The sequence below is a fragment of the Myotis nattereri genome (genome assembly GCF_964212035.1).
Source record: "Myotis nattereri genome assembly, chromosome: 7".
NCBI lineage: Eukaryota > Metazoa > Chordata > Mammalia > Chiroptera > Vespertilionidae > Myotis > Myotis nattereri.
Genome location: NC_138082.1, coordinates 31,236,593 through 31,358,488, shown reverse-complemented (window position 1 = coordinate 31,358,488; position 121,896 = coordinate 31,236,593). Strand labels below are relative to the sequence as shown.

Here is a 121,896-nt window from a genome sequence, read left to right as displayed (position 1 = left end):
CTTTGGACATAATGTTATATGGGCACATGGACCAGCTTAAAGGGGAAACGAGAGTAACTGTTAACATCTGATCAGCAGCAGGCAGTTGCTGGACATGTTGGAAAAGGAGATATGGATTTTCTCCATGTACTGACCCAGCAGGACATTTCCATGAAGCACCCTGCTCCCAGCTCCTCCAGATGTACCAGCTATGCAACTCTGCACACCAGTCACACAGTAACTACACTTTATTTTTTGTTCTAAAATGTGTTTTTCCCCTCCGTGAACTTTTAATATTAGTCCAGACCTCCACTTCCCGTTACACACACACACACACACACACACACACACACACACACACGCCACCCTCCAAGCAAATGAAAAATCCCCGGCGATCTGTAACAAATATTGACACGAGGGGGGAAAAAGGCATGTTGAAATGTATTAGAATCAGAACCTGTACAAAAAAAAAAATTAAAATATAACCTGAAACTGTTCAAGTTCAGAAAGGCTAGTCAAGTCCTTTTCTCTTGCCAGGAGAATGCCATCATCAGAGGGCTCTGGGTCATCAGCCAAGGAGGGGTGGAAAGAAACAGACAGAAGCAGCAACAGGTCCTTCCCCAGCAGGCTGGGTCTCAGCACCACTGTCCCCACCACAGATGCAGCCAGGAGTAATTAAAGATCTGGGGAGAGCAAGTGTTGGCAGACAGTCCCAGTGGGCAGCTGGGCCTCCACACCGAAAACCAGTCTGAGTAGTCAGGCAGCAGAGAACACCAAGCTGGAAGAAACTTCTGCCACCGAGCAGACCCAGAGCACCCTCCACTGGTGCTCGGATACCAGACATCAGTTAACTCAGTGCTCCCAACTAATGAGAGATTAGAGCTGGGCTTAAGAGGCTGAGTAAACATAGCCCAGCATCACATCCCTCCATGGCCGGATTGGAGCTGTCAACGAGGGACAAGGCAGGGGAGGGAAAACAAAGCATTTTGATACCTGGCTAGAGTGCCTGCACCATTGTGGGTACTGTGGTACATGGGGCTGGAGGAGTGCCCCCTCCTCACTCAGAGGAGCCTCCTTTGCAGTCATCCCTGTGGGCCGGTTAAAGCTGCCTCTGGCTATGACCAGCCTGACCAAATGACATGGAGCAAAAGAAAAACTGGGAGAGACAAGCCCTTAAACAGAGACAAGAACCTCCTGGAGGGAAGCTGGGCAGTGTTGACCCTGTTGGGATGGCATCAGTGGAGCCCCTGAGTCTGAAGGGAACAACTGGGGAAGGAGGGTGTGGGCGGGGGAAAGGAGTTAACGGTTCTTCTGGAACAGTACCAACAGGATGGGGAGGCGCTGGTGAGGGGACGGGCAGGTCTGGAACTCACTGAAGGTAGAGAGAGGAGGAAATAGGCCCTAGGTGTCCCCTCCCCACTTGCCCAGGCCTGGTGAGTGCCAGCTGCCCCAGCCGGCCCTAGTGGCGGCTGGAAACCAGACCTTTCACTTTGGACATCTTCTTGGTGGGCTGCCTCTGCTCGGCGTGAGGGGGACATTCCCGTTCGGCCAGTTGTTGCTCCATCTCCTGAGCCGAGGAAGATGCTGTGGCCTTGAGGGTCTTCTTGATGTTGGTAACCTGGAGGGAGACACAAAATTTGTGTGCGCCTTCTGTAAGCACCTGAAACTCATTCTCATTATAATAGGGGCCACCTAAGGAAGCAGCCAGAATCCTCTGCAAGAAAATCTGAAATTACCTTCAGAAACCCAGATGAGGAGAAACAAGCTGGGGCTACTCATGGGAGATATGTGGAAATGAGTCAAGCAAAAAAGTGGAACTAATGCCTGCTTCGTTGAAAAGAGGGGGAAAGCCATGTGGAAGTGGACCATTTGGCAAAGAAGTGAAAGAAAGCAGTGGTTAAAATGGCCTTCGAAAAAGAAAGAGTGACAAAGAATTTGATTGCTACTGTTCATGAAACCAAATATTCCCACAAGAACTCTGGGGATTCTGCTCCCTGAGCGCTTCCTGAATAAACAACTAGAGGTTGAACTTCAGCCACCTAACTGATAAATGGCGAAAATGTAGTAAAAAACTAGCAAAATGCTATCACCCTACTGTTTTCAGGATACCTTTCTTCACTTAACGAAGGAGGGGCTCAAATCTATTTAAGCAACTCCTGAACACTTTCCCATGTCAGAATACACACTCTCTGTACCATCCGTGTACTATTCTGCTATGAATGTTCTATCATCAAATTAGCTCCCAGTTTGTTATTCACCAAGTACAGAGCTCCTACAACAGCCTTCTGTTTCCCTTTGCACACTTTTGTGAATATCTGTGGAGGACAGTCTTAGAAATGAGCTTTCAGTTCCTAACCTGCCTGCACAACCAGCAGACTTGGCTCTATAGCACATGCACCCCACTCACCAAGACAGCTCTCCCATCAGCCTCTCAACAGACCCCCAGTTCAACTGACTAAAACACTTTGCTGTTTGCCTCTTTTGCTGTATATATTTTTTTCCCAAAAAAAAGTTCAGCACTCTCAGTTTCACATCCTTTAACGTAATCTGATGTCACAGGCTCTCACCCGCTCCATTCACAGAGGGCCCATTTGTGTTCTCTTCCCATCCCTACCACCACTCCCCACCAGAGTAATGCACCCGCTCCATTCACAGAGGGCCCATTTGTGTTCTCTTCCCATCCCTACCACCACTCCCCACCAGAGTAATGCAGACTCCCCATCTCTTGGTAACTCAATTCCATGTAAAAGTCTTTGATTCAGGATCCTGTCAAAAGCTTTTCACCAAATAAACAGACAAAAGCACAACCTCCCCCCCCCCCCCCCAGCCCTCCTCATCCTGTCTCCTTTTCATTCAAATGCCTCCTCAAGTACTGCCCTCCCAATAAGCCCTTATTTTGGGTGCTCAGTGACCTTGGTCACATGCAAGGAAAAGAAATGAGACGTATCCCCAAGAGAAAGCTTGGTTCTCTCTCCATATCTGAAACACCACTCATGATCCTGTACCTTCCTTCCCCCAACACACATTCTTCACTCAAGCCATGCCAGTCCACTGTGTCTCGGCCGGAGCAGTCATTCATCTCGCCTTTGAAGCACCTTGTTATTCTATCCTGGGCAAGCTTTCTCCTTAGCTAGACATCTGACCCTCCCTGTAGTCAAGCACCTTTCCCACAAACCTGCCCTGACCACTCTAGCCCACACAGACCTGCCTCCCATCTATACTTGCCTAGCAGTACCTCTTCCTCTTACATGGTAAAAGAAGAGAGAAGAGCTTCCTGGGTAGAAAAACGTCACTCAGTTGTGAGGCAAAGCAAAGGCAGATAACAGGAAGCAGAGTCCACAGTGGGAAAGAGCTGGGAGATGGAGAGAACACTCTCCAGGAGGAACCAGGAGGCACCCTTTGGTGAGCTCTAGCAGCCAACAAGCCTCAAGACTGTCACTAAACTAACCCTGGGGGATTTTCTGCGTCATGGAAAACTGGGCTTACTTTGTCCAATTACAATTTATTACCTACGTGACTCAAACAAACTAATTTATAAATGTAATGTTATATATATTAACATTCCACACAACACCAGACATATGCACATACAAATATGAAGAAAAACATGCTCCAAAGTCAAATACAAATAAGGAGATGCTCTGATGCTTTAGAGACCATGAAACAGATCACAATGTTATTACTTTATCTTCCCCTGCTTTGCTAGAATTGTAACTTATTAATATGTGTTATTTCTGTGAAAGGAAGAGAATATTCTTAGGCAATAAGTGATAGAGCTGACTGCACTAAGAGGGAACATTTTTGAAGCTACAACTCACCAAAGGGAAGCTGCTGTTATAAGAATTTGAGGGGGAAACATCAAGTTTTCCCTCTTAGAAAAAGCAATCTAACTTAAGGATAAATAAGGAAAGATCACCAACTCAGCTGATAGAATGGCTAAAAAAATAGGTCAAGTGTAACAGAAGCATAAATACCAACAGAATATAACAAGAATTATACTTTTGTTCTTTGTAGATTTATTTTCTTTTCTAGTCAACAAATATTTAGTGAACCTTTGCTGGGGAACAATCAACAACCTACACTAAGTACTCCGATCATCATTTACTGAATGAAAAAACGTGCCCTGGCCGGTGTGGCTCAGTTGTTTGAGCATCGTCCTGTGTACCAAAAGGCTGCCAGTTTGAAAAATTGCCAGTTCAATCCCCAGTCAGGGCACAAGCCCAGGTCAGGCTGTAGGCTCAATCTCCAGTTGGGGATATGCAGAAAGAAGGTAGCCTATCAACATTCTGCTCTTACATCCATGTTTCTCTCTCTCTCCCCTCCCTTCCTCTCTCTCTAAAAATCGACTTTTAGAAAAACTGGCAAGGCTCTAGGCTTTGATCATGCTCCCTTTCCTCTCACAGTGGTCTGTTCCAGATTTCCTAGAAGTTGATTACTAGTAAATCAGTAGATTGGTATTAAGGGATCTTTAGCCTTTTCTGCAAATTACTTTCTCTTGGACTTCATCTAATTCCTACTGCCACCTGGTGGCAGCATCAGGTTCTGTCAGCAGGGGTCTCCGTAGCCATGTTTTGCATCAGGGGGCCATTGATTACAAACCCATGTGTCCTGGCTCTTTTAAAAATAATAATAATAATACTAACTTAAGTAGTCACACTCACCTTTACCCCAGCACCCAGCCAGTGCCTGTTTGTTGATGACTGATTATTTCATCTACAACAAGACTCACAAGATAAAGGAACAAACAGGGATCCCCTGGAGCAGGGGAACAAAATTCTCGTCCTTACCTCTGCCTCTACCTGCTGCTGAGTTCGGCTGTGGTTCTCCTTGTACTGGTTGGCTCTCAGAACTTGCTGCTCAATGCCTAGCAGAACTGCTTCACAGCCGTCACACCTGCAAAGGAGATAGCCAATCCTGAGTCACATAAAGGTCTGGGAGCTCTCCTGCAGACTCCAAAATCTCCCTCCCAACTCCTTACGAGGGCTTTCTGTAACACCTCCTCTGCCAGGGTTCTTACCTCCATACTCCTTCCAAAAGACAAGCATTTCTAAACAGGGCATATAACATAGGGCACAAAGAGACAAATATGGAGGAGGATGTGGGGTAGTTTCTTAGAATACAGCCTTAATCTCCAAGTTCTGTATCCCATGGGAAAATTTTACACATCATAAGATAAAAGGAATTAGGAGAGAGTTTACACATGTCTTGAGAGAAAAAATTATTTTCTAAAACCTTGTATTTTGAAGACTTTAAAACTCAGCTAAATCCTCATCTCCAACTAAGCCCATCGGGCTTTATAAGCCCCAAATCATTTATATGACTTCATAACAAACCCTTGTAGAACCTGAAATAGTTCTTGCACACATCAAATTCTATTAAAATAGAGTACGTGCAAATATCCCACTTCTTTTTATATACCAGACTATAGTCACATTAATATAGTGTGAATCTGTGTTCCAACTTAGAATAACCCATTCCTTGTCTTCACTACCTCTCACAATGTTTTTATAAACACTAGCCCAATGTTACTGATACTGAACATGGTTTCTCTTACCCAAAGAATCTTACCAACACTAACTTCCTGAGTTTGCAAAGCACAGGGTCCGTGTCACATAGCTAGGCTTCAGAGGCTCCACCTGCCAACCCTGGGCATTTTACAGCCCACCATTAAATAGTCCCCAGCTCAACTAGGACAAGAACTATTTTACAACCAAGGCACTAGGAGGCCTGAAATGATTCCTGTTGCCACACAGCTATAGTCACAAATGTAGCCCCTAATTCTCTGCCTTACTATCCTAAGACCCCAGCTCCCAGGGAGCTCCAGCTAATACCTGGAGACCATATTTCCCCAAGCAGAGGCTAGCTATCCCCCTCCCTAAAGAGAGGTGACCCCTCCATCTTTCAGCCTCACCACTCATGCAAGGTCTTGACAATATTATTGATGTCCTTCTTTCGGATGTCACGGCCAATGCAGAAGTCCACTTCCAGAAGCTGGTTTCGCTGGTCCAGCTTGCCCTGGATGATGTCAGTGTAGACAGCCTCGATGATGAGGTCTTCCAGTTCCCGGAGATTCCGCATCTCCAGGTCCTTCAGCAGCACGGAGTAGGGGATACACTGCAGATAAGGCCATGTGATATTTACAAAAACCACTGGCAAACATTAAAGAAATGCAAGTATTACCGACACAGCCAACAGCTGCCTCTGGGCTTTGGGAAATGCAGTGTAATGATAATTATTAACATCTATGGCACAAGAGATGGATAAATGAGCTATAAGACCAATGGGATCCAAACAAATCCCATAGCCCATCTAGAAATGCATTCTCCAAGATTCTCTGCCTCCTGGACTTTGCCCCACCTTCAGCTTTCATGCTCTGAAGCAAACTCTTTGGGATCCTAAAGACTTTCCAGAAGAGAAAGGGAAATACTTGGTATATACTTGGTATATGCCACTCTGCCACCTTCTGAAAGCTTGCAGACTTTGCATAAAATGCCAGCTCATCACAAAACTCCAAACAATCTCAGATGCTGGCGAGGAGAACTGAGGGCACAAGCAAAAACACATGCAGGCTAACACATCCACTACAGGTGGCCAGCGGTACAGCCAGCTCAGTCATCCTCAAGTTTACAGTTGTTTTCTCAGACTCTTGTAACCAGTGTCAATTCCCAACAACAGTCCTTTATTCAGCTGTACCAACATTCTGCATGACTCGAAGACAACTGGATATCTAAACATCCAGTTTTCTGCAAATCCTGACACATTACGTCTGGAAATTAACATAGTGATCAAATCTGCAGAAACTGACAGGAGGAAATGGATACAGAGAAGAGAGCACACCTACCTAGAGGGGTTTTTTATGACTAAAGGTCTGAAATCCAGGGGCGATAGGTGAACTTACAATGACAGGTTGCAAAAATAAAGGAAAAAAGTTACTACTACTCTTTGGTACACTTAAGAAGTCCATGATCAGGACAAAAATATAAATAACAGTCAGGTCATCATTTCCTAACAAAATAGGCCTCCCCTCTGAAATGTCAGGCTAAGAATCAGAAGTTTGTGATTAGATAAGGTAAAGTGATTTCAGCAACTGAAATGGCAATACAAGAACAAACATATACCTCTCAAGCTCCATCACAGAGGGGAAATCCAAAATCAACTTCTTCAAAGCATAGCCCCACAAAAATTTACTCAGGCTGGGATTTGGCAGAGAGCCAAATCAACTATCAGCTAACCTAATCTGGATCTTCTTTGTTAATGACTATGAGCAGCTGGTTGCAAGGCTGCTGCTAAAGTGAGTGGGGGTAAACTCAGATATAATGGAGTGACATCTTACAGAAGGTTTGAGTCTAAAGCTAGCATGTAAGGCAAAAACTCCAATTAGTATAATTAATCTTGAAAATCCCCAAAGGGCCCTGGCCGGTTTAGCTCAGCAGATAAAGTGTTGGCCCACAGACTGAAGGGTCCCCGGGTTTGATTCTGATCAAGGGCACATACCTTGGTTACAGCTCGACTCCTAGCCCCAATGTGGGAGGCAACCATTTGTTGTGTTTCTCTCACTCTGTCTTTCCCCTTTCCTTCCACTCTATAAAAATCAATGGAAAAATATCCTCAGGTGAGGATTAACAAAAATAAATAAGAAAATCCCTAGAGGAAGGCAGCATATTAAAAATTACTTCTCAGTAAGTCCAACATAGCAAGTTTGTCCTCCAGCATTAGTACAGTTCACTGTACACTGAGCAACAAATGAAGTGGTTCACTTGCACTGAGAAGCCCTGCTGTTTGAAAAATACCTATCTTTAGACAGCAGTCTCCCTTTAGGAATGGCAAATATTCACACCACATGAGGCACCACAGCATGCCAGAACTGAGATCTGCTGATTCACTATCACTCCTGGGCATATTTTTCCTAAATGGGAGGGTGAGTAATTGTCAACACTATTTTAATTATCTTTTGTCCTTTGCCGAGCAAATCCTATGACTCTACTGTATGTAGCTGGGAATTCCCACATTTATGCCAATTACAGACCTGCCTTGAGGGGAGGAGACAGGAAAGGGTTCAGAACTGTACCTTCATTCTCGATGCCAAGCTCACGATGGTAAGGTGCTTCAGCTTGTTCTGCTGAGCTGTGCTCAGTTCTGGCAGGCTCTCCTTGTTGGCTGCTCAGTCCCACCCACCACAAAAATCAAGACACAAAATAAAATTAGGATTTCTCTATGGAATAAACACACCATTTCCTCACACCAAATCTACTAAGTCACTCAGGACTCTGCACTTATTCATTAGGCAAATGTTCCATGAGCACCTCCTGTCTTCTCTGGAAGACCATGTGCTTCCAAAGAAGACAAGACTCACTCTCTACACACAAGGAGCTCAAACTCCTGAAAATCCAGGCATGAATGCACAAAATGACGACAAATTATCCTAATGGAATAGTACTATTTGTACCCTTTGTGACATTCAATCAAGTTCAACACATCTTCACTGAACATCTGTTATGTGCAAGGCACAATCTTAAATGATTCAGGGGCACAGAGGATAAATAAGATGGGCCTTGTCAGGACTGCTGCACTACACATCTCCAGGGGCACCAACCACCTGGAACTATGCAACTCAGTGGCCCTGGACTTACCCTCAGTGTTACAAGCACATGTTTCAACAGCTACAAATGCAAGGCAGAACTAACAGAAGGTCCAAACTACCACAAGAGAGCAAAAGGGTGAGGAAGAGAGGGGGAAGGGATGTGGGCGAAAGAGAGAGGCAAAGCTAGGAAAGGGGGATAAGAGGTAGGAGAAAGAGCAAGTGAGTCCAATCACATTAGGAGATACAGGAGAGGGGGGGAAAAAGAAACAGAGTTTGAGATGAGCCTTGAAGGATGGGCAAAATTTCAGTAATAGCAATGACACTAACAATAGCCATGGCGGCAGCCACAGGTAACATACAGGACAAGCTTAACTTAGTGTAGATGCACACACAGATCCAGAGGCACATACACACATCCAGTCCTCACAACAACCTCATGAGATAGATTCTAAATGCTCTCAATTCCTTATCCATAATACTGGACTCCAAAAGGGTGAATCCAAACTGATTTTTTTTCCCCTTGAGCATGGTACTAAAATTGATCTGTTAGCAATTCCTGACCTGAATTAAGGTGGGCTTTTTATCCCACTTGTTGTGAACATTCACTTATTTTGCTACAAACTATGATGGCAGCCCTAGCGGGTGGCTCAGTTGCCTACAATGTGGTTCCATACACCAAAAGGTTGCGATTCCATTACTGCTCAGGGAACCTACCTAGCTTGCAGGTGCACTCCCCGGTCAGAGCACATAGGGGAGATAACTGATGATGTTTCTCTCTTACATCGATGTCTGTCTGTCTATTTGTTTCTCTCTCAATTCCTTCCTCTCTCTCTCTAAAAAAAATCAATAGAAAACATATTCTTGGGTGAGGATTAAACAAATTATGATTGTGTTTGACTACAGGTGCTGCCCACACCCCTCAAGGGTGTTACATAAAAATGCATATGCATCATATTACCTTTTTTAATTCCCACAAATTCTAAATTCTGAAACATCTCGCCCAAGGAGTACAGGTAGAGGACATGGATTATTACAGAGAAGGAAACTGAGGCAGAGAAGATTATTTAATTTTCCAATGACATGACCAGTGGAAATGGAGCTAGAATATGCAGGCAGTCTGGTTCCAGAGTCTGTGCAATTCTGCCTCTACAGTGAGGGCAGAAACAGAGGACACACTCATTGGAACAAAGTGAAGGTCAGGGAAAACTGGCAAGTGGGAAACTATACAGTCTGACAGCAGCAAAGAGTAAGCAGAAGTAAGAAGCAAAAAAGAGAGTAAGAAAGAGGGTAAGTCAGGGATATAGTAGGGAATGTTCTGAGTCACACCACTAAAATAAACTGCCAGGCCTTTGTCATGCCGCTAAAATAAGCCAGGGAAGCCAGACAAAAATGGCTTGGGTGGGAGGTAAGTTAGCATTTGGACATGCATGCACCTCATTCCTAATATTTATGATTCTAATTTTAAATGACTCAAATTACCTACAGAAGAGAATGGACTAAGTCAATTATGGAGTAGGAGATTGTGAAATACTAAAAATGACTTCACAGACTTAAAACATGAATGCCTATGAAACAAGTGGGGGGGAAAAGCAAGATATAAAATTGTGTACATAATCTAATCACACGTACATAATAGAAAACCCAAGCAGAGGGGGAAAACCGAGCACCATAACACTAACAGCAGTTTAACACTGGTACAACTATGAGTGACTTTTGCCCTCTATTTTCCAAATTTTCTTCAATATAGTTTAGCAATATTATTTTTATAATATTTAAAATATTTAAATACTTTACAAGTGGGTATTCTGACATTTCACAACACTCCAAGTGTTCTACAAACACCAGTCATCAAGAATCTCATCTGGAAAATAAACAAGGGCTATATTTATGGACAAGCATAAACATAGTCCCCATTTTACCCATTAAGAAATAAAAGGTGAGAAGGAAGAGTCCTCATATAAGATCACCGACAGAGCACAGTAAAATGGGCAACAGCCAGGTCAGGAAGTTCCCACCCCATCCTTTACATCCCAAACCTCGGTGATCCTCTGGGAGGCAACACATCTAAACAGAGGGATAGAATTAAGAACAGTCTTTGGAGGATCTTAACCAACTCACCTATGTAATCTGGGTATGTCCCATAGGCAAACAGGTTCAGCAACTGCAAATACGCAGCATTAGCTCCTTCTGCAAGCTGAGTAGGGAAAGAAACAGTTCAGAGACCAAGCTGTCTATCAATCACTGCAGTGTTCAAGCAGAAGGCGGGTGACATGTGCCACAGTTCTGTATTCTATTAGCTGGTCCCTTTCAACTCTTTCTTTGGGAAAAAAGTATTAAGATTAGTAAAGCCCCCAATTTAACTTTTCTCTCTCAGGAATTCCTTTCTTTACACTTCACATAGCATGCCCAAGGAACTGCTTTTGCTTCAACAGATACACAAAGCAGTAAGTATTAGAAGCAGTTCAAGTTTTCTCAAGATTCCCTTGCCATTAAAATGAACACTGGAGCAACCTTGTCCACATACCATCTTGGCAGGTACAGCATGAGCCACTATCAATCCAAATTAAACAAAATGTAGGGTTGGTTCCAAGTTTCAGGACTCTATGTGGACTGTGACGCTGGGAGAGATGAGCACAGCATAAGGTGCGACAGAAGAGCCAGGTTGGGACAAGAAACCAGGATATCAGGCAACCCTAAGTAAAACTTTTCATTAAAATTACTTATTCCTCACTAATGTTGGTGTCAAAGAGCTTTCTTTAGAAGAAGAACAAAAGAGAATGTATTCTTCCTGAAATGCTCTGCTGTCAATTACCTTAACTGGGTGTTTCTTTTACTCACAAATATGGACCTGTTACTCTTCCAATTTACCAAACTCAGTGAAGTTTAAACAGGAAAACCCAAGTTATTCTATGGACACCAATGAAATACTAATCAATTTTAACCACCTTTTAAAAAAGGGTTCCAGCCGAAACCGGTTTGGCTCAGTGGATAGAGCGTCGGCCTGCGGACTGAAGGGTCCCAGGTTCGATTCCGGTCAAGGGCATGTACCTGGGTTGCGGGCACTTCCTCAGTGGGGGATGTGCAGGAGGCAGCTGATCGATGTTTCTCTCTCATCGATGTTTCTAACTCTCTCTCTCCCTTCTCTCTGTAAAAAATCAATAAAATATATTTTTAAAAAAAAAAAAAAAAAAAAGGGTTCCAAGCCTGGCCAGTGTTGCTCAGTTGTTGAGCATCAACCCATGAACTAGGAGGTCATAGTTCGATTCCCAGTCCAGGCACATGCCCGGGATTGCACGCTCCATCCCCAGTAGGGGGTGTGCAGGAGGCAGCCGATCAATGATTCTCTCATCATTGATGTTTCTATCCCTCTTCCCTCCTCTCTCTGAAATCAATAAAAGCATTTTATTAAGTTTATTAAAGGTTTCCAAGAAACTACATTTGTAATTTCAAACCACTGTAAGTCAACTAGCTTATTCCAGGCTTACATATGGAAAAAACAAATCAAACTACAGGGAGGTAAAGGGGATTTGTTAAACACCCCAAATTAGAGCAAGCATCCTAATATCCCAGTCTACCTTTTCAGGTCTGTTAACAACCTCCTGAGGTCCTGAATCAGAGGTGGAAGAGACCATCTAATCCAATCTCCACTTTTCAAACAGATGATTACAAAACTAGCTGTAACAGACTATTTCCTCTAGAGCAGATGCTCCAAAACTTCTCCCACTGGCCCAAATCAATAAGGTCTTTCCAGTTTTAATTTTCATCCATCTCCTCTTAGCCAATCTTTCACAATTACAAAACAACTAGTCAGCATATTCTTTCAGGCTTTTTATGAACCTGAAGGAACAGATTATCCCTTAGTCATCTCTTCTATTTAAATGATTAGCTATCAAGCCATGAAAAGACACAGAGGAAATTTAAATGCATATTACTAAGTGAAAGAAGCCTATTTGAAAAAGCTACATTTTATATGATTCCCTCTATAGCAGCGGTTGCCAACTGGTGGTCCGAGGACCACTGGTGGTTCGTGAGGTCCAAAAGTTTGGCAACCACTGGTTTAAGGAAACCTTTGGAGCAACCGTCGCCAACTGGTGGTCCGTGAAGTCTGAAAGGTTGGCGACCACTGCTCTATAGCGTAATAGAAAAGTCAAAATTACAACAACAGTACATAGGTCAGTCAGTGGTTGCCAGGGGTTAGAGGGAAGGGAGTGATGAACAGGTAGAATACAGAGGAGTTCTAGGGCAGTGAAACTACTCTGTATGATACTGTAATAGCGGATACATGGCATTATGCATTTGTTCAAACCCATAGAATGTACAGCACCAATAATGAACCCAATGTAAATTATGGACTTTGGGTGATAATGATGTGTTAATGCAGGCTCCACACTGGTGAGGGATATTGGTAACGGGGGAGGCTATTCATGTGTGAGGGCAGGGGATATATGGTAAATCTCTACCTTTCTTTCAATTTTGCTGTGAATCTAAAACTGCTCTAGCCTGGCCAGCATGGCTCAGTGGTTGAGCATTGACCTATGAATCAGGAGATAACAGTTCAATTCCCAGTCAGGGCACATGCCCGGGTTGTGGGCTCGACCCCCAGTGTGGGATGTGCAGGAGGCAGCCAATCAGTGATTCTCTCTCATTATTGATGTTTCTCTCTCTCTCTTCCTCTACCTTCCTCTCTAAAATCAATAAAAATATTTTTTTTAAAACTGCTCTAAAATATAAAGTCTATTTTTTTAAAAAGAACCCAGTTCTCCTCCATTTTTCTCATAGCATTCCTTTTCCTTCTCTGATATATTAAATTTGTATTGAAAGCCCAGTGTGTCCGTCTACATATTAAGCTGTAAGGAAACAAGGGTGAGCACAACGGAGCATAGTCTCAACAACACTGATATTAAAAAAACTCACAATTAAAAAAATAAAAGCAGCTCTTTTGGTCTCCAGCTGTTGCAGGGAGAAGAAATGACGCTATGTCCACGTGCCTACAATGGATGGTCATAGGGAGCTGCTCCAGTATCATTAAGAGGAAAAAGCAGATGTACAGCAGCAAGTCCAGTCATCTGAAGGCCTGCAACTCCCACTACAACGGGCTGATTCACCACAAAGCTGTAGGTGTGGAGCCAGCAGCCAACAGCAGAAGTGTCCTAGTGGTCGTGACGTGAAGAACCAGCCAACAAAAGACAACGGCCTCCGCCCTGGCTGGTGGGCCCAGAGGTAAGCGAGTTAGCCCGCATACCCAGGGGTCACAGATTTGGTTCTGGTCAACATTTCTGGGCTGCAAATTCCCTGGCCCCAATCGGGGCTCCTGCGGGGAGTAACAAATTGATGTGTTTCTCATATTAATGTTTTTTTTCTCTCTCTCCCCGCCTCCACCCCTTCCTCCCTTCCACTCCCTCTAAAAACCAACAGAAAAAAAATATCTTCAAGTGAGGATTAAAAAAAAAAAAAAAGACAATCACCTCCTATGTGTGGACCACCAAAAAGAAGAATACCAGGCCACCCTCAGCCTCATCATGCCACAATCCACAAGAACAAGTACTGCCCAGATTTGTGGATGGAAGCCAGCTGCAGAACCAGCACCATCCTGGCAGCCAGAAAGAAGCTGTGATGGAGAAAAGGAAGCCAACCCACCCCACCAAGAGTGCCTGAACACAACACCCAAAGTAATAACGATGCCACCAGACTGCTATCTATCTCAATCAATAAGTATAAAAATATCAATGAATAAATAAATACAGTAATTCTCCATATCCAGAGGTTTCACACTGGCGATTCAACCAACCACAAACCAAAAATATTTCGGGGGGAAAGTCCCAGAAAGTTCCAATAAGCAAGCCTTGAATTTAGCCACACACCAAGCACTATGCTGAATCACTGTGAATGAAGTGATGTGATAGCATACCCTGCTATATATGCAAACACTGTGTATTTTATACAAGGGACTTGAGCATCAGAGGGGGGTCCTGGAACCAATCCCCCAAGGATACCGAGGGACAACCGTATAAAAGTATCCAAAGTGGGAAGTAAAGTTGAAAAGTAGAGGTTGCTTTACATCCCTTTATTCCACCTGGTCATTCTTCACTGGATCATCTCATTTTTAAGGCACAACAACCAAAACGGGATACCCAAGGTTTTAATAACTACAATCAAACAAAGAAGCAAACAAGCAAAAAGGACTTCACAGCTTGCCAGTCATATCCTTTTTATACATCTACTTTACACAGCTACACAACACTGCCCTTTTCCACAGGAAAAATACATTCCTTATTCATGCCTATCTCAGGTTCAACAGCAAACATTTTCTGCTATTATACACCTGACCAGTCTTCCTTGTCTATATTTGCACTGGAGGTTTTATCCTTAAGAATGCCTGAAATTACCCATTAAACATCAGTCTATGATTGCACTCTATGTTTGTAACTTACGAGGTTTAATTGGATCTTTTCCCTATCTTACAAAATTAGATTAGCAACCCAATCTAATTTTACCTCAAGTTCAGATGAAAATGTTGACTAGAAGGAATCCAAGACATTATCCTTGCTCTCTTCCCCTGTCCCACCAATTCCCATCTCTCCCTCAACAGGGTTCCTCACAGGTGCACAATGCTTTGGCATTGAAATTCCTTGGAAACCTGGAGACTCAAATGAAGGCTTAGAATAAAGAAGATAGAGAAATTGTTCTTACCTCCTGCACATTGGCCAGCTCCAGCAGTTCTCCAAAGACATAGACTCCAGGAGCCTCCAAGACTTGGTTTATGAGAGCAGTGAGGGCTGAGCCACTAGTACCTTTGGCTAGTAAAATAAACTGTTCCAGGAGGTTACTTGAGGGTTTCTGTTCACCTGCCATTCTCTGGTCTTAAGATCTGTCCAAAAGAAAGGTGTTTCCATCATTTTTCCTTCTCCTTTGCTAAGTCTATGCTTATTTAATGCTGGATCAGATATCTGAATAATTTTATAGCATTAAAAAAAAACACAACAGTTATAGAGTCCATATGCTATGACCACTTAGTGAGATGGGTAGGATTCAACCTGGAGTTAAAGGGATTTTGTCCTTATGCTGAGGTTTGAAACATATTTAGTAAAAGCCACTTTATCCCCATTTGACCCTCTCCCAAAGGCAGCATGTTCTAAACCAGCCATGGGCAAACTACGGCCTGCGGGCCAGATCCGGCCCGTTTGAAATGAATAAAACTAAAAAAAAAAAAGACCGTACCCTTTTATGTAATTATGTTTACTTTGAATTTATATTAGTTCGCACAAACACTCCATCCATGCTTTTGTTCCAGCCCTCCAGTCCAGTTTAAGAACCCATTGTGGCCCTCAAGTCAAAAAGTTTGCCCACCCCTGTTCTAAACCCTTAAACCTAACCAGGACTTAAAGAAACACACAGGAGGGAAAAACCAAGATGGCGGCATAGGTAAACACCGGAGATTGCTGCCTCACACAACCACTTCAAAAATACAACTAAAAGACGGAACGGACATCATCCAGAACCACAGGAAGGCTGGCTGAGTGGAAATTCTACAACTAGAACGAAAGAGAACAGCATACCAAGACTCAGAGGAGGTGCGGTGTGGAAGTAAAATACAGAGGTACAGGGGCGAACACGGAGCGGGCTGGCGGCTGAGGGCACAGTTGTCTTTTTCAATCGGGAGGGAGTCTCAAGCTCTGAGCTCCAGTTCTGGGCAAGTCTCTGGGGACCCAGACTCATACGGGAGAAACTGGACTGTCTGGAATCGGTCAGAACTCCAGGGCAGCTTTCTCTCGGAGGTGCTTGCAGCAATTGCCGAGACACTGAGAAGCAGGCCCTCTGAGGGCAGGACTGAGAGTAGCCATAACTGCTCGCTCCGCGCTGTTGATCCCCTGGGACCCCGCCCTGCCCAAGCTGTGCATGTAGTCTTTTGCATATGAAAGGCCTGGCCCTTTGCAATCTGATAATTACCTAACAAACTGCAGCTGGCCCAAGGCGCCAGGGCAATTTGCATTGCGTCACAGCTGGCTCCTGCTGGGTAGCCACAGGCAAAGGCTAGATTAGCAACTCCTTAGAGATCCAGGAGCCAGTGTGCCCAGTGGTCAGAGTGGGACCATCCAGATTGCAGCTCCTCGGACCCATAAAGGACACACTCAGGGGGCAGACTCAGTGAGCAGACTCAAAGCCCCATTGAAGCAAGTCTTGCCCCGGAGGGGTGTCTCCAGCACAGAACTTCTCTCACCATAGACACAGCTGATTCTCACAGCCAATTGGCCTGGAGGTCAATCCCTCCCAGTGTTACCTACAACAATCAAGGCTTAACTACAACAAGACTGTGCACACAGCCCACAAGGGGGTGCACCAAGAGTGTCTACCTCAGCTAATTGGGGAGGCTGAGCCACTGGGCCCTATAGGACACCTAGCACATAAAGCCACTCTATCGACACAGCAAAGCATAAAAAAATGCGGAGACAAAGAAACAGGACACAAATGACAGAAATGGAGGAAAGCAAACTACTGGATATAGAGTTCAAAACCACACTTTTAAGGTTTTTCAAGAATTTTCTAGAAACCGCCGATAAACTTAATGAGACCCTCAAGAAATCTAATGAGACCCTCGAGGTTGTGATAAAGGACCAACTAGAAATTAAGCATACACTGACTAAAATAAAGAATATTATACAGACTCCCAACAGCAGACTAGAGGATCGCAAGAATCAAGTCAAAGATTTGAAATATGAAGAAGCAAAAACACCCAACCGGAAAAGCAAAATGAAAAAAGAATCCAAAAATACGAAGATAGTGTAAGGAGCCTCTGGGACAGCTTCAAGTGTACCAACATCCAAATTATAGGGGTGCCAGAAGAAGAGAGAGAGCAAGATATTGAAAACCTATTTGAAGAAATAATGACAGAAAACTTCCCCTACCTGGTGAAAGAAATAGACTTACAAGTCCAGGAAGCGCAGAGAACCCCAAACAAAAGGAATCCAAAGAGGACCACACTAAGACACATCATAATTAAAATGCCGAGGGCAAAAGACAAAGAGAGAATCTTAAAAGCAGCAAGAGAAAGACAGTTACCTACAAGGGAGTACCCATATGACTGTCAGCTGATTTCTCAACAGAAACTTTGCAGGCGAGAAGGGAGTGGCAAGAAATATTCAAAGTGATGAATGCCAAGAACCTACAACCAAGATTACTTTATCCAGCAAAGCTATCATTCAGAATTGAAGGTCAGATAAAGAGCTTCACAGATAAGGAAAAGCTAAAGGAGTTCATCACCACTAAACCAGTATTATATGAAATGCTGAAAGGTATCCTTTAAGAAGAGGAAGAAGAAGAAAAAGGTAAAGATACAAACTATGAACAACAAATACGCATCTATCAACAAGTAAATCTAAAACCAAGTGAATAAATATCTGATGAACAGAATAAACTGGTGATTATAATAGAATCAGGGGCATAGAAAGGGAGTGGACTGACTATTCTTGGGGGGGGGAAGGTGTGTGGGGGATGCGGGAAGAGACTGAACAAAAATCGTGCACCTATGGATGAGGGCGGGGGGGGGGTGAGGGCGGAGGGCGGGGGGGAAACGGGTAGAGGGGAGCTATGGGGGGAAAAGAGGAACAACTGTAATAATCTGAACAATAAAGATTTAATTTTAAAAAAAGAAAGAAAGAAAGAAACACACAGGAGCCCTAGCCGGTTTGGCTCACTGGATGGAGTGTCAGCCTGAGGACTGAAGGGTTCCAGGTTGGATTCCCATCAATGGCATGTACCTTGGTTGCAGGCACGTCCCTGGTGCCGGGTGTGCAGGAGGCAGCTGATTGATGTTTCTCTCTCATCGATGTTTCTCTCTATCCCTCTCCCTTCCTCTCTGTGGAAAATCAATAAAATATACATTAAAAAAAAAAAGAAACACACGGGAGTTCTCCAGTACCTGTTTTATATTCACCTTATTAATAGACTCGTTAAGAAAAAGAAAATCCTGCCCATACACAGAGGTGGCAGATGTAAGCAAAAGCAATCAGTTACAGCTTCCAGTGTGTCATTCGACTCCCACCGACAGCCAGGTACAGATAAGGAAAAGACCCAAAAACAGACCAAGAAAGATGTCTCATTTAATCAGAAAAGTTACTTAAGCATAGAAAAACGGGGGAAGTCATCTTGAAAGATAAGCAGCAACATATTCAAACTAAGAAAATACATGGTGTGTAAGTCCAGGAAAAAAAAAAAATCCCTCAATTTGGCCTTCACATATCCAACTTGATATGTGACATTTTACTAAACCTGACTTCAGAATGTGTATGAAACACCCAGAAAACAATGAAGATATTATATTGCCGTCCTGAAGACATTAGGGGCAGGAGAGCCCCTCAACTGCATAGTCTAACCACGTGCTGAGTGTATGTGGGCGCACACACTGCACAGGAATCCTGCGTAAGAAAAGATTACTCCTCCAAGAACGGTACGTATTGGGCCGGATGACAAAATGAAGGAGAAGAATTATAGTAAGCTGAAGCAGAGAACAGTTCAAAGAACGATAATTTGGTGCAAGAGAAACTAAGTTTTCCTGGGGAAGCAGGCACACAGGGCAGCAGCAGTCCCTTTACAGTATTAGAGAAACAAGTCTGTCGCCTCACTTAAGGTCACTAAGGTCTTGTCGGAAACAAACAAACAAAAAAAGTGAAGTGCCAGGGAATAAAGGTTGCTGAGAAGGCAAGTGGGCAGAGGCGAGAAGGAGAGAAGGTGGGAGGAAGAAGAGGGGGAGGTGATGGCTAGGAAAGGATGAACGAAAACCTTTCCAAGTGGAACACGTGTGAAGCGATTGAATGGAAGGGACTGGGGTGGAAACGGATTCGACAAATGGGCAGAAATTTCGGTTCTTCAAAAAAATATATATATATCGGCCTGAAAAGCAAAGCCCGTAGGGGCAAAGAGGTAAGGAGGCGGCGCTGGTAATCGCTTTCTTCTGAGTGGGCGGGCCCGAGGAGGAGGCTAGAGACGCAGGGACGGTGAACTCCGTCGTGGGGGGCACTATTTTGATGGGTAGCAGAGCGCAAAGTGGCAGCCTTTGGGAATGGGGAAGCGAGAGGAGCCGCGGGGCGGTCTCAGGCGGGGAAGGACTTCAGGGAGGGCGGACCGGCGGCGGCGTGCTCCGGACAGAGCGGCGAGTGAGGAGCCGCGGGGCGCGCTCTCCGGGGCGGGGGCGGGGCAGAGCGGCCGCGGGCTTTCCCGGCAGCGGGCGTGAAGCCCAACAACCCCGACTAACCCCGACTAACCTGCCTGCTGGGTCCCGCCTTCTCGCTGGCCCCGACCTGTCTTCGCGGTCTCTCCGTCCTCTAGGTCGCTGTCTCGGCCTCCCGGCGCCTGCCCGCTGGTTGTCAAGCGTCCATGATCGACCCGGCGTCCGACGCTTTTCTACCTCCGCCGACCCGTCGCCCTTACCGCTCCCCCGGAAGCCTCCCGCTGCTGCACTCGAGTTCCGCCCACACTAGGTTCTCCTCGCTGGAGAAGGGGTCCTTGTGGGTCTGTAGCCCAGGAATCGGGTGGGCGGTCGCCAACGGGGGGTCCGCGAGGTCCGAACGGTTGGCGACCGCTCAGGCGGTCCTGGGGCCCAAACTATCACCATCACCATTTCCTGGGTCTGAAACCCACCCCTTTGGTGGAGCTTTACCCCCAGGAGCTCCCTATGGCGACTGCGGCTCCCCTGGCATATGGAGACATATTAACCCTAATAACTGTCTATTAGTCGTTTTTCCATGTGCTAAGTGCTGTACATTGTCTTGTTGAATTTTCATAACTTTATGGCCTACAATAGTATCCCCATTTTTCAGGTGAATTAACTAAGTCTAAAAATCCAAAAGCCAGTAAGTAGCAAAGTCTGCTTTGGCACCTAGGCTATCTGAAGCCAAAGACCATGTTCTTCACATCTATTCAGAAAAATGTTTTAAATAAGCAAGAGCTGGACTGAGTCAACAATGCCTCTGTGACCAAAATGACATTCATGGCTGCATTTGGGACTTACCAACTCCACTGGAAGATGGCTAAGGAAGATGGCTACATAACTGAATACTTAGGCTGATTCCTTTAAAGTACAGTATACACCACAGGCTTTCAGGTTTGTTTTGTTTTGTTTTTGAGAATATGTTTATTAAAGCTGGGAACAGTGAAACAAGGAAGGGCCTACGATAAAAGAAACAACAGGAGAGAGCCTACGTGGGCCTGCTCTGGCTCTCTAGAAATGTTATGGGAAAGAGGTGAACCAAGCCGGGGCTGCTGTCAGCTCACTGAAAAGTCAGAAAAACATGGGGCCTTGGAGACAGCAATGCTACTGCCCATTGCTCCACTGGTTGCAAATCTTGTGGGGAGCCTTAGAGCTTAGGAGAAAGAAAATTCATTCGAAAAGGAGATTCAAGTAGTGTACCCCAAAGAGGACTCTCCAACTTTCAGGTCTTGAAGATGAAGAAAAGACCTCTATTTGCCCTTTGTGCTTTACAGAGTGCAGAAATCAGGACAGATGTGAAGGAGCCTAACACCAACCCATTCATGTATTCAAAAAATGTCTTTAGCACCTATTATTTTCTAGAATGTTACATGAAGAAAAAACAAGGTTCTTGCCCTCAAAAGCTTCAATGTGTTAAGTGCTATGAGAGACAACACTTTGTAAGCACAGGAGAGTATGTTGAGGAGGAAGAAAAAAAAAACAGGCATCTTCAAGGCAAAAATGGGAAGAAAAGGGGGCAGTGATCACAGTTACAGGCTTGCACTGTGCAACATATATTGATGCAGAAAAGAAATCCATAATAGCTGGAACCAAGGTTTCAGAAATTAGGAAAACAGAGCTGGAATCAGGTCATCCAGGGTCTTGGAAACCACAGGCCTGGCACCATACCCAGTAAATACCTAAATACAGCAAAGTATCTACCTATGAGAGTTTACTGTCCCCTGGAAGAGACAGGCCTATCTGACTATGATAGATGGTTGCCACAGGCACCTAGGAATACAGGCAAGGCTCTCCTTGGGGAGAAGAGATCTAAGGCACACTTTTGGGGAAGATGAGGCTTGAGTTGAGCCTGGAAGAAAAAGCAAGCAAATCACAAAGGGTGAAAACCATATTAAAGAGGTTTTATTTGCTCTTAAGGGCACTTGGAGGGCTAGCTTAGGGTTTTAAGCTGTGGAGAGCTATGAATAATTGCCATTTTAGAATGATCACACCAGCTGCTCTAGGAATGGATTGGATGTGGAGAGAACTGGAGCAGGGAAACCCTTGAGTGACTTGATGTATTCCAGATAAGAGACTGTGAGATCTTGAAGAAAGGTAGTGGCAGTTGGGCATGTAAAAGAAGGGATGTTGTTAGAGACATTTAGACCATATGCGCTACCATCAATATTCCAGCAGTGCCTCCACTTCCTCCAGAACAATGTGCAGACTCCAAGACTGCAGCTAAAGCCTTTTGCACTATGCCTCCTGCCTACCCTCCCATCTTTGTCGTGCCTCACCCTCTTTACAGCCCAAACTCCAGGCCTTGCCTTGCCCACCACAAACTACACCCTCACTCACAGCAGGGCCTCGAGCTAGCTCTATCTTCTTTGCAAATCTCTCCCCTCATAATTCCCTGCTAAAATCCCACCAACAATACCCTGAACTCCAAGATGACGTCACTAGTACCACTGAAGGAGGAGAAACTCATGGATGTCAAAATGGGAGCTGCCAAGCTGAATACTGATGCGGGATTTCACCCCTAAAGGCACTGCTGAAGCATTTCAAAGAGGTTTCTACTGGTATTACAACAAGTATACCAATGTCAAGAAAGGGAGCATCGATGGGGTTTCTATGGTGCTGGCAGCTTCTGTGTGTTTTAACTACTGCCATTCGTATAAGGAACTCAAACATGAGCTTGACTGAAGAGCACCACTGAAGAGGGCCCAATGTGGACTCCACATTCCTGACCATGATCTTTGTCCAGCACCTGTGAATCCTTTCATATTGTACTTAATAAAAGAAATCCTGGTTAAAATAAAAGTTTTTAAAATAAAATCCTACCAACCCTGTACACAAAGATTTCTTAAACTTTATGTAAAAAGCATTAATTGTAAAAGAAAACACAACTATTGCACTAGAATTAAGAATTTCTGTGTATCAAAATACACTAGTAAGGAGAGTGAAAGGACACGCTACAAACTTGGAAAAGATATTTGCAAGCATATATAATTCCATATCCAGGCTATAAAAAGAACTATAAATCAATAAGAAGACAAACAATAAAAAAAAAGAAGACAAACAGCCCAGTAAAAATAAATAAATAAATAAATAAAAATAAAAATATAAAAATAAAAATAAAAAAAATAAAATAAAATAAATAAATAAATAAATAAAAAGATTTGAACAAGTATTTCACAAAAGACATCCAATTAGCCAATAAGCACATGGAAAGGCCCTCAACACCAGAGACATTGTAAGTAAGAACTATGTTATGAGATGCCACATTTAACCAAAATGGCTAAAAATAAAAGACTGGCAGCACCCAGTATTGACAAGGTTAAAAGTGAACTAGAACTCTTACATTGCCGGTGAAGGTGAAAACTGCTACAAACACTTGCATAACTGGCAATATCTACTGCTGCTGACCAACATAGCCAGCAACTCCTCTCCTATAAATGAATACACGAGTCCACAAAAAGAAACATAAGAATGCTCATTGCAACTCCTGCCCCAGTAGCTCAGTTGGTTAGAGCGTTGACCCGATAAGCCAAGGTTTTGGGTTCGATCCCCAGTCAGGGCATATACAAGAATCAACCAATGAATTTGTGAATGGTGGAACAACAAATTAATATTTCTCTCTCTCCCTTCCTCTCTCTCTAAAAATCAATTTTTTAATTGATTTCAGAAAAGAAGAGAGAGATAGAAACATCAATGATGAGAGAGAATCATTGATCAGCTGCCTCCTGCACATTCCCTACTGGGGATCGAGCCTGCAACTTGAGCATGTGCCCTTGACTGGAATTGAACCCGGGACCCTTCAGTCCATAGGCCGATGCTCTATCCACTGAGCCAAACCAGCTAGGGCTAAAATCAATTTTTTTAAAAAAGAATCAACCAATGATTGCATAAATAAGTGGAAGAACAAATCAATGGATCTTTCTCTCTTGCTCTTTCTAAAAAATTCAATCAATTAAAAAATTATAATAAAGATTGCTCATTTCAGCTTTGTTAATAAAAGCCAAAAGTTGATAACTAATAACCTAAATGTCCATCAACAGTGCTATATGCATACAATGAAATACTATTCAGCAATTTTTTTTAAAAAAGCTACTGCTACATACAGATGAATGTCACAAAAATATTGATGAATGGAAGAAGACATTCATATTGTACATACTATATGATTACATTTAAATGAAACTCAAGAACAGATAAAACTGATCTATGGTAATAGAAGTCAGAAGAGTGGTTATTGGGATGGGAAGATGCACTACTGACTATAAAGGGGCACAGCGGGTCCTGGAATAATTCTATACCTTGATTTGGGGGGTGGTGACACAGGTGTACACATATGCAAAAACTGTGCCCTTACTGAATGTTAAAAATCTAAAGAAAATTTTTTAACCAAGGAAAAAGAGTCTACTTATCCTTCACATTCAAATGTCACCTCCTCTATCAAGTTTTGCCAGCTAGAATACATCTCTTCATGACAGCCTCTGTAGCATTCTGATGTCCTTTCTCTTATGCCATTTATCATGCTCCATCTCAAATCTCAGTGGAGTCTCCTCATTTCCCTAACTAGGTTATTATCTTCCTGTGGCAGTAACCATGTCTTTCACCTTTTACTGACAGAGGGCCTGGCAAATAAGGAAAGCTGAGAAAACTGTTTGTTGAATTACATGGAAGGAAAAATTGGGTGGGTGCCCACATGGGTCAAAGGGGAACAAAAAGAGGAAGGCCTAGAAAAAGAATAAATCTCCAAGGAAACCTTCACTTACACTACAACTATTCCTGAAATCTCATTAAATGTCACCTTGAGCAACAAAGAATGAATCAAAACACCAAGTCCTACCTAGAGTGAAGATGAACAAACATCACACTTACAGGAAATCCACCAAATAAATGCTTACCTAACCTCTGGGTGGTTTCAACCTGTATGAGGAAATTTCACCAAGGAGAATAACAATCACATAGCCATGCTGCTAAAAATATCGCCAGCCTGGTGTGCAAAAAGCTCAGACAGGGGGTCAGGAGACTTAGGGCCTAATTCTAACTCTACCTCAACTTGCTGTGACCGGTGGACAATCTCTTCGCTTCGGTGGGCCTCGGTTTCCTCATTTGTAAAACAACAGGGGTCGGATTAGCAAATTCTCTAAAGTCCTTTCCTGTATTTATATTCTGGGTATACAATCACTCTCTCCCAGTCCAAGGCAGGAACACAATAGAAACCCCCGCAAAACACGTAAAAGGCGCTCCAGACCATAAAACCAACATGATTTTAAGGAGTTATTTTGTTACGTTATCTTCCACGGTTTAATCAGTGTTTTTGTTTGTTTGCAGCCTTACCATGATTTGCAGGAGATTTCTGAGTTCCATGTAAACAGAAGTTACCTCTCTGTGGGCTGTCATCTTCTTTTAGAGTGAAGAGGGTCTTCCCGCCTGGTCCCAACTCTCCAGATTCAAAAACCACCAAACCTGAGAGAGGGTTTATGAATTTGCGCACACTGCGCGGCACACTGAAGTCTAAGTTACAGGGGAATAGAGTTTATGGAATGCTGGGATTTGTAGTCCCTGGGCCTCTTTGCGCGCCGGGACCTATGGTTCCCCTGTGCGCCTCTGGAATGCTGGGAAATGTAGTCTTTGGCTCATCACACAGTGCAGCCTGCCGTCATCTCAGCACCCAGAGGCGGGAGCGAGCCCTTCGAGCCTCTGCAGATCTGAAGCCAAACCTCCGGGGAGAAAACTCTAGGCAACAAGAACGAATGAAAAATTTGTCCTACGGGACTTCCCGGGGAGGGCCCTTCCTATCGACGCTCTTCAACCCCCGCGAAGCCGCTACGTGATTCTATTGGATGAGCATGATGCCAATCTCCAAGTCGGGCTTTCTATTGGCTCTTGGGCGGGCACTCCAAGGCTAGGGGGAAGGAGAAGGGATCAGGAGCGGGAGCTGAGGGGAGGGAGAGGCCGGTCCAGGTCTGGCAGCCGCCTCTGCTCGCCGGAGGTCTCCAGGCGGGGCTGCGGCTCAGTCCTCGGCTCCGGGGCACCGTCTGCGAGGCTCCGCCGGGCCAGCGTGGGAGAGCCGCGGGCGGCAACTGCCGCATCATGTCAGCCAAGGACGAGCGTGCCCGGGAGATCCTGAGGGGCTTCAAACTGTATCCGCCCGGGAGCGGGGCGGGGTCGGGAGGACTTGGGAGGCGGCCGCTCGCTGAGGAGACGGGCCAGGGAAGGGGGCCGCGCCAGGTGGGCACCACGAGAGTGGAGGCGGGGGAGAGGAAAGGAAAGGCTTCCCGCGCCCCCGACGGACCGGGCGCTGGAGGTGGGGAAAGGGGCGTCCTGAGAGAGGACAGGGACGTTGACTGGAGCCCCGCCGGGCTGGAGGCGAAGGCGCCCTGGAATTGGGCTGGGAAAGGCGCCGGACGCCGGGAACGGGTGTCGGGGAGGCCGGCTTGGGTCCGAGCTCCAGCCCGCGCCCAGAGGCCGCGAAGGGGCTGCGGCTCCCGGGAAGGGCCCAGCGGGCGCGGTGGGTTGGCCTGGAAGCCCAGGAGTAGCCTCTTTGGCGGGAAGCCCCTCGGGGGAGCAGGGGAAAGTGACTTGGAGCGACGGTCCTTGTGTGGGACAAATGCAAACGCTTGTGTTAAACTCTCCTGGGTTCCCCCCTCCCACACCACCCCCGTCTTGTTTCCACAACTTCTCTTCCTCACTTGTGGCTCCGCGGGGCTGGAGCAGAGGAAGGGGGGAAGAGAGGTCCCGCATCACCCTCATCTTAACTCTGTCTTGGCCTTTGAGGCGTTGGACTCTGCTGCTTCTCCCTCAGCTCCTCAGCTTTCTTTCCATCAAAATGAGAGCCATGGGCTTGTGCGTGAGATGCCTTGAAGTGTTTTGGTTTTGCACTGGGACTCCTGGCGAAGGTGTCTTCGCTCGGGTAGACAAGGTGGAGCTGTCCAGCAATTACTTGATTACGCTGGGCACACAGTAGGATATACCGTAGTCGGGTATGGAAATCATTGCCTCGGGCCTGTTGCGGCACCGCTTGTGCAGCCTCTCCTAATGCAGGGAGAAAGCTTTGTGTTTTAATGGAGTGTTAAGTCTGTAACCATGTAATACAGGTGAAAAATATGCAGTCTTGTACAGTCCAATTTTATATTTTCCTGCTGACTTTAATCTCTTCTTACCACGTATGCATACAATATGGAACATTCTTAAATTCCTCTCTCAGTGAAAACGTGGTCACCACTTTAGGGCTCCTCCCCTGAGGTTTAGGAAGCCACTGTTTTCTGAGCCATGTGTTTTCACAATGCCCATTTCAACCCTGCAAATTTTAATGGCTTTATCACAATCAGAAACCAAGTTGTTAGTAAATTTTAGCACACAAGTGCAAAAAAGTTACCAGACATTTTGAATGTACAAATGAAATTTTCCGAATGGAAAGCGAATCTGCTGTGCTTGCTTAAAACACACACACACACACACACACACACACACACACACAAATGGAAGTCGTCACCTTTGCATACTGCCATTTCAGTAGTTTTATATAGCTCCGTGTACTTACCATGTTTCTCTTCATAAAGTAGAATAGGATGGCTGAAGTGTTAGAAAAGCTATGACATGGATTTTGTTTTTCCCTTAAGTAATTTTATTGTTACTTAACTTGTATACTGTAGACAGTAAGCCAGACACTATGGAGAATTGTGATATTTCAGAAGCAATATTTTGTCAGCTTGGAATTAACGTATTGCTGAAAACAAGGAGGGGTCTTGTTAATAGCTTTTGAACAGAGCAGAAAGGGAAAGTTTGAGCTTTTCACCTTCAGTCTTGGTTCTTGGACCTGTTGAGACAGAAGCTAAGGGACAAATATGGAAAACAGCAGAAAGCAGAACCTCTGTCAGCCCAATAGAAGGGAAGGTGAATTAACCAAGTCAGTAATGACATTAGTGGGTCAAGAAACACATCTTCAAGGCATTTGATATAGGTTGATTAAATTATAAGGGGAGCAGCCACACTAAAAAAAGTTAGCATGGGAGCAATGGAATGCTCATCCTCTGGTAGCTTTTCTTGGCATCGGAGAATTAAGAGAGAAAAGGAGCCCTGGTCGGTGTTGTTCAGTGGTTGGAGCATTGGCCCCCCCTCACACTGAGGGCTCTCCGGTTTGATTCCCAGTCAAGGGTGTGTACCTGAGTTGCCATCTGGTCCCCCACCCTGGTCAGGGCAAGTTCAGGAGACAACCAATTGGTGTGAGAAAGAAAGACACATCACATTGATGTGTGTGTGCCTCTCTCTCTCCTCCTCCCTCACTTCGCTCTTCTAAAAAATCAGTAGAAAAAGTATATCCTCTGGTGAGGATTAACAAAAGGAGAGAGAGAGAGAGAGAGAAGGAAAGGAGTTCTAGGATATGATACTACCTTCAGGGAAAATAAATTTTTTTTTATTAAGAAACTACCTGACTGTTGTCAACCTTTTTTGAGTAAATTTTTTCTGAACTTTCTTTTAGCGTGTCTATTTCTGTAAAAAGTTTTTTTTTAATTGTCATTATATTCTCCTACCACATTGACTATGTTGGTTTTTAAAATTTTGGGGCCAGTTTGGACAACAAATTATGTCCTCTTTTAGTTTATATTTCCCTCAATCACTAGATCCCTAGAGAGGTGATACTGGACTGTGGAGCTATGCTGCCTGCATTGGAATCCCAGCCCTGCATTCCTGGTTTTGTGTCCTTGAGCAACTTCTTTAACTGCTGCCTCAATTTCCTCATCTGTAAGTGGGGATAAAAATAGTACCTATCTCATAGGGTTGTTGTAACCCTAGACCTGTGGTTGGCAAACTGCGGCTCGTGAGCCACATGCGGCTCTTTGGCCCCTTGAGTGTGGCTCTTCCTAAGCCTTAGGAGTACCCTAATTAAGTTAATAACAATGTACCTACCTATATAGTTTAAGTTTAAAAAATGTGGCTCTCAAAAGAAATTTCAATTGTTGTACTGTTGATATTTGGCTCTGTTGACTAATGAATTTGCTGATCACTGCCCTAAACAGAGCACCCAAACTATGAAACTCACTATGCATAGCATTTCCTCTGAGAGTTGTTATGAGAATTAAATGAGACTGCATATAAAATGCTTAGTACAGTGCCTGGCACATATTAAGTAATAAATGTTAAGTGCTGTTATTATTTGTTTTATTAATTATTATTAATAATAACAGTAAAGATAATGTTGCTATAAAGCCATTTATTTTTCTGAGATATAACCAATGTCTTCATGCTGTTATTCTCTTTTCTTACTGAGAAAAATATAATATTTTTAATTTGCCTCTTAGAAAAAATGATTTAATTAATAAGTATTTATGTATACCTAGTGCTTATCTTGTTTTCTAGGAATTAATTACATTCCAATTTATGGCCAAAAGAGAACTACTTTATTTTTTAATATGTTTTTATTGATAATCAGAGAAAGGAAGGGAGAGGAAGAGAGAGATAGAAACATCAGTGATGAGAGGGAATCATTGATCAGCTGCCTCTACACACCCCCTACTTGGGATCAAGCCTGCAACTCTGGCATGTGTCCTCACTGGGAATCGAACCATGACCTCCTGGCTCATGGGTCAATACTCAACCACTGAGCCAACCTGCCAGGCCAAAAGAGAACTAGTTTGCCTCAGAAGGTTTCTAAAAACACCTTTCACTTGTATTCTTGCATTTCCTCTCTATATCCTCTTTGTTGTAGCACCTTGATCTTTGATTTTACTTCCAGTCAAAAATAGTTTGCTTTACATCTTCTATTCACTTAGTTTTCCTTACTAAGAATAGTCAAACTTTTTTTTAATGTCAGTATTGCCTAATAGATGCCTTGGCTAAGTGTTAAAAATGAGTTTGAGATTTATGCTTTCCTAAAATATAGTTTGTGACTATCAACCCCAGTTCTGGTAAAGCAACCAAAGCACCACTCATACATCCAATGAACACTGTTGATCACAGATTGTCCAGTCATGGACTTGATGTAGATTGTGATTGGTAGTGTGTTTTCCAAGACACTCATGCATGGACTCTGAGAGGTTGTTACTATTATCCTGAATGGATTAAGAAGTGAATATAATGTCCTGTTGATTATGTTATTTTGCATTATTTGGGAGGAATTTAGAGTATAATTAGATACTTACAGTCTTCTTCAAACCTAAATTTTTTCCCAGGATTGCGAATATGGTTTATAGTGAAACATTTTAGTGACTTCTGGAGAAATGGACTAGAACATGGTAAGACTCTCATGGAAAATTCTGGTTATTACTATATTTGATAAAGGGCTAGCAATGGTGCTGAGGTGTGGCAGCTCTAGGTTCTTATTAAGCTTAACCTCACTTTTGCCTCACAAGCCTCCTTTACCAGCACCCTGCATCCACAAATCCCCATGACAGAGAAGGACTTGACTTCGGAATGTATAGATCTGTCCTTAATCCTGAGCTTTAGCATCTTTGGGATGTATTTCAACAGCCATCTTATCTAGTATCTGACTGTTTCAACCATTGCTTGAATGCTTAAAACTCAAATTTTAAGAGCAGCATTCTTTTTTATCTTTTGACCTGCTGGTAATTTGAAGCTGAGAAGGGAAGCATATATATTTTTTCTACAGTCCAGTATCCATAAAGATCTCAGCAGACTGGACTAAAGAAGCACACTATTTATGGCAAAGAAGGTGATAGTCCCACTCTAAGAACACACATAGGGAATTTGTTTAGGTACAATGAAGGGGGCGTGCACAGTTAAGTGTACCTGCTCTAGAGGAGAGAGACTTGAAATGTGCCATTTGTTCAATAAATGGAAACTGAAGTTTTAACCTGAAGCTGAAGAGTTGGGCAAGAAACATGAGTATTCTCTTCTAAAGTTTAAAAAAACTAGCCCTGACCAGTGTAACTCAGTTGGTTGGAGCTTCCTCCCCTAAACCAAAAGGTCAGAGGATCAATTCCTGATCAGAGCACGTAACCAGGTTGCAGATTTGGGGCGCGTGCAGGAGGTAAATGATCAACGTTTCTCATATTGATATTTCTCTCCCTCCCTCCCTGCCTCTAAAATCAATTTTTAAAAATCCTTTAAAGTTTAAAAAACTATTATGAAGAAGAAGAATTAAATGTGTTTCATGTGGCTCTAAGAGAAATACAAGACTCAAGAGTGGCAGTTATAGGGGACAGAGTTTAACCCAATTTCTAACAATTAAAGTTACCTGCAAAAAAACTACATTTTCCAGAAAGTATTTTAAATAGCAGATTGATGCCTGTCCATCAAGAGTAATGCAGAGGGAAATTATGTATGCATCAGATGAGGTATTAGAGTGGATGGTCTTCAGAGGACTCAACTCAGATCCTTTTCCAACACTACAATTCTTTGATTTTGTGACAATCTTTCTTGGTTAACAAGAATGCTTTTCAGCGAGTATTTCCATTGAGATATGCACTACACCTAAAATAGGCAAAACATTTTTTTGTGATTTGATGTAATTAAATCAAGCTATTTCCTTTTTGTTTTTCAGACCACTGTTAGATACCATTGAAGTATGTTTAGTGCATTGTGGATCCACTGATTTAGAGTCACAGAGAGCAGTTATTGCCTCTGAATTTAGATAAAGTATACAGAACTAAACATAAATTGCTCTAATATAAATAATACTATAAATATAGCCACAAGAAGAAAGAGGATGCCTAACAATATCTTGCATTTCTATAGTCTTTTTCGGCTTTTCAAAGCACTTTGATACATTATCACAACAACTCTATACAGTATTATCCTTATTTCATAGATAGAAAATTAAGGATTGGAGAGGCTATCACTCAGATGAAGGCAGAACCTTAATTTAAACCTTAACTGCTATTTTCTACAATGTACCATAATGCCTCTCGGGGGAATTAATTTTTTTACTGTATCATTGATTTTGAGTTTAAAGTTTTTTCTCATGTTTAAGTCACAGGTTTATTTTTCACTTGAAAATTATTCTCTTCCATTGTGGTCATATCCCCTATTTTCTTTGATTTCCCTCAACTCTCAGATACAAAAGGCAAGATTTAGCCTAGGATAAGAAAGAATTTTCTAACAATTAGAGTTGCCAGGAAAAAAAAGACATTTTCCAGAAAGTATGTAAACAGCTAGAGCTGCTAAGACAAAATACCATACATTGTGTGGCTTAAACAACAGATATTATTTCTCAACAGTACTGGAAGCTGGAAGGTCCAAGAACAAGGTGCTAGCTGACTTGGTTTCTGGTAGGGGCTCAGTTCCTGGCTTGCAGATGGCCACCTTCTCCGTGTCCTCACATAGTGGAGAAAAAAAATGGATGGGCAGCCCAGCTGGCATGGTTCAGTGAATGAGCGTCAACCTATGAACCAGGAGATCACAGTTTGATTCCCAGTCAGGACATATGTCCAGGTTGCGGGCTTGATCCCCAGTGTGGGGGGTGTGCAGGAGGCAGCCGATCAATGATGCTCTATCATTACTGATGTTTCTGTCTCTCCCTCTCCCTTCCTCTCTGAAATTAATTTTTTTAAATATATATATTTTTTAAGTGGATGGGCAAATCACAGGAGAGTCATAACTATACCATGTGTGGCACCACTGTCTGGGTGACAGTTCTATTTTGAAATGATGGTTCCTGGACAGGTCGCTGCTAAATGAAAGCTTTTTTAAAAGGGCCTAAATCTGAGACTCTAGCCTGATAACTTTCATGGAATAAGAGGTGAGAAATTTAACAGTAAGCCTTTGTTTCTGAGCCATCTTCTGAGCAAAGAGCAAAGGCAAAGACCTCTGTCCATAGTGCTGCCACTTACTGGCGGTTCATTCACATGTTTGTTAGCAGGGTCTGTAAGTGCCAGGTAATTTGCTGAACACGAGATACAAAATGATAAGCTAGTTTTCACATTTAAAGAACTTGTATAAGGGAGAGAAAAAGAAATTAACGATCAGAATATGATGTGATAAGTGCCTAGTAGTATAAAATACTATGGAAACTCAGAGAAAGAATGACTACTGTCAGAGGTGTTGAGAAGACTTCAGAATTGTCATTTGAATAGAATTTTGAAAGATGAGTAGGTGTTGAGCAGTTTAATTTTTCAGATACTGGAGAGTAACAGGAAGGAAAGTGAAGGCATAAAATATGAGGAATGAGTGTTTCAGGAGAGAGTTGGGATCAATAATGAGGATCAAAAACAAGTCCTTAGAATTGCTGGAAATTTCATTCAAAGAATCCTTGAGGTTCTACCTAGAGTCCCCTGATACTGTATAGGTCATTGGTGATCTTTTTGAGAATGGCAGATACTTGAGGAAACAAACTATAATCTGCCAAGATTCGAAAATGGATAATAGGTGAGGAAATAAAGTCACCAAGAGTACAGTAGATTCCTTTTTCAAGAAATCTGGTGATTTAGGAAAGCAGAGATTAAGGGAGTAGCTTGAGTAGATGGAGAGATTTTATTAAAGAATTGAAATTACTTACTTAAGCTATCCAATTTTGTGCAAGTTGCTTAACATCTATTAAAGAAGGATAATGCTTGCTCCATATGCCTTATAGAGATGTTATGAAATAAGTGAAATAATATATGCCAACTCACTTTTTTTTTCAATTTTATTTATTTATTTATTTTTAGGATGCTCTTTTTTTATTGTCTAAACTTTTACATATGTCTCCTTTTTCCCCGCTTGACCCGCTGCCCCCCCCACCAGCCATTCCCACCGCCCTAGTGTCTGTGTCCATTGGTTATGCTAATATGCATGCATACAAGTCCTTTGGTTGCTCTCTAACCGCCCCCCCCCCTCCCCTGCCATTTGTCTCTGGATCTATTCTTGTTCATCAAATGATGTTGATCATTATATCCCACATATGAGTGAGATCATGTGATATTTATCTTTCTCCAACTGGCTTATTTCGCTTAGCATAATGCTCTCCAGTTTCATCCATGCTGTTGCAAATGGTAAAAGTTCCTTCTTTTTTATAGCAGCATAGTATTCCATTGTGTAGATGTACCACAGGTTTTTAATCCACTCATCTGCTGATGGGCACTCAGGTTGTTTCCAAATCTTAGATATCGTAAATTGTGCTGCTATGAACATATGCCAACTCACTTTAAAAATCATAGCTCTACAATGCATTCTGCTTACTATTACATTGTTAACATTTATTTATCTTTGCTTTGAAGTTGCTTTCTATTTTTCAAATTTGTAGGTGTCATGTTTCAGGATGTTGATAAAGCCAGAGTCTTAGTGATTGTTTAAAATATGTCTATTGAGCCGAAACCGGTTTGGCTCAGTGGATGGAGCGTCGGCCTGCGGACTGAAAGGTCCCAGGTTCGATTCCGGTCAAGGGCATGTACCTGGGTTGCAGGCATATCCCCAGTGGGAGATGTGCAGGAGGCAGCTGATCGATGTTTCTCTCTCATCAATGTTTCTAACTCTCTATCTCTCTCCCTTCCTCTCTGTACAAAATCAATAAAATATATTAAAAAAAATATGTCTATTGATTTTTAGAGAGACAGGAAGGGAGAGAGAGAGAGAGAAACATTGATGAGAGAGAAACATCGATAGGCTGCCTCCTGCACGCCTCCACTGGGATGGAGCCTGCAACCCAAGGATGTACCCTGACCAGGAATCAAATCAGCGACCTCTTGGTGCATGGGATGACACTCAACTAACTGAGCCACACCAGCCAGGGCTTAGTGATTGTTTTTTTATTCCAGGCTAAACATCTGAAGCCTTTTTTCACCATCCTGGGAAGTAACTGTGGCTCTTGGACTGATAGCAAAGGAACCCCCCTGAGTGACACATATGTCCCATTTGAAAGCCAAAATCATCTTTGTCTATGCTTTTATTAAGAGTGTTACAACTTGAGGAAGTTGATTTCCCTCTCAATACTGCAGCATTTTTAAAAATCTAGGTAAATTTTTGCCCAGCCAGAGTGGCTCATTTGGTTGAGCGTCGTCCTGTGCACCAAAGTGTTGCCAATTCAAATCCTTGTCAGAACACATACCTTTGTGGTTTGATCCCTGGTTGGGGCATACATAAGGCAACTGATGTTTCTCTCTCTGACTCCCCTCTCTCTAAGCATGTCCTTGGATAAGGATTTTTTAAATAATAATAATTACTAAAACTAAGTAAAATTCAGGGACCTTTCACTGGATTTTGATAGAATTCAAAGAAATGTCCCCATGCCTCCAAAAAACATAAAAAACTGGCTGATCCTTTTGGGAACGTGCCATTGGGAAAAAGGCCTTGTATTATCTCTTCTTCAATCAGGAAATTCTGGGAAGCAAATAAAAATGCAAAGGGAGTCTCTAAGAATATCTTTGGATATGTCTATTGTAGCTTGTTTCTGACCAGTTTCAGGTACATATAGGCACATATCAGTAGAATAATAAACCTACTAGAGAAAGAAAGTGTTTGTTTTTTTTTGTTTGTTTGTTTTTTTGTTTTGAGAAAGAAAGTTTTGTTTCATTGTTTGACTTTGCTAGTGAGAAGGCTGTGTAATGTTTCAAATAGTGATCTTTTTCTCATTACTAAATTACTTACCTCCTCTGTTTCCCAGGCCAGCTTAAATTTTGATTGTATCCTTTCCAAGCATAGTACCTTTGCCAGGGCCAGAGTATTATTTAACAGGGATCTCACCACTGATTACAGTGCTGCATATTATGTTTCAAGGATACTGAAACCTGGTTTCTCAGGGAACCCATTTCTATTTTCTTGTCCACCATAAATAAAAACACCACAAGAAAAATCACTGGGAAATTTTTGGTAGAGACAGATGTTTAAATGTCCACGAATTAAATTGGTGCTTAAGAATGTACTAAAAGACAGGATGCTCTGTATAACCAATGCTTGTGCATAAGAAGCCTAGAAGAAGGGCTTTGACAGAAATGATATTTAAAAATTCATGAAGGTAAAAGAGTAAGAAGAGGAAATGAGTTCCAAAAGTGAGCAAGGAGGAGAGAGTTTGAGAGGGGAGAGATCATAAAGGCAGAGAGTTAAAAGAGAACAAGAAAAAAACACAACAAAAAAAAACCCAGGAAAGCAGAGAAAGGCATTCCTATGATGAAAATGCTCAGGATACCTCTAAATAGAAATTCCCTTTTTTTACTGCTAGTTATAGCTGCTTCACCCCCAGAGGAACGAGAAAGGAGAGGTTTTTCTTTACACCTGTGATCTTGGATTGAAGCTTTACCTTATATTGCTCTGGTCTGCTGTGGTAGACATTAGCATACAGCATTATGTGCTTAGTCAGCCACTTTGCCTGAAAATTCTACTTACCTTGAAGATCCTCAGACAGGTAATGAACCACATGCCCATATATAAGTTACAGGTACTCTGCCAAGTCATGAATTCAACTTAATGCAGAAGGAGCTTTTAAATTCTAATATGTCTTTACCTGCAATTCGGCTGACTGACTTAGCAGTTCTCCTTAGGGAGAATTGGGGGCGGGGGGAGGGGGCGGGGGTTGGTTGATTAGTTTGCTTTTTGTGTTTTGCTGAGCTCCAGCTCTAAGTTTGCCTTTCCACAGCCTGCTGAACCCAGAATAAGGAGTTCTCCTGGTTTGGATTCTAGACACTCTTTAGTGAGCCTTGCTTTCAGATTGCTCAGCTCAAAAGAGAATTCTAATCAACCCCTCTGACTTGCCCTTTGATTCTCAGTGTGGTCCAACACATATTTGAGTGCCAATCATGTGCTGAGTACTGAGAAGAAAGGATAAATAATATAGTGCCAATGGAATTTGACTTGCAAACTTATATGTGTAGTACATTCTGATAAGTACTGCGATGCAGGTGTAAACAAGTGTGCGGGTGCACTGAGAAAGGATCAGATAGCTTTGCCTCGAATTATATCAGGGATTATAATCAGAGAGGAGGTTGACATAGCACTGGGTCATTGAGGAGCATACTGGAGGGTAGGATGCTTGTTCTAAGTCGAGTGGAGCAGTGTATGCTAAAGCACTGAAGCACAAGAACATAATGTCTTTAGGAGTGGTTGGGGGATAGGGTGCATCTGGAGGCTAGGGTAAGAGGTGACTCTGAAGAATGGACTGAATAGCAGAGGCTAGACTGATTATCTTCCTCCCTCCAATAAATCTTTATTTACTCTCTTCCTTTTTTTTTTGTTCTGCTTGTTTATTTTGGTTTTTAGATTCAATTATTGATATTGATTAATTCCTCTAGCTTTTTCTTGCTGGGAAGCTATATCTGTCCTTTGATTCTAAATGATAACTTTGCTGAATAGAGAAATCTTGGTTGTAGGTCCTTGCTTTTCATCACTTTGAATATTTCTTGCCACTGCCTTCTGGCCTACAAAGTTTCTGTTGAGAATCAGTTGACAGTCTTATGGGAGGATTCCCTTGTAGGTAACTGTTTTTCTCTTGCTTTTAAGATTCTCTCTTTGTCTTTAACCTTTTGCATTTTAATTATGGTTTGTCTTGGCGTAGGCCTCTCTCTCTTGACTTCTTTACCAAGGCTTATAGTAATTTATTATACTTACTGCCCTCCCGGTTGCCTATTGATTTTCTATTCTGCATAAAATTGTCCTTTCTACTTGACACTATCTTCCTATCTCAGCCTTCTCTATTAACTTATACCCCTTATTTTTAAAAAAAATCAACATTCCACAAACCTATTTACAAAGCCTAAACTTTATATATTCCTCAGAAATGTGTATGTCTGAGGATAAAAGGACTTTTATTGTACACTCACACAGGTTAAACTGAGACCCTGTCAGAGCAGAGGTCTTTCTATCCTAGACAGTGCTTCTTATATTATCAATGGTAAAGAACCAGGTTTTAACTTCTAATCCTTCACAGGCTGATATTCTTAGGAATTAAGTGAAAATAAATTCCTAGAAATGTGGCATACAAAATAAAAGTAAAAAGTTTTTATTATTAAAGGCAACAAATAAATTACTCTGCTAGATTGCTATTAAAATTTTTAAATACTTATCTTGTCACAGACTAGTAACAAATGGGTTCACAAACTAGCACCAGTTTGTGGACCACATTTTGAGTAGCACAGCTATAGAATTCCTCAATACAGCTTGTGCCTGATATGCAGTAGAACTTCAGTGCATGTTTGGGGAATAAATAGTGAATGAGATGGTTAGCCTGATTATAGTAATAGGAAGGAAAAAACAACAGTCACGGCTCTCTTTGGAGAGTTGGAGGGAAATGGTTGAGAGGGTAAAGAGTACTGTAATAATATTACCCTCGATGCAAAATAATCTTATTCTCATCAGTCTTTCTGAAGGTCTATCCTTTGGCTCTCTACTGAGGCAGATATACACTAGCAAATCACCTGGGTCAATTTCTGAGACATGTTCATTTTTATCTTGCCAAATATGTAAAGCTTACTCTAAATATCTGCAGAAAAATGTCAACCCACTTACCTGATTTAGCTCTCACAAGCAAATCTGCAGGTGGCTAGAATTGATTTAAAATACTAACCATTGTCTTCTAATCAAAGCATCTCTACGTGTAATAATATGGACCATACTGTCAAATGCTTTTTCTGCCTGAGGTTTTTCCCATTTCCTTCTGTGTCTTCTCAGAAGATTAGCTGAATAGGGTAATAAGTCTTTATCAAAAACTTTGTAACTAACAAGCCTTCTATGGCCATTAAGGTAATTTCATATTGCTTACAACACTGCAAATTTTCGGTTCAGTGAAAATACAAGGAATTCATGGTGTCGTTCAGGGGATAGGAAAGTAGGAGATCTATTTTTTAATATTGAAACACATAGCTGCATTCAAAGGAGGTCATTATTTTGAAATATGTGAACTTAATGTTTGAATGCAACTTACAATAGGGAAGTTTTGTTATTATAAGTACAACTAGAGTCCTGGTGCACAAAATTCGTGCCTGGCCGGTGATCAGGGCCAATTTGTGGGTGACCGGCAGGGCGATCGGCAGGGTGACACACACCCTGGCTGGCCTGGGGCCTGCGGGCTGGGGGCAGCTCCTGTGTTGAGCGTCTGCCCTCTGGGTGTCAGTGTGCATCATAGCGACTGGTCGTTTCACCATTTGTTCCACCATTCAGTCAATTTGCATATTAGGCTTTTATTATATAGGATTCTGTGTCCATTGTAGATCAGTACAGCATCAATAACTCAATACATCATCCTCATTCTCTACTAGCCATATCCCAAGAGGGCATTGTTAGGAAGGGCAAACAAACCATTTCATGGTATATTTGAGGGTCTGCCTGCTTTTCTTACCCTCTCAACAGTTCCCTTAGCTCTTCTAGGTCTGGAGGCCTGTCCTCACAAAGATACTCAGGACCCGCAACTGCCTAAAGCCACTTTCTTTCCAAGAGTATGTAGTGTGGACAGACCTCTGTCTGAATGATAGCTATGTTAGTTACTAACTGTAAGTTCCTGAGAAATGTCTTCAACTTCTGAGAGCACTACTATTTCATGTGGGTGTCAGTATCCTATATAATAAATGAGTAATATACAAATTGACCCTAACAGCAGAACGACCAGTCGCTATGATGTGCACTGACCACCAGGGGGCAGACGCTCAACACAGGAGCTGCCCCATGGTGGTCAGTGTGCTTCCACAGGGGGAGCTCCACTCAGCCACAAGCTGGGCTGACAGGTGACAGCGCAGTGGCGGTGGCGGTAGCCTCTCCCACTTCCACAATGCTAAGGATGTCCAGCTGCGGGAGCGGGCCTAAGCTGTCAATCAGACATCCCCCAAGGGCTCCCAGGCTGCCAGAGGGATGTCTGACTGCCAGCTTAGGCCCAGTTCCCCAGGGAGCGAGCCTAAGCTGGCAGGTGGACATCCCCCAAGGAGTCCCAGACTGCGAGAGGGTGCAGGCCAGGCTGAGGGACTCCCCCAAGTGCATGAATTTTCATTTACCAAGCTTCTAGTTAAATTATATAAAATTGAAAAATAGAAAAGAGGTACTCTTAGTACAGCACTTGGCATATGTATTGAATGTAGGTACTCAAATATTACTTTTTTTTTACATTGCCTCCTCTTTCTTTGAGGACTAACTATAAGCAATGAATATAGCCAGGTGCCAAATAAGTTTGGAAATATTGTTCATCTTTTTCCTGGTCTTATACTGTACATTTATCAAGTTAAACAAGACTGTTAGAAAGCTAGCTCTGAGGAATGCAAGAATTAGGACTTTGTCTGCATTGATAATGAACCATAAATTAAGAATTATTTAACTTTATAGCCATTATTAGGCTAATACAATCAGTGGGGTTTCCCTTAGCCTTTGGAGATTTTTTTTAAATGTTTGTTTTTTTTTTAAATATATTTTATTGAGTTTTTACAGAGAGGAAGGGAGAGAGATAGAGAGCTAGAAACATCGATGAGAGAGAAACACCGACCAGCCGCCTCCTGCACATCTCCCACCGGGGACGTGCCCGCAACCCAGGCACATGCCCCCGACCGGAATCGAACCCGGGACCCCTCAGTCCGCAAGCCGACGCGCCATCCACTGAGCCAAACCGGCTTCGGCTGCCTTTGGAGATTTTATAGAAACTCAGAAGAAAGACCAGAACCTGAGTCTTGGGCTAATATCTGTTCTCCTAGTCCTGACTGGACTGGTTGTCTAGTGACATCTCTCACCATGGGAATGTGGAAAAGACCAACTCCTCAACTGGTACTAGATCTGTTACCTGAACATTGTTGTGGCTTTCTTGATTTTATACAATTTAATGTGGTTCAATAATTTCTGGGAAGCTTGCCTAAACTAGAAAAGTGCCTCTAGTCATGCAACAAGTCCTCTTTATAAATATGTCTTTTACTCATCAAGGATATATAATAAAAGACCAAGAATCAGGGACCCCAAAAGTGAATGAGTTCTGCCCTGTGGAATACACTAGCAGCATAATCTGGCATTCCATAACACCAAAAGGCATCCTGTATCCTGCAATATTTGGAAGTGCCTTTCTAGCCTCATGTGCTGGAGGGACTGCTTGGCCTATACCCGTGTTCGGCAAACTGCGGCTCGCGAGTCACATGCGGCTCTTTGGCCCCTTGAGTGTGGCTCTTCCTAAGCCTTAGGAGTACCCTAATTAAGTTAATAACAATGTACCTGCCTATATAGTTTAAGTTTAAAAAATTTGGCTCTCAAAAGAAATTTCAGCCCTAACCGGTTTGGCTCAGTGGATAGAGCGTCAGCCTGCGGACTCAAGGGTCCCAGGTTCGATTCTGGTCAAGGGCATGTACCTTGGTTGCGGGCACATCCCCAGTAGGGGGTGTGCAGGAGGCAGCTGATTGATGTTTCTCTCTCATCAATGTTTCTAACTCTCTATCTCCCTTCCTCTCTGTAAAATAAATAAATAAAATATATTTAAAAAAATAAAAAACTGAAAGAATTCTAACAGATAACACTTCCCATTTAAAAAAAAAAAAAAGAAAGAAAGAAATTTCAATCGTTGTACTGTTGATATTTGGCTCTGTTGACTAATGAGTTTGCCGACCACTGGCCTATACCATAAGCTTTAGGGATCATGACGTATTCATCTTCTATCCCCAGGTCTTGAGTATAGTCTGTTCCTGATACAGACTGGGCAGATAGGATAGCAGATCGTGTCATATGAATGTTAAGAGAATGGATGTTGAAATCAGGCACTCAAAAATCAACTTTATGACTTATTGGCTTTATGACCTTTGAGCATGTTACTTGCCATCCCTAAACCACAGATTCCTCATCCATATAAGAACTATAATAATGCCTATTTCATAGGTTTGTGAGGATTAATTTAGATCTGGATAAAGAACTTAGCCAATGCCAAACCGGTTTGGCTCAGTGGATAGAGCGTGGGCCTGCGGACTGAAAGGTCCCGGGTTCGATTCCGGTTAAGGGCATGTACCTTGGTTGCGGGCACATCCCCAGTGGGAGGTGTGCAAGAGGCAGCTGATCGATGTTTCTCTCTCATCGATGTTTCTAACTCTCTATCCCTCTCCCTTCCTCTCTGTAAAAAATCAATTAAAAAAATTATATATATATATATATATATATATATATATATATATATATATGAACTTAGCCAATATCTGGCACTCAGTACATGTTAGCCATGATCATTATAGATCAGTGATACTGTTACTATTGTGCATGTTACTGCCAAAGATTCTTACACCCAAAAGATGTGTAACATGAATCATCTAACAATAGAATTCTTGGTAAAGTCTTCCCCTTTAGTTTTTTCTATTCATTTAAACAGAAATTTTCTTAGGTATGGCCCATTTGATAAGAAGTGTCTGATAAAGTGTACCAGCTGGTTTATATCATTGCTCTAGATAATTTTATTTATACATGTATATTTTTTAAATTGATTTCAGAGAGAAAGGGGGTGGGGGGAGAGAGAAACATCAATAATGAGAGAGAATCATTGATCAGCTACCTCCTGCATGCCCCCTACTGGGGATCAAGCCTGCACCTTGACCGGAATTGAACCTGGGACTCTTCAGTCCGCAGGCTAATGCTCTATCCACTGGGCCAAACCAGCTAGGGCCAGAAAATATATGAAAGTTTTCCTATTTTATTATTTTTAGAAGTTATTTTGGAGGAATAATGATCTGGTGGGGACTTATGAATATTTTTAAATATTTACTTTGTCAGTTTAAAAATAAGCTAAACATTTCAATTTCCATGGGAAAGCCCTCAGGGAAAAAAACTTCATTTGTTGTTGTTGTTGTTATATCTCTAGTGAAGTTTAGAAATTTGAAGACTGTATTGCCAAGAAGCTGCAAAGAGCCCCTATCTTGGAGCTGCTTCTTGTTCTCTCTGCACAGTAAAAGAAGCATTTGGGAAAATAGTCCATTGTTTGTTGTTGGTTCCTAAAGCGCTGCCAGGGGAGACTTATACTCCTGGGTCTCTTCTTATGTCCCCAGCAGGGCGTTGATGAAAGGTGGTTATTAATCTGCACCAACTTCAGTTTATTAGCTGTATTAGTTCCCAAACATGTTTTTGGCAGAGAAATAAATTCTGCAAGTCCCCTTATAGTGTTTATCCTTTTCCAGCACTGTAGCCAAGGGTTTTGTTTTTTTCAAGCAATTTTTTAGACATTTCATCTTTTTCCCTCACTGCCCACCTCTCTTCTCCCCCATGCTTGCCTTCCATCCTTTGTGCACACAAAATATTTAAGCCCCAGTGACTGTTTTCCCTTGAAAAATGTGTTGCTATTTCAAACTTTTAGTTTTATAAGAACTTATTTCCTAGAAACATCTTTTAACTCCCAGTATGAATTCTTTATTTAACCACTGTAGACCACCCCTCCCTATGTGGTGGTTGAGAATATGGGCTTTAGTGTCTATAATTTTTTCTTTCCGTTCTTTAAAAGGCTTTTTTCCCCAGAACCTAAAGCTACTCAAAGTCTGGTCTCTGGACCAGTGGCTGGTTAGAAATGCAGAATCTCAGGTCCCACCCCAGACCTACTGAACTGGAATCTATATTTTGACAAGATCTGAATGTGATTTGTATATACATCAAAGTTTAAGATCATGTTTTGCTCAAAGTAGTGATTCTTAACCCTGGCTGTTCAGTATAATCACCTGGGGAATTTTGAAAAAGTCAGATGCCTGGGTTCCATCTCCAGAGATTCTGATTTAATTGGTCTGGGGGGTGGCCCAGGCATTGGGAGTTTTAAACATTCCCCAAGTGAGTCTAATATGCAGCCAAGGTTTAGACCACTCTTGTGCACGAATTTATAATTTGCCCTAGTTTCTTAGGATATCATTAGGTATAAATCAAGGCAAGACTAATAACTAAAAAAAAAAAAAAAAAAGAAAAAGAAAAAACCTATATTTTTTTAAATTACACTTTTTGGGAGGATGTATATATGAATAGAAAAACATTGGAAATATAGACCCCCCAAAATATTAAATGGTAATCTCTGGGTTATAGGATTATAGCTATATGTTTTGTCCTTTATTTTCCAAACTTTCTATAATAGCCATGAATTCTGTTGGTTAAAAATCCTCACATGTGTATATATACTTTTTAGTAAATGTAATCACATTCTATGTGTTTTGTGAATTGCTTTTTAATTTTTTAAAATTTTTATCTTTTTTCACATATCCGTATATTACAAATATTTTCTCATATCTTTAAATATAATTTACACAGGCTTTTATATTGCTTAAAGTGAATCCTGACCCAGGATGACTGGATTTTTACTTTAACATGTATGTTAAACTGACTAGGTAGGGCCTTTGAGAGACTGACTGATTAACTCTTGGAAACCTTCAGTATTTGGAAGCTTTTCTTGTCCACAGAAGGCAAGATGTTTAGATGGAGATGTCGAAACTGCAGTGAGGTCAGATCAGACCTTCCCAGAAGTTTTTCTAACTATTGTTAAATGAGTACCAGCATTTGTTTGAGCTATAAACCTAACACATAGAGCTGGACTTTACCATCCCAAAAGATACTGCACCACAGGGAATTCTTAATGATGTTTGGATTGCAACTTATGTGTCCTATTGGATGGAATTATATTTCTAAACTTCCTCTTCAAATCCTTTTTGGTTTAGTTGGAATTGTGTTTCAAGACAACTAGCATCTCTTACAGCTTCCTCTGTGGAAATTATGCGTGGAAAGCTGGAAAATCCTTAGGGAACCTCAATGATGTGTAGTTGGCCAAGCTATGTTGTAATCAAAGCAAATTAAGTGCATCCTCTTTCCCAAACTTTGGGAATAACAGTTTTACAACTTAAAAAAAAAATCTTCCTGCCCGGCCAGCATGGCTCAGTGGTTGAGTGTCGACCTATAAACCAGGAGGTCACATTTCAATTCCCGGTCTAAGCACTTGCCCAGGTTCTAGGCTCGATCCCCAGTGATGGGATGTGCAGGAGGCAGCCAATCAATGATTCTTGTCATTGATGTTTCTATCTCTCCCTCTCCTTTCCTCTCTAAAATCAGTAAAAATATATATTTGTATTTTTTAAATATATTTTATTGATTTTTTACAGAGAGGAAGGGAGAGGGATAGAGAGTTAGAAACATCGATCAGCTGCCTCCTGCACACCCCCCACTGGGGATGTGCCTGCAACCAAGGTACATGCCCTTGACTGGAATCAAACCTGAGACCTTTTAGTCCACAGGCCAATGCTCTATCCACTGAGCCAAACCAGTTAGGGCAAAATATATATTTTTAAATCTTCCTATAAAATTGTTCTGTCCTTAACCCAGTTAAATTGCATTATATGGGAAGAGAATAATTTGCTAATGATCTCTTTACAAAAAGAAGAAAGGAGATACATTCTGCATTTGGGGAACTTTTTTGTCTTTTATTTCTATTTTTTTAAATATGTTTTTGTTGAGTTCAGAGAGAGGAAGGGAGAGGGAGAGGGAGAAGGAGTGGGAGAGAGATAGAAACATCAATGAGCCCAGCCGGCATGGCTCAAGTGGTTGAGCGTAGACCTATGAACCAGGAAGTCACAGTTCGATTCCTGGTCAGGGCACATGCCTGGGTTGTGGGCTCAATCCCCAGTGTGGGGTGTGCAAGAGATAGCCAATCAGTGATTCTCTCATCTATGATGTTTCTGTTTCTCTCTTCCTCTCCCTTCCTCTCTGAAATCAATAAAGATTAAAAAAAATTTTTTTTTTAAAGAAACATCAATGATGAGAGAGAACCATCGATTAGCTGCCTCCCAGATGCCCCCCATTGGGGATCGAGCCCACTACCTGGGAATGTGCCCCGACCTGAAACCCAACAGTGACCTAGTTCATAGGTCAATGCTCAACCACTGAGCGATGAGCTGGGCATTGGGAAATCTTTTTAAAGATGCATACTATTTTCCTCTGCAAAAGAAAAGTTCTGTTTGTCACCTTTTTACCTCATTTAACCTTTTCCCAACCAAAATCACTATATAAAAGGTTCAGAAATATGCAGTGTTTAGTTTCAGAGCAATAGGCTTAATATTTCATTCACAGAATTAACAAAGCTTTTAAACTTAGCATTCTGAGGAGAAAGATTCCAAGGCATTTCACAAACTGAAGAAGACTTCAGGAACTGTACTCATCGACTAGGGATGTGTGTTCCCTTTCAGTAGTATTTGATCTGAGTTTGTGCCTTTACTTCTGAGTTTGTGCCTTAACTTGAGATGGTAGTGCTATCGGCCTTGGCTATCTTGCCTGGATATGCAAATCAGGAAGAGACCAGACACCTGGGCATGGCACAGTACTGAAAGGTGATACGGGTTTGTGAGTGTATATTCAGCTTTGGAGGCATGTTTTAGACACTGATACTTATCTTATCTCACAAGACCAGATCACAAGCAAGCCAAAGATGGTACTTTGTACAAGCCTTCATTATAGATAGCCCTTCTCACATTGCATTGTAATTATTCTTTTACCTGGTGGTTTTTCCTACCTGGAGGAGAACTCCAGGGAGCATGCACAGAGAGCATGTCTAAATGTTGGACAAATGAAATGTCTAGTTCAACCGTGTTATAATCCAAAACTCTTTGGTCATATTCAAATCTGGGTTAACTTGATTTTTTTTCACCAATTAAAAGTTGATCACTAGTTAACACTAGTGTTTAACAACTGTAAAGTAGATGACTATTCTGCACTTTCTAGAGGGAACATAATTATGAAACCTATTTAAAATTATATCAAAAGTTGGGGATTGGTTTTTTATTTATGTTCACAATGATATTATGTTTTGGATGTTAATCAAAATATCAGTCAGTGTCTTAACTCTTTTGCTTTGTTTTGTTTTGTTTTGTTTTTTGTTAATTCTCACCCAAGGATATTTTCCATTGATTTTTAGAGATAGTGGAAGGGAGGAAGAGGGAGAGAGAGAGAAACATCAATGTGAGAGAGACACATGCATCGGTTGCCTCCCGCATGCGCACAGAGCCTGGGATCTACCTGTGACCCAGGTAGTGCCCCTAACCCAGAATCAAACTCGTGACCTTTTGGTGTGCAGGCCGACACTCTACCATTGAGCCACATGGGCCAGGGCCTTAACTGTTAAATAAGATATGAAAACACAAATTAAGGAAAGAATATTTCTCTGGTCACTGATATAGTAAATTAAATGAATAAAACACGTTTGATTTTTGGATTGTCTTGTATTGCCCTATAAAGCATTATTTTGACTTCTTCACTATTAATCAAAAGCTACTTGTGGTAGTCAGTGTGGAGTTTTTTCATCCTGAGTAACAGTTTTTTTATTTTTTAAAAAATGAAATATATTATTGAGATTAGTATAGAATATATATTATATTGTATATTAAACTATGTTTCAGTATATATCAAATTGCTATTTAAAATTAGTTTCAGAAAATATGCCGAAACCGGTTTGGCTCAGTGGATAGAGCGTCGGCCTGCAGACTGAAAGGTCCCAGGTTCGATTCCGGTCAAGGGCATGTACCTAGGTTGCGGGCACATCCCCAGTGGGAGATGTGCAGGAGGCAGCTGATCGATGTTTCTCTCTCATCGATGTTTCTAACTTTCTATCTCTCTCCCTTCCTCTCTGTGAAAAATCAATAAAATATATTTTAAAAATAAATAAATAAAAAAAATAAAATAAAATAAAGAAATATTCTAACCCTAGCCGGTTTGGCTCAGTGGATAGAGCACCGGACTGAGGACTGAAGGTTTCTGGGTTCCAATCTGGTCAAGGCATGTACCTTGGTTGCAGGCTCCTACCTGGCCCAGGCCCAGGCCCTGGTCAGGGCTTGTGCAGGAGGCAACCAATTTATGTGCTTCTCTCACATCGTTATTAATCTCTGTCTTTCCTCTTTCTTCTACTCTCTCTAAAAATCAGTGGAAAAATATCCTCGGTTGAAGATTAAAAACAAAATAATAATAAAATCAGTAAATACCTTTTAAAAAAAGGAATGTTCTATACAAAAGAGTGATTTCTTTATAAACTTAGGAGGTGGCTTAGTAAAGTATGGCCTATCTCTACCTCTCACTAGTTATGAGGCTTTAAATAAGTCTGTTAATATCTCTGGGGTGTTTCTTCATTTTTAAAAGGATAGGGTCAGCTGAGATAATATGTGTAAAAGTAATTTATAAACTTTAAGAGACTATGCAAATGAATTATGGATTTCATTAATAGCCTTAGTAGGTTTGATAGCTGATTCTGTATTTTTTTTTTGTTTTGTTACTATCAAAGGATTGGTTTAGAAAACATTAGAGTGGAAGGTATATTTGGGCATGAGAAATAACTATTAAGCTTTTCATATATCTACAGAGTTCATATGCAGAACAGACTTTTTTTGTCATTTATAAAATAAAAGTTCAAAAAAAGGTGGAACAGGTTGTGTTAGACTCTCCCTAGTGTTTTCTTTTTTCAGTTTTATTGAAAAATGTTTTTTTCTTTTGTTTTTCAGAATAGATCCAGACCAAGAATACATTTTAGCTTTGTGCTAGATCCTTTGTATTCTTACAGACCCCTTTTTCACATGCTTAGTAAGTGTCTCTCTGATTATTAGATTTTTGCCTTTTGAAATATTTATTACCCTTTTGTTAATTTTGAAGACTTTTTCTTGATATATCTCTACAATTCTTTTTAAAATATATATAACAGCCTTATTGAGATATATGATGTAAATCCACTATATCATACAATTCACCCATTTTAAATGTACAATTCAATGATTTTCACTGTATTCACAATGTTGTGCAACTATCAACACAATCTTTTAGAACCTTCATCACCCCAAAAAGAAACCCTGTGTCCATTGGCAATCACTCCCCATTTCCCCTGCCCTTCCACTCCAGCCTGGGAAACCATGAATCTACTTTTTATCTCTATAGATTTGCATATTCTGGATATTTCATATAAATGGAATCATAGAATATGTAGTCTTTTGTTCTGGCTCCTTTCACTTAAGATTGTATTTTCAAAGTTTATATTATAGCATGTATCAGTATCTAGTCCTTTTTTCATTCCAAATAATAGTCCATTGTGTGAATATACCACATTTTATTTATTCATTTATCAGTTGATGAACATTTGGATTGTTTCCACAGTTTTGGATATTATGAGTAATGCTGATATGTACAAGTTTTGTGTGAACATATGTTTTCATTTCTCTTGGGCATAAATTTAGGATTGAAATAGCTGGGCCATATGGTCACTCTGTTTAACCTTTAGAGGAGCTGCCCGACTCTTCTAAAGTGGCTGCACTATTTTACATCTCTACCAGCAGTGTATGAGGGTTCCAGTTTATCTACATTTTAATCAACACATTTTATTGTGTCTTTTTTTTTACCCATTCTAGAGGGTATAAAGTGGTACCTTCTTGAGGTTTTGCATTTCCCTAATGACTAGTGATTTGAGCATCTTTTCATTATTTATTGATCATTTGTATACCGTATATTTGGAGAAATGTCTATCCAGATTCTTGCCCATTTTTTAGTTGGATTGTCTTACTATTGAATTGTAAGAGTTCTTTGTATAGCCTGGATACAATTCCCTTATCAATGATTTAAAAATATATCCCTTTTTTTCTTTTTTCCTTTTTTTTTTAAATATATTTTATTGATTTTTTACAGAGAGGAAGGGAGAGAGATAGAGAGTTAGAAACATCGATGAGAGAGAAACATCGATCAGCTGCCTCCTGCACATCTCCTACTGGGGATGTGCCAGCAACCCAGGTACATGCCCTTGACCGGAATCGAACCTGGGACCCTTCAGTTCGCAAGCCGACGCTCTATCCACTGAGCCAAACCGGTTTCGACCCTTTTTTTCTATCAATATATTTTTGTATTGATTTCAGAGAGGAAGGGAGAGGGAGAGAGCAATAGAAACATCAATGATGCCGAAACCGGTTTGGCTCAGTGGATAGAGCGTCGGCCTGCGGACTGAAAGGTCCCAGGTTCGATTCCGGTCAAGGGCATGTACCTGGGTTGCGGGCACATCCCCAGTAGGAGATGTGCAGGAGGCGGCTGATCGATGTTTCTCTCCCATCGATGTTTCTAACTCTCTATCTCTCTCTCCCTTCCTCTCTGTAAAAAATCAATAAAATATATTTAAAAAAAAAAAAAAAAAAAAAAAAAAAGAAACATCAATGATGAGAGAGAATCATCAATCGGCTGCCTCCTGCATGCCCCGCACTGGGGATCGAGCCTGCAACCCGCACATGTGCCCTTGACCAGAATTGAACCCGGGACCTTTCAGTCTGCAGGCCGACACTCTATCCACTGAGCAAAACTGGATAGGGCTCCATATGAATGTTAGAATCAGTTTGTCAATTTCTGGAAAACCAACTGGGATTTTGATAAGGTTTAAGTTGAACCTATAGATCAATTTGGGAAGTACTGTCATCTTAACAATATTAATTAGTCTGATTCCTGTAATGCTCCCTAGACCTATAGGAGAGAATAACAAAAAGCATTGTAAAGAATAAAGTTCTTGTACTAGCTGGTTTGGCTCAGTGGATAGAGCGTCGACCTGCGGACTGGAGGGTCCCAGGTTCGATTCCAGTCAAGGGCACATGTTTGGGTTGCAGACTTGCAGGAGACAGCCTATCAATGATTCTCTCTCATTGTTGATGTTTCTATCTCCCTCTCTCTTCCTCTCTGAAATCAATAAAAACATTAAAAGTTTTTTTTTTAAAAAAAGGAATAAAGTTCTTTGCTTTTCTTCCACAAGTAAAGAGCCTCTGGGGAGAATTTGACAAGTGAATGAACAAAGGGGAAACCTCCAAACCCTGTTTTCCGTCAATCCCAGCCTCCCAACTAAGGGAGTTTCATATACTGAGCCTTTGGGTTTCCAGAGGCAAACAGTGGGCTGTCCCATACTGATAGGCATGTATATTCCACTCCTTCTGACCTCCAAAGCATCTGAGATGTTTAGAGACGGTAAAGCAGTAAGGCATGTTTATTTCCTAAGTAGATGAACCTTTTGTTTTTTACCCTCTAAGCCAGTGGTTCTCAACCTTCTGGCCCTTTAAATACAGTTCCTCATGTTGTGACCCAACCATAAAATTATTTTCGTTGCTACTTCATAACTGTAATGTTTCTACTGTTATGAATCATAATGTAAATATCTGATATGCAGGATGGTCTTAAGTGACCCCTGTGAAAGGGTCGTTCAACCACCAAAGGGGTCGCGACCCACAGGTTGAGAACCACTGCTCTAAGCCAACCATGTCAAACTCAAAGGCTAACACGGGCCAAACAAGGTTTAAGTTTATGTGAGCCGCAAAAAACAAAAGCTTCAATTTTCATAGAAACGTAGGTTTATTTCAATAGAGACATGCTGAATACAAAGGGCTGAAATAAATGAGTAATTGTTAACATAAAATAATAGAACATTTTAATAAAAATTATTATTTTTTCTTGAACATTAACTTACCAGACACTGAATAACTGCACAAATTAATAAGCGTAACGCAAATAAACCTATTTTTCTTGTTCTCCAAAAGTGAAATATTTTCTGTTGCACACACCAAACAAGTCAGTACAAGTCAGTATAAGACGTGGCAATTGGCTGCTAAAATATTTGCTGCTAGTATTAGTGGAGAGAAATGGTGTGTCTGCGCATAAGGCAGTAAAGGGAAATGAATGCAACACGATTATAGTAATCAGTCATTAGCAAATGTTGTAGTTCATTATTAACTAGAGGCCTGGTGCATGAAATGAATGCAGTCGGGGGGCGTCCCTCAGCCCAGCCTGCGCCCTTTCACAGTCCAGGACCCCTCGGGGGATGCCCGCCTGCAGGCTTAGGCCCTGGGAATCAGGCCTGAGCCGGCAGTCAGACATCCCTCTCGCAGTCCGGGGCGCTCAAAGTCTGGGACTCCTTGATCCTTACTGCCCGCCTGCAGTGGAGGCGGGAGAGGCTCCCACCACTGCCGCTGCACTCGCCAGCCATGAACCCAGCTTCTGGCTGAGCAGTGCTCCCCCTATGGGAGTGCACTGACCACCAGGGGGCAGCTCCTGCATTGAGCATCTGCCCCCTGGTGGTCAGTGCACTTCATAGTGAATGGTTGTTTCACTGTTCAGTCGATTTGCATATTAGGGTTTTATTATATAGGATAATTATGTATAACAGTGTATTGTAAAAATTAAGGTATGAAATTTTTATTAAAGTGTTTCTTACATATCATTATATTGGCTGGGCCCCAAAAATATTCATTGTGGGCCAACATGCGGCCTGTGGGCTGCGAGTTTGACATGCTTGCTTCAAGCCTTTACCATTCCTGGACATGAGAAGTTTGCTTTTTGTTGTTGTTTTATGGCTGTTGGTTTCTTTTGTTTGACTTTTTGGAGGAGTTCTTTAAACTTTATCAGCCAAAACAGTTTGAGAGTTAGCAAGATAAAATTTTATCTTTAGCTCAGAGGCTGTGATTTTTCAGCCTGAAAATGTTAGACTCATAAAGAGGCCTAAGCTGTAATGATTCCACTGGAAATCAGTTTGTAAACATAATTACAATATCAGTTAATATTATGGCCCATTTTTGTGTTGAATTTTACCAAAAAAAAAATTTAGCTATATGTAGTTGTACTTTCATGTACTAGATTAGAGTAAAGAATAAATAGTTGTGGGGTCTGTCCTTCCCATGCCCTTTAGGGTTTTGTCTTTCTGACTCTTCAGACTCACATTCTTTTAAATGTTACCTTTGGGAAAGTTGGCCTCTTTTGTACGCAGAAGGCTTGGCTCTTTCTCTTAAGAGCCTCTCTTTTTTCCTCAGAAAACTAAAGAGTATAAAGAATGCTTTTTGCTGATGGAAACCTGGTTTTTGTTTTTGATGCCTGATGGCATGATTTCTCACTCTGGATATGATCTTTTTCTCTCTTGTAACAAAGCATGGAGCTTCTAGTGTGCTTTCTCTCTGAAAGTCAAAGGGTCGTGGCAGTCCCTAGAGGAAAGCATAGGCTCTGGCTGTCTGGAGATCGATGTTGAAGCCAGATCTAGTGACAGTGATCAGTTCTCCCTGAGGGAACTCTCTCTCCAGGTAAGGAAAGGACAGAACTGGCTCATTAGGTCTGCTCAGTGATCATTCATAGAACTCCTAGGCAATTTTCAGTCTTAAAACTCGATCAATCAGAAAATCACCTGCATCTTCATCCCACTGTTAACTAGCTGTTTAATATTGGTAAAGTTTTCAATGTCTCCAAAACTTAATTTTCCCACTCAGAAAGCGATGTAATAGAGTTAAATGATACTTAACTCATGGGGTTTTGTGTATAAAGCACCTTATACAGGGCTTTGGCACATGAGTGTTAATGAGATAAAGTATATAAAGTATGAAGAAACAAGACCTAAATAAAGAAGTTTAAATGTAAGAAATAAAATAACAGCGCACACAAAAAAGACTATACTCAGAGAAAAGAGTGATTTTGACAATAATGTTAACCCTTTGAGTGCCAACCAATATCCTAGGAACTATGCTAAAATTGCCAAGGCATTTTTGATTTTACAGCAGCTTAGGAAAAAAATTATGAATCGCAAGTAAATGAAGTTACATATTCAAAAACTTAAGGAAACCTTTACTACATTTGTTTTCTGCACTTAGGTGCCATCTGTCAATAAAGAGTGGACTACTAGCATCTAATAGTGACACTGCTGGAGGAGCCCAATAGCGCTCCCGGCACTTTTGGAGAAAGACAGGAGGAGCTTGATCACGCTCCCCGGCACTCTAGGGGTTAATACTAATCCTAGTGAGTACTCACTGTATTCCAGGCACTGAATAGTTTTACATACATTAATTAATTTTCATAGAATCTTCACAAAAATTATGTAGGTTTTTATTGCTTTTTGGAGTTGCAAACTAAGCCTTAAACTAAGCCCAAAGTCACAAAACTGTTAAATGACAGAGCCATGATTATAACCAAGGCCGTGAGACTTCAGGCCTATGCCTTAACCACATGGTATACCAGTTACCGGTAGGAGGAGAGGGACTGAAACAGAAAATGAAAGAATGCTAGAATATGGAGAAGTAAAAGGGAAGGGGTTTCAGGTGGGAATAAGGCTTAGGAGAAGCATAAAACAAGGTTTCAAGGGATAGTGTCACTTATAGGGACAGGTCAGTGATTTGAACTACTTTGGCTGAAGCAGGTGGGTTGTTTTTGTGGATTTTTAAAAATATGATTTTAGAGAGGAAGGGAGAGGGACAGAGAGAAACATCAATGTGACATCCATTGGCTGCCTCTTGCAGATCCTCTACTGGAGATAAAGCCCACAAACCAGGCATATGCCCTGACTGGAATCTTACCGACAACCACACCACCACAACGGCCAGGGCTAGAGCATATGGTTTTTTAGGTGAACTGGAGACACCTCATAGTTAAGGGTGTCAGACAATGACATAGGTCTGCACTTGATCCTGTGACAGTAGAAAGCACTGAGAGGATTTTGAGCAGGGAGGTGACATGATCCAACTGGTATTTTAGAAACAATAGTCTGGCAGTAGTTTGTAGATTGGATTGGGGGGGAAATACATGAAAATGCATTTCAGTGCAAGAAATAGCAGGGCTTGGTGACTGACTGGAAAGGAAGGTGGGAGGTTGGTCATGAAGGTCAATGCCCAAAGAGACAAAGCCCTCAAGAATTTTGGCACCAAAATAATTTTGCCAAAGCTGGAATCCTTGAGAATAAGCTATAAATGACTTCATGCAGACCTCATTTCTATAAATTTCCTATACCTCCCAAAATGCAGACTCCTCTAGGCCAGTGGTCGGCAAACTCATTAGCCAACAGAGCCAAATATCAACAGTACAACGATTGAAATTTCTTTTGAGAGCCAAATTTTTTAAATTTAAACTATATATGTAGGTACATTGTTATTAACTTAATTAGGGTACTCCAAAGGCTTAGGAAGAGCCACACTCAAAGAGCCAAAGAGCCGCATGTGTCTCACTAGCTGCAGTTTGCTGACCACGGCTCTAGGCAATAGTCCTTTCTGGTAGTCTCCTCCCCTTGCTTTATATTCCACCAATTTCTCCCCAGCACCACCCAGTCAGAAAGCTCCTTTCATTCTAAACAAAATCCCCTCCCTTCAGGAGCTCTTCACTGAGCATCCCTCCCATCTGCCTTCCACACTGAAACCTGACCTGCCCCCAAGGAGGCCATTTCCCTAGGAACCCTGGGGAGGACAGCTCTTTTGTCCTCACCTACTCTAGGGGCCAGGCTCAGGACTCCGGTTTGATAGGTGAAAATTTGCATTTCCCCTATGTTTTGGATAGTATTCTTTTGAGCTTGTTTATCTTTTTCATATGTAAGTGCTCCTTATGTAGCAAAGACCCTGTCCTTTTGTTTGCTGTATTATAAGTATTTTTCTAGTTTTTCATTTGGCTGAATTTTATGACTCTGAAGTATAGAAGTTATTCTATATTTTTATTTTCTGAAATACTTTTAAAATTAAATTTAATTCGGGTAATACACAAATACATTCTTCTTTTGATCTCAGTTCCCAGCCCTTGTGTCCTCCCTCTCCTGCTGAAACCACTCAGGTTCTGAACTTTTTCTGTGGAATTATGTATGCTTTACTCTTTTCATGATTTCTCCTTTTGTTTTTCTGCTTAGAGAGGCCTTCCTCATTCGTAGGTCTTATAAATATTCATCTATATTTTCTTTATATTCTAACTGTTGTGGTCAATTGGAGTATATTATAGTAAGCAATGTGAGATAATTAACCATTTTTCTTCACTGATTTGGATTTTAGCATATATTAAAGTCAACATGTGTTGGGGTCACAGATAGGTTTGCTAGTACATCAATCTGCCTATTTTTTGTGCTAGCACCACACTAATTATTGTAGCCTGACTTAAACTTTAGTGGACTTCCCACCTCTGCCACCTACATGTTCTACATTAACCTCTTTTTTTTTTTTTTCCATTTCATCCTTGAGGTACTTGAAGGCCCTCCCAGTTAGCATCCTCCTTCACCAGACTGTTATCAACAGTTTTCCTCTCCTCTCTAAAATAAAATCAATTTTCTCTCTAAATTCCTTAATTTTTATAAAGTACCATTGTTTTCCTAGTTACTCTGGTTCAACCCCACCGCTAGCTTGTTCATAACTCAGCAGCTCTCACCACAACTATTAACTCTTCTGCATCTTCTCCCCACCTTGAAACCAGTAATTCTCAGGGTAAGAAAGAAATCCCAGTCAAAAGAGGCCCCTCCTGGCCTCTCTTTGCTTAATTTCCCTACTGAAAGTTTTGTTACATTACTGGGATATCATTTACTCTGCTATTACTAAGGAAAAACTCGAGTGATAAGGTTTAAACATAAGTAAAACAGCAATGGAATATTGAAGGCCATAAAGCAGCAGTTCTCAACCTGTGGGTCGCGACCCCTTTGGGGGTCGAACAACCCTTTCACAGGGGTCGCCTAAGACCATCGGAAAACACATATATAATTACATATTGTTTTTGTGATTAATCACTATGCTTTAATTATGTTCAATTTGTAACAATGAAAATACATCCTGCATATCAGATATTTACATTACGATTCATAATAGTAGCAAAATTACAGTTATGAAGTAGCAACAAAAATAACTTTATGGTTGGGGGTCACCACAACATGAGGAACTGTATTAAAGGGTCGCGGCATTAGGAAGGTTGAGAACCACTGCCATAAAGTAAAGCATAGCCTTATAGTCTTAAATGTTGTCTTAGAAAGTAGTAGTGTGGATGTACATATGGGTGTCTTTGTTTATTTTGTTTATTTTTAAGCTTCATTTTGAAATAATTTTAGCTTACAGGAAGTTGTAAAATGGTACAGTGAGTTCCCATGTATTTTTCATCCAATGTCCCTTAATGATAACATCTTAAATAGCCATAATATATTATCAAAATTGGAAATAAACATTGATATGATCCCATTAACTATTGTTTTACCTGGATAACATATTTTAGAATTACCCTGAGAGTTCATTTGTTAAATAACCATCAAAACAGTCATGTAACCAACCAGCTGCTTTTCAGCTATCTTATTTACAGTCAGAGTCAGTAGATGTGTATTAAAAGAAATGAGATGTTGAGCAAAGAACAAAGGGTAGCCCTGGCTGGTGGTGTTCAGTGGTTAGAGCATCAGCCGGTGCACCAAGGGTCTTGGGTTCGATTCCTGGGTTTCAGGTTCTATCCCCGGCACCATTTGGGGTGCATGTGGGAGGCAACCAGTTGATGTGTCTCTCTCACATTGATGTTTCACTCTCCCTCCTCTTTCTTTCTCTTTCTCCCTCTTCCCCCTCCCTTCCACTCTCTTTAAAACTCAATGGAAAAAATATCCTCAGGTGAGGATTAACCAAAAAAAGAACAACAAAGGATAACAAACTAGTGAAATTTTTGTCAAACCCAGCTCCACAAAATTTCCTTCTGAGGGACATTTCTGTGTTCCCCAAGGAGCCAACTGAAAGTTTCATGGAATAGCAGATTTCTCGTCCTGTTTGGTGTGTTCTGTCTCCAGTTTTACTGTTTCCAGGGGAGGAGCCAGGAGTCAAGTTAGTCAGGGGAGGGAATCCATAGCCTCTGCTGTTGTTACAAGTCAAAAGCAAACCCTGTCGCCCTCATCTGTGGCTGACTGAGACAAAGGAAAATAATGTAACAGGAGCAAATTGACATTAGCCATCTCTGCCAGCAGTTACTAATATAGCAGTTTCAGGTTCTCTTGGTCAAACAAAGTTCATGTTGCCTTAAAAGTTTGCGGTAGATAGTTTGATCTTGATCCTTGCTTGAGGCAATATTGAAAGTTATACTTATTGTAAGGTGTCATTGATATTACAGTGATGCATTTCAGGGTCTTTGGATTTAAAAAAAGGTAACTTTATAAAGACATGAAAGGAATTTTTTTAGAGAGATATTGCGAGGTAGGTAAAGATATATTATGGTGGTATGACAAATTAAGTTCTAGTTTTTAGGGGGTTCAGTATCTGAAATGTGAGTGTGTCTAAATGGGGTATAATCTTTAAAAGTTGTTATCATCTAACATGATTGGAATTTTTCCCTATCACAGTGAAGACTTACCATGGCCTTAGGAAATCACAGGAATAGAAATTCACTTACAACTCTCAAATTAGGGCTTTATCAGAGAAAAGTTACTCCATTCATTAAAAAAAATTCACTTAGTACCTTTAAAACAGTAAATTCCTACAAATCTTTGTAAATCATTTAATTTCCAAAAAGAATCCTTATTTTCACATGACTGTGATATTGCTAAACTTAAATCCACCTGCATAGAAAAGCATTCTCTCTGGGCTCTTACATTAAGGCATCTCACAGAATCTTAGATGTAATACCTTTTTCTAGCTAAATGTGTACATTCAGATGAGCAGCAAACAGATATACTCATTCATTTCTTTAAAAATATGTTTTTATTGATTTTTAAAGAGACAGGAATACAGAGATAGAAACATCACTGAGAGAGGAACATCATCAATCAGCTGACTTCTGAACACACCCCCACTGGGGATCGAGCCTGCAATTGCCCTGACCAGGAATCAAACCGGCAACCTCTGGGTTCCTAGATCAATGCTCAACCGCTGAGCCACACTGGCCGGGCTCTACTTATTCATTTTTAAAAGCTAGCAATTTTCTAAAAGTAGTATGAAAATATAAAGGAGACTGATTCTGCTGTTTATTTATAATAATATCCCGTTTTAAAATTATACCTTTGCACCTGCTCAAGTTTCATGATAATAGAGCTAATGATCTTGGCTTTTCTGTCACAGCTTTAGGAATGTGCCCCCATTTTGAATTTGTAGCATCTTTAGTGATTTCTATTTTCCAAAGTTTATAATTCTAAACTGTTCTGAAAATGGTAGGAAAGGATTATCTGTAGAATTTGATTATATTTAAATAGACTAAAAATAAGAATCAAGTGCTAAATAAATAAAAACTGTATAATAGCCCTAGCCGGCTTGGCTCAGTGGATAGAGCATCAGCCTGCTGGGTCCCAGGTTCAATTCCGGGCAAGGGTACATGCCTGGGTTGCGGGCTCCATCCCAGTGTGGGTGTGCAGGAGGCAGCCAATCAATGATTCTCTCTCATCATTGATGTGTCTATCTCTCTCCTTCTCCCTTCCTCTCTGAAATCAATAAAGAAATATATTTTTTTAAAAAACTGTATAATAACTCTAAGGCAGTGATTTTCAACCTTTTTCATCTCATGGCACACATAAACTAACTATTAAATTCAGTGACACACCAAAAAATATATTTTTTGCCAATCTGACAAAAAAAAAACCTAGGTATAATTTTGATTCATTCACACTGGATGGTTGTTGTTGTGTTGGCTGTTGTCATTTTTTTATTTGACATTCTAAGGGAGAAGAGGTCAATGCCTCTGACTAAATAGTCAGGTATCACATGTTTTAAAAATTCTTGGGGGGAAAAATGTAAAATAAAATTTAAAAAATAAAATAAAAATTCTTGCAACATACTGGTTGAAAATCACTGCTCTATATGTTAATAAGTGCCATGGACTTATTAGGCAGGCAGGCATCGCCACAAGATAAATGGACTTTACAAAGTAGAATTTTAAAAAATACTGATTAAAAAATTAGTTCCACCCTGGCAGAGTGGCTCAATTGGTTGGAGTGTTGACCCATATAACAAAAGGTTGCAGGTTCATTTCCCAGTCAGGGCACATATCTAGGTGGCAGTTCCATCCCCTGTCGGGTGCAAATGGGAAGCAATCAATGGATGTTTCTCTCTCCCCCCCCCCACTTCCTCTCTCTAAAATCAATAAACAGGCTCTGGCTGGTGTGGCTCGGTTGTGCACCAGGAGGTTGCCGATTAGATTCTGGTCAGGGCACATGCCCAGGTTTTGGGCTCGATCCTCGGTAGGGGGTGTGCAGAAGGCAGCTGATCAGTATTGCTCTCTCACAATGATGTTTCTCTCTCTCCCTCTCCCTTCCTCTCTCTCTAAAAATCAATAAACTATTCTTTCCATAAATAAGAAAATAAACATATCCTCAGGTAAGGATAAAAAATTAGTCGCTTTTTTTGCCTTAATTCAAACAATTCTAAAATGAAAATTATTCCTAAAAAAATATATCCTATAAAAAATTAACATTGACTATCCTTATGTAGAGTACCTCAAACCTAATAATTTCTAATAACTGTTCATCCTCCTTACCTATATTACCCAAAAGAAAAAGAAAAATCTTTGCTATGTCCTTTTGGTACAATGGAAAAGTTACTGACTGACACGATCAAATGCCAGGAACTCAGCCAAAAATTTCCTGCTTTTGCTATCATCTTAATGAAAGGTAACGCCTCTACCCTCAAGAAGCCTATAATCAAATTAGGGAGGCAGTAACTAGTACACAAAATTCCTGCTAACAGCACTTTGAGAGTTAAGAATAAGGAGAAGTGTTACCAGGAGCAGTATAAGAAAATCAGACAGGAAGAAGACAAGAAATAGGCATTGGGGGTGGAGCCATTTGGCAAGTGGGAACTGATTTTTTAAATGTTAATTCTTTTAGGGAGGTAGGATTATAGTGTCTGTTTTAGCCAGGAGGTACAAATATGAGACCTTGTAATTCTGCCCCTGTGTTTAAAGAAGCCTCACACCTCTGCCTTTAGTGAAATAAAACCAACAATGCCAAAGTTGGCATGACAGAGCTGTGGCAAAGCCTTCATCAGGAAGTTACTGTATATTAGAGTAATGAGATCAAATCATCACTAGAGAAAAGCTTCCAATGAGAGAAAGAAATTCAAGTAACCTAAAATATGAAAAATTAGATCTGTCTTTGGTTAATAATTAAGAAGTAATTTTTAGCCCTAGCCAGTTGCTTAGTGGTTAGACTTGAGCGTCTGCCTGCAGACTGAAAGGTCATGGGTTTGATTCTGGTCAAGGGCACATACCTCAGTTGCAAGCTTGATATGTCTCTTTCACATCGGTATTTCTCTGTTTCTACCCCTTCCTTCCACTCTCTCTAAAAATCAATGGAAAAAAATATCCTCGGGTGAGGATTAATTCCCCCCCCCCAAAAAGTAATTTTTATCAGTTATTTATGCTTTTATTTTAAGTTAATGGACAGATTTTTAAAATTTTCAAACACTATAAAAGGTTATACAGTGAAAACTAAGTTCCCCTCCTGCAAAAAAGACAAGTTTCTTTTAGTTTAAAATCTGGAATGTGTTTTTAAATCAGATGGAGGAATAAATTATATATTAAAAGAACTAGGAGGCTCTTTAGGCTTTAAGTGAGAGGAATAAGACAATGACACAGTAGCTCTGAAGTAAGACTTCTGGCAGTCTGCAGGTTTTGGTCAGAGAAGGAAGCGACTCTAAAGGCTTCTGGATTTTTTTGTCATATTAGATCTTTCCCACTCCCACTCACTTTTTCCCTTAGTATTTTTCTCCTCCCTCCCACCTGCCTTTCTCTTTTCTCCTTGTTCCTCTCCCTCCTTCCCTCTCTCCCTCCTTTCCTTTCTTCATTTTTAAAATCTTAATCTATCTGAAATACATTTTAATGAAAGGAGTGAGATAAAGATTTAATTTCTCTACATGGCTATCCTTTTGTTTCAACACTAATTAATAGTTCATTGTTTTGCCACTGATTTAAAATGTCCCTATTAACGTGTACTAAATTCCCTATGATTGTGTTTTCTAGGTGAGCTTTCTATTCTCTTCCATTGATCTGTCTGGTCATATTCAGGATTACACACTGTTTTAATTACTATACCGTTGTAAGTTTAATATCTGGAAGGACATATTTGTTACTTGTTTCTTGTTAATGTTCTTTTTTTTTTTAATAAACTTAGTCTTTTGTTTGTTTGTTTGTCTTTATTGTTTAAAGTATTACATGTCTCCTTTTTCCCCCGATTGACCAAACCCCCCCCCCCCGCCGCAACTCCCACCCCCGAGGGCAAGCCCCCACCAACCTAGTGTCTGTGTCCATTGGTTATGCTAATATGCATGCATACAAGTCCTTTGGTTGATCTCTAACCTCCCCCCTTTCCTGCCTTCTCTCTGAGGTTGGACGGTCTGTTCAGTGCTACCTTGTCTCTGGATCTATTTTTGTTCATCAGTCTATGTTGATCATTATATCTCACATATGAGTGAGATCATGTAATATTTATCTTTGTCCAACTGGCTTATTTCGCTTAGCATAATGTTCTCCAGGTCCATCCATGCTGTTGCAAAAAGCAAAAGTTCCTTCTTTTTTATAGCAGCATAGTATGCCATTGTGTAGATGTACCACAATTTTCTAATCCACTCATCTGCTGATGGGCACTTAGGCTGTTTCCAAATCTTAGCTATTGTAAATTGTGCCGCTATGAACATAGGACCACATATACCCTTCTGATTGGTGTTTCTGGTTTCTTGGGATATAGTCCTAGAAGTAGGATTGCTGGGTCAAATGGGAGTTCCATTTTTAACTTTTTGAGGAAACTCCATACTGTTTTCCACAGTGGTGGCACCAGTCTTTGTTACTCTTCTTTTAAGAATTTTCTTGGTGATTCTCATACTTCCATATGAACTTTAGAATCAGTTTATCGCATTTTTAAAAAATCCTATAGTTACACTTATTTGGAATGCATTAAATTTACATTTTTTTACAATTTTACATTGCATTAATTTATGGAGTATTACATCTTTATGACATTAATTTTTTTTCAATTCAAAATTAGGGTGTGCCTTTCCATTTTTTTAAGACCAGTGGCCCAGTGCACGAAATTTGTGCATGGGGCAGGTGTGTCCCTCAGCCCGGCCTGCACCCTCTCCAATCTGGGACCCCTTGGGGGATGTCTGACTGCTGGTTTAGGCCCGATCCCAGAGGACATCGGGCAGTCAGACATCCCTATTGCAATCCGGGACCACTGGCTCCTAACCGCTCACCTGCCTGCCTGCCTGATCACCCCTAACCACTCTGCCTGCCAGCCTGTTCGTCCCCAACTGCCCCCCTGCCAGCCTGCTCTCCCCCATTGGCCCCCCGCCGGCCTGCTTGGCCCCAACTGCCCCCCTGCCAGCCTGCTCGCCCCCAACTGCCCCCCCGTCAGCCTGATTGCCCCCAACTGGTCCCCCCACCGGCCTGATTGCCCCCAACTGGTCCCCCCCTGCTGGCCTGCTCTCCACCTACTGCCCCCCCCCCCCCCCGCCGACCTGCTTGGCCCCAACTGACACCCCCCTGCTGGCCTTCTCACCCCCAACTGCCCCCCCTGCCAGCCTGATTGTCCCCAACTGCCCCCCCAGCTGTCCTGCTCACCCCAACTGCCCCCCCCTGCCAGCCTGCTCACCCCTAACTGGCCCCCCCTGCTGGCCTGATCACCCCCAACTGTCCTCCCCTCCTGGCGTGATCGCCCCTAACCACCTCTGCCTCGGCCCTGCCACTATGGCTTTGTCTGGGCGGCAGCTACGGAGCCAGCTGGGGCGCTGGCTTGGCTCCATGGCTCCGGCCAGCGTTGCCATCTTTGTTGCGTCAGTTTGCATATTCCCTCCTTATTGGCTGTGGGCGTCTCCATCTTTATCGCGAAGTGGCGGTTAATTTGCATATTACTCTTTTATTAGATAGACTATTTTTGTGTCCCTCAGTAGCATTTAAAGTTTTTCTAATAGAGCTTACAACTTATATATGTTTATTTCTAAGTATTTAACTTTTTTTTGCTTTTGCAGATGCAATGTTTTCATTCTGCTACATTTTCTGATCTTTGTTAATATACAAGGCATATATTTCTTTTTGTATATTAATTTTGAGCCCATCAATTTGATTTGTTTATTATTTACAGTAGGTTTTCATTTTATTCTTTTGGGTTTTCTAGATATATAATCCTATCACTTGCAAATAATGATAATTTACTTTCCCTTTTCTAATTTTTATATTTCTTATTTCTTTCTCTTATAGTTATATTGCCTAGTACCTCCAGAATAATGTGTTCTCTGTACTACTTCTGACTTTAAAGGGAATGCTTCTAGTGTTTGTGTTTCCAGTAAGCATGAATCATGACTTACTTTACACATAGCACCTTTATTCTCCTGGCTCAATATTTCTTGACTCCTTTTCTCCCTAAATACAAAATGTTTCTTTTAATCCATTGTTAAAAACTTACATTCCTCTTCCATCACCTAATACTTGTATTTAACTCTACACCAGCCAATGACCATAAAACTCAGGATATACAAGAATGAGCAAACTAAGGGAGACTGAACTGCTAATGGTTGAAAGGATAAAAGCTTTATTTTACCTGTGAATCACTTTCATGAGACTGAATGAAATCAGAGTTGCCATTCATTTGAGCAGTTGGATATTTATAGAAGTGCTTAAGACTTAGTTTTTCTGTCTTTTTACAAATAAGTTGTTTTTCATTTCGTTAAGAAAAAAGGCAGTAATTTTTTTAAAGTTGCAGTAGAAACAAGGATGAACTTTAATCTTTGGAGGAAAGGATAAGAAAGATGATGGCAGAGCACCAAGAATAAAATGGTTGTTTTATTGTTGCTTTATTCCTTATCATGGGAAGGAGGCAGCAGCGGACAGAGGGACAAGCTTGAGCTTCACAGTCTGACCATCATTCCAAATCCTGGGCTGTGTAACTTTTTAGGGAACTTAACATCTGCCTTATTGCTTTTCTCTTAGTCTCATCACACAATGAGAAACTGCTGTTTTTTGGAACAAGTTTTGCTGCACAGTGTTTATGGCAAAGGTGTTTTCTTCTCTCAGTGGTAGAAGTGGACTAGTCACACTTGATATATTTTAGAGTTTTTCTTGGGGTGATATGGATGGCTTTTCTCTGCAGTTGGTACATCTAGGAAAATTATACCCAGCTTCTGCCAATGATAATTACCATGTCATTGTTAGTCCCATTTTCCTCTGTCACAGTTGCCTCCACAGGGGTCCTCTTAAGGTAAAGAAAGTTTTCTTCACACCTCCTTTAATCAGCTTGCCTGATGTAGCCTTGTGGTGATCATAACACTTGATTGGGTCAACTCTTTTGATTTTGCTGGCTCTTCTGACGAGAGACTTCAAACAGGTGTCCAAGTGGAGCACAGAGAGGTGCATGAGCGCATGGTGAAGTCACTGTGCCTAGATGAGAATGGGGTATTGCGAGGGTATGAAGTGGAAAGGGAGACTGGAGAGATGTTTGTGCCACAGAGTAAAGAACTTTAAGTGCTAAACTAAGAAGCTAGGAAATTTTCTCTGCAGTGATATGATCCAGCTTTTTAGGGATGTAATTTTAGGGATGTAATTCTAGTCAATGTATCCTATATAATAAAAGCATAGTATGCAAATTGTTCCTTCGAGTGGGAGTTCGTCTGGGAGTTTGACCAGGGGGCGGGGCCGGCCGGGAGAAGGAAGGGAATACCCGGCTGGCAGCCGCTAGGGACCCTACTAGTGCACAAATTTCATGCACTGGGCTTCTAGTTAGATTATAAAGACTAGACAAGTGATACTTCAACTTTATTGCATGTAAGAATTGCTTTTCAAAATGAGCATTCCCAGGCCTCTAGAACGATTCTAATTAAATAGGTTGGAGATGAGGCCTAAGAAACAACTTTTTTTTTTATCGTTTAAAGTATTACATGTCTCCTTTTTCCCCAATTGACCCGCCCCTGCCATTCCCGCCCCCCCAGGACAAGCCCCCACTGCCCCAGGGTCTGTGTCCATTGGTTATGCTAATGTGCATGCATACAAGTCCTTTGGTTGATCCCCTCTCTCCTGCCTTCTCTCTGAGGTTGGAAATTCTGTTCAGTGTTCCTTTGTCTCTGGATCTATTTTTGTTCATCAGTTTATGTTGATTATTATATCTCACATACTAGTATGAGTGAGATCATGTGATATTTATCTTTGTCCGACTGGCTTATTTTGCTTAGCATAATACTCTCCAGGTCCATCCATGCTGTTGCAAATGGTAAAATTTCTTTCTTTTTTATAGCAGTGTAGTATTCCATTGTGTAGATGTACCACCGTTTTTTAATCCACTCATCTGCTGATGGGCACTTAGGCTGTTTCCAAATCTTAGCTATTATAAATTATGCTGCTATGAATATAGGGGTGCATATGTCCTTTCTGATTTGTGTTTCTGGTTTCTTGGGCTATATTCCCAGAAGTGGAATTACTGGGTCAAATGGGAGTTCCATTTTTAACTTTTTGAAGAAACTCCATACTGTCTTCCACAGTGGCTGCACCAGTCTGCATTCCCACCAGCAGTGCACGAGGGTTCCTTTTTCTCCACATCCTCTCCAGCACTTGTCTTTTGTTGATTTGTTGATGATAGCCATTCTGACAGGTGTGAGATGGTACATTGTTGTTTTAAAGAAACAACATTTTTAACAAGGTCATCAAACTACACTTGGCAAAACAATGGGCTAGAGATGGAAGGAGAGAAATTAGTTGGAAAATCATTATATCAACAATATAAAAGAGAAATTAAGAGATCTAGCTTAACAGCAAGTTCCAATAGTAGGGGAAAAAATCATTGTTTTCTAGTGATTTTCTTAGGAGTCAGACAGATTTGGTTTCAGAGACCACTGTAGACTGAGTAGTCCTAAGAATCTGAGGAGGTGCCACAAGCCAGGACCTGCGGGTCTGAGGAGTTAAGGGGAAGAGCACTTGTGTGGGCATCTCAGGCAAAAGAGACTCTAATAGTGCATTGGAGAAAGAGAAAGGAGTCCATTGTGGCTAGAGCATTGTGACTGAGGGGGTCTTGTAAACTGTGCAAAGAACTCAAAATTGTTTTAAGTGCAAAGGAAAACAGGGATTGACATCTATTTTCCAATTTTAAGAAACGACTTCCTTCTGTGAGGAGAATGGATTAGAAGAGGAAGCAAAAATAGAAGTAAGGAAAACCATCAGGAGGTTGATAGAAAGATGATAAAGAAATAATAATAACTAATAGATAATGCACTGAGCACTGTTCTAAACACTTTACATGAACAATTCATATAAGTTTGCTATCCAGTTAGCACCCTCTTTCATTCTCAGAAGTACCACAGTTTGGATGGTAAATTACAGGAAACTGTGAATCAGCCAATTAACATTTTCACAATCTTCCTCCTCTTCCCATCAATTCCAAGTCGTTCTATGAAAGGCAGTAGCTAAGACAACTCCTATAAGCCAGTGTTATGTTAAAGTAGGAAACACTGGAGTCTTATCCTAAACTTGCTGAGCTCTTCTGTTTTGTTTCCCTCTGTCTTGGAGCTGTCTCTTCATTCTGTTTGTCTCTTTTTCTTTTTTTTTTTTAAATATATTTTATTGATTTTTTACAGAGAGAAAGGGAGAAAGATAGAGAGTTAGAAACATCGATGAGAGAGAAACATCGATCAGCTGCCTCCTGCATATCTCCCACTGGGGATATGCCCACAACCCAGGCACATGCCCCTGACCGGAATCGAACCCGGGACCCTTCAGTCCGCAGGCCGACGCTCTATCCACTGAGCCAAACCGGTTTCGGCTCTTTTTCTGAGTATCTTTTTTTCTTTCACTCTCTATGTCAGCCGTGGGCAAACTACGGCCCACGGGCTGGATCCGGCCCGTTTGAAATGAATAAAACTAAAAAAAAAAAAAGACCGTACCCTTTTATGTAATGATGTTTACTTTGAATTTATATTAGTTCACACAAACACTCCATCCATGCTTTTGTTCCGGCCCTCCGGTCCAGTTTAAGAACCCATTGTGGCCCTCAAGTCAAAAAGTTTGCCCACCCCTGCTCTATGTCCTTCTCTCTCTCCCTCTGTTTGTGTGTGTTCTGTGTTTCCTTCCTTTTTCTCATCTTTGCCTTCCCTGTTGCCTCTCTCTACTCTCTTCCCTTCCCCTAATCTCCCTCATTGCTTCCTCCTCCCTCAACAGGCCAGTGAGGTAGTGGCATGCACAGTGCATCTGTTCTGTTTAATATACACTGAGTGGCCAGATTATTATGGCCACCCCCATCAGTACTTCATTGGGCCTCCTTTTGCCTTCAGTACTGCGGCGATTCTTCTTGGCATTGACTCCACAAGATGTTGAAAGGTGATGCGAGGAATGTGACACCAGGCCTGATGAATAGCGCTGTCCAGTTCTGTGAGATTTGATGGTTGTGGAACCAGCTGCCTGATGGCTCTTTTAACTTTGTCCCACAAATGCTCAATTGGATTGAGATCTGGTGATTATGGGGGCCACCTAAGCAAGGTAAAGTCTCCCTCATGTTCTTGAAACCACTCCTACACAATATGAGCACCATGGCATGGCGCATTGTCTTGTTGGAAGAAGCCATCTCCATTGGGATACGCCATCAACATGACAGGATGAACTTGATCAGCAATGATACTTAGGTATGTTGTGCTATTCAGACATTGTTCCATACAAATTAAAGGGCCCAAATCATGCCAGAAAAACATGCCCCAAACCATAACACTGCCCCCACCAGCTTGAAGGGTTGTACTCATGTATATGAGGTGCATGCTTTCATGCTGTTTCTGCCAAATTCTCACTCTGCCATCTGCATGGTGTAACTGGAAACGTGATTCATCGGACCACATGACTTTTTTCCAATGCTCGATTATCCAATCCTTGTGTTCCTGTGTGAATTGGAGACGTTTTATCTTGGTAACTACAGACAGCAAAGCTGTTCGAACAGGCCTTAGGCTTCCATATCCCATACGATGCAGTGTACAGCTAATTTGCCTACAAACGTCAGGTGGTCATAATAATCTGACCACTCAGTGTATAAAAACAGACGTGAACCATTTCCATTTAAAACTAATTAAGATTCCAAGAGCCAGTGTATCATTCCAAAATGCTTCTAGATGGTTATTACAAAATATTTTAAATCCTTTATTCCAGTCCCTGCATTCACATCTCTAGAGGAAATCTCTAGATGAATAGTACCCCATTCATCTAACTGGTTTCTTCCAAACCCCACGCCTTCCCTTCCCACTCTACCACCATCTCCATGAATGCCTTTTTTACCTCAGATCTGTCCCCCACTCCTGCCCTGGACTGAAGGTATACCAGATCGCATCTGTTCTTTAACATAAGAGGACTTACATAACTTTCCATGGTGAGCCAAGTCTCTTTTTCTTCCATAATGTTTATCTTCATTTACTTACTCTTTTTAATCTTTCCTAAGGCTTGACACTTTACAACTATTGATTTTGCTCTGAAGTTTATTGTTTTGGCTCTGAAGCTTATTTTAAAGATGCTCTTGCTTTTACATATGAGAGTGCTTCTTTTGTCTGTCTGGTAGCAAATAAGAGGCCACCAAAGACAGCTTTCCCCTGAGCCATGGCATCCCACAGTCGAGGAGTGTTCCTTTGTGCTTGTCCTGTGCACAAATCACAGGGAGCTTTTTTTTTTTTAAAGAAATAAACAACAAAGATATATTCAAGGGTCTTAGAGTTTGTAAACACAATTAGGCAAAAACCCAGAAGTGTGCTGAAGAAGAAAGGATAGTTATAAGTTCTTATAGAGACTAATCAGTTCTGTATTCTTAGTTGGTCCAAGACACTTATCAGTTGGATGTCAGGCGGTCTGGGTGATGGATGCTAGGTAGTCGGGTCATGTAAGACCTGGCTGACCCAGAAGGTGGTATTTATAAATAGTCCTCCAGGCCCCCTCCTTAAAGCTTGTCTACTTAATCCTCTCCTCTCTCAAGATTGGAAGTGACTTGCTGTTTGAGTCTTAAAACTCAGGCTCTTTTTCTCTGAAAAATCTGGTTGGCAAAAAGCTATCAAACAAAAATGTTTTCAACCAGATGATGACTAGCCATCAAAGCTTACCTTTCATTTCCAACATTTTTAGCCAAATATGCTCCCTCTTTAGAGGACCAGCTTTTCTTATTATTATTCTAAGACACCTACCTCAATAATTTTTTTCTTTTTACTAGTAGGCTATCATGGATTTCTATTTTTATGATTTATAAGGCTGTTCCCAAATGGCTACATCTCCACTATGAACTCAGAGCCTTCCTTTTCACCCTTAAAACTACAGAATGTGGAGGGGCTCTAAGTGTCTTCTAGTCCATCATCATTGGATGGAGCTCTGTTTTTATTTCTTTAATTTTGAATTATTTATTAAGGCTTTTCTTTGCTGATCTGGGCCAGTGACAATCATACTTTTCTGGAAGCTGCTAGGTCTGATCCAGTTGTTGCTTTGTGAGGGGAGCTCCTTCTCCAAGGCTCTTATTGCTGTAGTCTTGCCCCCACTTGAATATGAGCCTGGAACTTTAGAAGTAATTTTATTTTTATTATTTAAGAAAGGCTGGCCCTAACCAGTTTGGCTCAGTGGATAGAGCATCGGCCTGCGGACTGAGGGGTCCCGGGTTCGATTCTGATCAAGGTCATGTACCTTGGTTGCAGGCACATCCCCAATTAGGGGTGTGTAGGAGGCAGCTGATTGATGTTTCTCTCTCATCAATGTTTCTAACTCTCTATCCCTTTCCCTTCCTGTCTGTAAAAAATCAATAAAATATATTTTTAAAAAAAGAAAGTCTGGTGTCCACTGTGGCTGGATTGGTACATAAGAGACTCTCTGTAGAGAAAGAATGAAAAGCATGCACAGAGGAGGTTGAATAGTAGTGTGTCTTCTGAAAACCTTAGGCTTAAATGTCTAAGGCCCTTTAGTTTATTTTTTAAATATATTTTTATTGATTTCAGAGAGGAAGTAAGAGGGAGAGAGAGAGAGAGAGAAACACATCAATGATGAATGAGAATCATTGATCAGCTGCATTTTGAGCCCGCAACCTGGGCATGTGCCCAGGACCCTTCAGTCTGCAGGCCAACGCTCTATCCACTGAGCCAAACCAGCTAAGGCTAAGGCCATTCTGTTTAGATCTGAGCTCAGAATGGACTTGCTAGAGCAATAGTATCTATTGTTTTATTTCTCCAGTTGGGGAAGCTTTCTCTTAACCCCAAAAGAGACCCCAAAATGGGCAAACATATTTGTAGTAATTAGAATTGTAAGACATGACCTAAACAAGTATGTATACTTTTGACTTGCTTTTTAATTTAGTTGTTTAAAAAAAGTGGAGTTTAGAAATATGAAGCAAAGAGAAAACCACCTAAATATAGAAGCACAGCAGTACCTGGCGATGTAATGAGCACAGAAGGAGAGTTTGTTAGGAATGCACACTCCAGGCAGAGAGTAGCACAGCCAACACAACCTCAAAGCAGTGGATTTTTGTGTTGGGGGGCGGGGGGGCGTGTTCACAAGCAGGTGGAGGGCACAGGAAACTAGTATACCCATCACATTCAAGGCACTCTGCTGGATAACCTTTAGTTAACTTTAGTAACTTTTCTTATATAGCAGCAAAATGTAGAAATAACCTTTCCAATGAGTTAAATGTAGTACCATTACATAGACAGTGATTCTAAAAAACCGTGTTAGAACTAGCCACATTTAGAGTGTTGGCCTGTGGACTGTAGGGTTCTATTTTGGTCAAGGACACGTAACTTGGTTGCAGGCTTGATCCACAGCCCCAGTTGGGGAGGGGAGGGTGAAGGGGTAGGAGGCAATGAATGTGTGTCTGTCTCATATCGATGCTTCTCTCTCTGTGTCTCTATCCCTCCCTTCCACTCTCTCTAAAAAAAATCAATGGAAAAAAATATCCTCTGGTGAGGATTAACCAAAACAAAAACAAACAAAAAATTGTTGTTCAGGGTTCTCAACTGCAAGCTACCCAAACAGTGGGAAAGGCTCAAAGGCTCTCTGGGGCTTTGAAAACTGACTGGCAGTGGAGGACCAGGACCCATAGCAGTGGTCACACGGCAGGAATGGCCAGATTAGCACTACCTGCTGCCCCTCCTGAAGAACTGCTGGCCTTTCCTCAGGTCCTGTGTGACTACAGTTTCAGAGCCCCAGAATGAAGCACCCAGGTGTCTGAGCCTAGTTACGTCCTTGCCTCCAGCTGCAGCAGGACCAGGAAAAAAGGTTCTGGATCTTCTAGTTGCTATAGTGCAAAGCAGTCACTGCCTCCCATTGGGGAAGGGAGGCTGCAATGTACTGTTGGGAAGAGGATTTGGTTGCTAGACAGCAAAAGAAAAAAAAAAGACATAAGTATATCAACTATCTGAATTGAAGCTCAGTTTCTTTACAAATATTAACCATCTTTCCCATACTTAGCCATATTAACTATCTTCTCATACTTAGCTTCCATGCATGGATAATATTAATTTTCTTTTCCTTTAATGATTTGTCCATAGTTTTTAAAAACTAAACAACAACAAAAACCTTTGTTTTCATTTGAGCTGTTTGGTTCTGCTGTCAAAATGTATATTTTTCTAGATTTCTTTTTTTGTTCTCTGAGTGTCCTTTTTAAAAATATACATATTTTTTATTTATCTCAGAGAGGAAGGGAAGACAGGGAGATAGAAACTTCAGTGATGAGAGACAATCATTCATCAGCTGCTTTCTGTATGCCCCCCACTGGGGATTGAACCCACAACCCGGGCACATGCCCTGACCAGGAATCAAACCATGACCTCCTGGTTCATAGGTCGATGCTCAACCACTGAGCCACACTGGCAGAGCGACACTGTTCATTTTTTACCTCTTTCTAGATGTGTGCAATCTTTGGGTTCTTATGTTGTAGATGAAAATATCTCCTCCGGGTTTCGTGCTTCTTCCTTTACATGTCTTATGGACTCGCCTACACCTATTTACTTGGATGGCACTTAGCAGTTAGGCCAAGTACAAAGGAGCAGTCACTTTTAGTGCCTTATTTTTCCTCAATATATTTGATCAGAAATTGGATGAACCTCCGGGATGCTGAGACAGGGAAGATACTCTGGCAAGGAACAGAAGACCTGTCAGTCCCTGGAGTGGAGCATGAAGGTACTTTCCAACCCTTTGTCTGCAAAGCTCTTGATGACTGGGGAGCAGGGCCTAAGCATTAGGGAGTTAAGTCAATGCAGACTAATAGGAGGGTGAGCCCTGGAGGCACAGCACATTCACCTACATGTTACTGAGATTTCTAGTTTCTTAAGTTTCTGTCTCCCACTTCCCAGAACCCACTTTGTGTTGAAATTTTAGCATTAGAATATACCCAAGGATATAAACTAAGACTCAACTTTTTTCCCCCAAATAAAATTTGCATTTTCATTTCCCTTAAATAAATAGAAAAACTAAGGGGTAAAACCAATAGAACAGAGTAGAGAGAAGGTGCCCTTTCAGCCCCTTTCCTGATGACAGTAGCTAGGTAAGGCCTTTAAACGCACTAAATCTGATGTGCCTTGATACTCTTTCAGTCAAATACACTTTACCAATTGGGGACCTCTTTAATTAAAAAGTATAATTCTGTTACTCAGGCATTCTTTGAAATTTAACATAGAAAATGGGCTCTCTAAATCAGTTTCCAGAAACTTGAAGCACCATAGTAATGTGCTTTAATTTAGAATGGCTTCAATATTTCCTTTTCTTTACCAGCCCGTGTTCCGAAGAAAATTCTCAAGTGCAAGGCAGTGTCTCGAGAATTGAACTTCTCTTCAGCAGAACAAATGGAAAAATTCCGCCTGGAACAAAAAGTTTACTTCAAAGGGCAATGCCTAGAAGGTATTCTGCTGCTCTGTGCCTGAAATCCAGGCTTAGGGTGACAGGGACAAAAGGCAAGACGCAATGAGCTATAAAACACTGCTTTAATAACATTCACTTTGCAACTCAGTTTGTGACAGGATTCCTACACCCTGCAAGATTGGGGACCCCCAGTGAGAATAAACAGAAACAAAGCTGGCACTATAAGGGGCTTTGAGCTCAACAAAAGGTTTCTGACTGTTTGGGCCAGGCATCGGTGCCTGCTTTGTCACTGAGGTGGTATTGTAACACGGTCACAAGGAAACTGCTGATTAGGGCCTGGTACAGTGCTCTCCATACAGTCTCACAGATTTGACTGGCAGGACCACTCTGCATTGAGTTTTCACCATGAAGTATAAGAGTGCACATATGTGTCCTAGAGCTAACATTCCAAGTGAAAAGGCCTATTCTATACTTCTGTTCTATACTTTTATTTACATCCAGCCTTACTTCTAAGACAACTTTGTTTATACTATATTCACCCACTGGTCCTAGTTCTTTAGACTCCAGAGCATAGGGACTAGGCCTCTGGTGTAGTTCAGAGGACAGCCGAAGGGAGTCCTTTTTATGCCTCTGTCCTGGGAGGTTTCATTGGTGGTTCTCAAGGTCAAAAAGAGGCTCGCTCTAAAGGAAAGGGACAAGGAGCCCTGAGACTCTATCTGGGATGTCCACTGATCCATTTTCCTTCTTCCCACAGAATGGTCCTTCGAGTTTGGCTTTGTGATCCCGAACTCCACAAACACCTGGCAGTCCCTGATAGAGGCAGCGCCTGAGTCCCAGATGATGACTGCCAGCGTGCTAACGTGAGTGAGCAGGCCACAGGAATTGTGGATGTATCTAGAAGCAGGCATTCCAGGCAGGTGGGACTCATGGTCCTGTTCAGTGGGTAGGCAACCTACTTTAAAAAGAGGCTAAAAGACTATCCAGGGGTATCTGACTTTACAGGTACTGACTTTTGTCATATGAAAAAGGCAGCATGATGGATTGGAAAGGATAGAAAACTTTAGACTAAATTCCTGATTAAACTTGACTAAATATGTAATCTTGGACAACCTATTTTACCTCTCTGGTCCTTATTCTTCTCTCTAAATATAGAATTAATAATTCTCTCTCACAGAGGTGTAGTGAGAATAAAGTGAGATGACATAGAAGGAAGCTGGCATGTAATCTATATTATATTAAATCCATGCTAATTTCTTCCCTTTCCTGACTGCCAAACTTTTGGTACTCTGTACTTCGTTTGAATAGCCTTTAACAGAATCTGGTAAAGTCCTAATTCTGTTTTAGAGGATAATGTTTGGTTATAGTTTTTCATTATACCTTACCATTTTTAATAGCTGTGCATCCTACTCAAATAATAATTACTTTGTCCTTTGTCCAAAAACACTGTCAATAACTACACACCTACCATTTTATCTTAGGAAAAGATATTTGTCTTTCAAAGGTTTTAGTAAAGTGCCTAGTAATGAGTTATTCACACAGGTAATTGTGTAATGTTGGATCATCTCTCTAAACAGGCCCTAAAGCCATGTTGAATTTGTAAATAGAAGTTATATATAAGTCTTTAGTAGTTTTTTTAATTACAACAGTAGGTATTTTTATATTCTATAAACCAGTCAGATCTTGAATTATTTACCTATCTTATAATTAATTATCAGCAAAAATGTATCTTCTGGCTATTAATTACCCTGGGAAAATACAGCGTAGTATGCAGAAGGGCATTTTTTAAATTTTATTAACCATAATCTGACTTCTTGGCCAGGCCTGATTTCTTTTAGGTACTAGAACCACTAAGTCTTTGACAATATATTTAGGTTATTGAAGTCATATGTTACTTTTTAGAACCCTAAAACAGTACCTCTGTTGCCCTTAACTCGGTTCCCAACACAGATCTATCATTTGGGGTTCTTTCGTTGCCAGTCATAGAAACTGACCCTGGCTAACATGACAGAAAGGGCTGAGCTCCTGGCAGCTTGAAGGATGAAGGTGGCAAAAATCTGTGGATGTTTTCCTCAAGGAGCAGCCATAGGGAAGGATCCTGCTCAGGGGAGAGAGCCTGATTGGCCCAAATTACGTCCTTTGTCCACCCTTTTGCCAGGAGAGGGAGGAGCCACTTGATGGACCCTTGGACTGGAGATGGGTGGTTCCCCAAAAGAAGAGCAGAGTGCTATTACCTGAAGTGAGGAGAACAGATAAAGGACAGACCAACCCACAGCAGTGTTGTAGAGAAAGACACCACCTCTGTGTATCAGAAAATCAGTATATTTATAAGCACCCCTCTGTGCAGAGCATTCTACTAAGGGCCTGAAGTGTACCAAGGATTAAGACATGCTCTCTCTTCTGATTTCTGAACTTGAGGAAGACAAACCTAGCCACATAAGTTTAATGTCATATTAGACTTCTACCCCATGTAGACACAGATTTGAATGTCCCTAAGCCAAGGTGCTAGGTGGGTATATGTCCAGGGCCCAGCAAACCCAGATTGAAATCACTTTCTGGAAATGAAATCTGTTGCCTAACACATCGCTCTTTTGCCGTCTCTTCTTACTCACAGTGGGAATGTTATCATAGAGACAAAGTTTTTTGACGACGATCTTCTCGTAAGCACATCCAGAGTGAGACTTTTCTACGTTTGAGAGAAGAATGTATTGCATTTTAAGAATTTGGGTTTTGCGGGGAACAGAGGAAACTGTTTACTTTTTTCCTCCACACATTTGATTTTTGACACTTCCACCCCTAATTCCCTCTACAACAAAACCCACCTGCGGCCACAAGGGGACCAGCTCTGCACTCAAGCTGCCATCTTCCACTGACCAGGCTAACTCCCCACCTCAGACCAGGGCAGAGGGCATGCCTCGACTCTTTCCCAGGGTAAACATGGGACAAACACACACCAGGAGCCAGTGCAGGAGCCAATGCTGTTCCTGTCATCCTCCCTGCCTCCTCCTTGGGTCCTACAGGGCACGCATCTTCTTTGGCCCCTGGCTTTGGAAAAATTCATGTTCTTGACCCATATTTAGTCTTTTCCTACCTTTTCTATTTCATACATTCTCATACATTTAACTTGTAAAATAGACTGTGATATTATTATGTAATGAATTGAAATATGAATTAAAATATTCCTACAGTCTTTAACATGGCACTGCTTTCATCTCTCCTTTTTCTGGAACACAAACTTGGCTCCATGATGAGAAAAACGACATTTATCAGACCATAGGATCGCAATTCTGTTTTACTCCAGAGACCAGATGATAGATCTTATGGTTCCTGAGTCCTTCAGCTGCTGATTTCCAATAATATAAAACGTACCTGAGCAAGACCAATGACCTTAATACTTGTCTTTTAGACATTATATTTAGTGGTTCTCTTTCACAGCATACATGCACCCTGTCTTTGTTGGTTTGTTGTTTTTAACTTTTTCTATTTCTTTATAATGTTCATTTGTTGAAGAGGTTTCCAGAAAGGGTAGATGTTCTAAGTTGGTAGGGTAGGGACTCATTCCTAAATGAGAGAATAAGTTACAGAGTGAAGATCCTCCTGAAGTTGACTGGAGAACACTGGGGAAGACCTGGGATGCTGGGAGCCGTAAAAATTTGTCAGAGAAGTTCATGTGGGAGAGAAGTGATTATACATCTACAGTACTTTCCAGTCTGATGTGAGAGAGAACATTTAAAGAGGTTCCTTTTTAGGAACTTACCTCTGAGCTACCAGTAGCCTCCACTATCCTTTATAAAATACCAACAATTAGTCCCTGGCCAGGTAGCTCATCATCCCAAGATGCCAAGGGTGCAGGTTCAATCCCCGGTCAGGGCACATACAAGAATCAACAAATGAATGCATAAGTAAGTGGAACAACAAATCAATGTTTCTTTCTTGCTCACTCCCTCCCTTCCTCTCTCTCTAAGAAAATTAAAACAATCAATAAATATACCAACAATTAAAAGTTTTCGGGTTCCCACAGTAGTAAGGTCCAGGGCAAGGAGAGTACACTCAGAGACCTGCCCTCTGCTGTAGCCCCTGCTCCCAGTCCCTGCTCTGTTGCTGAAGGGGCTGTTTGCATTGGTGGAGAGGAGGAGCTGTACATTTTTAGTATATTATTGCCATCATTCAGGGGCAGTTCTGTCCCTCACAGTAGGTCTGTTGTCTTTAAAAGCTAATTTTTAATTATCAAAGGGAAGCCTGCCCCTTCCAGCCTGGTATAGGATGGAGAGGAGAAATGAGGAGGATGCAGGACAAAAAGATGACATCCTTGTTCTCCACCCCCAGCCATGGGTGGGAGGGGTGGGTAGAAATATCTGCCCAGGTGTGGGGGAAAGATGAGAACTTCAGAAAGTTAGTGGGGAAGGATGAGCTGTCCCACAACATAGTGGTCCAGGCCTATTGACTTTTCTTCCTAAACATGTCCCCCAATTGTCGTCTTTACCCCTTCCCCGCTCCGCAGTTCCTATAACCATTGGGCTGGTCCAGTTGATGGCATTGCCTCCCCTTCTGACTTATCCTTCACAACCAGAGAGAGCCCCAAGATGTGCATCTGACAGTCAATCTCCTTTGTATTACCAAGTTTATTTTTAGGACTTCTGGCTTAGTGACCTGGTTGTTGTTTTGTGGCTTTCAAAGTGCCCTGTTAAAATGGTCCTCAAAGTGAAGACATCATCTGGCTTTGAGGTTCCTTTTGGTGCTTTTATTTGGTCTGAAACTGAGCAGCTTTGACTGTAGCTTTGAATAAACTGAGGGGCAGAATGGAGTGGAGTGAAAAGCAGAAATTTGGTGAATACGTTTGGTTCCCAAACTGTACACGAAGGCACCCTGTAGCTCTGCAGCAAACTCACAGAGGTGCTACAGGATCTTTTAATTTTCAAAGGAAATACAGTGATACAGGACATCTGTCATATATTGCTCAAACTATTAGCTCAAGATAGTTCAGTTTCAACAGTAGAACACACTACGTTCTTTTTCGATGAGGTATCTTTGGTAAACCAGGTTTTTGAAGGTTTTGGTGATGATAAGCAACTACTACCCTTCAAAAATAATGTGACTAGAAAATAAGGATGGTGGTGTCCAGTCTGATTCCAAGGATTAAGAAACTGTGCCGTGCCCAACAGGCACACCCATTAGGAGGTCATTGTGATTATAAATGAAATAAAAATATTTTTTCTCTCAATTTATATGGCTTTTTTTTCCAAAAAATAATATGGCAGCCACTGTTAGGACTGAAGTCATTTGAACCTAACTGTTTAATAAAGGGAATTATTAGTTTGGTGGGGGTTTTTTGCCTAAATAATATAAGTGAAAAGTTACTGAGACACTAAGGATATAGTGAGCAGAGAATGTTTGGGGACCTCTGGTAAGCCCTTGGTTTTAAAATATGCCTTTCAGAGAGTTAGAAACATACATCACCATTCTGGCCAACAGGTATTGTCTACCCACTTCTGAACTCTAGGCAGCTCTTGGTTTACGGAATACTTTTGAATTCTTGTACTTATTATAGGAAGTATATTTAAAGAAAAATAAGACATTTACTCAGATTTTTTAGAACAGCTTTTAAGTGACTTGATTTATTCAAATCACCCCCAAATAGCTCTTCTCAATTATAAGAGGAAAAGCAAAATTATTACCACTTGAATTTTTAATTTGTATAACAAGCATTACTTTCATTTTAGGTTAACATATGTACACTCGAGCTAAACAATATGCTATCTGAATATTTTATCGTACATGGGGTACCCCTATATAATGGCACTCTGCATGCTCAGTCTAACTAGTTAGAGAACTTAGAATTTTATTTTACTGTTTTATGTTATTACAGAGGTTGACAATGGTCACTTATTTTTTTCCATGGTGTATTGTTGGCTCTACATATCCTTTACTCGTGGCCCAACCCTGGGTAAGGACTGGAATCCAAATCATCTCTTCCAGCAGATGTCTGCCAACTTTTAATTGGCTTATATTCAGCAACAAGCTACAGTTCATTTGGTACAATTAGGCTAAGGTCAAAAACAGTTTTCCTGGAGGGCTTACATTCACTTAAAAGTAAACATTTTAGCCCTAACCAGTTTGGCTCAGTGGATAGAGTGTTGGCCTGCGGACTGAAGGGTCCCAGGTTCGATTCCGGTCAAGGGCATGTACCTTGGTAGCGGGCTCATCCCCAGTGGGAGGTGTGCAGGTGGCGGCTGATTGATGTTTCTCTCTCATCGATGTTTCTAACTCTCTATCCTTCTCCCTTCCTCTCTGTAAAAAAATCAATAAAATATATTTTTTAAAAAAAAAGTAGACATTTTAGCCCGGCTGGCATGGCTCAGTGATTGAGCTTTGACCTATGAACCAGGAGGTCACGGTTTGATTCTTGGTCAGGGCACATGCCCAAGTTGCCAGCTTGATCCGAGGCAGCTGATCAATGATTCTCTCTCATCATTAATGTTTGTCTCTCTCCCTCTCTGAAAGCAATAAATATATATATATATATTTTAAAGTAGACATTTTATTATATTGAAATGGTTTTATGTCCATAGTGATCCTCAAACCTTCCCAGGCCCAAATGATATCATATGGCACAGAATTCTGGGACCTCAGCTGTGGGTTTGGGAGGAAGCAAACAATCTCACTGAGGAAAACCATGCCTCTGCCCACAGGCACCTCCTTGGCTTCTCTGGGGAGGCCTGCAGCCACTGGAAATGCCACTTCTAAAAAATGTTCATGTTTGTGATTTTTTAAAAATACTAGTATATTTGTGTGGATTTCAGAGAGGAAGGGAGAGGGAGAGAGAGAAACATCAGTCATGAGAGAGAATCATTGATTGGCTGCCTCCTGCACGCCCCACACTGGTGATCGAGTCCACAACCCAGGTATGTGCCTGACCTAGAACAAAACAGTGACCTCCTAGTTCATAGGTTGATGTTCAACCACTGAGCCACACAAACTGGCCAGGCCATGTGTGTGATTTTGGCAGACCCTTAAGCAGAGCAGGAAATTAATAAAAAGCCCACCCACATAATAACGGGGCCCATTTGCCGCCAAGATCAGGAAATGTTATATTTTTAAAATGGATTCTCCAAGGAAAGGAATCAGTGGTTCCTGGGAGAGTTGCTTAGGAGAGGTTGACTAGTAGAGAAGCTTCAAAGCTCCCTAGGGACAATGTTGACAAAAGATAAGAATGTAGAACCCACTGTCACCTCTCCCAAGGGACTGGAACCCATCCTTCCTCAGCACTCAAAACTAGGTGACTACCTAGCATCACTGTCCAGCAGGCCACAGCCCCAGGCTCCATTGGAAACCACAGGAGTAGGACTTGGGACATTTTGAGGAGATTGGAGAGAAGGACTCAGAGAATAATTATATGGGAAGGGTAGAAGTTTTCCTAGAATGAGTTGCAGATGAATTTCTAGGTCAAAAATGTATGTGCATATTTTTTTGGATCTTGATATATAGGATTATTCCAGAAAGATTTGTACCAGTTTCCACCCTTTGCTGTCCCCCCACCTACTGATACAGGTCATCTCCTGGGGTGTGTTGACAAGGGACTCCACCATGAGCACAAAGCCCCAAACCACATGCAGCTGAGGAAGCCTGCATGAGTCCCAGGCAGTGTTCTAAGAGCAATTCCCAAAGGAATCCTTTCCCATCATCTGTTTAGTTCAGCAAATGGAAATTCCCTGAACCCTGGTGAGGGTCCTTGTGCCAGATCAGCTTTTTTCTGGGCACTAGTATCCTTCAATATAAGGCTTTCTGAAAAGAAAAAAAAAATCCAAGTGAAATAAATTTGGGACAGCCCTAGCTGGTTTGGCTCAGTGGATAGAGCATCAGCCTGCAGTCTGAAGGGTCCCAGGTTCAATTCCAGTCAAGGGCACATGCTCAGATTGTTGGCTCAATCCCCAGCAGGGGGCATGCAGGAGGCAGCCAATCAATGATTCTCTCTCATCATTGATGTTTCTATCTCTCTCTCCCTTTTCCTTCCTCTCTGAAATCAATAAAAATATATATTTAATAAATAAATAAATAAATTTGGGACAAGCTGCATGTTAAACCTTCCTCTTGGAGACTCCTTGGTATGTTAAAAACCCAGTGAGTTCTACAGAAAGAAAGCCCTTTTAACATTGCTTACCTAGCACTATTCCACACAGGATGGATCTCACCTCTTAGGCATATCTTCAGGCAGAGAGAGTTAGGAGGTGCCAGGCTTCATGAAGATGGGGGTCTCATCCCTAATCCAGGACTTCACAGAGCAATTTAGTTCAGTGGGACTGTTTGACTATGAGGCATGGGTGGAAACACTGGAAATTCAGTGTGTCCCTGAGAGGTCAGAAGACCAGCTATCACTGAGGGCTGGAAAAGAAGGATGATGGTAGGCGGCTCGATGAGCCTGGGCCATTCCCCCCAACCCAGATGGAAATGATTCAAGCAGTAACCTTTGATCCTGTCGAGAGATGGACCATGAGCATCACAACCCCTTCTGAGGCCGATTCACCTCTGTTTCAACCTGGAGACCACACCACAGAAGAGATCCCCCACACTTCTGTGCGCATCCCTTTCAAGCTGTCTTTGTTCACGGAGGCCTGGTTGGCCTTGAAACCTGGAGCCCTGTGTTCTCCTGTTTACTAATATAACTCAGTTATAGACAACAGAAAACCTCATAACTCAACTCTGCTCCCTATCTGTGTGGGCTGCGGCCTCAGCCTCTCAGCTGCCTAAAGTCAAATCTCCAAAAGGGACAAAAATATTTCCTCCCTTCACAGAAACTCAATAAAAAAGTCCTAGGGTGGCCCTGGCCAGAGTGGCTCAGTTGGTTGGAGCATCGTCCTGTACACCAAAATGTTGTGGGTTCAATTCCCAGTCAGGGCACATACCTAGGTTGCAGGTTCCATCCCCAGCCCCGATAAGTGTGCATGCAGAAGGCAACCAATCCATGTTTCTCGCACATCAATGTTTCTCTCCCCTCCTTTCTCTCCCTTCCCCTCTCTCAACGAATATGTCCTTGGATGAGGATTAAAAAAATAAATTAAAAAAAAAAATCCCAGGGCTCACTCTTACTGGATCAACTATGTCATGTGTCAACTTCAATCCAATCAGTATGGCCAGGTGGCCTCAGGGCATTGATTGGCCAGGACCAAGTCACATGTTCTGCCCTCCTCTCCGTTTTGATTGAGTGGGGGTGCGGAAGTTCTCCTGAAGGAAAACTGGATACTGTTTCAGGGGATTATTGCCAAAGCAGGGTGAAGAGATGGCTGCTGGTGTCAAAAACAACAGCTGTCTCCTGGTACCTTCTGAAATCCTCACCAGCAGCTCCTTCCTGCAAGGATGCATGGATGCATGTGAAATGAGGTTGTTTCAAGTGACTACCTGGCACTTCTTGTTGCTACAGGCAGCAGACTTGACAGAAAGCCCATGAGCACACGCACCCTCCAAGCTGGGTCCATTCACAGAATTCAATTCAGAATGCTAGGCTTTCTCCATAAATAATGCATACCATTCACCCAGTACATAAGGTCAATGCCCCAGGCGGTCTTAGAATGTTTCCTAATTTGAACTTCCATCACCTCTGATCTCAGATCAGACCCTGTGAGCATAGTCTGAGGTCCCTGGAGGGGAGGGCCTGGGAACAACCTTGCCCCTTCCCTGGCTGGCCTAGTCTTGGGTTTGGGGGCCGGGGGTGGGGGGGAGATAAGCAGCCACATGCAAAATTGGAGTGCCCTGAGTAAAGCTGGGACCAGGGTTTCCATCCCCATGAAGCAGCTTCCACCAGGAAAGGACCATGGAGTGGCCTGCATCCAGAACACTGGAGTCCACAGGAGATGCTGGCAGAAGCAAGTGGGGCATCGGGGCCTTGGGGGAGACTAAGATATAGGAGGCCTTTGGACCCTGTGCCAGCGCTGACAGCGGAGGAGAGGTGACACCAGATCCTGGCTCTCGGACCTGGGGTAGCCTGGCAGGAAGCTCAGAGAATGCCAGGGAGTGCAGCTGGGTACCTCTGGCCACCAAAGCCAAACCCCAATTCCAAACAGCCTAGGGGCCTGCAGCTGTATCCGGACAGCAGCCACTGTGAGGAGTCCTACAACAGGGCCCAGAAATGACTAAGAGGTGGGCCTTCCTGAGGACGGTGCTTTGCACAGCAAGCAATTTAATGGAGCTAAACAAGAGGAGCCCAGGGAGTAAAACCCAGAGATGGCTGGTGACCTTGGAGGAGCCAACTGTGGCCTCAGCTCTGAGGAGGCCTGGGGTCTCCTAGGAAAAGGATAGTCCCTTATTGAACCCTCAGTTGCCCAGGAAGGCTTGGGTAATGACCACTGGCTGTCACGTCTGACTGAGTTTCCAGCAACAGAGATGGAGGAAGATCTTGCTGTGGGGCGGTGGCGGGTGGGTGAGCTGCCCCTGGGCCCAGGGTCCACTGAAGGGTTTTTTCCTGGACTGAGCAGAACTCAGGGGAGCCCCCTGCAGTTCCTCTATGGCCACCAGAGGGCGCCCATCTCTCACGAATCTTCCAATCTGTCCTTGCTGTGGTAGACTTTGGGAGTAGGTAGGATGAAGGTGACCCTGGACCCTGAGGATAGGCTCCCAGGCAGTGTTTAATCATGTGATGTGCCAGGCTCAGGACAAGAGGAAAGTGGGTTCTGCTGGAGTCATCAAGGGCTATTCCAGGTCAAACTTTTGGTGGAGTGAAGGGATGCTTGGACAAAGGGTATAGCAGGGAGCTCAGCGCAGATGTAGGACCTCAAGAGAGGCAGCCCTGGACCCTGACTCATGCCTCATGCTATTGTTCTCATTGTGCAGAGGAACAGATAAAGACTCAGTAAGGTTCAGTTACTTGCCCCATATTAACTGCCCTGTCTGTGTATGGGGCAGCTTCTCACCTCTTTTCCGGGGAGTTGGAGAGTAGTAGCTCTGAGCAGAGCAGGGCCGCAGCCTGAGGGAGCTGGGTTAGACCTGACCCCAACCCTTCACGTTGCCTATGTGGCCTTCCTAACCCCCTTCTTCTGCCTTAAGGTCTCCCTGGGCTCCAGGCTTTGGGAATATCAGCAAGACTGTGCTGTCCTGGGCAGCAGGACGGAGAGCAGCTGGTCAGTCTTACCTTGAAAAGTCAGCGGCCCAGCCTGTGCAGAGGTGTAAGATGGTCACATAGGGTCAGAAGGTCCCTCCTACGAAGGCTTTATCTAACCCTGACCCTGGCAGCAGTTTGGAAACAATTCAATGGGGGAATGGGCATTCTGGGGCCTGAGTGACGCACTGAGGACAGCTAAGCTCTAGTCCCTGTGAAGGGTGAGGCCTTCCCAGAATTCGGGCATCCAGCAGAAACCACAAATGTGGTGGAGACAGGTGTGGAATGGGTTTTGCATGGTGTCTCACTAGCCATGTCAGGATGAGGGCGCTTGTTTCTCTTGTTCTTTATCTCTGGAACCTATGTGTCTAGCACAGAAGGCATCTGGTATATATGCAAACTAATAAATGAATGAACAAATGAATGGAATGGACAGAATACTTACCATGTGGGGGAGAAAGTGTTGAATAAGAAGTGGCCCCTAGCCCAGCTGGCCAGTCTTACCTTGAAAAGTCAGGAGCCAGTTGTTCCCAAAAGTGGCTCCAGTGGTTGAATGAACCAAGAGGTCACCAGTTTGATTCCTGGTCAGGACACATGCCCAGGTTGCTGGCCTGGATCCCCAGTAGGGGGTGTTCAGGAGGCAGCCAATCAATGTTTTTCATTCATGTTCCTATCTCTTTGTCCCTCTCCTTCCTGTCTAAAATCAATAAAAACATTTAAAAAAGAAAAAAAGTGGCCCAGGCATGTGGCTCAGTGGTTGAGCATTGACCTATGAACCAAGAGATCATGGTTCAATTCCTGGTCAGGGCACATGCCTGGGTTACAGGCTTGATCCCCAGTGGGGGCGTGCAGGAGGCAGCCAATCAATGATTTTCTCTCATCACCTGTTTCTCTCTCTCTCCCTTCCTCTCTGAAATATATATATTTTTTTCCTTTAAAGAAGTGACCCTTGACCTCAGTGGGCCAAAACACACAAGCAGGTAAATATATAAGCTCACACTGTGAGAGTTGCTCTGCGACAGAGGGCCAGAACTGGGAAGGGCCTTCTTAGACTGGGGACCAGGGAAGGCGTCTGGGAAGATAACACTGGAACTGACACCTAACATGAAGCGAGTCATGAGAAGTCTAGAAGTCAGACATACCTGCAGCAGGAACAGCAAGTGCAAAGGCTATAAGGGAGGACCAAGCTTGCTGTGGACACAAGAGGCTGATTTGGCTGGTGAGCAAGGGAGGTGAGGCACAGGGTAGGCAAGAGCAAGAGGGGGTCCTGGTCTCAGAGTTTTACTTTACCCAGAGGGGCAGTGTCCAGCTTGGTATGGTCCCTGCTGTGTGACTTGAGCCTTGTCTCTCCTCTTGCTGTGCCCTCGCCCTGGCTTGCCTTATTCACACCTAGGCCTCAGTTACTCTGGTGCAGCCCAGGTCTCTCTTCTGCCCTCCAGACCTTCATCTCTGGCCCCTTCCCTGTGGTAAACGGCTCCTTCTTGTGCTCAAGGTCTCAGGCCAAAGCCTGGGGGATCCTCCATGAGAACTGCCTCCAACATCCAATTGATCCCTGAATCATGATGCTTTACCCTAGATCAGTTGTTCTCAACCTTCCTAATGCTGCAACCCTTTAATATAGTTCCTCATGTTGTGGTGACCCCCAATTTCATTGTTACAAATTGGACATAATTAAAGCATAGTGATTAATCACAAAAACAATATGTAATTATATATGTGTTTTCCGATGGTCTTAGGCGACCCCTGTGAAAGGGTCATTCGACCCCCCCAAAGGGGTCGCGACCCACGGGTTGAGAACCGCTGCCCTAGATACTGTCTTATGTGTGCCTGCTTCTCTCCCTCCCAGCATCTGCCCTTAACCCAGGCCCCAGTGGTGTGAGGTGTGGATGAAATACCCCACAATGTCTCCTCCTGTTAGAAGGGGCTGGGGCCCCAGAGACTCTCTTCTGATAAAGCAGTGTGCCCCCACAGCAGTCAGCTCCAAGGTGAGAAAAGGAACCCCCACATAGCCAGTGTTGGAAGGGGCAGTGTGGGTAGGGAGGGTGCATGACTTCAGTCCCCACCCATCTTTGTCCACACCCAGACCTACAAAGTCAGAACTCCAGGCTATGGGGTGTGTGTGTGGGGGGGGGGGGGGGCCTGTGTCCCCAACCCTTAATCCCTTTTCTTTCACCCAAAACAAGTATCTCACTTGTACCCGGACACCAGATGTGTTTGAGACTACTCAGGAGACCAAGGAGGCACAGCTGAGAGCAGGATCCACATATTTAGATGTCACCTGGCGGTGTCCTGCAGCCTCCACCGTGGCATCATCAGCCCATTCCCTGTACCTCCCTCCACAGCTGGGTTGTCAAACCTCCCTGACTAGATTGCAGGCGGCTCCTGCCTATAAAGCTCTCCTGTGGACACCAGCCTAGGAAACGAGCCTGAGGTTCTTAGTGGGCTCTTAACCATCACCTTTCCGAGGCCTGTAACTTGAGGTCGCACCACACTTCCTCCAGTTAGTCAAAACTGGCCCACCTATCATCTTTAGCTATGCTCAAGGGGCAGGATGGCCTGCCAGACTAACCCAGGAACTTGTTTCTCCAGGAGGCCAAAGCTTGCAGAATGAGGACAAGGCTGCCATCACTGCCCTGGAAATTAAGTCCTAAGGGATAAGGTGCCACCTATCACCACCAGGGGGAGCCACTCAGCAGACAACCTAATCCACTGAGGCCTGCGCAGGGGAAGGTCAGCTGTCCCATGGGAAGAGTGCATCCACACGCCTAGCCTGTGCCTCCAGTCTGAGGCCCTAGACACCTTCCAGGGCACACAGGTTCACTTGACATCCAATACTGTGGTCCCAGGAAAAGGTTTTTGGTACAACCAGTAGACAAAACTGGTAAGCAGCTCTCCCCTCAGCCCCTAACTCCAGTGCCCCGCACCAGACACTGGTACCTCAAGGACACAACAGTCTCCTCCCAAACTGGAATCTTCAACCTCTATCCCTACCCAGTCAAGAGCTGGAGCCGAGTTCAAGATCATCTCCCACCTCTTTGCCCCTCCCCAGGTTTCAAGAAACCAGAACAGAAAGAAACAGGCTTGAGACAGAGCTTTGTTAGAACAACTCAGCAAAATAAAATTCCTGTTTATTGTGGACAACATTGTTTCACACATACATCGAACAGGCCAAAAAAAATAAACAGCAATTTCATAGACAAAAAAAGGGAAAAAAGAAACCTTTTTATCTTTGGCCTTTTTAACCATCTCATACAAACCAACTACTTATAGTACAGCTAAGTACATACACAAAAAGTTACTGGAATGCTCGGAATAAGATTGTTTTTTTGTTGTTGTTTTTGCTTTTTTTACAAGGTTTTTTTTCTCCTTTGAGATTATAATGAACATGGTCACACCACAAGTAAAGTCAGAAGTAGGACAGAGAATGCTCCGAAGGCTGGTTTGGTCATCCCAAGATCATTAAAAATGGCTGACCCCTAACAATATGTACAAAAATATAAAATGTAAATAAAAAATACAAACAAATTTTCCTTTTTAAAGTACTTTTAAGAAAAAAAGCAGAGCAGGGCCTTGGAAGTTTTGGTTCTTTTTTCCTCCCCTGTTGCAAATTCACGTTGTGGTTTTGGTTGGGTGGTGGAGAGTGCGTGTCATCTGCAGGTGGCGCTGCCTGAGGTGGGTGGGTAGGCAGGTGGGCGGGAGTCTCTACTCGAAGGTGACCACGTTTAGATTCTGAGACGGGAAGTGGAGGGTGAATAGGTCACGGAGGCCTTTAACTTTTCCTTTTTTTGCTGTCTAGTCATCCTCATCGGTCTTCTGCTTCTTGGTGTCAACATCATCATCCTGAGCAGGAAAAGTATTGTTAAGGTCCGCTCCAACCACTGAGCCCACCCACCAACTGCCTCAGCTCCTGCTGATAGTCCCAGAGGCCTTTAAAGCAACTCAGAAATACCCAGCACCCCAAATACAACCGAGTCCCCCCAGCCCCCAACCCTATCCCTCAAGTCAGAACCCACCTCATCATCTTCAGCTGCCCGTTTGCCTGTAGCTGCCTCAGCCTCCTCATCTTCATCTCCATCCTCTTCCTCACCTGGACAATCAAACCTCAGGTGAACCACAACCCTTCAGGAATCAACCAACCAGGGAGGGTTCTGGCTCCCTTCTACCCAGTGGGACCCAGAACTTGGGGGAAAGGAGCAGGAAAAAGGGAAAACTGAACTGCATTCCTTAAGGAATCTCCCAGTAACAGATTTGCCAGGTGTAAATGTCCCTGGATCTGTCTCTGCTGCCTAACAGGGCAGCTGGGGTACCCACAACACCCATGCAGGCACTTGTCTTCAGATGGGAGAAAGAGGACTCAGAGGTGCAAGCATCTGCACCTAGAGAGGCCAGACCCCACTCAGTGGGTGGAGGAACTCTCCATCGGGTGGGACAGTGTAAGACGCAGCTTTAATCTAAAACAAGGAAGGCCCTGACTCCACAGGTACAAACCCAATTGTAGGTAGTTCACTGGCCCCCACCCTGGGAGCCAACTCCTCCACCTGTGACAGAAGCCAGAGAAAGGTACCCCCCAAAGGAGGAGACAGACAAGGCTACTCACCATCACCTTCCTCTTCCTCCTCCTCCTCCTCCCCTCCTTCTTCCTCTTCTTCATCTACCTCATTGTCAGCCTCCTGCTCCCCATTTTCCTCATTCTCCTCGACAGAAAACATACCAGGTTATTACCTAAGACAGACCATCACTGCCCAGTACACTTCTACAGCCTCAGACCCCTGAAGAGCCACCAGGTGACCTTGACACAAAACCGCCCAGCCTCCTCCCCCAGCCCGGACTAAGCCCAGGAAGAGAGCGTCTTGGCCAGGAGCAGCTAGGAGGTACTGAGCAAGGTGGACACTCACAGCGTTCCCATTCGCAGGTGCATCTCTTCCATTCTCTGCCTCCTCCACAACTTCCTTCTTCTCCTTTAAGTCCTTCAAAAGGGAAGGAGGAAAAGTCTTTTAAGGGACTCCAGGTATAACACAGTGCTAATCAGATGCCCCAAGTTAAAAGTGCCGCACTTAACACGTGGAGCCAGTGGAAGAAAGGCCACAGATACAGTGTCTGCCTGTGGTCAGGTTGTCTGATTTTTCAGCCCTTCCCTTGAGAAACACGTAAAAGCCATGTGGCACCACAGCCCCAAACCCGTCTGACGAGCCGGGGAACTCTCACACGCACCCATCGGACTTGTTTCCAAGCAGAGGAAGCTCCGCCTCTCAAGTCCTTCTGGGAAGGCAGCAGGTATGCGCCATAAATAGGCAGAGGGAGGACCCTACCACTTCGGGAGTTCCTGTGGGCGGACTAGCCCAGGAAGGGAAGGAGCCAACAGCCAGAACTGGGGAGGCGCCTCACCAGCCAGAGTCCTCGCAGCAGAGCTCCAGCCCCAAGCCCACTAGTCTAGGACCCGGCAAGCTCAGGCCTTTGAAAAAACCCAAATTCACCAACCTCCCATGTCTAACAGCTATCCCAGGGGGCTGCAGATCGCGGTCTGGAAACGGGTTCGGGCTAAGAAACCAGTGCCTAGGCCCCAAACGCCTCTTGCCCTCCCGCGCACCTCAGGGAGCCGAGGCGGCCGGCATTCCAAAGGGCAGTGCCGCTGCGGACGCCCTGAAGCCCCGTAATTTTTTCCATATAGTGTGGCTAGGCCAGCCGCCAACAGACAGGCATCGAACTGCCCCGGGCGCCGTCCAGAAAGCAGCCTCGGGGCACCTGTCGGCCCGGTTTGCCCCAGCCCGCCCAACTCCGACCCGACTGGGCGCTGCCCACTCCCGCCCCCTGGCGGCTGAAGCCCTAGGGAACGAGTGGGGGCGGGGAGGCCGCACTGCGCAGGCGCACAGCCCCCGCCCGGCGAGCTTTGCGCGCGGGCTCTGCACGCACCGCGCGCGCAGAGCACGTGGCCCGCGGCCGCCGAGTGTGCCCCTGACCCTGGAGACCCGTAGCCGGCGGGCTGCGCTGGCCCAGCCGAGCACTTGAGGTGCGCACCAGTCTTGCCGGGCTCCGGACGCCTGCGCAACACCCCCAACCCCGCAGTCCTAGAGACGCGGGGTTTTGCGCCTCTGCATTTGGCGGGCAAAGTCCCGCGGGAGGCCGCCCCGAAGTCTGCCGGGCTTTTTCGGTATCGCAGCCCCTAGGCCGTCGGGGACGCGCTCCACCCGGCTATTTATTGCCTCTAGTGGGAAATCACCCTGGAGGAAAGCAAGCGCGGACGCCCGCCCCGGGGAGGGACAATCTTCCCATCTAAACTAGACTCTGGCTGTGCCCAGAGCGGGTCGGAGGGAGCCTCTTCAGAAAGCCGGTCGCAAGCCCGGGTCTGCCGGGAGAGTCGCCCCTGGGAGAGCGCCAGAGGTGACGCCAGGGGCACTAGGGTTAAGGAGACGCCAAGGTGACTCGTGACCGTAAGAGACGAGGCCAAGAGCCGAGGGCTAAAAAAGCTGGTCCGCTTTAAAGTGTCGCGCTCCCGCCGACGGCGGAGACACTCCCGGGGCCGGCAACGGGACCGACGCAGCGCGCAGAAGCCCAGCTGTGCCAAACGCGCAGGACCTCAAAACCGAGGGCGGCAATGAACCGCAGCACAGGACCCCGACTACCCTGGCGACCGGCCCGACCCCACAGCGGGCTACCTGCGGTCGCAGCTTTTGTTCGTCCGCGTCGCCCCGGGAGGAGCTGCGCGCACGGTCTTTCCCGGCAGCCGCGGGGGGCGCCCATCGTCGCCCCGGGGCGCCGCTCCTTCACTTTCCGTTTCCTCCCTCCGGCGCGTGGGCTCTCCCCCGCCAAGCCCGGCTCCGCCGGTGCACTAACGCTGGGCGGCTGCTCCCGGCGCACTGCCCCCGCGAGGACGCCCACCCCCGCCTCCCAACACCTAGGAAGGATGAGCCCTTAAACATCTCCGCCGAGAAAACTGACGTCGCGGGCGGCCCGCCGCCCACTCCACTTATCAGAGCTCTGCGCAGATAAGCCTCGGACCCGCTGCAAGGCGCGAAACGAGGCGACCTAACGCCAAACAAAGAGCAGCGCCGCCCGCGGGCGCTCACCGCGGAGCTGCCACTTCCCGCAGCCAGCCCGCATACGCGCCCCCCCAACACTTTCGATTCCAAACGCACTGTGGAGTTTCAAAGTTATTTCCGTGCGCCCGCCGGGCCGACGACCCCCTCCGCTGGGCCCCTCTCCTCCCGCCACCGCTCAGGAGAGTCGAGCAAGTTTCCAGAGCCGAGGAGCAGTCTTTCCTCCAGCCCCTCAGCCTCCGCTCCCGCCCTCCCCGAGGCTCCGAGGGTGCCCGGCCCACTCCACGACCGGCATCACGTCTGCCCGCAGCACTTCCCGCCCCCTCCCCCGCACACACAAAGAGTGGGCTGCCTCGCGGGCCTAGGCCGAGCTCTCCGCGGGAGAGCGCTATAGCGGGTTCGGGAAAGCCCAACCGCCGCGCGCCAAACACCGCTCCGGCGACAACAGCGCGCGGACCCCGAAGGGGCGGGCGGCGTCCAGCTCACCTTGGTGGTGATCTCGGAGCTGGTGTCCACGGCCGTGTCTGACATGGTGGGGCACGCCGGTGATCCTATGCAGCGGATTTTTTCTAAAAAAGCGAGAGTTGGAGGACTCTGGCGAAGAAGCTGCCGGAGTCCGCGGCGGTGGAGGAGGCGCGCGGCGGAGGTGGTTGCAGCGAGCGGAGAAGGAGCCACAGGAACAATGCAAAGATGGCTTTTCAGAGCAGCCAGTGGGGAACTCACGCGGCGCCAGAACCTTTAATATAGATTAGTGGGCGGCGCCCGGCCTCCCTTACCCAAATGCTATTGGTTGGGCGCAGGGAGCGGGCGCTCGTTCATTGGCTCCAATCTGAACAATGGGCAAGCGTGCTTAAAGCGGCAGTGCCTTGGTGCGTCCCGCGCTGCGCAGTCGCCGGCCGCTCTGTCATTCAGAGTCTGAGTTTGCCGGGTCTCAGCGGCGCCGAAGCCGCGGGGGAAGGGCTCGCGCGCGCGACCTGAGGGCGCGCGCTCTCACCGCTGTTTTGCTGGGGCTGCCGACACCAAAAGCCAAAGCGCGGCAAAGTTGCCCGCCCAGCCCCCCTCCACCCCTCCCCGCGGAAGGAGGGGGAGGCGCGTACGACGGCTGCCAGCGAGGGGGAGGGGAAGACCGGGTGCTGGGCTGCGCTCACCCCGGGCGGTGCCTGCGCAGTGCCCGCAGAGATCCTTGCCCCACACGCCTGGGCACCTTCGACCAAGAATTGCCCCAGTGCAAGGGGGCGTAGGTCCCAGACAACCGTTGAGGGCTGCGAGGCCAAGACCCGCGCACCTGGGCTGCCCGCACGACTCTCACTTTGTTCACCCCCTCTGCCCAGTCCCGGGGGCTCCGAGTCTTTGGGGATGTCACCACGTTTACCCACCACTTGCCCCTGCGTGCACCCCCTAAAACAGCCGACGAGCGGGCGCCATGCCAAGCACACACGGTGTTTCAGACATCGAAGGGCCTGGAGGACCGGTGCGGGCTACTACCTCGAGCTGGGCAGCCCCCGGGCGTGGTCTCCAGGGTCTGGATAGCGCCTGCCCCGACGGTCACTGCCGTCGCGACAGCCTCAGGGAGCTTCCCTCCAGAGCCCGGCCATCTAGTCTCCCCGTCTCCGCTCCCACTTAAGGGGCTGCGAGGGACACATGGACTACGAGGGAGTATAAGGGGGCAATAATCATCCCTTAGATTAGTTGGGTTAATCCTTGGGGGGGCTCCTTGAAGTTTGGGGCGCCCTGTCGGGGACCACGCGGAGCCCGGAGAAGGGAACCATCAAGCCGCCACACTCAAAATGGCGTTGGGCTCCGCGAGCGCAGCGTGACGTGTTGACCCAACCCTTGCAGAGGATCGGAAAACCGTAGGCTGCATCCTCTTTATCGCCACCTCACTTGGCTGTCGAATTAAAAAACCAGCTGTGTGGAAGGAAAGGTTAGAAGAGGTGCAAGTATGTTCCAGAAAAATACCTCAGCCACACACAACATGGCGACAGACAGGGTTCATCCCTGCGTTGCCAGAAGGGGGCGCCCGACACGGAAGGCGGGACTCCGGAGGAACGAGCGCACATTGGCTGAGAGTGGCGGGCGAACACAAAGTTGACGCTTTGCGTCCTTCCATTGGCGGGTCCCACTGTCTGTCTCTCGGGGCCGCCGACTTGGGAATGGAGAAAACCCGGAGTCTGGGATCGTAGAGGAGGGACGGATGCCAAGTCCTGCAGGGCTGTAAGCCTGGTGCAGAGGAGAGACTGAGTCTCCCCTCTCGGTTTCCCTAGGTCAGGGGCCAGCTGGCGCCATGTCCACCGCGAAACCCATTTACTGAGCTGACCGCGCACTCTCCGGCTGCCCCACGGGCTCCGACTCCGCGACCTGGCCGGGAAGAGGCCTGAATGCCCGGGCGCCTGCCGGCTCTGAGCCCCTCCCGTTCGCCCTGTGCCGCACGCGTCAGTCCCGCATCCCCGGTCACACCTGCCAGCCTGCTCGCTGGCCTGCGGGGCTTTCCCGGCAGAATTGGGGGAGCGAGGTCCGCCCTCCCTGTCCTCTGGCCGGTGGAAACGTGGGCTGGCTCTGGACGGGGAGGGGGAACCACGCCACCGCCCGCGGGCCGGCGGTCACCATCCCCTCCCGGCGGCGGAGGGAACGCTCGCCACGTCTCCGCCGTCCAAGGAGTCCCAGTGGCCGGCCGTGGGATCCTCTCCAGGTGGGCGCGCGCCAACCCGAGGGACCAGGCGTCCCCCGTCTTGCTCGCCCCTCGGTACCACCGCCAGCTGTCTTTATTGAGGCGCGGGCCTGGGGCCACCCTTCCTCTCGGAGGGGAACGGAGTTCCTTGGCCGTAGCCGCCACCTCCCGCTCCTTTGTGCCACATTCTCCAAGAGGTCTGTGCGTCACGGCCAACAGCCGGAGAGCGCCTCCTACCCGGGGCGCATCCATTAAGCTCTGCCTACACTCGAGGGGACCGTGCAGTCCGCAACACCCCACGCGGCATGAGCTTGGCCTGCGCCGCGTCTAAGCGACTGCATCGTCTGCCCTGTCTGGTGGCCTTGGGCGGTTGTCTGTCTACAGCTGAAAACTGGCCACGATGACTGTTCTGATCCCGGCTGTTGTGGTGGGAATGGGGGCGAGGGGACTATCCAGGAGGAGCTGTGTGGACGTGAATTTCCCTCAAAGAACTGCTTTGCCTGACGTGTCTCCATCACGCTGGCTCTGGCCAGAAGTGAGTAAGGAAGGCTGTGCCCGCCCGGCTCTGGAGCCAGCGTTTACATCCACCAAGCACTCACTGAGCACCTGCTGTGTGCGTGGCCGTGAGCCTTTGGCTGTAAGCATTTTCATTTATTCTCGGTACCTTGCACGGTAGGTAGGACAATTATAGGGTTGAACCGTATGAAATGGGTGTTTTTGTAGGTCAAAAACAACTGAAAATCGGCACATGTGTAGGTTCGGCCTCTAATATGATATCACTCTCCTTTTAACGGGTCAGAAAAGCGGATCGAAGGATTATAGCAAGGAACTGGAGTGTCTGGGCTGAAGCTGAAATCCCAGCGTGGAGGAATCCGTGTTGCTGGATGAGCCCTGGAGCTGGAGTAGCCTCGCTGGCCCTCCCCCTCCTGGCCCCGCGAGTGTGGCATTTGACTTAGGCTAACATGAGCCTTGTTCCTCCGGTGGCAGGCAGCTCCCCATGTTAAGTCATTGGTCCATCTCTACCCTTTGCTGCTTCTGTGGCCTTTCAAACCATCCCCCCAAACAGGGGGTATGCCCTCGCAGGCCACCTTTTCCTGGCTGGGGTCTGTTTTCAGCCCCAAGTGCCCTGGGTTTAGGTTAGAGCTGCTCTAAGCCCCAAAATGGCCTCAGGCGAGTTTTATTTTTAAGGAATTTGCATAGGGACACCTGGTTGCCTATACACTCTCCAGTTGGAGCACAGGCCTCCCTGTCCAGCCTGAGTCACACATTTATTTCACCTCCGGGCCCTGTAGGCACTCAGGTTTGTAACACTTACTCCTAAGCCGTTTCCCACCTATTCCTAAATGGTTGCTTGATTCCCAAAGAAACAGAAAGAATTTAAGTTCTGGTAAAGTGTCCTGGGTTCAAATCCCAGCCCTGCCACATGCTAGCTGTGTGAATTTGGGCAGGTAACTTTCTCATTTCCAAAAAAACAGAGACGACAATAATGGTTCCTACTTTCTAGGGGCATGGTAGGAACTGAAGGGGTTAATATTCAGAAAGTGCTTAAAATAGTGTCTGGCACCTCCAGGAAAACCATCAGTGTTCTTAGGACCCCATTTCCAGCTGCTGTCTGTACCTAAGAGGGTTCATTTCACAGTGTTTGTAGAACCCTGGTCAAAGGAACAATGTCTTCAGCAAATTCTTCCCATACTCGGTGGGAACCGAGGGCACCAGCCTAGCTGAGTTTCTGGAAGCCTATGATTCGGTGCCCGACATGCTTGGCAGCCCCTCTGGTCTCAGAGGAATGACACAATCTGGGAGGTAGCCTGAATGGAGCAGGCCTCAAAAAATCCCGCCTTCCCACCCTTCAGAAACCAGGAGTTTCAGGCTGTGCTTTCCTTGCCCAGGCACAAGAGCTTGGGGAGCTGCCAGGGGCCTTTCAACTCTCCCGCCCTGCCGAGCCCAGCTGGGCTTTTTTCAGAGCCGCCCCATACACCTACTCCCTTGTGCATCACGCCCGGGCCTGCCCGGTCTCCCGGGAAGCTGTGCCAGAGGCCCTGGTACCCACACAGGTCTGGCTGCCCCTGCTTGGCAGGGAGAGGGTGGGGAGCATCTCTTGACATTCAGGGCCTGCCCCAAAACTAATGCCAAACTGGAGCCCGGCTGGAGATGGGGAAAGGAGCCTGGGGAAGTGTGTGTACTGTGCACACGGCCACCACCAGCCCCTGAACAGAGGTGCCACTTCTGGACTCCCTGCACACATGCCCCATAGTCTCCCCAGGAATCTTCTGCCTCCTGTGCTACTTCCCAGCCCCCTCCCCTTCCCTGCATCCATCTGAGTGTGTGAGTGTCTATTTGCATAGTTCGAACTCCGTGCGTGTTTTGCTTAAGCTCTGGTTACCCTGCAGGAGTGCGTGGGCCCAGCAGCACGGTGGCAGGTGAAGGTGCCAGTTGGGGGAGCACGTGTGCAGGCACACACCCAATCGCCTTGCCTGTGAGAGCAGTGTGCCCCAGGAAACGTTAAACACCTGTTTCTGACTGTCAGGAGGCATTTAACTGGGCACCTGCACACCCGTCACCTCCTGCCACCTGGCCTCACAGGAGAACCCAACAGATGGGAGCCTCAAGTGGGCCCTAGCGGAGGATCTGTGTGCCCAGGTAAGCTTGAGTTTGAGGAGAGGCAGGTTCTTTGAGATCTCAGAACTTCCTCTTTCCTCTTCTCTTTTAATTTCAAATGGGTCTTTTCTACCTTCTTGTCACCCCAAGCAGAGAAGCCACCCCCAGTCCTGTTTGGGGGAAGAGGGTGTAAGGGCAGGAGGACACATGCCCAGCCAGGATTTACTCACTCTCTCACCCCAAAGGGGGTACAGCCAGGGTGACCAACTGTCTGGGTTGTTCCTGATGGGAGAGCTCCCATTGCTACAACCAGGAAACTCCCAGGCACACTGTCCAGTCCTTATTCACATGCTGGTATGAATGGCATTTCTGAAGAAATCCATAACCACCGCCAAGGCTGTCACCTGTCACCTGGACCCTCAGGCCAAAGATAGCGTCCCACTTAGATTCTGCTTCTCTTTGCCATGGAGAACCCAGGGTGATGCGGGCAGCATTTGGTTTGCTCAGGGCAGGGCAGAGGGATTGAAGGGCTTAGCGAAATCACAGAGCAAGCTGGCAGTGTGGGCATGAGCGGCTCCACCCCCTCCTGCGGGCTCTCACCTGCCATGTGCGGTGCCACCTGCCACGTGCGGTGACGACTGTGAACATGGGACTTTGTTAGTTTCTAGATCCAGGTGGGAGCAAGAGTCTCTAGAACTGGGGGAGGAGATCCTTTGGGCTCCTTTCAAAAATGTTCTCCCTCTAAGAGGTTTTCTGAGATGCTCACAGGGGAAAAATAGTGCAGCTCTCAGTTGAATGATTCTATAGGAAAATCTCAAAATGAGATATAGAATTACCCCAGAATTCAAACCTTTTCCAGGGACGTGTGAGCTCCATTCATTTAAAGCCTGAGAGGAGAACTTGAGCTCAGATATCTATCTCATTGATCTCAATGTGCTACCTTGTGGCCGGCCAGGTCTTGATCATGACCATTACTGGCTCTCAGCAGCTTTCTCTAGGCCACTCTTGCCACTAGGTCAGTGGTTCTCAACCTTCTGGCCCTTTAAATACAGTTCCTCATGTTGTGACCCAACCATAAAATTATTTTCGTTGCTACTTCATAACTGTAATGTTGCTACTGTTATGAATCGTCATGTAAATATCTGATATGCAGGATGGTCTTAGGCGACCCCTGTGAAAGGGTCCTTCAACCGCCAAAGGGGTCGCGACCCACAGGTTGAGAACCTCCGCACTAGGTGCTTTAAGAGTGTTACCTTAAAAGCATGGGCCAGACACCTTCCCCATCCACTGGGCTGCTGGCCTGTCTCAGTTTTCCCACTTGCTGAATGGAGACAAGAATATGGCCCAGCTCCCAGGGAGAGAACAGTATGGCTGCCTGTCCTGGGCTGCTCATAGGGCCACAGCGCTCTGAGGTGCAAGACCTGGTCTTGAGACCCCCCCTTCTTGGGCCATATGTGGTATGTTGGAGATTTTCTCAATTAAGATTGTTAGGATAGCCGAGACCGGTTTGGCTCAGTGGATAGAGCGTCGGCCTGGGGACTGAAAGGTCCCAGGTTCGATTCCGGTCAGGGGCATGTACCTGGGTTGCGGGCATATCTCCAGTGGGAGATGTGCAGGAGGCAGCTGATCGATGTTTCTCTCTCATCGATGTTTCTAACTCTCTATCTCTCTCCCTTCCTCTCTGTAAAAAATCAATAAAATATATTTTAAAAAAAAAGATTGTCAGGATAATGTATTCCCAAATGTTCTTCAGAAGTCACCACTACTATTAAACAAGGCTGAGTCTGGATTCAGGGGCTTTCATGGTGGAAGTAAAATGTGTCTGAATACTTGCAGAAACAGATAAAAGGCCAATTAGAAAAGAATAATTAATATGCATAAGTGAGCCGACATGAAACAGCTCAAACCAGGGAGGGACAAGCATTAAAAAATATCCTTAGCCCTAGCTGGTTTGGCTCAGTGGATAGAGCGTTGGCCTGCCAGTGACTGAAGGGTTCCAGGTTCGATTCCGGTCAAAGGCACATGCCTGGGTTGTGGGCTTGATCCCCAGTAGGGGTCGTGCAGGAGGCAGCCAATCAATGTTTCTCTCTTATCATTGATGTTTGTATCTCTCCCTCTCCCTTCCTCTTTGAAATCAATAAGAAAATATTTTTTTTAAAAAATCCTTAGCCTTGGCCAGTGTAGCTCGATTGGGTGTCATCCTCTGCACCAAAAGGTTGCTGGTTTGATTCCCAGTCAGGTCCCATGCTCAGGCTGTGGGCTTGATCCCCAGTGGGGATATGGAACTGGGGGTTCAGGAGGCAGCCGATCTATGTTCTGCTTTCACGTCGATGTTTCTTTTTCTCTAAATATATTTTTATTGATTTCAGAGAGGGAGATAGAAATATCAATGATGAGAGAGAATCATTGATTGACTGCCTCCTGCTCAGCCCCTAATGGGAATTGAGCCCTCAACCGGGCATATGCCTTGACTGAAATCAAACCTGGGACCCTTCGGTCTGCAGGCTGACACTCTATCCACTGAGCCAAACCAGCTAGGGCTCATGTCAGTTTCTATTTCTCTCTCCCTCTCCCTTCCTCTTTCTCTAAAAAAAAATAAAAAAATAATTTTTAGAAAACATCCTTAGCTGAGAACTCCAGCCTCTCTGATGACTCAAAGCTTTCAGTTTCCTGGAAGACTGTCACCTGGTACCAGTGGGGATCTCCATGCTTTCTCTCTTCCTCATGGGGCCACCAGTAGGAGTGGGGTGCTCGAGGCTTGTTTGACAGGGGTTCTAAGAAGTCCTTTCACTTTCCTACCTTGTTCCATCATCTGGGATTCTGGGTATGGACAGTCATGTAAGCACCCACCTCCCTGCAGACGCTGTGAGCTGGGGTGGCAGGGTCAGGTCTGGCTGTGTCCCCACTTGGCGTGGCCTTGTGCCTTGTACAAATGACTGTTCAGTTGCTCTGAATCAAATGGAATTGGGCCCGATGTGCCACTGAGCCCCCATCCCTGGTGTGGACACCTGCTCCATGCCAGAGGAAAAGAGAAAAATTGAACACACTTCAAACAGTTATGGCAAGTACCCCTGCTGGTGGAGAGTATAGGCAGGAGCCTTATTCTACACATGGAGACGCTGGGACCCCAAACAGGAGCCTAATTTGTCAGCAGAGTGGCCCCTGCCCAAAAATAGAGCCCCTCTGGCCCTGGCTGCTCAGGCTCCATGCCACCTATTCTCCCTCTCACTGAATGGGGCCCTGGCTGACACCAGCTTTCCAGACCAGGGCAGACCAAAGAGGTCAGGGGCACTTCCTGGAGCAAGTAGGGTTTGGCAGGAGCCAAGAATCAGGGTAAGATGTGAGGTGGAAAGTAGGGGGAGAGCCTGGGCAGCTGCCACATGGAGACAAGCCAGGGGTGTGTGCATGAGCAAGAAAGTGGGGCAGGAGGGGCAGTGGGAAGAGGACACTTCTGAAGCCTGGCTTGCCCAACCACACAGAGGCATTCCAAGTGTGCCCTTCTACTTGCTGCACTGCTACCAGGATGGAACTCCGAAGCCCCGCCCCACCGGGGGCACAAGTACCATAGCCACAACCCAGCACGTTTCAATGCAAGAGGCAGGGAGGCCATGTGAGAACGGAGCAGCTCTTTACTGAAAAAACTCTGGGCCAGACATTGTTCTGAGTTCTAGACACACATCAACGCACTGAATCCTACGAGGCTTGCTGTTCACTCCACTTACTAAAGGGGAAACTGAGGCACAAAGTAGGCAGAGCTGGGATTTGAAACCAGGAACCTGGCTCCAGAGCCCCATGCCACCTGCAGTTGCAGGTGCAGCCCCAGCTTTCAAAGGGAAAAGTCCCAGGTCAGAAGCAATGTCATGGACAGGTTCCTGGGGTTTCCTGTGCTGACTGGTAAGGAGTTTATTTTCACAAATTGAGGCCCTCATCCCCTAGCAAATGTGTCTCAGGTTGGGGGTGCAGGGGAGGGGACAGGGAAGGCTTCCCAGATAGGTGGCTTCTGATTGTGAGACAAGATTTTTCCAGTGGGACCTGGTGACTTGGGAAGAAGGGCATTTTGCAACTGTTTGTTGCCAAGGGCTCACCAGAAGTTAGGCCAGGAAAAGCCATGAGCCCCCAGGGTGTCTATTGTGCTTTTCCATGGCATCAGAAGACAATTGGTAACATCTGCCTTGGCTGTTTCTCTGGGCTACCATTTACCACAGCCTGGCTCTGGACTGTGGGGTACAGTGTTGCTCAAGGTCCCTTTTAGAGCGACCCACAGGACCAATCTCTCTCGGGCCTCTGAAACCAGAGCAATGTTGCCTGGCGGTCAGGAGCACGGACGCTGGGTCCCCCCTCCTGTCCTGTGAAGACATCATGTCACGCCTGCCTCTGTGGCTTAGAGTGTGGGTGTCGGGCAAGATTAATCCCAGCGAACTTCAGTTTTTTCACCTGCAAAATGGGACTTGATAACAACCTTCTAAGACTTCTCTCAAATCATTCCATTTTTGTTTGCAGACCCTCCGTGTCTTGTAACTAATCACATTTCCCTCTCCACCTGTGCACCCACCTGGAAGGCACTCTGGATTCCAGAACCACTGCAGTGGTCAGCAAACTGCGGCTCACGAGCCACATGCGGCTCTTTGGCCCTTGAGTGTGGCTCTTCCACAAAATACCACGTGCGGGCACGCACGTACAGTGCGATTGAAACTTCGTGGCCCATGAGCAGAAGTTGGTATTTTGTGGAAGAGCCACACTCAAGGGCCAAAGAGCCGCGTGTGGCTCGCGAGCCGCAGTTTGCCGACCACTGCCTTAGTCCAACTTCTTCAGTGACTTTTTTTCCTGTTGGCCTTTAAGTATTTCTAGAAACTTTAGAACTGAGGCCTAAACTAATCAAAACAGTAATTATTTAAAGAGCTGGATGGAGCCCTTTTTACCTAAAGCACTTCCTCACAGGTTGTGTCATTTAAGCCTCACACCAATCCAGGTAGGTGCCTCATTTTACAGGAGAGGAAACACTCCCAGAGCAAGCTGATGAATGGAGACAGGTCATCCCATGCCACCGCCCCAGCCGCCCCTTACCCCTCACCTCCCCTTGCCCCTGGCCTGGCTCCGTGAGTGGCTGCCCCCACTCTCCCAGCCACCGTGGGCCTGGAGCTGAGTTGGAATCGAGTGGAGAGAGCTGAATGGCTCTGCAGAATGTGGGAGCATTTGAGCCTTGCCAGGACACTGGCAGCAGTATTCGGTTGACATCTCAGTGACGAAGCAACCCACAACTTAGAAACTTGATGGTAAGTTTTATTATTATTAGTTGGTGGTAAATTCCCTTCTTGGCACACAAAGCTCATGATTTGTTGCCTTTCAAGAAACTGTGGCAGTGCTGTTGGTGGTAATTGCTCTGAGGCCACCCAGCTCTGCCCTACAGGCTCTTATTCCTGCCCTCAGTCCCCATCTATCCAAGGGCCAAACCGTGGGTAAGTCAACCAGGAACCAGGGCCACCTGCTGCCTCCTGGCTGCTGGAGGTCAGGCCTGGCAGAGGGGTGAGCAGGACAGGCTGGGAGAGAGCAGTGTCACAGCCTGATACCCTAGAAATAGCGTCAGGGGGCTCCCACACCGCCGGCTCACTGGGGGCTCCCCGCAGATGAGGGAGCCTGCCTTGTCTATCCAGACAGAAGCACAGTGAAAGTGGAAGACAGGCCCACGGCAGCCACACCCCTGGCCTTGGCCCAACTTCTTTCTTGTCTGGAACAGGCCCTTTTCCAGTCCTTCCATATCCCGATTAGGGTTGTGCACGTGCGTTGGAAGTATGACCACAAACACATATCCATATCAGGGACATGTTTCGTGAGTGGGGGCCGGATGTGTATTCATGCATGTGCCTGTGATGTTGGCAGTCATGCAAGCACCCTTCCTGTCTAGGGGCTGGTGCACAAAGCAGTCCCGGCAGGCACGTGGGTGCTTGCTTCATTCTCCTTTGTACTTTTCTGGTTGTTTTTTAAAAAACCTTCCCAAATGTAAGCTCACACACACACAGTTTCCCTGCCCTGCTCAACACCCCAGGGAGAGGCAGGCACAGTCAGGAAGGTCCACTCTAAGTGTGTCGAGGGTCACAGAAGCAGGAACTGGAGGAGAGAGATGGGCTCCCCCTGAGCAGTTAGGGAAGGCTTCCCAGAGGAGGCATCCTCTGAGCTGGAACTTCAAAGATGAGGCGTGCTGCTCCAGGTGGACTCGGGCCTTTCCCTGCTGATTGCTCCTCACGGTCCCATCCCTTCCTCAGGCTGAGCCCTTCCTCCCGGGGCTCCTTGCTTTGCTGCATCCACCTCCCCTTCTCACCTCACTGTGCCTCCGGTACATGTCCATGTATCTCCCTGGTGCCTCAGTTTTCTGACCAAAACAACAACAACAAAATAAGAAGTCAAACCAATAGCGAAAAATGTAGCTTATCTGGGTGGTGATGAAACCTTGGTTCCAGTAGAAACATTTCATTTGGCCCAGTCTTTTTCTAAATGTTTTTGAGACACCTACGCCTAAGAATAGAAAGATGATGGAACTAGCCCAGTCCCACATCCCAGCCTCGGAGGCATGATTCCTCCGTAAGCCCCCTTTGGGCCACCTGGTCTCGGCCTGAGCACCTGCACACACAGGTGATCACACAAGCCTGCATGGACACCCATGCACCCAGCCTGCCTGGTGGTGAGTGAAATGCCTGCCTCCCCCATGGGCCATCAGATCGCAGGAGCCTCCTTGCCTCCTGCTGAGCTCCCTCCCTGTGCCTCTCTCCCCTGCCTGGAACTGGGGGCACCGTGGGAGGGGACCAGCAGGCCCCAGGAGCTCTGCCTAGTCCTCACTGTGTGGTCTTAGAGAAATCGGTGAGCTTCTCTAAGCCTCTGTTTCTTTTTGTAAAGGTGGAAAGGGGACGAGGAAGAAGTTACAGTTTGTAAACTTTTCAACTGCTCTGCAGATGACATTCATTATGATGAGACCATTTGAGGGCAATTACAGAGCAGCCATCAGGATTATAGAACAATGCAGGGGTACGGCACACATATGTGCTAGAGAGGCCCCCCAGGAGAGCACTGGGGGCCGAGACCTCTAGTGGCTTCCGTTTGGGGAGTATCTATGCCCATTCTCAAACAAGATAAACCGCCTCTAATCCCTAAAGCCAGCCTGGGGAAGGGAGGGGAGATCAGCCCCACGTGACCATGAGGACCTGTTGGCAGTTGGATCTTAGACATCAGGCTGGGTCTGGAATTTGGGTCTTCTGGAAGCAAAATGTGGATGCTCCCACCCTGCAGCTGCAGTGGGACAGATTTCAAGTCAGAGATCTGAGCAGACGTGAGTCACAGGAATTGATGAAGACAAGTCACATTTGCTGTGGGGGAAGGACATTCATTCATTCATTCATTCACTTATTCATTCACCAATAACCTGCTTCTGAACACCTATCTCCTGCTGAGTAAATGAAAATAAGGAGGGGGAGTCACTGAAGGGAAGCGTGTGGGTTCCTAAGGGCTTATGTGGCAGAGACAAGGTGCCTTCCTCATCCTCATTAGTGCTAAAGCCAAGACCCAGCCTGAGGCTGGCAGAGACCAGTCCCAGTCAGTTAGCAGGAGCCTTCTATGCATGGGCAGAGCCTCTGTTTTTCATCAAGACTAGTTAAGTGGACCCCAGGGCCTTCGTTGAGGGGGGCAGGAAGGCACAGAAGGCGGGGGAAAGAAGATGAGTGGGCCTCCCTCTAGTCACTCAAGGTGCCCAGGGGACAAAGGGAGCTGGAGACGGAGCCTGGCAGGGCGGACCAGGTTGGCAGAAGCAGATCCAGGGCCACCAGGCCTGCATGTGGGAGGGGCTGGCGGATGGAGGCAAGCATGACCCAAGGGGGGAGCAGCATGATTAATAGGATGATGGGGGCAGATGGACGGGCAACCAGGGCCACTCTGGGCACCAGCCTCCTGCTCCCCAGCCGAGAACCAGGCCAATGGCTTGGGGCAGGGATGAGGCTGTGGTGAATGAATCACTGGCTGATGCCAGGAGCTGCAGGCCTCAGCAGTCATTCCCGGAGGACCAGCTAATTCACTTGCAGTGAGGCCGGACCGCTAATGACGGGAGCAGCCTGCACAGGCCCTGTGGAGCTCCTTGTGCAGCTGACCGCTGAACAATGGGTAGGGCAGCAGGGACATGAGGGCCCACCTGCCTTCAGGAGAGGCAGCAACGCCCCTGAGGGAGGGAAGACCCCTACCTGGGGCCAGCTTGAGTCTAGGGGTGAGAAGAGGCACAGACTCGCCTCCTGAGCCACAAAGAGCCCAATTATGGCGGGACAACAGGGAAGGGAATATGGGGGTGTGGACAGGGAGGACCAGTCTAGTCCACCCCTCTTGGGAGAAGGAGGAAGTGTGACATTCCAGGGCTGATCCCCATCCTGTGCATGTCCCTAGGTTTAGTGAGCACATACTGAGTGACTTTCTGCTGGGGTCCAAACACCATCCCAAAGACTCAGCCAGGTAAGGGCTCAGCACATAGTAACCACCACAGTGATAACAGCCAACTTCATACACGGTGTGCCCAGCCCCAAACCAGCTCTCTATGTGCTGCCTCATTTGTCCTCGCATTCACCTGAGAGGCAGGGACTGATAAGGATGCCCATTTTACAGAGGATAAAACTGAGACTCAGAAGGGTAGATCACTCACCCAAGGCCCTTAACTTGTAAGCAGTGGGTCTTGAATGACTCCCATGTGTAACCTCTGCTTGGCACAGCTCCAGGACTCTGGGCTTGTGTCCTTAAGAAATTGAAGGCCATACCAGTGGCTCAATGGGGCCAGAAGGGCTGGACACTGGTGAAAGGAGAGGATTGAAGGGCTTGCCTTTGGGTTCCTAGCTCCCATTTCAGTGTTGAGGGGGCCTTCTTCCAGGGGACAACACATTAACAGAGTTGGCCATTGGCCACTTTGTTATTTACTGCCTATGAGGAGAAGAAAAGGAAGATATTGAACGAGTTCCATCCCTAAGGAGCCATGCATGTGAACGGTTGTAATCTAGCGTGATGATTAAAATGATTACTATGCTGGAGGTGCTGGCAAAATGCAGAGGGAGCCTAGGGAAGCCTAAGTAAGGCCTGGAACAATCCTGGAAGGCTTCATGGAGGAGGCAAGCCTGAGCTGAGGCTTGAGGGGTAGGTAAAGCCTGAGAGTTGGTCAGGCAGGCAAGGTGGGTGAGGATGTTGGGGGCCCAATGGACTTATGACACAGAGAGCAAAGAATCAGAGAGGAAGGTGAGGGCAAGCCGAGCAAGTGAAAGATCCATTGGGAGTCCAGTGGTGACAAGCAAGGCCAGAGAGGTAGGCAGGCACAGGTGCCCCAATACCGCCTGGTGGTGGAGGGTTGCTGTCGAGGTCTAGGCAGGGCAGAGACTATTCGTTGTGGGATTCAAGGGTGGGTGGGGGACCCTCTGCCTCATACCAATACTTGGGAAGGAAGGCCCATGGTTTTTCCCTCTAGGGGTATGCAGGCACCAAGCCAGGCCCTCCCACCTGTTGCACGGAAGTACTTCAGAATGAGGATGACTGGGGCACCTACACTGACCACAGATGCTCAGACCTGGGCCTCAAGCCCAACAGAGGCCTGGGTGCTGTGGGATCATCCTGCTCCCCCTCCAAGGCCCAGTGATGGTGTGCCAGCTGCAGTGGCTCTGGGCGCCTCTTCTCCCATCAATGCCTCCTCTGTGGCCTGGGCCTGGGAGGGTGGGCCGGGTAAGGCCTTGGGCCCCAGCCAGCCTGGTCCCCTCTCAGGGTGGCACGGGCTGGCCTCCTCCACACTGGGATCGGGGTCCTAAGTAGGCATTCTCCATCCTTAGGGCCTGGTGCTCCCAAAGCCCCTGCTGAGGCTGGTCCTGTGCTCACTTGTGAAATTCAGCTCAGGGAAAATGTCCCCAAACACACATTCATTCATTCAACAAAATGGGCACATGTGTACACACAAGTGTGGGAGACATACAGCTTTATTTTTCTACAATACTAATGGCCTTTTTTTAAAAACAAAAATTATATTACTATGTTCAATAGTTTATAAAGGGAGAGAGAGAGGGAGAGGGAGAGAAACATCGATTAGCTGCCTCCTGCAAGCCGCCCACCAGGGCCTGAGCCATTGCCCAATCGATGGAGAATCAAACTGGCAACCCTTCAATGCACGGGATGATGCCCAACCAACTGCGCCACACTGGCCAGGCACTAATGGCCTTTTTATGTCAAGCCTGATCTAGGGGTGCTGTCTTCTTACCACAAGCCTAGGTTCTCCCTGGCGGTACCCAGACCTTGCATGGGGGGCCCTGGAGATCCTAAAATGGTCCCCTCTGCAGGCCACAGCTCCAATAGCCCTCATTTGTTTTTAATCCTCACTGGAGGATATTTTTCCATTGATTTAGAGTGTGGGGAGAAACAGCGAGGGAGAGAAACATCGATGTGAAAGAGACACATTGAATGGTTGCCTCCTGATCGCACCCCGACACAGGCTGGGGATCAAACCTGCAACCTAGGTACATGCCCCTGACTAGGAATCGAACCCAAGACCCTTTGGTGTATGGGTAGATGCTCTAACCACTGAGAACACTGGTCAGGGCCAGCCCGCATTCTTGCCCACACACATGCCCACTCAGGCTGCACTTGGGCTCAGGGACACATCCTGCATTTCTGAACCCCAGTTGCACACCCCTTGCTGTGCAGGGCCCCCTTGGAAGCCCATCCACATCCTTGCTGAGTACAGCACTGCTCCCCAAACTCCCCAAGAAGGGGCAGGAGCCACAGTGCACTCTGACCACGGGGAGGCCGCCCTGTGATTCCATTCAAGCCACTCCTCCTTCCCACTAGTGACAACTGTTCCTTTCAGGAGTGCTTCGTTTGCATTGCATCATCCAGTCCTTCCAACAAACTCACAAACGCAGTCTCATGTTGCTCCCAAATTACAGCTGAGGAGCTGAGGCCCAGAGAGGGTCAAGGTCTAGATTGATTCCCAGGCTGTGGCCCCGGGACCCTGGTGTTAATCCCTAACCAGGGCCTCTTATGCCCGCCCACAGACCTACCCGGCCTCTTCTCACTGGACGTGGTCTCCCCACCGCCCTGTTCAGCAAGAAGATGCTCCCTGCTCAGCATCTTCTCTAGCTCCCAAGGACTCCAAGATGAAGTCCTCATTCACTCTGGTGGTCAAGGCCCATGTTGCCTGCATCTCCTCCGCACTGTGAACCTCTTGCTCCTGTGCCCCTGTCATTCCCATCTCCAAGACTGCTCAGCTCTCCCACCTTCTCTTCCCCCCTGCTGCACTCATACCATTCTGGCCTTGAGAGAACAACAGGTGAGAAGGAAACCAAAAGGAATGGTCCTCACCCCCACTGGGCCCTGGCCTGGGCCTCATGGTCCACTCAGTGTTTTCCTCTCTGCTGCTTTCCATGCAGCTCTGCCCCTGGCTCCCCAGGAACTGGCCCATAGAAGCCCAAGGCCAGTGATGTGCAGTATGCCACAGTCCGGCCATGTCCTTGGAGCCTGGTGCCAGGCTGACCTGTTCTCAGGGAGCTCAAGTCTGGAGGGAAAGAGGAGGCAGCAGGCGGAGGGGAGCACGAGTGCTGCCTTCCTTCCCCGCACCACCTCTCCAGGCCCCTGGGAGTGGTTGCTAGGCTAGCACATGGCAGCAGTGGGAGCACACACTCTCCTTGCAGACACAGCCTGTCAGCTGCACCCACAGTCCACATGGCAGGAGCTGGCTGTGGGCATGGGGCAGCTCTTCACCCAGAGGAGGTGCTATAAGGCTAGCCTGACTATGGGGCAGGGGGAGATGGGCACTGATGGAGCAAGGCCCTGGACCACAGGAAGTGAAGCCCTTCTATAACCCTCCAGGCAAGGGTGACCAAATGATGGTGGGGGTTCCCACTCCTGATACCAAGGAGTCCTCTTTAAGAGCCTTATTAATTTTTACCCTGTCTGCTGGGCCACCCAGGGGCCCTCCAGGTATTACTTGGGGCCAAGGGGCTGATAGGAATGTCCTGGCTCACCCCTCAGCCCTGGCTATGCCCCTTTGCCCCTGTGTGGGAGGACCCAGGGATAGAGAACTCTTCCAGGTCTCATATCTGGGAGCCCCCTCTCTTCTCCAGACCTCCAGCCACTCAGAGCTCCTCCATGACCTTCATTCTGACCAGGAGCTTAGAGACTGGGTCTGCTCTGGGCCCTCTGCTGCCCTTGTGCTCTATAGGCTCTGGCCCTTCTTGTAGTCTTCCCCGGGTCTGCTCTCAAGATGTGTGTAGCCTGAAGGGGATGATTTGAGTCTTGGGCTGAGGGGGCCTTTCCTGCCCTTCCCTGCTGCAGTCCTAGAAGCAGATGTATGGGTGGTGTGAGTAGTGAGGGCCCAGAGTGGGGGCTGGTGGAGGGAGGAGCACCATGATTCTGGGCAGACTCCTGCCAACACGTTTCCCTGCCCCTCCCCAGCCCCTCTACTCATTATCAACTTGGGGTTTGCGTGCAAACAGCAGCTGGTCTCTTTTGTCAGCCTTCCCTCCCCCTCTCTCCACCCTGCTCCTTCCCTCCTCCCCAGTGCCTCCCAAATGGCTCATCCATCGCAGGTCCTGCCTGTCCCCCCAGGTGATTTAAAACTGGGACTCTGGGGAGCAACTGGGAGGGGAGGGGGCCCCTGTCCATTCTTGGCCCTGGGCCCCAAGTTCTCCTCTAGCCCTTCAAAGAGGTGACATTAAATCCCTTTGGGACATGAGATCCAGAGAGGGTAACAGAGCCAAGGTCTCAAAGTGGGCAAGTGCAGAGCAGGGACCAGACCTGTGTGCCTGTTTGCTGAGTCAGTCTATTCCCCAGGCTTAACTGGCCCTCTGGTCACCCCAGGGCCTAGCATCACGTCTACTGGGGGCTCTGCAAAGATGTCCTAACCTGTGCCAAAGGCTTTAATCGAAGGAATTCTGTGTGCCTGTGGCTGAGACAGGAAGGCAAGCAAGGCTAGATGGGAGGGCCCTGTCAGTTATACCCAGGAGTTGGGACTGGGTGCTCCGCCAAGGGCAATGGGAGAAGGAACCTTGCCAGCAGCAGGCCCTGCAGATTGTGGAGGCAGAGAGCAAGGAGACCCATTAGGAGAAAAAGCGAAAACAGAAGAGTGGACGAAGGCACTGGCCCTGGGGGAGTGGGGCAGCCAGATCTGGGGGGCTTGGTCTATGAGGGGGGTGGGGATGACACCCAGTTTTTGAGGATGTGAGTCCTTTGCAGATACAGAAGATGGTGTGGCAGGATGAGGACCTTGAGTTTGAGACAAACTGGGTTTGAGATATTTGAAGGATGTTCAGGTGGAGGTCTCCAGGAGACCCAGGAAACAGGTCTGGGCAGGGCAGGTGGAGATCTAAGAGTAGATGAGCTCATGGAAAGTGAAGGGAATATGGCAAGAAGGGGACTGAGGATGGCATCCTGAGCAGACTTGGGGGGGGGGGGGAGCAGGGGGAAGGGTTGGGTGAGGGAGAGCAAGAGGAGTGTGCCCTGGGTTTGGGAATTTGGAAGAGGTAGGGGCTGTGGCCTGTGTGGCTCCTTACCAGGCACTCACTCTGTTCTTCACAGATTTTAGCTCTTAATCCTACAACAGGCCTGGGGTAACAAGCCCATCTAAGGTGCAACCAGATTAGGCTTGAAGGTGCTGTGTGGCCACCAGTGCTGGGGATGAGGGCTTGTTGCAGTCTCTTGATTAGGCAAGGATGGAGCACCACGCTTTGCCAGGACCTGGGGTGACTGAGTCTGGTTTCTCAGGGCCTCACTGCTGAGATCAGAGGAGACCGCATGCCAGGTGAGCGGCGGTGGTGGGGACCTGCGGGAGGAGGCACCTGGGACTCCCAAGGGCATCCCAGCGGATGCAATCCCCAGGATCGGTCTGGAAGGAAGACCACGGGCTCATTAGGTGAAGGTATCTGCGAGGCAGCGGGCAGGGAAGGAGCCTGAGCAAAGGCAAGGAAGCATGAGAGCGGGAGGAGAGGGAGGAAAACCGCGGCCCAGGAAGGAAAGGTGGGGCCTGAGCTGGACCACTGCCCGGTCCTGGAGTCACTCGGAGCCCCCGCCCCCCGCCCAAGGTCAGAGTTCAGCCTCTCCAAGAGCTTTCCTGGGGCTTGACCCAGGCCCTCCGGGGTCCCTGGGGCGGCTGAGGGCGCTCGAAAGTGCAAGACCATGGGCAGGCCTGTGCCTGGCGGCGGCCCCAAGTGCCCTGGGACCGGCAGGGGCGGGCCCTGCACACGCGCGTGCTCACACCGAGTACACGGTCGCGTGCGCACCCGCCGGTCCGCGCGGGACGGAAGTCACAGGGCCGGAGGCCGCGAGCCGGGCCGTGGGAGCCGCGCCGCGGGCCGCCGGGGTAACAGCGAACAAAGGACACGGCGGGGCCGGGGCCCCTGAGCCGGGCCGTGATTGGCGGCCGGAAGCCCCGGTCCGGCGGTGATTGGCCGCGGCCTCGCGGGGCCCTCGCGCCCGCCCCGCCCCTCGCGGCCGAAACCTGAGCCTGAAACGTTGGCCCAGGAGCCGCCCGGGCCCCCGCCATCTGCCCCCGGGGCGGGGCGCTGGCCGGAGTCGGGTTCCTGCCCAGCCCCCGCCTCGCCTGGCCGGGCGACTTGTGCACCGAACTCTCCCCCCACCACCGCCGCCGCCGTCGCCCCCAGGCCCAGGCGGAAAGGCCCTGGCGGGCAGGGTTCCCGGGCACGGGAAGGCCAGGCTGCCCAAATGGAAAGGGGTTCGGGCTCAGGAAGCTGCCCCTTCCTCGTGGCCGGCCCGGGAGAGGGGGCAGGGGGCAGGGGACACTCGGGAAGACCGGCTGGAGGTGGGACGAGCGGAGGGGGAGCTCACTGACCTGCCAGCCGGGCCACCGCTGGTGCTAAGGACTTAGGAAGGGTGAGGGGCTTCCCTGCTCCATCCCTCCCTCCCCGCGGCCTGGGAGGTGAGGGAAGGGGTGGAGCATGAGCCCGGGCCGCCAATCACAGCCTCCGCTCAGGTTTGAATCCGGGCTGGCGGGTTCGGCGGCCTGGCTGCCAGGTGTGCAGGCGGCGTCTTTGTCCCCACTCGCCTGCCCGGGCGTGCCCCACGCCGCCCCCGCCCTTCGGGAGGCTCTTGCCCGCCCAGCTGTTTCCCTTCCTCTCCCGGTTCCCCAGCTGGTACACAAGCTGGACCTGGTTCTGCCCGGGAACCCTGATGACTCCCAACCATGCCGCTCTCTCAGCCCCCTTCTCAGCTCTGCAGAGACAAGTTGCAAAGCACAGCTGCCTCCATCTCCCAAGATGGCCACCAAGGCCTGGTGGTGCTGGAGCCGCGGGGGTAAGAGCCCATGATCTGCGGCCAAGTCCTGGCAGAGGGCTGGTGCAGGCACAAGCTCTGCGACCCGGAGCAAGCCCCTTCCCACAGAGGTGACTCCTACGGTTGTGAAACCAAGGTCATAAGAGCCTATTGCAGTGGTTTTCAACCTTCTGGCCCTTTAAATACAGTTCCTCATGTTGTGACCCAACCATAAAATTATTTTCGTTGCTCCTTCATCACTGTAATGTTGCTACTGTTATGAATCGTAATGTAAAGATCTGATATGCAGGATGGTCTTAGGCGACCCCTGTGAAAGGGTCGTTCGACCGCCAAAGGGGTCGCGACCCACAGGTTGAGAACCGCTGGCCTATTGCCAGGTGGTTGTGAGGATTAAAGGTGACCCTGCAGAGGGGAGGTTTTGTGAGAGAGAGCCTCCACTGGGTGTGTGGGAGGGGAGACGGATCTTATCACTCTGTGCCAGTGTTTGGGACAGCCAGAGAGGGTGGTGAGACTCCTGGGTCCTGACCCCGTGGGGGCAGCATGAGAGAGAATAGTGCAGTGCCATCCCCATGCAGCCCAGAGCCCACAGGCCCTGAACAAAGGGGAAGCAGATGTTAGGGTCCTGGCCCTCACACCATCCCCAGGTTCTCCAGGAAAGACAGGGCAGAGGAATCTGGGGGCTACTTTTCCTTTATCTTCAGCCCTGAGCTGTGGAACTGGAGCCATCGCCCACGTGAAGGCCAGAGAGCAGGTTGGGTGCCCACGCGCCCCTACGTTCTCCCCACTATGCTTCACCATCTATGGCTTTCTGCCTCCTCCCTCCTCCAGCTCTGGCATGAAATTGGTCATCAAGACCATCTAGGCTGCTTTCTTAATGTCTTTCAAATCTGTCTTCTTGCCCTGGCTGGTTTGGCTCAGTGGATAAAGCATCTCCCCATGGACTGAAGCGTCCTGGGTTCGATTCTGGTCAAGGTCACGTACCTCGGTTGCAGGCTCCATCCCAGTCCTGGTCAGGGCACGTGTGGGAGGCAACCAATGAATGTGTCTCTCTCACATCGATGTTTCTATCTATCTGTCTCTCCCCCTTCCTTTCCACTCTCTCTAAAAACCAGTGAAATATCCTCAGGTGAGGATTAACAACAAAAACAAAAAAGAAAAAGAAGGGGGGAAAAATCTGTCTTCTCTACCCCTCCACTGCCATCCTGGTCACAGCTGTACCGTGTTGACAGCATGAAATGCAAATTAGGTTTTGTCCCTTCCCTGCTCAAATTTTTTAGTGGCTCCCCACTGCCCCCAGGACCCCCTGATGGGACCTGTCAGTCTAGTACAGGGGTGGGCAAACTTTTTGACTCGAGGGCCACAATGGGTTCTTAAACTGGACCGGAGGGCCGGAACAAAAGCATGGATGGAGTGTTTGTGTGAACTAATATAAATGCAAAGTAAACATCATTACATAAAAGGGTACGGTCTTTTTTTTTTTTTTTTTTTAGTTTTATTCATTTCAAACGGGCCGGATCCGGCCTGTGGGCCGTAATTTGCCCGCAGCTGGTCTAGTAACTGCATAAGCCCACACTCTGGAACCAGCCTGCTGGTGATTAAATTCTGAGGCCAGTGCTTGCTAACTGTGCCTTGCTTTCCCCGTCTGTAGAATGGGGATGGAGTAATGATAACAACTTGGGCAGTGTTCCAGGTGCTTTGCACATAATCATTGATCCATTTAATCCTTACAACAACTCTATGAGATAAGTAACTGATGCCTGCTTTACTGTGTACCCGTAATACCCACAATAAAAATAGAATAATGGGAGCACCTAGTGCATACAGTTGTGATTAAATGAGTTAATTCATATCAAAATCTGGAAGAGTTTAGACACAGCTGGTGCTCAGTACATTCTAGCTGGTATTTTCAACCCAGCCCCTCCTGCCAACACCTTCCCCAGCTAACCTCCAGTCCCACTGAAGCGTTGGAATTTGCCTCTTCACTTGTCCTGTTTCCTTTCTCCTTCCCTCCCCTGTCCTCCCCTGCTCTCCCCTTTTCTGTGTCCTGTCATCTGACACAGAATGGGTGCTTATACATATTGAGGAATGAGTGGATGAGGTTTTAGGGAGGAGGCTGGGCTGAAGGGATTATTCAATGCTCACCCGCCCCCTGGTGGCCATTGTGGGCATTCCAGGCCCTGGTCTAACCTTTAAAATGGGAGGGCGGAAGACAGTCTCAGGCAAGGCCTGGGAAGCTGGAAGACTTCTACATGAGGTCAGACACTGAACGCAGGGGGTTGACCCCAGGGCTTGGTCCCCAAATATCTATGGAGCTTCAGGGATTTTCAGACCCCCAACCAACTCAATCTTTCTTTCTCTTCTCTCTGAGAGCTGTGTGTGTACTTGTCAGTGTGAGCAGGACTGTGTGCCGATGAGGCCAAGAGTTCAACTGTGTCTGCACAGAACAGATGGCGGCAGCAGGTTCTATCTTGGGAAGAGGTATGTGTGGTGGGGAATTCATGAATGTGTAGTAGGGACACATACATGAATGTGTGTGGCTCTCACCAGAACCTATCTAGGTTGAGAATGCTGGGCCTCAGCCTGCCAGTGAGCCGAGGGTGAGCTGCAGCCCATCACTGGAACTTTCTGGTGTCCAGGTATCCATATTCTAGATTCTAGAAGGACCAGTGCCCAAGCCCCGAGCCTTCGGTATGCATTGGCAGGTACTAGGTAGAGCCTGGGTGTGCACCTTGGAGTTGCCTCTCCTATGTGTGTGTTCACAGTATGGTAACTGGCCTATCATCATTCCATTTGCCTCTGCTGAGCACCTGCTGTGTGTACTTCTGGGGCAGGAAGGAGTTGTACATCTTCATTCATGAGCTCACCGTGGTGATAGCATGAGATACTCGTATCTCTCCCAAGTTATTGTGCCAAATTATCTTCCTGTGTATTGGTAGACTTTTGTAAGAGGAAGGAATCTGGAGTCAGACATGTTTGCATTCAAATTCAGACTTCACCCAGCTGTGTGATTTAAATAAGGGGTTTAACTTCATTGAGCTTCAGTTTCCTCATCTGCTAAATGGGGATTATAATAATGTCTATGTCCTAGGTCAGTGGTCGGCAAACTGCGGCTCGGGAGCCACATGCAGCTCTTTGGCCCCTCGAGTGTGGCTCTTCCACAAAATACCGACTTCTGTGCATGGGCCATGAAGTTTCAATCGCACTGTACGTGCGCGCCCGCACATGGTATTTTGTGGAAGAGCCACACTCGAGGGGCCAAAGAGCTGCATGTGGCTCGCGAGCCGTGGTTTGCCAACCACTGTCCTAGGTTGTTGTGAGAAGTAAACCAAGAATGGAAAGCCTGGGACAGGGTAGCAGGCACACAGAATGCACATGATAGGTGGTGGTGATTACAGTGCTGGTGTGTTTTTGACTTCTAGCTGGGCCTCTGCCCTATGCTTCCTGTCCCCATGTCTGTGTTTCCTGTGACCCATGACACAAGGCAAAGTGTTAGGCCAGTCCCTGCAGACAGTCTTGTAAGCAACTCCCCACAGCCTGGCTCAGAATACTTTACAGCATGGACTGTACACGCTGCCCATTTCATTCAGATGTGAATGTACATACAGGTGACCTGATTTTCCTGACCCCACATTGCAACACCTGGTCTGACTGGGCAGATATATTTATGGGGCTGAGGGACCAAAGGGTTTGAAGCTGGTCCTTGTGGACTCCCCAGCTTCTGGCCTTGGCACATTTGGCCACCTGGGGGAGCCCTCTGTTCCCTTTGATCAGAGGGAGTGGAGGGGGATGAGTGAAGAGAGGAGGGGTGCTGGCTGCTTTGGGAACCAAAGAAAGTCCAGGAGTGGAGGGGGGGAGGTACCTTAAGTGTCCTTTCTAGGAGGCAGGCCAAGAGTTAACCCATCTGTTACCAGCCTCTACCCTTTATGTCCCAGAGGCCTGGGGTTCTAGGCAAAGATGCCCAGTGTGGGGAGGGGGGTGATTTGACCTTCTTGGAAGCACTGGCAGCAGAGGAGAAAAACCTGGTATTCCTTGCAAATGAATGAGCACCTCAAAATGTGCTCAGGAGAAGGAAGCATGAGACTGCGTGTAGCCTCTCACATCAGCCCAACTGCCTGAAACCCTCCGGGACCCTTGGCCTTGGTTTCTGGCCCATCGCTGTCCGAGAGTAGCTGTGCGAGGTCCACCAGGCAGAGCTCAGAACTGTGCTCCCTCTGGCTCCTCTGAGCAGCAGCTGCCCCGTGACAGTCAGGCTACAGGCGTGCTTCTAAACCAGCCGTGGGCAAACTACGGCCTGCGGGCCGGATCCGGCCTGTCTGAAATGAATAAAAAAAAAAAGGACCGTACCTTTTATGTAATGATGTTTACTTTGAATTTATATTAATTCACACAAACACTCCATCCATGCTTTTGTTCCGGCCCTCCGGTCCAGTTTAAGAACCCATTGTGGCCCTCGAGTCAAAAAGTTTGCCCACCCCTATTCTAAATCCTAAAACCCCGGGCCCTAGCTGGTTTGCTCAGTAGATAGAGTGTCGGTCTGTGGACTGAAGGGTTTGATTCTGGTCAAGGCCATGTACTTCGGTTGCAGGCTCCCAGCCCTGGCCGGGTGCGTGTAGGAGGCAACCCATCAATGTGTCTCTCTCACATCTGTGTTTCTCTTGGTCTCTCCCTCTCTTTTCCACTCTCTCTAAAAATCAATGGGAAAAATATTCTCGAGTAAGAATAAACAAACAAACAAAAACAAATAAATCCTCACAGCCCGGGATGTGGGGAGGCGGCTTCCATGTTGTCCTCCCCACTTTACAGTTGAGACCGTGGCCCACAGGGTGAAGGAACTCGCCCTGGGCCCCCCAGCTGGTAGGCAGAGACCTCTTTGAACCCAGAGTGTCTGATGCCAGTGTCCAACCTCTCCCCTGCCCCGTGCCACTCTGGGAGGGAGAACTACAGCACTGAGACCCAGGCGGACAGAGGACCTGCAGGGAGGACAGGAAGGGCCGGAGAGGTGGGTGCTCAAGGGAGCAGCGAAGAGGATGGCGAACCAGACACAGTGCTGCCGAGACCAGCCTTTGAGCAGTTTCAGGGCCACAGGCTGAGGAATAAGCAAGGGAGGAGGAAGTGGAGACGGGACATTTCTTTCAAGAGGGTGGCTGTGATGAAAAGGGGCCCAGAGGGAGGGGGCTCAGGGCACTCATGTTAACATGCAGGGACTTGGTAGCTTTAGTGTTTAGTGTTGGTGGGAGCCAACATTGGGGATCAATATGGAGTCCAGTGCCCAGAACCTGGGGTAGGGGAGGGTGGCAGCCAGCACAGTGCCAGAGCCACCCTTCTTCCTCATTGAGGACAGGGATCCGAGCTGTTTGCAGGTGACCAAGGCAGGAAGTGGGATATCCTGTGGGGCGGGGCTCTCTTTTCTCTGGAACCTGAATAGTAGAGAGAGGAAGGGGTAGGAGACAGGGATGAAGGGGGCTTCCAGCTGGCTCTGGTCTGGGGGAGAGGGGTCAATCAGAGATGAGAGCCCTGGGGGAACAGTGCCCAGAGACAGCCTCCCAGGTCAGTAACCCCATCCCCATGCCTCCTTCCTTCTTGCCCAGCTCTTCAGGGAAATTCTAAGGACCCTCAAGAACTGAGGTTCATTGGAGCCTCAGTGGAAAACAAAGAGTTTCAGTAAAATGGGGGCCTCTGGCCTCATGTCTCTCACAACACATTCCCAGGGCTTGATTGGGGCTCACTCTATGCAGGGGTCTTGGAACCCATCTCTTTCTCAACCCACTTGGTCCCCCACTGGACTCCCTGGAGGCCTGCATGCTGGTGCTATGAAGTCCCGCCCACAGCCCATTCTAGTCTTGGAGGCCTGCAGCCTGGGGAACAGACGTCCCCCACTCTCCCTCCCTGACTGCTGCTCAGTAAACCCTGGGGGCCCCTCAGCTCTTCTTTGTGGCCTCTCCAGTCTTCCCCCTTCCACTTTGGGAAGCAATGAGCTGAAAAGAGACAATATCTGGGTCTCCCCAGGGCCCCAGTGGCCCAGCTGCCTGCTTGGCCAGCAGCCTCAGGAACAGCTATCCCCTCCCCCAGGGCGGTGTCACCTAGCCCTGCCTCATTTGAATGCCTGGCATCCTTTGAGGCAGGGTCCCCAGCTTGGCCCCCTCTCACTCCCAAGGTATTTTGTGCAAGAAAGAGCCTTGGGGGCCTGGCCTATGGAGACCCCTACCCAAAGCCACAACTGTTCTTATTATTGTGGGTGCTCCTCAAAGGTCTTTGCCACATCTGTCCCCAGACCCACAGGGCCAGCTCAACCCCAAACTGAAAGACATTCCACTCTGAGCCTGGGGGGATAGATACCTCTCTCCTATAGTCTAAATTTGGCACAGGACACAAGTGACAGCAGAAGGAACAGAATGCTGTGCATTTCATTGGGAGAGGACGAGGGCCCTGGGCTCAGGCAGGGGAGTGCTGACTTCTAGCTGAGCCCCTGTCCCCAGCAGGTCAATGCCACTGTGCCCCCTAGGTGCCCAGACTTCTCCTCTCTGTGAGGACACCCAGGTGTCAGCACTCTTTGGGGGCATCTGGGTCACACTGGACCTTGTCATAAGAGAAGCAAACATTGATTTACATACTGGGTTCTCATTTGCATTTCACACATCAGCTCTGGCCTTGACCTTTTCCTCCCTGCTCCTTTCTACCTAGGGAAGGTTCATATGGCCCGGGCTCTGAAAATCACAACAATGACACATTGACCAGCAGAGTTGGGATCTGCCCAAGGTCATCCAGCCAGCTAGGGTCAGAGCTGGACCTCCATGCTGGCTCTGAGAACCCATCCAGGGCTCTTTTCCTACATGCAGCCTGCCTCTGCCTTAGACAGCAGGGGTTCCAAGGGGCTCTCTTAGGGTCTCCAAGTCCTGGGACAGCAGCTGAGGGTCTGAGCCTGAGCATGTTTTCAAATCCACACCAATGTCAGGGAGGAAGGCACCTGTCCACACTCAGTGTCAACACAGCGGGAAGGTGAGGACAGAGTGAAGGAAGGTATGTTAGGAACTGGGTGGAGGGCAGGGGATGGGAGGGTGGGAACTGGGTGTGGGCTCCTGCTTTCCTTGGTACATCTGAGCCACCCAGGGGTCTCTCCCCAGCCCTCCTTCCCTCTAAGACTTGGTGAGTTTTATCTTCCTTTCAGTTGCCCTGCACTGGCCTGTTGGTTTCTGGGGTTCCCTCTCTGTCACAATGAGCTGCAGTGGGATTCAGCAAGAGCCATGGTCCTGCTCCTTCCCTCCTCGTGCCCCTCCCCCACAGGCCAGGCCGCTGCCTGAGCTCCCACCAGCACACCATCAGGTGCTGTGACCTGGATGGATGCCTGCCCTCTCCGTGGCTGACAGGTCATTCTAGAAGGTGGGCACTCAGTGTGGCATAAAAACCCTTCTGGGCGGAAAACCTCTCTGGAAAGGGTCCCCCATCCTTCTAGGGAAGACTTTATGAACTTCACCCTCCATCTGCCTTTGGTCTGCAAGTTCAGGCCAGGCCTGGTCCCAGCCAGACTCCTAGTCTGCCTGAGGCAGCTTCAGGGCCAGAGCCTCCTCTCCATACCCTTCATCAGATCCACAAACTGAGGGTAAGAGGTGTGAGTCGGCCCTGGCCAGTTGCAGAGGGGACCGGAGAAGGTGTGGACACTCTCCTGGGATTGCTCCCTACCTCTTAGCCACCCAGGACTCAGTCAACAAACACATGTTGACCCAGAGCTGTGTGTTTAGCTACCCCAAACCTGTTCAGTATGTCGGGGGCAAGGCATCTGGGAGCCCAGGCTGACAATGGTCAGGCATCTGCAGATTACCCAATTATGAGTCTAGCTTGGGGTCTGGGAGAGAGCCCCACAGCCAGGGTTTACTTCCTGAGCAAAGGGCACACTCTGGCATCTTTGCCCACCACCAGAGTCTTGGTCCCATGAGCAGGAACCACCTAGGACAGTGGTCAGCAAACTCATTAGTCAACAGAGCCAAATATCAACAGTACAACGATTGAAATTTCTTTTGAGAGCCACATTTTTTAAACTTAAACTATATAGGTAGGTACATTATTATTAACTTAATTAGGGTATTCCTAAGGCTTAGGAAGAGCCACACTCAAGGGGCCAAAAAGCTGCATGTGGCTCGCGAGCCACAGTTTGCCGACCACGGACCTAGGAGGACCGAGAATGCCCATTCCCCAGCCTGTTCCCTGTGATGCCAGTTGGGGCCCATCATCGGACACGGCACTATTGACATCTGCAGCAAGGAGCCCCCCTCTTGGTTAGAATTGTGACAGTTGAAGTTACAGCTGTGCCACACAAAGGAGCAGCCTGGGGCTTAGAGATGTAACCACAGCAGGATGCTAAAAATAAGGCCTGACAAGGCCAGGCTGCAGGGATGACAGCACAGAGCACACAGAGAGAGGGTGCCCCGCTCCACGGCTGTGCTGGTCCAGGCCCATCTGGAGAACTGAGTTTGCTTCAGGGGTCCATTGCTCAGAGGAAACACTGCCACCCGGATGTGGTGTCCAGGTGGGAGGGACGAAGAATGTTCAGGACACAGTGTCATATGTGGGACTGTGGGGAAAGCTGGTGGAGTTTGGCCCAGGGTGGGTGGCTTCAAGATGGCACTTATTATTTATCCCGGCCCCACATTCATTGAACACTGCCACGCTCCAGCAGTGGGACTCACCGGGACCCGCCGTCAGAGACCACAGCCCGGCAGACAAGGGCCGTGAAGACAGTCGGACACGGCACATCCCAGCAGAGTTCCCTGCCATTCGAAGCATTCCAGGACTCATGTAGAAGAGAGTTCTGCCCTAGGTAGCCGGGGTGAATGAGACGACTACCTGATCCCTTCTAACTGTGACACTTGGCCATTTTGTCAGTGTATGGATTACAGGGTCTCCGGCTTTCGAGTGTCCACTTCCCCATCTCCCTTCTTCAGATTCCTTGGGGGATTCTCCCCAGTGTGGAGAGAGAATCTTTTTTTTTTCTTTTAAAATATATTTATTGACTTCAGAGAGGAAGGGAGAGGGAGAGAGAGATAGAAACATCAATGATGAGAGAGAATCATCGATTGGCCGCCTCCTGCACATCCCCCACTGGGGATCGAGCCCACAACCCGGGCATGTGCCCCCGGCCGGAATCGAACCTGGTCCCCTCAGTCCCCAGGCCGAAGCTCCATCCACTGAGCCAAACCGGCTAGGGCGGAAAGAGAATCTTAAAACTGGACCGTCTATCCACTGATGTTGCTTTAGTGCACTGGGCAAGGATGGCTATTGTCCTTTTACTGACAGGATTTTGACTTCAGCTCCTAGGACCTTGCATCATACAGAACAGGGGTTTAATTTCGGGCTTGAATCCTGTCCCTTCCCACTGAACCAGGATGGTGTGTGTGTGTGTGTGTGTACGCACGTGCTGGGGCCGAGGAGAACCCTGGGACTGGTAGTAAGGGCAGTGGCAGAAGAAGGCAGCTTGGGCGAGTGTCCTGTGACTCAGAAACAGACCCTAGGGAGCCAGGGATCAAGGACCAAGAGGAGGAATGAGAATCACCAGGAAGCTGGTGGGGAGGGCTGGGGCCAGGCATGGGAAATTTCTTCTCCCTCAGCCTGTGGGGTGCTGCTGCACAAGCCTCCCAGACAGGAATTCTCTCTCACATGCAGCTTCAAATTATATCCCTGAAATTAGACCAATTAGTGATTCACTGGGATGAGCAAATATCCTGCTAAAAGCCCCACTTAAAAAAAAAATATATATCCCATAGGGAAACTCTCCTATCAGATATTAAATTCTGCTCAAAGGCTGTAATATTGGAGAAATGAGATATTGGCCCCAAAATCCAGGACAGTTCAGGGGCTCAGAGCAGACACCCCAGAACCTCGAGAGGGGGTGTTAAAGCTGGAGCTGAACTAATCAATCAGGCTCTGGGAAGCTTGGGCACTGCCCAGGACACTGCTGTGCCCACCCCCAGCAGTGCAGGGGCCCTGGAGACCTGCCTTTGTGGGAAGGCAGGCCTGGCAGCCCTGTTTTCCTGTTCAGTGTCCTTGGAGGGCTAGGGCCTGAAGCTGGCCTGGAACAGAAAAGAGCCGCAGTGATGCAGCTCATCCACTCCCCATTTTCCACTCCCCATAGGGGCTGTCCCTCCCATGAGTCACCCTGTCCTCCCCTTGGCCAAATATAGCTCCCAAGGCAAACCAGGGAGCTGCATT

General features: G+C 46.1%; 3 protein-coding genes and 1 pseudogene across 16 annotated transcripts; 2 read left to right on the top strand and 2 right to left on the bottom strand.

Annotated features, from left to right (window-relative positions):
* Window positions 1-401: 401 nt before the first annotated feature.
* Window positions 402-25,282, bottom strand: COPS7B (COP9 signalosome subunit 7B). 7 transcript variants are annotated; one of them, XM_081096252.1, is made up of 7 exons: window positions 25,134-25,247; window positions 15,251-15,428; window positions 10,679-10,754; window positions 8,048-8,136; window positions 5,891-6,093; window positions 4,767-4,872; window positions 402-1,597 (listed from the first exon to the last, which is right to left on the bottom strand). In XM_081096252.1, exons 2-7 carry the CDS (start codon window positions 15,410-15,412, stop codon window positions 1,439-1,441), a joined length of 795 nt encoding a protein of 264 aa, XP_080952378.1. In that variant the 5' UTR covers window positions 15,413-15,428; window positions 25,134-25,247; the 3' UTR covers window positions 402-1,438. The 7 variants fall into 7 exon arrangements, with proteins under 7 accessions (XP_080952378.1, XP_080952377.1, XP_080952380.1 ...); XM_081096251.1 differs by lacking the exon at window positions 25,134-25,247 and adding an exon at window positions 19,819-20,185; XM_081096254.1 differs by lacking the exon at window positions 25,134-25,247 and adding an exon at window positions 19,819-19,948 and having other exon boundaries at window positions 5,891-6,128.
* Window positions 22,193-22,445, top strand: LOC308522555 (ATP synthase subunit f, mitochondrial-like; annotated as a pseudogene). Its single transcript has one exon. The product of its transcript is annotated as an ATP synthase subunit f, mitochondrial-like (transcript).
* An 86-nt stretch (window positions 25,283-25,368) lies between the features above and the next one.
* On the top strand, window positions 25,369-76,235 carry PDE6D (phosphodiesterase 6D). Of its 4 annotated transcripts, XM_081096248.1 has the most exons (7): window positions 25,687-25,894; window positions 45,813-45,892; window positions 48,050-48,128; window positions 72,271-72,359; window positions 72,951-73,076; window positions 73,792-73,897; window positions 75,649-76,235. In XM_081096248.1, the coding sequence occupies exons 4-7, from the start codon at window positions 72,278-72,280 to the stop codon at window positions 75,728-75,730; spliced, it is 396 nt and encodes a 131-aa protein (XP_080952374.1). In that variant the 5' UTR covers window positions 25,687-25,894; window positions 45,813-45,892; window positions 48,050-48,128; window positions 72,271-72,277; the 3' UTR covers window positions 75,731-76,235. The 4 variants fall into 4 exon arrangements, with proteins under 4 accessions (XP_080952373.1, XP_080952376.1, XP_080952374.1 ...); XM_081096250.1 differs by lacking the exon at window positions 48,050-48,128 and having other exon boundaries at window positions 25,663-25,894; XM_081096247.1 differs by lacking the exons at window positions 45,813-45,892; window positions 48,050-48,128 and having other exon boundaries at window positions 25,369-25,894.
* Window positions 76,236-87,213: 10,978 nt separating this feature from the next.
* On the bottom strand, window positions 87,214-92,841 carry PTMA (prothymosin alpha). 4 transcript variants are annotated; one of them, XM_081096244.1, is made up of 5 exons: window positions 91,641-92,841; window positions 89,016-89,087; window positions 88,718-88,811; window positions 88,134-88,207; window positions 87,214-87,960 (listed from the first exon to the last, which is right to left on the bottom strand). In XM_081096244.1, the coding sequence occupies exons 1-5, from the start codon at window positions 91,683-91,685 to the stop codon at window positions 87,913-87,915; spliced, it is 333 nt and encodes a 110-aa protein (XP_080952370.1). In that variant the 5' UTR covers window positions 91,686-92,841; the 3' UTR covers window positions 87,214-87,912. The 4 variants fall into 4 exon arrangements, with proteins under 4 accessions (XP_080952370.1, XP_080952369.1, XP_080952371.1 ...); XM_081096243.1 differs by having other exon boundaries at window positions 88,718-88,814; window positions 91,641-91,865; XM_081096245.1 differs by lacking the exon at window positions 88,718-88,811 and having other exon boundaries at window positions 91,641-91,865.
* Window positions 92,842-121,896: the final 29,055 nt, after the last annotated feature.

What these genes read in the sequence shown, in the direction of transcription:
- COPS7B (XM_081096252.1), bottom strand. Translation starts at nt 15,412, where the DNA reads ATGGCAGGTGAACAGAAACCCTCAAGTAACCTCCTGGAACAGTTTATT. An exon ending in AGCTGGCCAATGTGCAGGAG is followed by an intron (nt 10,755 to 15,250) that starts GTAAGAACAATT and finishes TTCCCTACTCAG; the next exon opens with CTTGCAGAAGGAGCTAATGC. An exon ending in GTCAAGACCTTGCATGAGTG is followed by an intron (nt 4,873 to 5,890) that starts GTGAGGCTGAAA and finishes TCTCCTTTGCAG; the next exon opens with GTGTGACGGCTGTGAAGCAG.
- PDE6D (XM_081096247.1), top strand. Translation starts at nt 25,845, where the DNA reads ATGTCAGCCAAGGACGAGCGTGCCCGGGAGATCCTGAGGGGCTTCAAA. An exon ending in ATCCTGAGGGGCTTCAAACT is followed by an intron (nt 25,895 to 72,270) that starts GTATCCGCCCGG and finishes ATATTTGATCAG; the next exon opens with AAATTGGATGAACCTCCGGG. An exon ending in CCCTGGAGTGGAGCATGAAG is followed by an intron (nt 72,360 to 72,950) that starts GTACTTTCCAAC and finishes TTTCTTTACCAG; the next exon opens with CCCGTGTTCCGAAGAAAATT.
- PTMA (XM_081096243.1), bottom strand. Translation starts at nt 91,685, where the DNA reads ATGTCAGACACGGCCGTGGACACCAGCTCCGAGATCACCACCAAG. An exon ending in GCTCCGAGATCACCACCAAG is followed by an intron (nt 89,088 to 91,640) that starts GTGAGCTGGACG and finishes TCCCTTTTGAAG; the next exon opens with GACTTAAAGGAGAAGAAGGA. An exon ending in GGGCAGCTGAAGATGATGAG is followed by an intron (nt 87,961 to 88,133) that starts GTGGGTTCTGAC and finishes TTTCCTGCTCAG; the next exon opens with GATGATGATGTTGACACCAA.